The 124,258-nt window shown below is 39.9% G+C and overlaps 5 protein-coding genes and 1 long non-coding RNA gene across 11 annotated transcripts; 3 read left to right on the top strand and 3 right to left on the bottom strand.

Annotated features, from left to right (window-relative positions):
• The first annotated feature begins 2,627 nt into the window (after positions 1-2,627).
• LOC146694021 (zona pellucida-like domain-containing protein 1) lies at positions 2,628-9,628 on the top strand. 2 transcript variants are annotated; one of them, XM_085430086.1, is made up of 11 exons: positions 2,628-2,747; positions 7,133-7,237; positions 7,490-7,716; positions 7,867-8,057; positions 8,178-8,250; positions 8,337-8,434; positions 8,514-8,597; positions 8,683-8,851; positions 9,135-9,234; positions 9,330-9,350; positions 9,444-9,628. In XM_085430086.1, exons 2-11 carry the CDS (start codon positions 7,144-7,146, stop codon positions 9,536-9,538), a joined length of 1,152 nt encoding a protein of 383 aa, XP_085286212.1. In that variant the 5' UTR covers positions 2,628-2,747; positions 7,133-7,143; the 3' UTR covers positions 9,539-9,628. The 2 variants fall into 2 exon arrangements, with proteins under 2 accessions (XP_085286212.1, XP_085286214.1); XM_085430088.1 differs by lacking the exons at positions 9,330-9,350; positions 9,444-9,628 and having other exon boundaries at positions 8,683-8,861; positions 9,135-9,200.
• A 128-nt stretch (positions 9,629-9,756) lies between these two features.
• LOC146694020 (uncharacterized) lies at positions 9,757-11,522 on the bottom strand. Its single transcript, XM_085430089.1, has 3 exons — positions 11,332-11,522; positions 11,148-11,241; positions 9,757-11,009 (listed from the first exon to the last, which is right to left on the bottom strand). The coding sequence occupies exons 1-3, from the start codon at positions 11,384-11,386 to the stop codon at positions 10,175-10,177; spliced, it is 984 nt and encodes a 327-aa protein (XP_085286215.1). The 5' UTR covers positions 11,387-11,522; the 3' UTR covers positions 9,757-10,174.
• A 4,627-nt stretch (positions 11,523-16,149) lies between these two features.
• On the top strand, positions 16,150-48,122 carry LOC146694019 (uncharacterized). The gene is made up of 32 exons (XM_085430085.1): positions 16,150-16,311; positions 16,697-16,876; positions 17,095-17,215; positions 17,344-17,436; positions 17,549-17,738; positions 17,829-17,991; positions 19,269-19,457; positions 19,529-19,703; positions 20,504-20,643; positions 21,372-21,548; positions 21,741-21,871; positions 23,153-23,310; positions 23,729-23,956; positions 24,474-24,812; positions 24,892-25,040; positions 25,206-25,464; positions 32,348-32,518; positions 32,784-32,941; positions 33,027-33,167; positions 33,819-33,960; positions 34,168-34,319; positions 34,533-34,658; positions 35,056-35,245; positions 36,606-36,680; positions 37,728-37,856; positions 37,996-38,055; positions 38,142-38,258; positions 46,255-46,406; positions 47,050-47,136; positions 47,213-47,359; positions 47,569-47,766; positions 47,907-48,122. The coding sequence occupies exons 2-32, from the start codon at positions 16,847-16,849 to the stop codon at positions 48,021-48,023; spliced, it is 4,704 nt and encodes a 1,567-aa protein (XP_085286211.1). The 5' UTR covers positions 16,150-16,311; positions 16,697-16,846; the 3' UTR covers positions 48,024-48,122.
• On the bottom strand, positions 47,931-50,759 carry LOC146694018 (uncharacterized). Its single transcript, XR_014914851.1, has 2 exons — positions 49,100-50,759; positions 47,931-48,756 (listed from the first exon to the last, which is right to left on the bottom strand). It is a non-coding gene; the product is annotated as an uncharacterized LOC146694018 (long non-coding RNA).
• A 486-nt stretch (positions 50,760-51,245) lies between these two features.
• Positions 51,246-59,799, top strand: LOC146694017 (amyloid protein-binding protein 2-like). Its single transcript, XM_085430082.1, has 10 exons — positions 51,246-51,540; positions 52,822-52,990; positions 53,080-53,169; positions 53,274-53,341; positions 53,421-53,526; positions 53,612-53,736; positions 54,126-54,211; positions 54,589-54,779; positions 55,544-55,709; positions 56,019-59,799. The coding sequence occupies exons 1-10, from the start codon at positions 51,392-51,394 to the stop codon at positions 56,279-56,281; spliced, it is 1,413 nt and encodes a 470-aa protein (XP_085286208.1). The 5' UTR covers positions 51,246-51,391; the 3' UTR covers positions 56,282-59,799.
• Positions 59,800-61,084: 1,285 nt separating this feature from the next.
• LOC146694016 (uncharacterized) lies at positions 61,085-69,805 on the bottom strand. 5 transcript variants are annotated; one of them, XM_085430077.1, is made up of 6 exons: positions 69,709-69,805; positions 68,798-68,851; positions 64,608-65,636; positions 62,677-62,832; positions 62,337-62,432; positions 61,085-62,086 (listed from the first exon to the last, which is right to left on the bottom strand). In XM_085430077.1, the coding sequence occupies exons 3-6, from the start codon at positions 65,634-65,636 to the stop codon at positions 61,769-61,771; spliced, it is 1,599 nt and encodes a 532-aa protein (XP_085286203.1). In that variant the 5' UTR covers positions 68,798-68,851; positions 69,709-69,805; the 3' UTR covers positions 61,085-61,768. The 5 variants fall into 5 exon arrangements, with proteins under 5 accessions (XP_085286203.1, XP_085286206.1, XP_085286204.1 ...); XM_085430080.1 differs by lacking the exon at positions 64,608-65,636; XM_085430078.1 differs by lacking the exon at positions 69,709-69,805 and having other exon boundaries at positions 68,798-69,671.
• Positions 69,806-124,258: the final 54,453 nt, after the last annotated feature.

The following is a 124,258-nucleotide window of genomic DNA, read 5'->3' as shown; positions in this document are numbered from 1 at the left end:
AGGAAAAATATAGGAAAAATAGAAAGCCCCTCTTCTTAGGACTTCCAGACTAATTTCCAGAGTGTATCCATCAAAGGCTTGTACTTGCTTGCACTGTAATGCTGATGAGTTAAGATTATTTTGGTGGAGATATACAGAAAGAATCAAACACATTTTTAAGACATAAAGACACTCACATAGACTCACAACACAGATGTTGGCTTCAGCCTGTGGTCTTGCATGTCCTCTAATAACAGCTATCAACACATGACCTTGGAAGTGGAGTAAAAATACCATTCTGTGGAGAGCTGAGAGAGGACAGATAATCATAGGTTAGTAAGGCATGTGGTCTGCTACCTGGGATCAAGCAGTCTCACTGGCTGTCTCTTTGTTGGTGACACAGCTGTGTCGGTCATGTGGGTATCTCTAGAGAGACTGAGCCTCTGGACTGATTTCCTCTCCTTCATTTTGGTCTTTTGCTGCCTGTGCAGTAAATTTGATTATTGGCTGGTGAAGGCAAACGTTTGTCATGTGATGAAGAGCTGTGACTGTGTGTTATAAACCCTGCCACTGTTGAGCCTCTCCTCACATCATCATTGAGTTTATTATCGGGCAACAGGCTCAAATCTTATTTGCTCAGCACAGGAATGCAACGTGGATAACTTCATGTGAGGACTCAAATGCTAGACTGTAAACCAGAATTGTTATTTTGCAAGCAACCCCTTCAGGATTATTGCAGAGACACTGGCAGATTCATCTTTTAAGTTTGGAAACGTGAAAATAATATAGGAGGGACTATTTTAGTAGCAAAGCTGCATAAAATACAACTTACAACTACAACACCTCGAGCTCAGGATCCACCTTAAATCCATCATCATGTTAGGCGATACTAAGCCTATTTCAAAGTGCCAATTATATCCATACAATACAATAAATAGACCTATGGATTTCACTGCTTTGCACAGCTCGTAATAAGCAAGACAAACATAATGAATCCACTAATGTAAACTTCATTAAAAAAAATTGTACCTGAATTTTTCATGTATCGCTTTATTGGATATTTATTCGAACTTTCTGAGTGACTCTGCTGGAGTGGAAGTTGTGTCACTTGGTTTGAACTCTTCAGCTCTGGCAAATCACGAGTTGTAACCCAGACCCAACAACAACAAAGCATTTGAACTCTGTCTAATTTTGCCCAGCAGATGACACCAAACCACACAGAAGTAAGGTTAAGCAGCCACTCCCATTCATGGTTTAAACTGTTTAAGTGTCCAGAAAGTAATGACTCACATCAACTCAGGTATTCAGCTTTTTTTCTTTACTTTGGATACCAAACTTAAAATAGAAAATATTATCCTTACTTACCAACTACACTCATTTTTTTTCTTCCAACTATTTACTTTTAAGCCTGTAAACTAACACAGTCATGTTTTAATCTTTACTTATGGAAATATTTCAAAAGTAAGACCCATTTTAATATTTAACCTCCTAAGACCCAAACTCTTTCATGGCATGCATTTTTAATTTCTCTTTGATATTTGGGATGATTGGGACCTGATGAAGGTAAAAACAAAGAATTGCCAGATTTTTTTTTTTTTTTACCTGATTTTTGTTTGTAAGAAAAATGAGAGCCACATATGAGGATTCATTTAAAATTTCGATAGAACAGTGGCAGTATAATGTCCTTGTAAGGGGATATCAGGCCCTTGTAGAGCAAGATTTAGTATTTTGGTCTAAATAACCCCAAATGTGATGTCCACATATGTGGACGCAGGGTCCTAGAAGGTTAAAGACACAGACTATTTTACATGCTTTTGTCTCTTAACATCTAGATTACTACATTGACTGTTTTACTTCCTAACCTACTGAATGACTGCAGACTATACAGAACTCAGGTGCCATGATTTGAACTTGAGCAAAGTGATGGGATCACATCAGTATGCATTGGAATCGATTTTAAGATTGTACTGATTATTTTTGCAGCACCACTTCCTACCTTGACTGAAAACTAAGTCTTTAATTTGAATGGTCTTTTTTATCGCATACATTTCTTACTTGCGTTTCATTTACCTGATCTTGTAGAGCAGTTTGTGATCTGAAAAAGGTCCATATTTATTATTATTTATGAAAAAAGATTTATTTATGTAAATAATTATATTTTCTTGTACGTTACAAAAAAGTAACACATTACAGAAAAGTTAAAGAAAACTTTTACATTTATTTGGTAGAACTGGATTTAATGCGGCATTAACATGTGGTTAAACTTGAGAGTTGTGGGTTTCTAGTAACAAACCATCAGCCATTCCTGAAATCACTTATTTGTTGCAGAGGATTTTTTTTTATGTAGAACAAATGCTTTTACTTTTGTTTACTTTAAGTACAGTTCAGCAATAATATTAATTATATATATATATATTAGGGGTGCAACGATATTCGTATCGATATTGAACCGTTCGATACAGTGCTTTCGGTTCGGTACGCATATGTATCGAACAATACAACATTTGTAATTTATTTTATCAATTTTCCTTCTGACGATGCTGTCTGTGTGGAGTGCTCAGTGAATCTGTGTTCGACTACTCCGCCTAGGCTGCACTGTCGAGCGCAGATCCACTGAGCGCTCCACACAGACAGCATAGTCAGAAGGAAGAGCGCAGGGCAAGCTAGCAAGACAGAAGTTAAGCTCTCCTTGCAACAGGCAAATTGACCCTCATTCAGATCTGGCATTTGGAATTATTTTGGTTTTCATGTGACGTATGACCCTGAAGGTAACGGGTCATGGACTAAAGTAAAACAGTATGTTGAATGTGCCATGCAATGCTCAATTACATTGGTGTGAACTAGTGTGTTAGCGCAGTTAGCTCGTTAACGTGTTGGCCGTCTAGCCCCATGCACGGAGCGATCGGCGGTAGCTCGTTAACGGAGATTTGCCGTGTTGTGGCGTTAAGGTCATTTCAACGAGATTAACCTGAAAGCACTAGTGGGAACACAACGAATATGACTGCACATTTACGCCGACATCATCCTAGTGCAAAGACAAAAACAACAAGCATGCTACTAACTTTAGCCGAGTCATTTAGACAGCTGTTAGCACATGATTCTCCTTATGCTGCTGAGAATATAGCCCAGAAGAAGCGGATAGTATAGCTTTTATTTTGGAAAGAGCCATTTCTCTGTAATAAACTCTCTTTTCCAAAGATGAGTGATTCCTCAATCAGATACAGGGCTTGCAATATCGCTAGCCCGACGTCCCGGAGCTAGCGATTTTTTCAGTCGGGCTACCAAAATCTATCTCTGCCCTGCCCGTCGGGCTATTGTAGGAAAAATATATGTCAATGCTTTTGCATTCTTTCAGAAATGTAGCTGGGTAATTATGTCATTGGCATCCGTGAGCCACTGTCAATATGTGACATATTGAAATCGCGTTTGAATTTGCGCTTGTTTTTTTGCTTTCACTTTGCAATCGTGCGAACTGTGTATAGAGAGCGACAGCACTGATCTGTGAGTGATGATAATTTGTGCACCAATTCCTCTGACATCGTCTTATTAATCGTTAGCTTACTATGCAAACATGACAAGTGAAATCTCCCGCAGCTTAAACATGTGAGAGGTTGATCGCGCAGAGAATCGCTGAGCTTATGTGAGTGCGCGTGTAAAAGCATTTCAGTTCTGCTGAGCCAAATAAGACAGGTCAGGGTGAAGAAGTGACAGCCAAAGAAAAGCTTACCACAAAACGGAGAAGTTATGACAAATCAGACTATAAGGCAAAAAGAAAGTGCAGCTTTATGGTTTCATGGACAAAAGAATTTCTGTGGCTGCAATATGACGAGCTATATAACCAGGGCTGCACATAAGTGGTCCGCAGGTGCGCATTCGCTGTCAAAATAAAAAACGCGCACAAGGGTTAGGGTTAAATTTAAAAACTGTACTTTTGAGTTAAAATATATATTTATAATTTTAATAAATGACAAATTAAAAATGCATGAACATTTTTTTTGTATCGAAAAAATATCGAACCGTGACACCAAAGTATCGAACCGAACCCAACCGTGAATTTTGTGTATCGTTGCACCCCTAATATATATATATATATATATATATATATATATATATATATATATATATATATATATATATATATATATATATATTTATTTATTTCTAGTGGGATCACTGCTTTGGTAGTTTTACTCATCCTTCTTCTTCTGCCACTTGATGTGAGTAACCAACACAATATCTGTTACCATCAAAAGCAACTGAAACCCATTCAGGATTTGTTTTACAGTGTAAGATGATTACAGCATTATGTCATAGGAGCAATTATCTGTGTATTTATTACAAGTTGTCAAAATAAATAAAAAATGAACCCTCTCCAACAACGAAGCATTACAAATGTTATTAAACATACAAGTTTCTCAGTTTCTTGTCCAAGTGATATTCTATATTCCCACCCAGAGGGGTTATCTGTAACAGTGGGGATTTTCTCTGCAGTACATGTCTGCAGAGTACAGTACCAATTTCTCACAAGCTTCCCAGCGTATCTTCTTTCCTCCAAATCTAAATCCTTGCCTTCTCTTGTGCCCTGGTTTTATACTTTTCTAGTGTGATTATATGTCAGTAACCATTATAGTTCTTGTTGAAAGGAGCCAGTAAAGCTGCACACAAATCCTTGTTGGAGCTCACTGTCATGATAATCCTGTGTGGTCTGTGAAACATACCCTGCTAAAGATGGTGACACTACAGTTGATTTCAGCCCCTGTTCTGGGAGCAATGTATTGATGCATCAGGCAAGTTAATTTCACAGTAAAATTCACATATTTTTACAGTAGTAGTGCTTCTGTTAAGCTTATTAAATGAAATAGGTTTGATACCTAATCTTAGTCTTTATAAAGATAAACATTAAGTATTAAGATAAACTATTAAATATTAAGATTAAGCCACACATGTCCAGTGTTTGAGACATTGGTGGCTAAAGCTGACCCATTAACCTCTGGACATGTGACCATCATGTTCTCTGTTTTCTGTATATTATTATAGGGGCTTTACCTTGCAATATAAAATGTGCTGAGGCAACTGTTGTTGTAATTTGGTGCTATATAAATAAAACGGATTTGAACTGAATCATTCTACTTGCATAATTCACTGATTTCATTTCATTTATTTATTTATTTATTTATTTCACACTTGGTACAACAATTCAAACAAACCAACCACACTTTCTATCAAAAAGCACTACAACCATGTGTGCAGTCAAGGTCATTGCAGGAAAAAAGTATAACAATACAAGGACTAAGGAGTGGAAGAATGGCCTGTGAATTTTTTCTAAACAAGTTTCCTCTGAGGTAAAAATCAGGACAGAGTGACACTGGATAGAGTGACAAATGTTTTCTTTCACCTTGGGCTCTTTAGCAGAACACTAAGCTAATTTTCTTCTATATTACTAGTGAACAATGGGTGTTCTCAGTAGAGTTGTAACAGTTATGGCCTATAGGTATCTAGTCTATAGGCAATGCAGTTCTATCAAGATTGAAATAAGTCTGACATGCAAGGGGAACTAACAGCAAGTTTTTAATAGGCTGTTGTGGCAAGATCACCTCTCAAGCATTCATTGTGCATAATTCTCAAGAGATAAAGCCACTCTTGAAGCATGTATGTTTAGTCTTTTTGTTTTTTTGCTTTTGCTTTTGAAATCTGATTCTTGAATTATTTGCAAGTCGATGGAGGATCTCAGTTATTAAATTTATGCATTGGCCTGGGTTCTGCTTTGTAAAATGCATTTGCTCTGCATGTGTTTCAGGCATTTTTTTATTAGAAACATTAGCTGCAATATGATAATGAAAAACCTGCAGGTCTTCAGTAATGTTGCCTGATTTTTGTAAGAAGTTATAGTGAAAAATTAAGTAAGGGAGAAAAGTGTCCGTGGCTCACTTTGTCTGAAGTCAGTTGAAAAGTTCAACAACCAAATATGCACACTGCATCAAGGTTTAAACCTCACTTGCCTCATTGCAGGAAGGTGCGACAGCCGACAGCTATATTTAACTTCTGTTCTTTGATAATGATTTCTGATGGAAGAAACCCGAAACAACAGTTGCAGCTAACCTGCGGGAGCTGTGTCACACAAGTCCCAGTACACAAAGATAGGGGAAAGTGTGTGTGTGTGTGTGTGTGTGTGTGTGTGTGTAGGGGTCTAAAATTAGACAAAGGGAGGGCTACTGAGTCACGCAACTGTGGTATGTATCCTGAATACTATATAAGCCATATATCTCAAATACTGTGACAAGCACCTGCTCAGGTATCACCAAGGTAAGACCCTCTTCTGGTTGTTGCATAGGTCTCTTCCTAAAATAAAGAATTATATGCAGTACTGTGAAAAAGGATTCAGTCAATTGTCATTTTTTAAAAATACAGTAATGTGGAAATGGGAAATTGGTGCAATGATACATCTATTGTTAAGTAGTCTTAAAGAATAGTTCTTCAGGCTTCTTGAAGCTCAAAGCTTTTCTTTGGATGGTGGTTGCCTTTTGGTCAGCTCCATGTCAAGATGCCACTGATTTTCAGTCCAGTTCTTGTGTAAATTGGCAAACATCCTTTTCGCCCCATTTCCTTCCTTGAGAATGGTTTCTTGACAGCCAGAATTCGACTGAGACCATTTCTGACGAGGCTTCAGTGAACAGTAGATGAATTCGCTAAAGGGCCAGATGCATCTCTCAGGTCCCATGTCAGGTCATTGCTGTATTTATCTAATTTCTTAAGGACATTATTTTCAGATTTTGTTCATGTGCTGTAGATAGTTTTTTAGGCCTACCACTTCTTCTTTTGTCCTCCTCTGGTTTTTTAAGGACTGCATACTGTGATATACCAGGCATGATACAATTTAAAATTGGCTCTCTGATAGGTTATCTACTATTATCATAGGTCAGTGAAATTAAAAGAAAACCCCCCCAGAAAACTGTTCAAGACCACTTAAAAAGAAATTACAAAAGCGTCTGGCTTCTCTAAAGAAATGAAGTGTGGCTCCAGACCTTTCCACATGATTGTAGACCTTATTATAAACATTGGAATCATCTAGTAGAAAAACAGCAACTTATTTACACATTTTTCACATAAAATAATAAAAATAACTGTTGCTACTGTTGTTTTACTCCTTTTACAGGAACTGCCATTATGGCTCTTTACCGTTGTCTCCCCCTGCTGGTGATGCTTTTGCAGCCTGTTCGGTGCCTCTATAACTGCTCCTCTGAATATCAAAGGACCCCAGGTACTTTTTGTGTGACTTTCAACAAATAAAATATCAGTGCTATTAAGAAAACAAAAATAATGCTCTTTTTAAAACTTTTTGACCAAATTTGGTAGATATTTATTTAGCTGTACAATATTTAGGCTTTAAACATGGCAGCCACTAAATCATAATCATTTAACCTTTTAATTAAAAAAAAAAATCACATTATTAATATATAAAATTAAACAACTATTTAACTCCCAGGGTTTTTAAAATTTCTTTCTTTCGCAGAAAACTCAGACCTAATGGTTCAATGTGGCACCAGCAAGATTACCCTGGACATCAACCTATGCACAGTTCAGTGGGCTGGCTTCAATGCCACAGAGCTAGCACTGAATGGGCAGTACAGTAATACAGCGTGCCAGGGCTCTGTGGACACCAGTGTGAACCCTCCGGTCGTCCATTTCCAGCTTCCTGTCAACCAGAGTCAGGATAACTCCTGTCGCCAGTCTCTGCAGGTTATTGGATATTGGAGAATGGAGAGATTGGCAAAAAATGACACATATCTGGAAAATGGAGCTGCCAGATGTTAGATATCTGGCTGCTTTTTGGGAAACTGTTTAGCAGCATATATGAACCACAATCGTATCTCTTTCTATCTTTCTTAGATTGTAGATGAAAATCCAGACCCTTCAGGTCCCTTCAGCAGCTTCTCGAGTATCCAGGCAGTTATTGTTACAGGATACATTAACACACCTAGATCTGACCAGGGGCTGATCAGCTACTCCACAGATCTCTATTACCACTTCTCCTGCCGATATCCACTGCAATACCTTTTGAACAATACACAGATTACAGCGTGAGGAACCAGATATACTTACTCCAGAGATGTGTTTCTTATTGCGCATTTATACAGCAAATCTAAAAGTTACCATATGTTTCTCTGTCTTTTTTTGCATGTTTTCAATTATTTTTCTAGCTCCTCAGTCTCTGTGGCAACCAGCAACAATAATGGGACCTTCATCGATTCACTCAAAATGAGTGTTTTTAACGTAGGTATAAATTATCAGTCAGCTCATGAGGACACAAATCAGATGTGTTTCTAATGACTTGGTTTACTCTGACACTCTTTTTCTAGGACTCTAACTATAACTATCCGTTAGTGGTGCCTCCACCAGGACTTGAGCTGCGAACCAAGTTATATGTGGAGGTCAAGGCTGATAATCTGACACAAAAGTAAGTAAATGCCTTTCGGATGCTCATAACGAACTCATCAGACTTCATTCCTGTTGATTCAGTATTGTCTTTTTTTTAGTTTCAATTTACTCTTGGATCGTTGTTTTGCTACTCCAACTCCTTACAATATGCCACAGAGCGTGCAGTATGACTTCTTCACTGGGTAAGAAAGCGCACACTAGCACAGTGTAACTGTACATTAAGATATTTTCATGTCTCTAATAAAAAAAAAAAACACTTTCCACCAGCTGCAATATAGCTAACAGGACGACTGTGACGAGCAATGGCGTCTCCACGGTTGCCCGGTTTAACTTTGAGGCCTTCCGCTTTGTTCAGCACCATGACCAGGCAAAGTCCAGCATCTATGTGCACTGCATGCTGAGACTCTGTGAGCCTAGCAAATGTCAACAAATTCAGGTAATTTCAAGTAAGTTGAAAAGTCAAGAATGAGCGCATTCTTTGAAACAGCAGATAAAGTCATGGTAGAGAAAAGATACCACAGACAATATTTAATAATATATAATATATATTACTTAATGGTTTTATAGAACTTGGCAGGAAAGAGATTGTTATTTCCACCAGCAACACTTTGTGGTTCACAGTTGGGCCACTAAATCCCTGGGGCTGTAGGCTCATCCCTATCTTAACATGTATATTATAAATCCATAGTTTCCACATGTTTTGTGTTAAACATTTTCAGAATTGTGCTAATAACAGAAGAAAAAGGTCTTTGGTTCCTTTTGGTAAAGAAAGCAGCGAATCAACTACCATTTCAGTCGGACCTCTTTACATGGCTAAAGGTTTGAAACATATTTTTATTCTTTTCTTGCGATTTTCCAAGAATACTTAAGTTACAAAGTTTCTCACTTTCCGTTTTTCTTTTACTTTATTAAAGACTCTCCCAATGCAGAAGACAGTGAGTATACTTTAGTTAGACTCATAAATACATCTTAATATTGTTTCATAATTCAAAAAGCAAACTTAATTCATCTCTTCTTGTGTGCATCAGGTAATACCGTGACTTCAGGCAGCGATGGCCATAACATGACAGGCCTGACTGTGCGCCTGCTGTCCTGCTGGGTCTTGGTGGCTGGTTTGTTCTGAAGCTGTTTAATTGCACTGGACTGACAGATCAACCAGCCAATTCTCTTTGCATTGTCACCTTGTACAATGCTGAAGCTGCATAGTGCTGTAGATTGTGAGGTAAAATCTGATAATGTTGTAGTTTTCATCCTATTAAATATAATTTTGTATCCATACTTAGTTGTCAGTTGTGAAGGGAAAGTCAAACTTGAACTGTAAAGCAATTAAAAAACAAGTAATTCTGATATTTTATGGCAATAGAAATAAATTTTGATTATACTTGTCTACAAGATGTTTTTTCTGTAAGATGTCTTCTATAGAATCTCAACTGCTTATAAGCAAATAAAGTATATGCTTTAAATAAACACAAACAAACAAAGAAACTCAGAGACTCTGTGACTGACATGCAATAATTAATTGACAGAAAGAAAGGGTCATTTGTACAGTGTCATGAATACCTTTACTCTCAAAAGACAGCGATATATATATACATATATATACATATATATACATATTGACAATTCCTCACCGGGTCACATACAGAATGAGACAAATGCATCAAATTCACACTTTCAGACATATTTACAACATACTCACTGAGCTGCTACAATGGCAACAAACAAACAAATAAATGAAAAGGAATACAGATTTCTGTAGTCACTGCATTGACTGCATAATGTCCTGAATCAGAGCTGAGAGCTTAACTGAGAAGTCCTCCCGCAAAGAGCCACTTTGGAGTGTAAATGAAGAAGAAGTCGCGCTAGAGGCTCTTGGGACCCCAAGCTCCTTTTCCAGCCCTGTGAACAGCCTTTCCATTCGAGCTTGAAGCACTTGGACCTCCACGGATGCATTTTGGCAGAACTGCTCTATGCTACCTCTCACTTCTGCTGTATGAGGTTGTGCAGATTGTAGCACTGCAGAAAGCTGTACTTTCAGGGCCTCCACTCTGTTCTGTGCCTCCTCTTTAAGTGAACTCACTTCCTGTCCCAACTTGGAGCTCATTTCCAGCCATACATGCTCTTCTTCACGATCACTAGTCTGTTTCAGATGTTCAATCACTCCACTTGCTTTGGTATAAAAGTCACTGATGGTGTTAGCAAACTTAAAACTGCTGTGCTCCAGGGATTGGCTGATTAACTCGAAGGCTTCCTGATACAGAGACGGACTGGCCTCCTCCTGAGCCTCAGCTGTTTCTAAAGCCTGTAGATAGAGACCCAGCTGGCTGCACAGATCTTGGCTGTTGCTACTAAGAGAGCCTTGGAGCTGCTGAGTCAGGGGAGTTAAGCGTTCTCTCATGCTGGCCAGGCGGGAACTGAGATGCGCCGAAGATGGGGACAGCCTCTCTCGCAGCTCCACCAGCTCTTGACGCAGACGGATGCGCAGGCGCTCCGACTCCATGGCGAGCTTGCGCTGCATTTCCTCTGCCACAGGGTTGTCATCATGTTCTTGGTTGTAAAGTGCACTGCTGTCTATGCTGCTCTTGTAAACCTTTCTGCAGAAATCAAGAAAGAAGAACTGAATTATAACGTGTGAAGACAGGTTATATGCTACAAAATAGTAATAAGCAAGTATTTATATTTGCATATGTCTTTAGACACTGAAGATATGGTCGTTCATGAAGACAACTTACTGCAAATCTTTTGTGAGGTCTGCCTTGCCATGAGCTTGGTTGGTCTTTCCATCAGACCACGTTGGCTCTCTGCTGTCACTGTGTAGTGGGTATCCTATAGTTTAAAAAAAAAGCATAAATCTACATAAATAAAGAATCACATGGCAAAATGAAGAAAAAGGAGGAAAGGAGGAGATAAACATACCTGAAGTTGTCAGGAAGGACACAGCAAAGATTACAACTTTTAAATGCATGTTCATCTTTCTGTAGAAGGACAGATGATAGAAAAATATTAGAATTTTACCCTCAAAACATATAACTATAAGAACGTTTCAATATATTCTTCTCCCAGTACAAAAATAAGCACATTATGCATGTAAGTATGTCTTTACCTGAGTATCAGGGGTGTGTGGACTGACTGCTCATCTCATCTGACTTATAAAGTCCTTGTTATCAGAGCAGCTGCCCCAACTCTGCTTATGTCAACAGTCAACACGTGGAGGGTCACACTGATGATAGAATTTTACTACCTTTGGAATTTTGAGTGAAAAAAAAGCCTAAAGTAAGTTAGAAACACACCTTGCACGGAAGAAATGGCCTTCACGTCTGCAAATGCTTGAAAGTGTATTACACTTGTAACCCTAATATCCAGCAAAGCCTAACTCCACTAGTGAAAAGAAAAAATAAAGAGTCTGACTGTACTGAACTCATTCTCGTTCTCATTTGATTTGATACCACAATAGCTTCTGGTCTCAGACACTCATTTCAATACAGTGTGGGATGCAATTTGCATACTATAGTTGGATTTATAGCAGAAAAATGTAAGTAAGATGTGTATGCTATAGGTTGTGGCTACCTTGTGATTGAGAAGCCATTATTTCAAGTAACAAAGGTGTAGCCTGGCCTATTTATGGCAGCGTTTTGTACCTTTGCCCCTTCTACACTGTCACGGGAGATGACTGATAACATTTGGAGCACCTAAAAGCAGCTTTCAAGATTATACTTAAAGAAGTCTGATGTTCATTTTATGAATTACATGAAAACCTTTTCACCCAAGCTAGCTAGTGCTAGTTTCCAGCTGTACCTTAGCGTTTGCATGCAAAGTTTAGACAGGATCTCTTGTTTCAGTCCATCTACCCCCTTTTGTAAAAACATTTTCACTCCTGGCTACAACCCCCAGCAAGAAAAGGGTAATTATCAAAATGCAAAAACAAAGCCTACAAACCCAGTGGGTAAGTTTACACTGCACAAGAGGCAGCTAGCTCAAAGTTCACATTATAATGAACTAGTTCAGATTGCATGACTACATGTTGTTTAATGAAAGGAGAGCACAGGGGTGTGCTGGAGTTTGAGTCTGAGAAGCCACCCACCGCCTAGCACTATTTGGCACATTCTCCCTGTGCTAGCATGGGTTCTTCCAGGTACTCAGGCTTCCTCCCAGAATTCAAATACATGCATGTGATAAACAACCTCTTTTTGTGACACTTTTTTTTAGATTCACTTCACAGGAGGCTGAGCTGCAGATGCCAAAAATGAGGACATGACCAGGATGAGTCTATCACAGACTGACAGACAAAGTTAGAGAGGCAAGGTTGAGATGGTTGGCACAGATGATGTGCAAATGAAGAATAGTGGATATTTTAGATGAAGAATTTGCTCTTTGCTTAGTACCTCTTTCATTCTTTTGTTCTAAAAGGCCTTAAAATGTCTTTGTCCTTACCTCCATGCTAAAAATAAAAAAAAAGAAGAAATCTGTGCAAGAGGTAAATGTCAGTCTATAGTTCATGGAAAGGTCTCATTCCTCCCAAGTGTGGACATTTTACCTTGAATTCTTGCAGGGGTTTGGATTTATTAGGGTGACCCAAACAAGTTTAACAATGTTATTTGCAGACACATGTGAACTTTGGCCTGATTTCTGTCTTTTTACGTCAAAAGCTCATTTTACAAGAACCCAGACTACGTGAATATTTGCACTGAGTAGCTTGTTTGACTTGCAGTCAAGGTTATGGCTTTTTATGCATCATTCCCGACGAAAAGTTGTTTGTTGTGTGTTTTGTAGTCTTTAAATTGTGTAACAGTTCAACGAAATGCGTTTTGGACCAGCTCACCAAGCTTTAGTTTATCATGGATTGCTTTGGATGCTTGACAGAGAAGAGTTTACTCATCAGTGTTTGTGCTGCTTGTAAGAACAGAAAAAAACAACTCATGTAAACAGCGCGGAGGTCCTTTTAAACTTTTGAGTTGCTTTTGCTTTTTATATTTTTATGCTGCTGGTAATAAAATCTGTGATATTATTTAGCAGTTCTTTGTTGGCTATGTTTACTGTTTTTTGGTAAGTGAAATGTGCAGGCTTTTCCCACCAGTGACACGCGTATGTGGGTGAAAGTTGAACGCTGCTCGGTTAGATAAATTGCGAGTAGTCATCAGAAGATCATAGTTCATGGCTACCCTAGTGGAATATCTAGGTTATTCGTATGATCTAAAGTCCAGTATCTATTTCACTACAAAAACAGCACAGAGTGAGAAAGACTTTGGTTACTGTACACAACAATGGACCTGTTGGCTCCTCTTTGCACTGAAGAGTTTGAGCATATGTGACTCTTGTCACACGTATATGGTGAGCTGAGGGCACATGGATGTATAACCACGAGTTTATATTTCTAGAAAATGATGATATTGTTTAACATTACATAAAATTGCATGGAAATAACTCGTCAGATCATTACACTTTATATAACAACAACCTGGATTACTGATGATCAATGGGCAGTTTAATCAGTTCACAGATAAAAGTGGCATTTGTTGATGCAAATGATCTGTCGCTTTTGAGCCACACAGACCTTGACCTTAGTTTCATTCCACTTTCAGCTAATTTGCAGCAGCTATCAGAAAGTAAACACACACGGACAACGCAGCATTCGACAGGTTTGTGAGACTGGTTCATCGGCAGGTGAAGCTAAAGCTTGCACAATGACAGACTCTTGATCTGATCAGTTATCCATACCATACTTGTCATACTATGTGAATTTAAAAGTTGCCTCTGTGAATGGGAATGGTATTTGAGAACTGGTTGCAAGCTAAAAAGATTCTGGAAATAACAGGATTCTGGATTCTCTGTTCCTTTTATCAGTGCTGGTGTGTTTTTCTGACAGTCTCACGTCACAAAACAATGACGTGAAACTCCGAGCAGTGGAGCTTTTGTACAACCCAGTTTCTGGGAAGCCTTTATTCTTCTGTGTTTCCATGCTGTTTTTAACTCAGAGATAATGAAGCTGCATTGACCCTGAAAACCCATGTAGACTTACATTTTTTCAGGAATCAATAAGGAAATCAATAAAGAATTTGACCTGTAAGCAGAATCTGCAGTGGCATTTCTATACAAAAATCTTATTGATATCCTCTCTTAGATGAGACGCACCTCATTCTCAGTAGACTCCTCTAAAGCAAAGCTGCGTTGTTGTACCTCAGGAGCCAAATCATTAATCAGTATCATGGTAGCATTGAGAAGAACAAAAGCAGTAATGTGATCAGGCAGCATCAGTCTGTTTTTCTTTGCTGCTTTCCACCAGTGACCAGTCACTCCACTCTTACTGTCACCTTACCTTACTGGCCTTATAAATTTTTCAGCAAGCCATTGAAAGTTATGCAGATTAACTAGCACACTACTTACCTTGCATCTCTGTGGGTTTGCAGCATCTCTAGAAGTACTTTCCAGTCTATGATGAAAACAAGGATCATGGATTAAATTATTCATTTTTTCCTTCCACAGTCTGGAATAGAGTTGGGATTAATGTTCATCTGGTTTTTACTTCAATGGTGGACATATTAACAATGCAGCAAACTTGCAAATGCATGGGGTTAGCTTCTCTGCGGTGGCTGTTTGCTTCTGTGCTGCTAACTGTGACTCGTGGAAACAACTTCAGTGGACATAACCAGGAGAGACCACGCTGTCAGCCAGGTAGGCTGTTTTGAGTGCATAATAAAGTGGCATTATTCTGGAAAACATTGCAACAACGCAAAAATAAAGAGAATAAAGAAAAATGGATGGCAAAAGATTTGTTTTATAGTGTGTGTGTGTGTGTGTGTGACACGATGTTATTGTTTCTATTAGGTTTCTACTGCCCACTGGGGAGCCCTGCTCCAGTCCCCTGTCCTAAAGGAACATATGGTCCACATGCTGGAGCTGTGTCCATGGACAGCTGCTTGAAGTGTCCTGCCCATCACTACTGCCCTAGACCCGGCTTGTATTCCCCACTTTCCTGTGGTCCAGTGGCTCAGCAGCCTGTGCCTGGCCAGGACACTTGCATCTGTCCAGAAGAAGGACAGAGTTTTCAGGTGTTGTTCACTGGCTTGTTTTGTTGAAGTGTTTTTCACATGATTGAAGGATCCACCTGGATATTTGTGTAGATTGTGGGTTAAGTGTATCTATGTGTTCTCCCCATTGTTTTCATTTGACTTCATCTGACACATCACAGCTTTCGACAGCGCTTGTCACACACTTCCTTTATTGTCTTTTGAGTTCATCCATTATAAATGAAACCCAAGGAAGAGCTCAAATTTCTCAAGCCTGTATTTTTTTGTGTTAGGAAAGCCGTGTTCCAGTGTGAACACTTTTATAGTCGGCAGAGTATCTTCCTCACTTTCCCTCTGAAGCATTCGACAGAACAATCTGTAGCTTCAAGCTCAATAGCTTCTGATCAAGTTTCCTCACTTCAGGGTCAAATTTCCTAGCCTACTGCAGTGCGCGCAGGTGTTGAGATATTCTTTCATCAGCTCAGACTAACAGAAATGAGATTTGTCTCGCTGTCATATCGGTGTTTGTGTATACAGTTGTATAAAAAAGGAAGGACAGGAAAATCAATGTTCAGACTGAGCAATAATAATACTCTGATATGTAGTAAGGTTCAAAGTGCAGTGTGTCTGTGTGTGTCAATGAATGAAGGAATGAATGAATGAGCACTTTGGAATATTAGGTAACAAACTGACCACAGCATGAACTGCTATCCCCCTGAGTTTTCCACAGGCCAGTGATGGACGTTGCCACTGCACCATCGGCTATCAAACCACCGGAAATGGAGACAAATGTGTACAACAACAGTACGATGTCTGCAGAGACGGAAAAACTCGCACACAGTATGGAGACTGCTGGGACAGACACCAGTGGTCATTTCACTGTAGTCAGCAGGTTATGCATTGTGCAATCATGTCATAATCAGATGTATACAGTCAAAGTAGGGCAAAGGTTCCGCCACAAAATGACATTAGACAGGAAACTCGTGCTCAAGATATGTGACACAAGTTCAGTTTTAAACTGCAGCCTGTTTACAGAACACACTGACTAAACATATTAAGCAAGGCTAATGAGTACAAACCAGATGTCTTTGCCCTCTCTTACATGAACCTGACAATAGTTTACCTAGCACAGACTCATATTAAGTCCACTTAGCATTTAACCATTAACTACTGCATGAAACTCTAACTTCATTAGCAATGCTTTCACTGTTCTTTCTGTTTAGAAAGGAGACCACTAAAAACTGTGAGCTGATTCTTGCTCTGCCTTTTTCCTGCAGGTGTGCCATACTGCAGAGGACTACCGGGGTTTTGATGGGGAGCTGGGCCTGTGTATTTGTAGAGAGCCTCCTGGAAGAGCTGCATGTGGAGGCCTTTGCAGGAGCAGGGCAGCTGCTGAACTGAAGCTCCAGTGCGAGACCAATGGGGAAATGGGACTGGTGTGGAGCTATGACAATCAGGTGAAGAAAGGAAATTGCAGGTTCATGCACTGAAGCACAAAAACTGTGCGATAACTATATAATGTAACATTTGCACTGAAACTATCATATGATGGACAGTTTTTAGGTATAATATGCACGCATCTATGCGAAAACCTCTTTATTTCTCCAAAAGAGAAAGCTGCAGACAGTGCTGCAGTGACCTATTAATGGCAAACACACTTATTGTGTGTGTTCAGGTGTCGAGCGTCTCTGGCAGTGTGCTAGAGACAATTTTTAAACAGTGGGACTCCCAAGGGAACCTGCAGTGCAGCAGCCAGATCCAGTCATCACGTCCTGTCTACATTGTTCAAACAACAGGTGGAGACGCAGCCGCACACAATGCCTTTTATGTCCTGCACTTTATCGCTTTGCAGCTCTCCCTCTCTTTCTCTCTCTTTTTGAGAACCCTCCCCCTATCTATCTGTCTTCTTCCTGTCTGATTGCAGATGCAGGCTTCCTTGGCCTCCTCAGCGGCCTCCCAAAGGAACTTGAGCGACTGTTTCCTGACACCGCTCAACAGGATTCTCAGAGCTCAGCTGGTGTGCCATAATAAAACAATCTTTTCACATCATGAATACACAAATGAATGCATGAGCAATTTTACCCAAGTAATTGCTGCAATAATGAGGGCACTGCATTGTGGATTTTCAGGGAAACATTATGTCAGTATTAGAAACATCAGTCATGGAGACACAGAAATGGAGAGAGGAGATAAGGCTGATATTAATGGAAAAGGAAGAAGGCCAAGCATAAGTGGCGTTTTGAACCCGACAGCATGTCTCCATTTGGGTGATGTAATACTCTTCACTGTCAGCCCACGTCACTATCCCCAGTATGACATGTAAGCCGGATACTTGTTTTCATGCCCATTTTCTCCTGCCATTTCTCTGTTTGTACATTTTCTCCCAACTCGCTTATTTATGTCTTTCAGTGACAACTTGTACAACACAAACACTGACTTTGACTGGGGCGCATTCAGACAGTTAAAAGAAGAGCTGACATTGTCATGGACTCCTCCTAGCTGCTTTGCTGTGGTCTTTAGCCAGCCGGGAGTATATGTCTTTACACCGAGCAGCCATCAGCACAAACATTTGGTAACAAACTTTACAGAAATACACAGTTAAGCTCAGATGTTTAAGGACTCATCATAGTCATGGTTATTTTGGGGATTTTTAATGATTTCTTTGAACTGATTGTGAAGAGTGGGACTACCTCCAAGGTCTTCAACCTCAGATCAGCAACTAGATGGTTGAAACTTGGACAGAGTCGAGTGCTCCACTGATGACCCCAAACACACATCAGAACTGGGTTTGATATGGATAAGGCAAGCTAACATTAAGCTTCTGCAATGACCTTCCCAAAGCCCCAACCTCCACTCTATTGAACATTTGTAGAATATATTAAAAGCTTGTTCCTGACAGGAAACCAACCAGTCTAAATTAACTATTCTGCCAAGAAGAGAGGTCAAATATCCAGAGGGAAAAATGCCATATGATTGCTGTTGGCTACCAAAAGCTTCAGGTGCAATGAACCAAATAGTAGTGTGGGTATATGTACATATTTGAAGTCTTATGTTGCTTTTGACGCTGTGTGGATTAGAGATAATCCAAAAGAAATTCAAGCTTGTGCACTAGATTCTTTGTTTTTAAAGTCATTAAACATGTATGCTGTACAGTCATTTCACCCTGGAAAGGAACAGTTCAAAGAAATCATTAAAAGCCCAAATTGCCACGACATTTATGCACATGATGAGTGGATGTTAGCTTCTGACCGCAGCTGTATTCTTTAAGCATACCCCATGAAGCTAGTGTTATAAGCAGCTACACCTTGTTAGTAAATAGCTATTAGGTAATCCACGTTTGTTCCATCAAACAAGGAAATTTAAGTCTTCTTCTTCTTTTGGCTGCTCCACTTTCTCTATCCCTTACATCCTCTTCCGTCACATCAACCCTCTGCATGCCCATGTCCATCTCCATCTTGTCTCTAAGATGCTGAACTTAAGCTTTCTCTGTGATGTACTCATTTACAATCCTGTCCCTTCTAGTCACTCCCAACAAAAATCTGAGCAGCTTCACCACCTCCAGCTTGGCCTCCTGCTTCTTTGCCAGTGCCGCTGTCTCCAAAATGTGCATCATAGCAGCTCTCACTACTATCTTGTAAACTCTCTGCTGTCCTTCTGTCATAAATCCACCCTACTTGCACTCTCGTCTTTACCTCTCTTATACAATGTAATGTAGGTAGTTTAAAAACAAATCCCAATCAGTGAAGCCAAACACGATAACTTCCTTGATGTAGCAACAAGTAAATAGTAAGTTCTCTCTCTCTTTCTGCTATGCCACGATACTCTAACTACTTATTTCTCATTATTCAGTATGTACGAGTGATGCCTGCGGGTGGCCAGTGCTATGAGCCTGGCTTTTTCTTCCCTACCATCCCACGTCACGTGACCAGGTTGGGAATCAGTAGGAGACGCAACCTGTTACTCCGGCCAGACTGGCTGGTGACCGTAGGAATAATGTTTGGAGCTGTGGTCATCCTCTGTTTATGTGTGACAATGCTGGTTAGTCTACATACACAAGTATATGTGAAATATAAAAGTATCACTCTAATTGATGAGTCTGTACTATGTAGATCCTGTTTCGTGAATATGGATGGCCAGAGAAGGAGCCAATCAAAGCACGGTACCGCTCGCTGCAGCTGGCCTACCAAATGGATGACTACTCGTCAAAAGGTTCAAGGGTGATCTCACAGAGAAAGACTCATCGAAACCAACAATCGAGAACAACTCAAGGCTCCATTCAGCCAGGTGGAACATTGTAGACGTAAACACTTTGACACTTTACTCATTCGTCGAAACCCTAAAGCCCAATACATTACATAAATAACATGGTTTTCTCCACTTCAACTAATGCACCTGCAGAGTGTACACATATGGCACTTGAATGAACATGAAACGACACACTGACACATTGAGAACCCTTGTAACATCTCATGTAGCACCGGCAATGACCCTAAGGTGAAATTTCCAACCAAACACTGCTGGAAAAACCCCTCTTTACATGCCTGATTTCTCTTTGATAGTAAAATCAAAACAGCCCACATCCAATCCAATCTATTTATAGAGCCCTTATAAAAAACACAGTTTTGACAAAGTGCTTTAAAAAGCACCAAAATACCCCCCAAATCAAGGGGTAGCAACGTAACATGGGCAGACAGATCATTCCACAATAACTGAAAAAGCTTTAGGAACTGCCAGGAACAGCTTGTCCATGGACATCAGTGATCTTTAGGGAACTTATGGAGTTCCCTCAAGACCTTATTACTTCATTTAAAATGAATTCTTATGCCACAAAATGTTACATTTTCATATTAAAATACCTGTTAAAAGGGAGAAATAAGTACCTGCTACATGCTTGTAAAATGTGAAATGTTTAGCAAGGCTTCTGTGTGTCTGTAAATGAACAGTAGAGAGGATGTTGCAAAACATGCTTACGTGTTTCAAAAGATCATAATGCTATAACCTATCAAAGTTCACCTTGAAATAAGTTGGATGAGTTTTTTATATTGTTGTAATCCTTTTCTTTGTGACGGTGTTTTTTTTTACAGCCTCCACAGACGCCTCGGAGGAGTTCTGGGATTATGAACACCAGGTGGATCTGGAGGCATTCAACAGCAACACCTTTTACAGCCTCCTGCTCAAGCAGAGCCTGTCTGTCACTACACGACTGGGACAGCTCACCACTGAGGTCTGCTGCTGTTAGTTTAAATCAATCACAAAGCATGTCAAATGATAAACGCTTACTCTCTTGTCTCACTCACACACTCATGCTTATTCTCTCAAGAAACACACCAGACAAAAGAGTATTCTCTTTTGCACTCTTAAAATAAAAGCTGCATATTGAATATGCCTATATTATTGGTTTATGAATAGGCAATAAATAATTTAGCCCTCAGGTGTCTTTTTTTTTCTTTTTTAAAATGAAGCTTCTTTGCAGGGAAGAATACAAATGTCTGATTCAGTCTGATTGGAAAACCTAACAGCTCCCGAGTACAAACTTTCAGTAATGCCCCATTGAACAGGACATTTTGTGGAGAATTCACAGCATACATGTGCCATTCTACATCCAGCACGCTTTGGGAACCATCTCTTGCCAAAACAGAATATTTGCTGTAGTGAACATTTGGAAGAGAGAATCTTATTTTTGTGTAATTTGAGAAAGAGCAATTTGGGAATGTTTGGAAAAGTTAAGTTATTAAAAAAGCAAACAGATTTTGGTTACAGCCCTCAGGACAGCTCAGGTGTTAAAGATGTAAGTGGAGATGGAACATTTTGCACTGATGCACTTCTTGCAGCTTGCATTTCTCACTAGTGCTATTTAAATGTGTGGTTGTTGCTTTGGGCTGTCAATAGATTATCTGCTTATGACAAACACTTAATGTTTTCTTTTTGTCTCCAAAATATGTGTTCATCTAGGTAAAAGAGCTATACCAAGGAGTGCTTGGGAAACTGCAAATACTCCATCCGCATATGATCGCTGAGGAAAAGCCGGGGGAAGGTTATGCGATGTTGAGGAGGGAGATTGAACGAGAGGTGGTGCGACGAAAATCTTTGGCCTCACAGCTGAGGACACTACTTGACAGTCAGCTGAAGGTTTACATTTTATTAAGCTGCATATACATGTCAAATTATATTCAAATTTTTAACAAAAGTTTTAATAGCAAGTGTAGCATCAGTTTGAGTAAAGTATATTTAGATAGCATCGCTCAACAAGTATATACTTTCAGATGTAAAATTATTGCATTAGCAAGGTATACATGATCAAGTATGACTGGTTTTCTTCAGGTTCTGAGGCGAGAGCAGCAGGCCCAGTGGAGGATCCACAGTGTGTTCACATCTCGGCTCAGAGAGTGCACCAGACTACTGTCTAAGCTTTATAGTAACAACCAGACTTCCACTGAACTGTTCCAACAAATGTAAAGCTTTCATTTGTTCAGTTATTCAAGTACAGCCATGTGAAAAAGAAAGAGCCAGGTGTGTGTTTACTCAGTACCCCAACAGTGGAGGTCCCAACAAATTCACCCCAGGGTCTGACCAAAAAACCCAGGAGCCACATATCAGACGCTACAGACCTCAAAGTTTATGACAGCACAATTAAAATTTATAGAACTGACTGACTGTCCTTTGGACTGATGAGTCCAAAGTAGTGATGTTTGGACATAATGCTCATCACCATGTTTGGTGGAAACCAAACACAGCATATCAGCACAATCATCTGATACTAACTGTCAAGGACATGGGTGGAGGGGTGATAATTGGGCTTGTTTTGCACCAACAGGATCTAGGCAACTTGCAGTCTTTGAGTAGACTCTAGATCAGGGGTGCCCAATCCCGGTCCTCGAGAGCTACCGTCCTGCAGCTTTTAGATGCATCCCTACTCCAACACAGCTGAATCAAATGGTTTGATCTCTTCAGCATGCCATCATGTTTGGCAAAGGCCTGATAACAAGCCATTCATTTGATTCAGGTGTGTGGGAACAAGGATGCATCTAAAAGCTGCAGGACGGTAGCTCTCGAGGACTGGGATTGGGCACCCCTGCTCTAGATGGTAACATAGATGGCTGAAATTGTCATGGTTCGTTGTGTGGCAGGCAGGAGAAGGACCCAAGATGCAGACTCACAGACACGGGGATAAACTTAAAGAACACAGCTTTAATGCTGGCACGGCAGAACGTAGGAAATACAAAACTAAACTGGGAAAACTAAATACAAAGCTCGCCAAGAAACACAGGGAGGAACACACACAACATGAGGGCAACTCAGAAAACATGGCCTAAATAAGGAACGAAATACAAAAATACAAGGAACTAAGAATACTGGGCCCACATGGCCCAGGACCATGACAGAAATTGGGTAACATAACAGGACAATGATTTTCAGTGCAGCAGCAAAGGTACAAGAAATTGGATGAAAAAGAAAAGAAAGCGGTGCAGTTAGCAAATCAAAGTCCTTAGTGAAATACAAGGGTGGGACCTTAAAAGAGCTGTCCATCAATGAATACTCAATTATTAATAATCAATTTATTCAGGTTAAAAAGTGATTCTACAAACTTTTGAATTGTGGGATGTATGTCGTTTTCCACATGCATAGAGTCCTGTGAAAACGTTCTTTTTCCACATGACTGTAGTAATGGGGAACCTTAGAGTTTAAGGGTTTAAATTCCCTTGAATATTCATTTTGCTGTCTCCCATCTTCAGTTTGATCCAGAGGTTAACATCACTGGTCGATGAGATGGGAGATCTACTGTCGGCAGAGTGCCACCGTCAGGGGTCTTGGGGCTTGTTGGGCGAAGGTATAGGAGCCAAACTGTTGTGCCCTGATACTGGAACTGTCCTTACCAAAGATGACATCTTTGGTGAGTCAAAACTCTTTCATTTGTTTATCTGCGCCTATGTTTCTTAAAGAAACTACACCATCTGCTGCTTATTAGGTGAACTGCAACATGCAGACAGACTATGGCTGAGAAAAGCTGGGTTAGAATACATTATTGTGTGAATGTGTGTGTGAATGGGTGGATGACTGAATGTAGTGTAAAGTGCTTTGGGGTCCTTAGGGATTAAGTAACGCGCTATACAAATACAGGCCATTATTAATTTGCTAAATGTTAGATGATGTATCCAATAAATACACTGTATGTTTTTGTTGTAAATCAAACATAACTGTGTAGCCACATAAGGCTGTGGATTTAAATTTACAAACAGTGTGAATGGGTTTAAATGAAAATTTTATTTAGATGATTGATCACAATAATCTCCTCTTCTGCTTAACTCCAGATCCTGATGGGTCCGTCCGTGTCTCTGGGGCTGTTTATTGTGATTCAGTCACAGGCCTCATAAGGCCAAATGCTCACAGCCATGTGCTGCTGAGCAGCGGCCACACGATGGCAGTGCCGCCTAATTTCTTTGTTCATCCACACACCGGTAGAGTTCTGCCCATTGCTGGAAACGTGGCCTATGATCCTGCCAGCTCTACATTAGTTTGCACAGCTGACCATTGTACAGGTATGAATTGGCTGTGGGTTACTGAGGAGGGCAATGCTAAATAAAACAGTCAAAGAAAAAAGATTTCATGTGAACTTAGTTCAGACTTTTTTTAAAAAAAAATAAAGAGCCCAATCAATCAATCTTGTGTTTATGCTCAGAAAACACAAAACACCAATGGCAATCTTTTGTATTTTAGAGATGAATAAATCTAAACTCACCAAGAGTCATTTTTAAAACCGTGCTATTAGAATACAATTACTAAAGAAGAACAGATCATTTGTGTTAAACATGTTACAACCTGACCAAAACATGCTGTTTCTACAAATAGAAAGCCTAATACACTGGGATCCTGGTCATTTCAAGCAGCAATGAACTGAATCAAAATGAATATAACCATTTTATGCTAAAATAGCTCATGGAAAATAACTTATGACACGCATTAAAGATTTCTGAAGAAGGGCTCATATGGTTCATGAAACATGTCTGAGACCTCTGCATTAAAAAGCAATTATGTGCTGTTTTTAAATGATTCCAGATGATAACAGGAAGTGGGATAGTCCTCTCCTTCCTTTCATTCCTTACCCGACCTCCTGCCACTCAGACCAGCCTCTCCCCAGCACTCACCTCAGAGGCCTCCGACCAGGCCAGAGACTGCAGCTGGGGATTCCCATGGCAGACCCTGACAAAGGGGTCCCAGTACCTATTCTGGCAGTAACCATTCACCCCCAAACTGGGTTAGTCTACACTCTGGGAAGAATCCATGTCTGCCCTCTCACCCGCTTACCACAGCCTATACAGATTGGTTATCCTATGCTGGACTCCAGGACAGGGAACATTGTGCTCACCGTCGGGGTGAACTTGGATCCAATCACAGGTTAGAGCTGCTGGAGTTCCCGTTACACTCTAGAGTACATAACTTCAGTCAGACAAACTTGTTCTGTGTGCCTCTGTAGGAGATGTGCTGCCAGTAGGTGGAGTCCTGCTGGGTGAGCCCTTTGTTGAACCACTGAGTGGGCAGATGGTGAGAGTTGGAGGGGCAACCATACGGGCTGGACAACTAGTGCCCCATGCAGGAGGATATCAAACTTTATTAGAAAGCAAGGTGCTTAATTAGACTGATTGCTTTTGGTTGCATTCACATAATAAGTATCGATATGATAAAAAGTAACTGTTTCTATGTAACAAAACAAATGAAACAGATAATAGCAGATGTTTGATTCAAAAATAAAAACATTTTTGGAGTCAGAGTAAGATTTGTGTCTCACAGGTTCTGGCAGCATTGTTCAAAGTACTGAATGTGCTGAAGCCACTAACTGAAGAGTGGGGTTCAGATCAAAGTTTGCAACATGTGCAGTCCCAACCTGGCAGTGACAGAGGGAGTAGTCAACAAGATCATCTTCTCACTGCAGCCAAAGAGCTCCAGCAGGCCTGGGGGAGGAGTTTGCACTGTCAACTACAGCTGCAGACCAGGTTGGAGATCCTGCAGGAGTGGTCCATGGGTCTGCAGCAGGATGGAGGGACTCTGGGTGAGGAAATACTTTTGGGCAGTACAAAACAGTTTTTAAAAAAAAACATTTTTTCTTCTCTCCTTTTTTTTGTTGTTGCTTCTTTCTCTCTTGAGAAGCTCTTATCTTTCACCTTTAGGTGCTCTCTAAACTTTTAGCTTCTCTAAGTTTACTAAAAATACATTTCTCCACATGGAAAAAAAAGTTAGCATTTCAATCTCCTTTTAGCTTTTCATCTTAATCTTTGCTCACCATCTTCCACAAACAGTCTGGTTGCTGAAAGGAAAAATTACGAGGTGTTGGTCTCTTACTCAGCATATTGAAATGCACTTATTACTAACTTCAGAAAATTTAATGAAGTCATTTCTCAGAGAAGAGAGATTCAGACTTGATATTGGAGCAAATATAAATGGTAAGAACGCTGAAATACACAGTTCTGTGCAGAGGCCAAGAACAACCGAAGGTTGCATAAGCATACAGTTTTACTTTTATTTCTACAACCTACACAAGAATGCAAGAACTAATAGTTACTAATTACTGATTACTTCTCCAAGAAAGTAATCCTGTTACTTTACTGATTACTTATTTCCAAAAGTAATTAATTACTTATTACTTAGTTACTTAGATTACTTAGTTTTAATTTTTAACTTTATGCACAATGCATCAAGCAAAAATTAAATTATACGCAACAGTTTTTCACCTGAAGAAATTTGTTTAACATTTAAACCTATTTTCTGCATATTCGAGCATATAAATAATGTTTTGTGTTTATACTCACTCTTTCAAATAGATGCAAGTAAAAGACAGCAAAAAATAAATAAAACCAAAGATTCCACAGCACAAAATCCTGTCACTCTTACATCTAGTTTCACCTGTTTAGCAGGAGTGTGGTGTGGTGCTGCAGCGGTCATGTCAGTGGGGGGATCTGGGGGTTTCTCTGTGAATTTCACATTCCTGTTACAGCGTGCTCGGTGCTTGCTCAGATTTGAAGTTTCCATTTTTTTCTGTAGAAAAAAGTTTTATTCCCACACAGAGTGTACATCAGACACTAATGTTTGTGTCACTTTTTACGGAGTCAAACTCAAAGTAATGTCAGTACTTCCAAGCTTTAAGCGCTGCACGGTCGTACTCTCTACCATGCTCCATATTATCCATTGGTGATCTACACACGTTTGTTGTTGCCATGGACGTTGCACGCTTGTACGTCATTGTCATGAGACACTCTCACAAACAATCATGGTTTAGTAACGCAGTTACGCAGCCTGTTTATGAGAAAGTAACAGTAATCTAATTACTCGTTACTTGAAAAAGTAATCAGATTACAGAAACACGTTATTGTCCATTAATGATCACAAGATACTGAAAACATAAAACAATCAAAATGCTTATAATTGATGAACATGGTTAAAAAAAATCACCCAAAGTGTAAGTACTGATAAAATGTTGTCATTACTTTTGGTTTTTGTTTAGTAGTCATGGCAACCAAGTTCTGTACATTCAGGAGGCAATTAATGAGTTTTTAATTGAGGCAGGGGAAGAGGCTGTTGAAATATTTGTAGGGATGAGGAGACAAAGACATGTGAAAAGGCCTATATCTTTTAAATATAGATTTATTTCTATTTTGTATTTACTTTTGAAAGTTGATGTAAATAGTAGGGGTGAACGATACACAAAATTCACAGTTGGGTTCGGTTCGATACTTTGGTGTCACGGTTCGATATTTTTTCGATACAAAAAAAATGTTCATGCCTTTTTAATTTGTCATTTATTAAAATTATAAATATATATTTTAACTCAAAAGTACAGTTTTTAAATTTAACCCTAACCCTTGTGCGTGTTTTTTATTTTGACAGCGAATGCGCACCTGCGGACCACTTATGTGCAGCCCTGGTTATTTAGCTCATCATATCGCAGCCACAGAAATTCTTTTGTCCATGAAACCATAAAGCTGCACTTTCTTTTTGCCTTATAGTCTGATTTGTCATAACTTTTCCGTTTTGTGGTAAGCTTTTCTTTGGCTGTCACTTCTTCACCCTGACCTGTCTTATTTGGCTCAGCAGAACTAATATATATCCTGCTGCTTTTACACACGCACTCACATAAGCTCAGCGATTCTCTGCGCGATCAACCTCTCACATGTTTAAGCTGCGGGAGATTTCACTTGTCATGTTTGCATAGTAAGCTAACGATTGATAAGACGATGTCAGAGGAATTGGTGCACAAATTATTGTCACTCACCAATCAGTAATGTCGCTCTCTATACACAGTTTGCGCGATTGCAAAGTGAAAGCAAAAAACAAGCGCCAATTCAAACGCGATTTCAATATGTCACATATTGACAGTGGCTCACCGATGCCAATGACATAATTACCCAGCTACATTTCCGAAAGAATGCAAAAGCATTGACATATATTTTTCCTACAATAGCCCGACGGGCAGGGCAGAGATAGATTTTGGTAGCCCGACTGGAAAAATCGCTAGCCCCAGGACATCGGGCTAGCGATATTGCGAGCCCTGTATCTGATTGAGGAATCACTCATCTTTGGAAAAGAGAGTTTATTACAGAGAAATGGCTCTTTCCAAAATAAAAGCTATACTATACGCTTCTTCTGGGGTATATTCTCAGCAGCATATTAAACATATCAGGTCTCCATAAGGAGAATCATGTGCTAACGGCTATCTAAATGACTCGGGTAAAGTTTGTAGCATGCATGCTTGTTGTTTTTGTCTGCTTCCACTTGTCTTTGCACTAGGATGATGTCGGCGTAAATGTGCAGTCATATTCATTTTGTTCCCACTAGTGCTGTCAGCGTAAATCTCGTTGAAATGACCTTAACGCCACAACACGGCAAATCTCCGTTAACGAGCTACCGCGGATCGCCCCGTGCATGGGGCTGGACGGCCAACACGTTAACGAGCTAACTGCGCTAACACACCAGTTCCCACCCATGTAATTGAGCATTACTTTAGTCCATGACACGCTTACCTTCAGGGTCATACGTCACATGAAAACCAAAATAATTCCAAACGCCAGATCTGAATGAGGGTGGGGGAGGTTCAATTTGCCATGTTGCAAGGAGAGCTTAACTTCTGTCTCGCTAGCTTGCCCTGCGCTCTTCCTTCTGACGATGCTGTCTGTGTTGAGCGCTCAGTGGATCTGCGCTCGACAGTGCAGCCTAGGCGGAGTAGTCGAACGCAGATTCACTGAGCGCTCAACACAGACAGCATTGTCAGAAGGAAAGTTGATAAAATAAATTACAAATTTTGTATTGTTCGATACATATGCGTACCGAACCGAAAGCACTGTATTGAATGGTTCAATATCGATACGAATATCGTTGCACCCCTAGTAAATAACTTAAGTTACAATCAAAGCAATACCTATGTTTGTTTGTAGGGGGCTTAATGTGATCCATCAGGGAGTCAGCAAAACACAGGATTTATTTCCTGATATAATTAAGCTGCAGAAAATTTCTGAGACATTCTGTTTTTGATATAATCTTGTGAGTCATTTAGTGATCTCAGCATGCTAAGGTCACAGGCTTTAACACCCAGCTGCACCAGAGTATCGTTAGCGTAGCAGTGCAGAGAAATACCTCATAATTGCATGTCAGGGGAAAATGAAACTGAGAGATAAAGTGGGAGCAAATACAAAGAAGATTTACATAAACTGTAAATGTGAAAACAAGTCAAAGTATATTTAGGCTCCACAGCTTGGATTTCCCCAAGTGTGCAAAATGAAACTCATGAGCTAACCTACTTTTAAGACTGAGGTCAAAATCACCAAAGCAGAAAAGTGTTGCACATTAGTAGAAGTAGAACACAGAGACATGCAAAGCCTAATGTATTTACTGCAAAAATCAATGGTGTGGATATTAATTGGCACCATTAACAGGGAACTGTTGATTTTAAAGGTATCATCATAATAGTGTATTCATACTTAAAATGCATGAGAGTATAGTTCGGAACTTTGATAATCATAGAAGTAAAAGTGTCCAAAAAAATAATACAAAAAATAACATAGTAGTTTTTTTTTTTCAATTTGTTACCAGTAATTTGTAATGGAGTAGAATTGAATCTTGACAAAACAACAGTAAGAAAGAAGGTTTCTTTGATTTATTAATTAGGAAAAACTTGAATTCTGATAACCCTTTGTCCCACCAGGGGTTAATGTCACACAGGCAATACAATTCACATGGTCACACTTTTTCTTCTGTGACAAATTACTTCATATAACTGTGAACTGTTGTTAGTGGTGTGAATCATCCCTACCATCATGTCACAAATATGAACTAATGGTGGTGGTGTGAATCATAGGTTTGCAAGGTGTGGGGTGCCTGAGTCACACTCAATTCCAAATTATAGATGCATAAAATGAATCTTGTTCAACCCACGTTTATTTTTGCACAGCCCATTGTGATACACACCCCTCAAAGTCCATGCTTTCGAAAACAGGAAGATGTAGCCATTTTATTTATCGTATTGCACATGGGAATATGCACACCATTTGATTTGCTTTTTGGGTGTTTCTATAAAAAGTGAGTAAATATCTACTGCTGCTGAAAACAAAGGAGAAACATTTCATGGGTAATTTGTCTGTCCATGTCTGTTTTCAAAGTTTAAATTAGGCTTTGGAAGTGAAGAAGAGCTCCAGGACAATGACACTTACTAAGTTAAAGTTGTTTTTTTTTTTTTTTACACGACCTTTATATATCACAAGGAGCCTGTCTCAAAAAAAACAAACAAACAAATAAATAAATAGATAAATAAAACAAAGCAGATATTGCACACACACACACACACACACACACACACACACACACACACACACACACACATATATATATATATATATATAAATAAAACACAAATCATTTGCTAAGGACTGAGTACATCTTTCAGTTATTGGCTCCTCGTTAGTGGAACAACGTTAATGACCCATAAAATTTGAAGCGTAATATGGCTTTTGGAAATGAGTCATCATGCCTCACTTTTTTCATATGACCTTTTTCCGACACCGAAAGCAACCTGAATTAAAAAACCTTGACCTAAAAAAACTTATGAAAAAGTGTTTTGGTGATATCGTTCATGTGATGATTATTAGAGAACGGTTAGAATCAAACATAACAGATTTTTCACAATTTGAGAAATGAAAGTGACTGTTAGTTTAATGGCCAGTGTCTGTTTGTTTTTTTTTTTAACTGGAAATTAAGAGACATTTAACTTTTTACAGCAGACAGGCAAACCTCTAGTTAACCTAAGTAATGTTAAACCTCTAAGCTAAATTTGGCTGCTGCGCCGAGAAGTATGCTTGACCTTTTGTTGCTATTGGTTATGTAAAAGAAACATATTACCTTGGCTGCAGATAAAGCATATTTATAATTCAGTATGCACAAGAGCCAGAAATAATCCAGTTTTGATTTACATAGTTTGCATTGCAGTCTCCTGCAGGCATGGAAACGTGTTTCTCCAGTAGTACAAAGTAATTAGAAATAGCTGATTGGTAACCAGAGAGAGCGTTAGGCCAAAAACCAAAAGGCAGCCTTTGTGAGGGAGTTAAACAGTTTCCTGCACAATAGGAAACTACACGTATTAAGAAATCCCAGAAAGGCTTTGCATAGAGTTTTGACGTTTACATGTTAATCTTTGAATTCAGATGTTTTTCAGTCCCACACTCACAGCTCCATAAAATGAAGCACCTACAAAAATGCTAATAAAAGAATGGGATTTTATAAAGAGTTCACTGAATTTGAGTAGTTTACATTAACGGGTTGCAACAAGACATTTCTTCCCCCCTAGACATGACAAACTGTAAGTGGCATTAGTGTACCACAACCACAACAACACAGTCATGAAGAGTCAGACCATGTCAACTTACAGAACGAGGTCTTTAAGTGGTGAGCTACTTACTGCTCGCTCAATAACTGCACAGTGCCAAACCTTCTCTGACATTAACATCAGCACAGAAACTGTGCACTGGGAACTTTATGGCATGGATTTCAATATCGATAAATAGTTGTGGTCAGAAGTTTATATAAACTTTCGAATAACATGGTACCAAGGCATTTTTAATTATTTTTTTCAATTTTTCCTTTTCCACAGTGGAACTATTATACAGCATACATTTTTAATAACTTTAAAAACCAAGAATTGGCCTTTGACATCCACACATTGTCAAAAATGTATTCAGGCTCAAATATATACATATTCCCTCGTGTTTCAACCACCTAGCTGTTGATTTAAGGTGAAGTTAAAGAATTTGAAGTAACCATCCTTCAATATTTCATCCACTTTGCGCAATGTACCAGTACCACTGGCAGCAAAACAACCCCACAGCATGATGCTACCACCACTGTGACTGACTGGAAACAGTTATGCTGGTGTCCCAGAAGTTTCCAGTTCATGGCTGAGTTTGGTTGAGCTTTTGTGGTTCCTGAACAAACCAATTTCCTCTGGGTGGAGCTGTTTTATTTCCTCTTATGTACAATTGTTTGTGTCTACAGTTGTTGAAGTCTTGGAATCTACAGCTGCTGTAGATATAAACTGTAGATTTATATATAAACTTATATAAATCTACAGTTTTTTTGTAGATCTTCAGTGAGTTACTTTGACTTTCCCATTGTAGTTGCCACAACTGCAGTGTTTGACCTTTTTTCCTTGATAATCATTAAGGTGATTAGGTTCACTTCTCATGATGTTTAACATGTTTTGTAAGATGTTTCGAGAAATCATGATCATGTTTCATTTAAAAAAGGTTTTGTCTGCATTTATGTGTAATGAATGTAAAAATTCATTCTTTTTAACACTGGTTAAAAAGCCTTGATAGAAATATGTTAGTTGACAGAACTTGAATGATTGCATTTGTTTCTTCTTCTATAACACGCTTCTGTTTTGTTCATACCAGGAGAGATGCCTCTGCCAGGTTCAGATATATGTGTACCGGCTTTGCTAGGGGTGGAGTATCCTGATCCTTTAGGATCTGGCCTTAGTGTACCGATCCTGGGATTTCAGATTGATCTTGTTTCTGGGAAAACAATACCACTGGCAGGGACCATGGAGGACCCAAATGGAAAAGGTATTGTGAAAACATGCTTTTGATATATAGTATAAAACCTAATCTTGTCTAATTGGCTTTTCACTAGCTAGGACCGCATCCTAATTTAGATTTGATAGCATGTCTAGGAGATAATGGCAGGTGGCGTGAGTATGAACTGAGGCTGCAGTTTGGGGAAGGCTTCAGAGGAGACTGGCAGCAGCTCCCGGGCCTGGCGGCAATTAAATTCAGTTAAACATTACAGAATTGTGGAAGTTCTGCTTACTGATGCTGTTATACTTCACAGGACTGGTGGCGATCCGTTATGGATCTCAGACTGTTGACCCAGTGACAGGGCTGTTGGCCCCAGTTGTCGGGGCAAGGCTGGATGCATCTAGAAAAAATGTTGTGCCAGTTACATCTTCCTACTGGTTAATGATTAGAGAGCAAACTGACAGTGTGCAGGTAACAGATAGATGTTTTCACAAATGCCCCCCTCTTCTGATGTGATATCTGATATGATATATATATTTTTGTTTCTTCCTGCCAGGTGGAGGCACTTCAAAGAGAGGTGTGTGTGCGAAACGGTTACTGGCAGCAGCAGAGGCAGCGGGAGGAAGATATTCTAACTGATCTGGACTCGACTCTGTCCCAGTGTTTCTTTAGAGTCACAGACGTAAACTCTTATCAGGTCAGCAGGAGCGGTTTCCTTTCTGGTTCTAAATATCTTATAGAGCCTTAACTTGAAGTATAGGGGCGACCGTGGCTCAGGGGGTTGGGAAGCGCATCTGTAACCGGAAGGTCGCCGGTTTGATCCCGGGCTCTCTGTCCTGGTCGTTGTGTCCTTGGGCAAGACACTTTAGCCTACTGCCTACATGGTGTTGGCCAGAGGGGCTGATGGTGTGAAATGGCAGCCTCGCCTCTGTCAGTCTGCCCCAGGGCAGCTGTGGCTACAACCGTAGCTGCCTCCACCAGTGTGTGAATGTGAGAGTGACTGAATAGTGACATTGTAAAGCGCTTTGGGTGCCTTGAAAAGCGCTATATAAATCCAATCCATTATTATTATAGAGCAAGAAATTCAAAGGGGTTGAGCTGTTTTAACATTTACAAATAATGCAAATGAATCGGGAGCAAACACTGGAAAATAAAGTTTTCAATTTCTTTATTGCACTGCAAGTGAAAATGTTGTTCCTCCTCAATGTTCCTCTACATGAAGATATGAAAGTGTGTGTCTGTTCTCTGCACCTTAGAATGGGGATATGTTCATGCATTTGGCTTTTTAGTGTCATTGTGCAAATATGTGCATCTTTTTCTCATTCACAGTGTCTGTACTCTGTTTCAGGCCCAGTGGTCTGGGAAGCAGCTGAGGGAAGCAGCCATGGAGCTGCAGGATTCAGCACAGACAGAGGCCCAGAGGAGAGCAGCTCAGCACTCCCGCTTGGCTCTGATCCTGCCTCCACTTGTTCTGCACATCCTCACGTTAGGTCAGTTATTTGGCAAGCTGGTAGGAGTGAATGAAAGCACGAAGGAAATTATAGTCATGACCTGCAGTGCACTTATATTCATAGCTTTCCAAAGGAGAGTGGTTTCTTGCCAGTGTCTCACAGCACACTAATTAATTAAAATATTATTTTTCTTTTTATTTGGTTTGGCAGGCATTTAAGCTTATGTTTCTCCATCTGTGGGAACAGGTGACGAGGAGGAATGGGATCAGCAGTGTGTTTGGCATTCAGAGCTCCTCTCTGGCCTTGATAAATTGGACATGTATATGGATCAGCTGCAGGAGGAACAGGAAAAATGGATGGCACAGGCAGGAGATTGGTCAACAAACATTCATGCTACAGTAAGAACAGTTGCTTTATGGTTTATTGCTATCACTTCAGCTGTGTAAATGAGTGACACCGTTAGGCCACTTCCTCTTTTATGCCAGCAGTAAAAAATGTATGGTATAGAGAGGTTTGGAACGTCTTGTAGTTAAACTTTAACGCCAGCTCTTTGCTGTGAAAAGCACTCTCTAACACTGTAAATAACAAGGCTGTCATTATTTTTCCTGCAGGACAGAGAGCTGGGACAGAGAGAGCTGGTGGAGCAGTGTTGTTCCAGACAGACTGAATTGGAGGCCACTCTTAATCCACTTCACTTTGTCAGACACCTTTCGCTGCTCCGTGCAGACACTGCTCAGGTGAATAAAGAACACTGAATATAAATAAACCCCTTAAAAGAAATAAAAATAGCAGAAAACAGAACAGATATTTTTATCTTTTATTTTGCTCTCTGTTTTGTTTGAACCTTTAGTAAACAGCCAAAGTGAGGTGAAAGCAAGCTTAATCTCATCACCATCAAAGTTATGGCTTTGCTGGTAGAGTTTGCAACTCATAAACTTTCAAATCAATTCTGATAAATCTTTGATAAAACTTTGTAGGAGTGTATAGTGGGGTCATTTTAACAATCCTTCTAGGTCTTCAAGGTAAACTAGAAGGTAAAAGTAAGACAGTGAGGTGCCTTGGTTTAAGATTGGACTCTTGTTGTATAAATGCTTGGATTGCGTAACGGTTATCTTTTTCTGCTCGACTGTCTAGGCTGTACTGTGTGGGAAGTTTTGGTTCAAGGAATATGGCCTGGTGCAGTACAGTGGATACCAACCGAATGTGAAGATCATGGGTTTGCTTCAGCAGAAGGCTTTGCCTCTGCTCGAGAGACTGAACCAGCTCCTTGAAGAAAAACAGCCAGCTGGATTCTCCTCCAACACATGCAATCAGCACATCTCTGGTACATAATATATACTACAGATTGCCCTGAAGAAAGCACAGTTTCCAGTTAAATAAAGGCAATTTTTGGCTTTTCTCCATGCCATTGGATGTGCCAGCTTAAGATGTTTGTATATAAAGTCTTTGCATAAAACAGAAAAACCATCCATGCACTCACAAATATATGAGTTAAGTACTGGGCCCCAAAAAAATATAAGGACACAAAAAAGCATACTGCAGAACTCAACTTATCAACTTATTTCCTGTATCTTAGCAGTGCGTGACATTTTGAGCACACCTGCTTTTTCATCATCTTAAATCAGGGATCTTAAATCACCTGTGACTGGTCACATGACCACAACCCAAGACAATCAATCATGACAATCTCCAGAGCTCATGTTTATTTTAACTCCCACATTTTAAAAATGTTCTACAAAACAACAGAGGCCTTTGAGACAGCCTTATTTCTCTGTAGTACGTTGAACTTAACAAGCAATGAAATCAACATTTTATGTTAATAACAATAATAACAAATAATATTTCTGCATTTCAAACACTCAAGGACATTTCCAAGACATAAAAATTGACACCTTTAATAATAACACAGCAAAAGTTAAAAATAAAACAATCGTACCGTGGGACTAGACCAAACTAGATTATATAAAGTACAGTTAGGCCGATGGGGTTCTTTTTTCGACAGTGTAATAGTTTTTGTAATTTTGCCTTGCCAATTTTGAATTGAATAATTATTTTATTACTTTATTATTACTTTTGATTGGAAAACTAAATATTAAATATATTTATATAAAAGTTTTAAATATCAGTTTTTAATACTTGAATACTTGATGAAAGTCTTCTGCTCTGTATTTGCATCTCTTAACGGTAGAATTTGATACTGATACATCTACCTCCTGCTACATATCGCTGTTTGACCTGTTTTTTTAATAACCATGGAAATAATTCTCTCACTTTAGTTGTCTTTTGTTGGGGTTCTGGCCTTTTGGTGTTGCTGAGCTGACCAGTGTGTTCTTTTTTTCTAAATAATGTACCAGATTATTGATTTGGGCACTCTTAAAGTTTTTACTGCCTCTGTGAGAATTTCTTTTGTTTTTTTTAGTTTCTTCTCTAATGCTGGTCCCCTTGCATCATCTGTTTGGAACCGAGAGTTAGGGAATAGCAGGCCTCACATGACCTGGAGTGGGGTGGGGGCAAGCCATGTACAAAAATTGCTTTAATTCTTAAATAACTAAAACTATACTTTTGTTAATCCTGATCCTTTAGTTTAAAAATCCTCTGTGATGGCGTACAGTGGGAAAATTATGAAAGCTGTGTCATAATTCAAAAATGTACAGACTTCTAAAGTTAGATTTTTAATGTTTTAGGTTTGTCAACAAAGCAGGCATATGGTTTGGAGAGTGCATCTAGAGTCTGGACAGCCTCCGTGCCTGTCGTGAAAGGTATGTGCCATATGAGTGTATATGTAGAAATAATGCATATAAGCATACAAATATGTTCAATATGCCAAAAAGCACATTAAAGCATTTAAAGCAGTGAAACAAATGTACCTGCTGGCTAAGTCTCGGAGTAATCTTTGCCCCAAAAGAGAAAACACTAAGATAATAAAATGTGTATTGAGCAAACAACATATTGTGTAGGTCACTTGTCATGGTTTCCCCTTCGATTTTGTATTTATTTTATTTAATTTTTTATTTTAAGCCTATGTATATGGTATGGATGTCATGAGATGCTGTGCAGCAGGTAGGAGTTGGACCAAAACGCAAGACTCGAAACTAAATACATGAAAACAAAACCTAAAACTGGAAACTGAGAACAAGGAACTAGGAACAAAAACAAGAACCAGGACAAGGAGCTAGGGAGAAAGCTTGAAAACACAAGGAACAATGGAGAACACACAGCAATGTGGGAGGGTGTGACAGCAGAGAAAGACAAAAGACTAACCCTAACTGAATACACTGAACAAGGAACTATCAAAACAAAACAGGAAACATGAGACACACACAATAAGACACAGAACAGAACAGAGGGCGCGAGAGACAAACATGGGTCCAGGGTTAGGAACGATACACAACCCCCCCGATGCTTTCATAGCAATACCATACAATGCATGAGGAAAAACAACTAATTAAAACCTAAGGAGTTTTAAAGAAGAGAACAAATAGTCTTAATTCCTGTGACTGTATTTGATTGCTGTGTCCAAATATTAACTTGGGGTATTTCTATGAAGCAAGTTTAGTTTACCAGATCCTTATCAGGCGTCCCTTACCCGAACATCAGCAATGTGTTCACACAAAGGTGAAGTCAACTGAGGGTTTATCAGTAATTTTTGTGGCCTTTTCATCTTCGCTAATAATATTCTTGCTTTTTTAGTCAGGATTTCATTTTTGCTTTCTTTCACACCCTGAGATAATGTGCAAGCAACTTGCATATTAAACCTCTGTAGCGTAAATACATGGTTTAACACGTTTCTTTGTGCGTTCTCAAAGGAATCTCAACCCAGTCTTTCAGGGAGACTGGGAACATTGCTCAATCTCAGGACACCGGGCTACAAGCCAGCTCGGCAGTGACACACAACTCGCAGAGACAAACTGGATCTTCTGGCATTCACTCCCAGGGTGAGACAGAGCACACATACTGATCTCATACTACACAGATCAGAGAATGCTAACAACTTCCTTTTAAAATTTTCAGTCAGAAGGTGAATTAAAAATAGTCACAAAATAATAACAATTATGTTTTAATTTACTCATACAGAGAGCCAGCATATGAAAGAATCCACTCAGTCGACACACATCACTGTTCCCAAAGTTCCAGGTATTTATGATATGATGCCATAATAGGACAGTTTAAATGTTCAAGGGATAAGACATACCAACTGTCATCCATTCTTTGTTTCTTAGAGGAGGAGTGGACAAGGCTGCTGGAGCTCTCTCCTCTGTTCCAGCTGTTGAAGGGTGTGGAGCTGCAGCTAAAGGGTTGGGCCTCCAAGGCAGGGCTTCTTGCAGGAGAGCTAGCGAGTAAGTTGGAAAGATTTGAGTTTTTTGTTTCGATTACAGTCACCAACTGTATGCAGCAGCTCACATTAGGACACTTTTAGATAGCATAATCATTAACTGTAATTTATAGACATTCAAGCATTGAAGAGATGAAAGCTAATCTTTAACTGACCTGATTTTAATCAGAAAGGTAAACTCTATAAATGAAGTTTTTATGCATGTGTGCGTGGCTCAGGTGGTAGCTAGATATTTTTAGATGAATCAACCATCATGTTTGAAGAATAAGATGTGCAGATCATTTGGATCATTGCTGTGCATCTAGCTAGTGTGTCACATATTTTATCTAAAATGTTACAGATAATGTGACTCGGGTAGGTTGATATTAAACAGTTGATAGGATTTCATCAATGCCCACATGTGTTTTAGTTGCTGTTTAATGGAGCCCAGGTGGGAGAGATTTTCTCCATATGTTAGTGTGTTTGGCTTCTAGGACAACACCATTTAATTAAGAAACTGCCATCAGACCTCTTTTGCAGAAACATTGTGACATCAAAATTGATATTGTTATAACTATAAAGAAACTCTAAACAATTTTATTATTCTATAACCTTTTATTTAAGATCATAAAACAAAGCTTGTTGTATTTACATCAAGGTTAGCTAGCTGTTAGCTAACAACAGCTGTGTTTCTGTGGAAAAGCTTGGGTTGTTCTATCAAGTTGATAATCACCTTCATGTAACTGACAGATAACAGAAGTATATCATGGATATCAAACTCGGTTCATAGTGCAGCGCCTAGCTGAGCTTCTTTACTATGGTGCCAGTCAACAGATGGCATTGCATGATAACATCCTAAAGAGGATCTGAGACTTAGAACTGCGAAGTACAGGAGTGCATTACAGGAGGACAGGCAAAGACAAAAGAAGATCACAGACTGTAGTACAATAAGTACATTTAGTGAATAATAACATACATTAGGTAAAATGGATCACAGGACTATACTAGAAGAAGGAAGTGTATTTGCTAATACCAGAAGGGACATGCGCATGGCGATGCTTGACACACACATACCTACATAAAGTCAAGTGCAACCCAAAGTAACCATTGAGGTACAAATGGAGGTTACCACATAAGCACAGCTATGTGCGTTAGTACCAGCTTACAATACTTATTTCTGAAAAGGCAGTATCTCTATCCTAACCACTGTGACAAGCTGCTGATGTGTGTGTTATTGGTTAGGAGGAGGGGTGGTCGGTATGCGCATTTGTAAAAGACACTATAGTACTTATTTCTGAAAACAAATGATCATAAATACTACGTCAAGATCTGTTTGTGTATGTGGGCTTGGAAGAAATATAGCGTGAGAAAAGGCAATGGGTGCGAACTCAAAGAGGCAGGTGTGAAAACATCTGCATACAAGAATAGGTAGCTGCAGGCCCCTCTGTACTGACAACAGGAAATGGCACTGCCACCAAGATCAGACAAGTGGATTTTAAAGAAAGGAGGACAGGAAATGCAAAAAGAGAGATGATGACGACATTACATCACCTATCGGGTTCTGTAAGGACAACTATATGTTTCCAGCATTATGTTATAATAAATATGTGTTTAAGTTTCTAAGTTCATTACTTAAACAGTGTTTTGTGATTGATAATATTGTACTTTCTGCTCGCCTACATTTTTAAGTTTTTGTTACTGGCTGTGTTGCAATTTAGATTATTAATTTTGAATATAAATCAGATAATAAGTCTGTTAGAATCCTCTGGATTTAAACATGCATTTGATTATAATATAATATAATATAATATAATATAATATAATATAATATAATATAATATAATATAATATAATATAATTGGAAATAGGTAGTTCTACACAATGATCATTTTTATATTGTTTTGATGTTCGTTGTATATTCAAGGAATAAATAATATTTAAAACAGTAATTAGTTATATCGGTGGACAGTTATATGAAAAAAGTAAAATTCATTCTTACACTCTGTTTTTGCTGTCATGTGTTTAAAAACTAGCTGCCATGGTTTAGGTTTTAAATGTTGTATCTGAAGAAACCACAACGTTTCAGTAGAATTGTTTGGCTATGATGCACAGCACTGTGTTTGATGAAAACCAAACACAGGTGGTGGGAGTATGATTCGTGCTCATATTGTGCTCAGAAGACTTGGGTTTCTTGCAGTCGCTAAGTCGACCATGAACTCTGTATACTGTGTACTGTTGTTTTCGTTACTCATAAAAGATAAAGTATTACACATGAGCATTGCCAGACCCTACAATATGAACTTCTGCAGGCCACGAATGAATTTCTCTGACCAAATGATTAGAAACAGACTTCATGAGGATGCCCTGAGGGTCCTGTTGTCCCAGTGTTCACAGTCCTGCACCGTGGACCTTGACTGGCATTTGCAATACAATAGCTGAATTGGCAGGGCACCAAGAAAGACCCGGAGCATGAAGACAGACATGAGAGGCCGTAGAGAACGTTATGCTGCTTGTACCCCCACTTGCACCCTAGTCTAAATCCAATACAAGACCTCTGGGAGATTATGTTTCAGTTCGTGTGATGCTATCATGTTGCACCTTAGACTGCCCAGAGGCTTTGTAATGCCGTAGGCCAGATCTGGTAGGAAATAACCCAGGACACCTTATAAGGAGCATGCCCTCATGTTGTCAGCCATGCATACAAACACATGGGGGCCATCCAAACTTATGAGTAGCTTCAATGAAATTTCGACAAAATGGACTCACTTACTGCATCATTTTTCACTCTGACTTTTGTTGTATCAGAATCAGAATCTTTAGTGTTGTTACATCAAGAAAACACGGAACCATGAAACTGAGGTGCAATTCTCTCTTTGAGAAAAAAGAATAAAATTATTGACACTTTCGTCTTTCACAAAAACTGATTTTTCCATTCTGGAGCAAATTCAAGAGAGAAGGGCTGCAATTCTTATGCTGCATTGAGCTGCTACACTTCCACCCACACAATGGCAGCAGACAGCACATAACCACAGCAAGTGGAAGGGTGTTATAAGGAAGACACAGAGGACTGGAAGAGTGGGCTTTGACTTTAAGGCATAGAAAGTATTTTGAATCCTGATGGCAGCTTGATGGAGACAGCCACATGATGACAGACTCGGTTTCAAAATAACCGATGTAACATTTTTTTGAATTATCCTTCTCCATGACCTCTTGTTTGTGTTTCGAGAGAGTAGCGTGGGGGGCAGAGTAGGCTCCTCATGTAGAGAGAATTACCGGCCTTCCACGTGTGCTTCCCCACTTTAAAGAAAAATGTAAAATCTTTCACAATTCAAACTTTGACTCTGTTCACATCTGTCAGCATCAATCAGGACCAGCGAGCACCATCATGCTCCGAGGAAGGCAATCTCTTACATTAAGGCTGGATAGAAACCCCAGGTGCGCCTACATTTAACAACCAGCCTCCTCAACACCGTCTCTAATTTGCAGCTTCAGGCTGACCTGGGTAAACAGCTGAAGTTCCCACAGCACATTGAAAAAATATCCCTCCGACCAGACATGATCATTATTTCTGAGGCCTCAAAACATCTGATCATGCTGGAACTGGGAAGAGGGGATCGAGGAGGCCAACGAGAGGAAACACGCAAAATACCAGGAACTAGTGTAGGAGTACAGGGGAAGGAGCTGGAAGACTTTCTATGAGCCCATAGAAGTGGGTTGCAGGGGTTTTGCAGGGCGATCACTCTGCAAAGTCCTGTGCTGGCTGGATGTGTCTGGGGCAGCCAAGAAGAGGACCATCCAGGCTGTGTGCAAAGCAGCAGAGAAAGCCACAAGGTGGCTGTGGTTTCAGAGGGCTGATCTGTGGGTTGCTAATGGTGCAAGTCGGGGCCTGATCACCGCCGACCTGGTCGCCTGGGTGAGGGTGTATCAAGTTGCGAGACCCGAAACACCTGATGACCCCAGGATACATGAGTGAAAATGCGTGACAGTGCATCCAGGAGGTGTTTCTTGCATAGTGACTGTGTTGACATCTGTCGACTTTAATTCTCTTGATAAATATAAATAGGTGTCTACTGCTGTGAGCTGGTAAGCTTGTTAGAGTAGCCCAGAAATACGGCCAGTTTAGCAGTTAAACTAACCGAGAGAATAAATTTGGACTGGGTATCATTAGGATGTCACTGGGGAACAGATGGAGTGTTTTGCTCTGCTGGCACAGCTTTTGGCCTCTTCTTCTGGCAGTAATAGTCCAAAGAAGACAGACCCATACCCCCACCCTACCCCACACCCCCCTACTCTTAGATGCAGTTATGTACCTTTATTTGATTGGCAGAAAGTGTAACAACAGAGACAGGTTTAGTCAAGAGCACCTCAGACCATGCGCTCAGCTGTTGCACAATCACAGATTCACAATTAAATCATGCTCCATCACAGATGGAAATTTTTTTATTTAAGTCTTTTAAAACTCTATGCCTTGTTGGATCCCCTTTTGCTTCCATAACTCTTTATGAGATAGATTCAGAAAGATGCTGGAAACATTTCTCAGAGATTTTAGTCCATTCATATTCACATGACAACAGCACATATTTGCTGCAGATGTTTGAGCATATCCTTAATATCCTTGCTGCATATCCTTAATCCAACCCAGTTCCAAAGAATTTGAATCCAAATGCAGATAAAAAAACAGCCTTAATTGAACTAAAAAACATGCTTTTAATAATATGGTTGTAGAAAAGTCCATAAACAAAAGTGAAAGTAAATTGTAGGCACACGACACAAACGACTATCAACTCCTTAAAATAGGAACCAACTAAACAGGAAAACACCTAATACAGAGACTTTACCAGAATATAAAGCGAGGAACAGTAAGAAAGTAATGGAGCTCAGAGAGCAAAAAAATCATCAACCAACAAACAAAACTATTAAACTAGTCCTTTTTTTTTCTTTATTTCTATACTTTTGTTTATTTATATTCTTTTGAAAAGCATCCTTCTTGAAAGGTGCTATACAAATGTAAGTTATTATTCTTATTCTTATTCTTATTATCCATCCATTCATTCTCCTCCACTTATCCCTAATAGTGTGTTTGGAGTGCTGGAGCCTATCCCAACTACCATAGGGTTACAGGCAGGGTATCTGAACAGGTTGCCAGTCAACACAACGACGCAGACAGACATTCCACACTCACATTCACGCATATCACAATATCACAATTTAGATCCACCAATGCAATCCACCTAACTGGGGTTTAGCTGGAGTTTGCATGTTCTCCCCATTCTCTCTGGGTACTCTGGCTTCCTCCCCAGCCCAAAGACATGCAGTTAGTGGGATTAGATACTATTATTATTATTGTTACAAAACTTAAAAAATAAAAATGACGGACCAACTGAAAACTCTTCATAGTAATCGTGAGAAAACTCGAAATGAGTCCACAAAACCACTGACCATTACACTCTAACCACAATACAGGAAGCTAGTTGAGAGCTCGCTTTTACGGTGGTACATTTTTCTGGCTGATAACTTATTAGAACAAATGCTAGTTATTTTATTTAAAAAAAAAATACAAAAGATGGATGTTCTTCCAACTGCCAAGTGTATTTTCATATCCTTCCGCACTCCCTTTTCATTAGCACTGCTACTGACCAACCTAAAGAATTCCCAAGGAAAATGCTTTGGTTAATGATAGCTTCCCTTTAAGTCTTAATAGCTCTTAATTTCTGAGTATACTCAGAAATTAAGAGCTAAATCTATCTTTAAAAGTATAAAAATCTATCTTTAAAAGTATACTTTTAAAGATAGAAGTATACTTTTTCTGCTAAGACAATGTTAATTTTAATAACTGTACACTGAGCAGTAAGAGCGATCATGCATCGGCCTCAACTACACACATGCAAACTGTATTTTGCATTGCTGTTGAGAAAATACTGATACGCTCCACACACCGTTAACTGAATACATCATAGCAATACTATAAGATAAGGAAGCATTTACTGATTTTTCCGTTTAGGAACTTCCCTTCCATCCATTTCCTTTTTTTTTTGCTTGCTTGGGACTTTCCACAGCATTGTCCCACATTTTCACACTTGTACCAGTAGTTGATAAAGTAATTCTTATGTTATTAGAATAGTAAAATCCATCTGTAAACCAAGCACGAATGTTTATTCATTGAACAAACACTGATGTCATATACATTCTGGTTGATTTTTTTTCCATTGCTGAAACAACACACATTTTCGCACGACACAAAATGATACACGAAACTGCAGATGTGGTTTTTGGGGTTTAGCAGAAGATTCCAATAACTGACAAGTAACACCTATTGATGTCTTGTGCTAAAAATACAGTCTGCAGCACAATGTATGTGCAGTGTTGAGCTTGAACCAAACCAAAAAAAAAAAGGTATTCTAAATGAGATAAGACAGTTTAAACACATTCAATTATGTTTTAGGCATCAGTTCAGTCCTTGGAAGAAAATGTTTATTTTCTCTCTCAGTCTTCGTGTCTTTTCCCTCCCAGTCTGGTTTCTTGCAGAATGAGTATAGGGAAAGTACCAGCTTGTTCCTTCTTGTCTTCAAACTATAGTTACTAAAATTCTTGTGTTGTATTCAAAGAGAAGGAAAAATTCCTATTGGACCTGTCAGTTCTGACACCCACAGATTTTCAGGACTTCCAACATGGACTTTTACAAACATTACATAGACTAAACCTGGTTGCTGTCAAAGCTTCACTTATTATTTTTATACTACTAACAAAAAGACAAAACCATCACAGTCTACATTAAATTGTGGTGGGCCAAAGCTGTACCATCCATTGTCTGGCAATGGGCTTTTCTTCCCCTCTTTGATTGCCTTGTGAGCATCATACATCTCAGAAGTCTCAACCTTGCTGTTACCTCCTCTTGTCCTGTGTTTCAGCAGAGGAAAAACAAAACAAAACAAACAAACAAAGTAAAAAACCCGGAATTGGGTTCACAAGTCTGAATTCATTTAGGATTTTCTCTAATCAAGAAAGTATGGATCAAGGTTCAAATATATAGATAAACTCACTTAAAACTTTTAATAAGTGATGCTGAAGATTCTACAGTGTGTTTAACTTGACAAGCGTCACATTAGTGATCATGACTGACTTTAACTGTCAGTTATGAACAGTTATGAACAGTATTTAGACAAAAAAAATAACATGTACAAATATACAGTCTTATATTTTAGGGGTTATAATTTCATCTATTCATTTGAACTTACTTTGAGTTGTTCCTTCATCAAAGATTGACTACAAATGATGTGTTTTAAGCACCATACATATTAAACTCAATTCAAAATTATTCTGTTTTCTATTCAAGTATAATGTGATGACTTCAATAAATAAAAATTTGTTTGAATTAAAGTCTGATTGAAAGATCTCGATGGCTCAAAATTTCATTAGCATGTTTTACTGGCAAGTTGCATAAAATCCATGTACATCAGGCAAGATTATTTTGTTATTTTGACAATGTTCATTCAATGTAAAAAAATAAAAAATAAAAAATAAAAATAAAAACCCCAGAAGAAAGACCTCCTGAATCAGAGTTACATTTGAACAGTTTGATTAAATTATCTTCATACATAAAGGTATTTGAGATGTGTTCTTTGATGTGCATGCAGTCTACATTCACAATATGACATATACGGGAAATTTTGCACGTGTGGTTTTGTTGAGGTTAAGCGGAAGATTCCAAGACCTGACAAACAAACAAACGTGCAGATGATCTGCTAACCACTGAATGTGCTTATCGAAATTCACAGATAGAACTAAATTAAACCTAACCAATAAAAAAAAAAAGTTTTCTAATTGACATCAAGAAGTCACACATACAAAACAATATTTTGAGATAGCTTTCAATTTGGGGTTTGGGGTAATGAATTTCTTTTCCTTTCCCTTACCATGTGTCACTTGCAGAATGAATCTGGGGGTAAACACAACCTTGGTTGTTCTTGTTTTCTGACTATATCCACTAAAATGCAATGTACTGTTTTTTGTGTGTTGCCTAGACAGAGGCAAAGGTTTTGTCGATGTCCTCGATGCTCAGTGGCAATGTGAAGGTGAGCTGATTCCTTTGGAGCTGTCAGTCCTGAAGCCCAGAGAGTTTCTTGTCTATCAGCATGGACTGTTCCTGATGCACACTCTGCATAAGCTAAAACTGGTTAGTGTCAAAGCTTCACTCTCACTCTGTTGCGTACTGTGAAACAACTAAAAGCTGTAGTCTTTGGCCCTTTGTTATGTGAAATCATATCTATACCATTTGATATGTCAGGAAAATCACACCGGGATTTCCTTAAAAATCCCACAAATGTTTTCTTGTGGATGAAAGGATTAAAAAAATATTGGTTTAAGGTCAGGGTCACTGGGACCTTATAAAATGTGTGTTTTTGAATATAACTCAACTCAATTCACCAACTGGGTATTAAAAAGAGCATGGTTTGAAGGTGTGCTGGGAAAATGCACCATCTTATCCTCATAATTTTTATCCTATCTATAATACAGGAGAAAAAGCTCAAGGCAGCAGACAGAAGCTGTATCCTACGTGGGCTAGACATTGTGATTTTCCAAATCAGTGACTGTTGTCCAGAAATCTCAACCTTGCTGTTTTGTTTTTTGTTTTTTTTTTCATATCTTTTCCTTTCGCCTAAATATAGCTATTTATCTATTACATGTTCAGTTATTAATTATATACTGGATATATTTGAATCCATGCATACATTTGTCTGAATTTCTTTTTTAATATTAGCATGGCTTGAACTTAAGCTGGAATGTTATAGGAAAATAAAATTGTTCTTTTTTAACAGACTCCAGTCATTTCAATCGAGATAGCATCTAGTCTCCCAAACAACACCTATTTCAACAATGTCTTCAGAAATTCCTTCTTTTATCAGGTAAACTTATAATATATATATTAAATGTTCCAATTAAATCTAGTTTAGAGTGTAAATCTCTGATGTATGTTGACAGGAAGCCGCAGAAACTCTCTTTGTCCGTCGCCAGAGGTTGCTCTCAGTTGGAGGCTTCTCTCTCCTGCTACTCCATTGTCTGTCCCATATCAAAATTAAAGACATGAGCTCTGACTCCAGTTCTGCCTTCCAGAGACTTTTTTTCAAGGTGCAAACACACTAAGTGTGCATGAATTAAATTATTTTTTTTCTTTTTGATATAAAATAGGCCTTTAATGAGCTTTGATTTTGCTTTAAAGCCAAACTTTACATTTCAGGTTACCTATTGTTTGATTCTAGGTTGGATGACTTTTGCTCTATGGCAGTGTTTGTTGTAATTAATTAAACTAATTTAATTTACTTCATGCCATGTCATAGGTACTCCAGGAATGTCTGGGTGAGCTCTTTCAGGCTAGACTGGGTGCCTCTTCATCTGAACAGGATGCCAGTTTGTGTGTTTGGTATCAGAACCAAGATGCTTCAACAAGGAACATGAATGAGACTTGGTGTGGTTCTCATGCTGCCTCACTGCTTCAGAGACTTCACAAACCAAGCAGAGGATTGCTCTCTGAAGATGTAAGTATCTAATCTATTTGTCTGAGAGAGTGAGTGAATGAGTGAGTGAGTGAGTGAGTGAGTGAGTGAGTGAGTGAATGAGTGAGTGAGTGAGGGACTTTGACTGTTTTTTTGTGTCTGATTTTGATTTATACAAACAGGAAATTGAGAAACTTCAGAGGAAGCACAGAGAAACATCTTTATTCTCTCATCTTGAAGAACTTCTGAGAGAGAAGAGTTCTGAAGCCACAGAAAAAGCTGAAGACCAGCCTGGTTGAACATAGTGCATGCGTTTCACATTTTCATGATAATGTTAAATATATAGGAAAATCTCAAATCTATTTAAGAAATAAATACAATAAAGGCTAAATTTACTATGTGTCTGACAAACTGTGCATTTATTATAATGCAGTCTGAAGGAGTTGTACAAACAGAAAAACAAATCTCTGAAATAAGATTATAAACGGTAAATGCAATGAGACCAACAATAACAGTATCGACAATAAAACTTTAAAAAGTTCATATTGTGTTTTATTATGCCAAATTTATGGGGGGCTAAATATTTATTTTTTTCCTTCTCAGTTTTCTTTAAGAGATTACTTGAAAAAAAAAATCTAAGCAAATTAAGCAATAAAAAAAAAAATCAAGTTTATGCACATGAAAATCAAAACTTAATTGAGGCTTCTCATTTGACAACAACTTTTGGCTTGCACCATGAAAGCAAAGAATTGTTTTGCTTTTTACTGGTAACGTAAACGCCACACATAAAGACGTCAGTCCATATCTAGTGGTGAACGTTGAAGAGCGAAAGCAGAGGGCATAAAATGGCTGGAATTGCAGTGCGCCTTCTGGGAAATACCAGAAGCTTCACTTTTGTTCAGTAAATTTGATGGAGACATAAATGATGATAATAATTATTCCACAGATGAGTCCGGCGATGTTCAGCGTCTTGGCTGTTTTTGATGCATCTTCAGCTCTGTCGATGTCTCCGCGTCCATTTGCCGACTCTACCTTTGAAAGACAGCAATCAAAACGATTCAATTTAATTTCAGTTTTCTAGAAGAGAGTTTACTTGAAGTAAAAAAATTAAAGTAAAATTTCTGCTGCTGAGCAATTCAGTTTTACTTTTGGGACACAACTAAAGTAACAGTTGTTTAATCCCAGCAAACCAGACTTTTCTTTTTTAATCGATGCCCCAGTAATATTTTTTTAAAATAAAATGTAAATTATTTTCCCGTCCACTTTCAATATATTTTTATCAGAAAATATATTATGCTGCAGAATACTAAAAATTGGTTTGAATGTGTGCAGGAGTACATATAAAAAAGTTTAGTGTTCAGTATATTTTACCTACCTTGCTAGAATAGATAATAGCTGCAATCCCGAGAGGCAGACAACAGCAAAAAGTATTAAAGATGGACCATCCAAGATAGGATGAAGGAGGAGTTTGGCGTACTTCCATTGTATCCCTCTGTCAACTTCAAGTTGATGAGAACTATGATTCACTGGCAAATGTAAGTGGCAGGTGGGGTTGTGACTCGCATCATTTTATCGGGGAAGGTGCAGGGTGTGGTTTGAGTGAATATTCAGTGTTGACGAATGAACTGTATTATCTTCATCATTGTGATATGAACATATCACAGTGAAGACAGCCCGAAGGATATTTTCCCCCCACATTTAATATGCACACATATGACCCATTACACTGAGCCCTTGATACATCAGATTTATTACAGGGTGTTCCTCAAACCTCGTATAAGCTCTATTTCATAGCACCTGGCTTTGAGTTTACCAAACACGCGTTATGAGTATATTGTTACTTTCTGTCTCTTTCGACTGTTTCTTCATGCGTGTTCTATCGTTATTTAAAGTTTAAAGGCGTGAAATTGGACGGTCTAGTTCTGATTAGCGTCACCGCTGTCTCGGTGGAGTTTAATAAACTCGGCCGTCTGCTTCTTGCTATCTAAAATATAACCAGACACTGGTGTAAATTCTCGACTGTCTCATACTTCTGTTTAATAAGTTTTCTGTTTGACGTTTAGTCAGCTGTGTGAAAACCAAGGAGGAACCCACCCGGGGGATTAATAAAGTTTTATTTTATCTAATCTAATAACTTTAATCTCAGCCAAACCGATTTACTCACGAACAAACAAATCACTGAAAAAAAGCCCAACAATAACATTTTTAGGTTGTCTAAGTGACTTATATATTACGTTTAACCCGAGCAGCGAAACTCCGCGGTGATCTGAAAATGATGTGCCGGGAGTTGTGCCGTTCTCGGCCGCATCAGTAACCCTCGAGCTCCCGGCTAGCTGTCGAGCTGGTGGGTAGCAGACGCCTCTGAAAACGTCGAAGCACTTTTGCAAATATGGGATATCTTGATAAACCGAGCAGATATTTGATGTTTACACAACTACTTTCTCGCCTGAAAATATGTTAAAAGTTTATTTTGTGACCCAGAAAGATTAGTATGAGTAATTTTAAAACTTAGTAGCGGCCGCCATTGCTGGAAACTGGAGTTTGGCTGGGCCGCGCTATGAATTCTGGGATATGGTAGTAATTTGGACAGCCTTCGGCGCGTCGCTGTGACGTAATCGGTCTACAAATGCGGCCTCAGGAGGATGCAGCCCATGAATTTGGACATGTCCAGAGTATAATCGCAGCCTTTGCGGTTAGAAAATTGCACTTGATCATGTCGCGATATTATCGCAAATGCGATATATCGTTCAGCCCTATTGTCATGTCATTGAGAGAATTTAATATTTGAGCAGAGTTCTAGCTCCCATAGATCTCTGAAACATTAGTCAGTGAATTCCAGATACTCCCCATCTTAACTCATTATGTGTATAAAGCACACCTGTCTGCAGAATCAGTTTCTTTCCAGTTTCTCCACCAAAGAACAAAAGTCTTCCCACATGACATTAACCCAAAACATACCAACAAGGTAACAAAGGAGAGGATAAGAAGAAGCTTGGCATTCCTATATGAAATTTGTGGAGTGAGCCGAAGCCTCAAGTTGCTAAGCAACAGCCAGGTTTTGGAGTTTCTGTAAAGAGCAATGGGCCAAAATCCCTACAAGAAACATCTTACTGCTGTGCTTCCCAACAAGGGTTTCTCCACCAAAATACTAAATATTTATTTCACTTAGAAACTGATTTGCATGTCATTAACTTTTACATAATGTGTGTTTCTGGATTTTGGGTTGATATTCTCTGTGCCTTAAAACTTTAGAGCAGGGGTGTCAAACTCAAATACAGAGTGGGCCAAAATTCAAAATGGAACAAAGTTGCAGGCTAACATTAATATTTATTGAAAAAAAAATCTTCCTCCAGATGTAAGAATGAATCTTTTCTTATGGACTCAAATAGGTTTTGCTGGAAAACTGAATATGGAACAAGCAAAGTATTAGTATTATACAGCTAATATATATATTAGCTGTATAATACCAGTAGGCCAGCTCTAATAATAATTTGGTATGGCTTTGCAGGCCAAATGTAATTAGGCTGCGGGCCAAATTTGGCCCACGGGCCAGAGTTTGACACCTATGCTCTAGAGATTTCTTTCTAAGTGACCAAACTTCCAGTCAAAGTTTGGTTTTCTTAAGACCCTTGTGCTATGACCAGCAGACACCATAGTTGTTAGGCAGATGACTGTCATGTTTCTGTTTGTAGGTGGCTTCTTGTCTGATGCGGGCTGGTATGGAGATGCAGAGAAAGTGTTTCTGTCGTGCCTGCAGCTGTGCACGCTCCACAGTGAGGTCCTCCACTGCTACCGGGCTGTGGAATGCTGTGTCAGGTCAGTGTCAAAGAGCTGCTTTTATTCACCAGGGAACTCTGTGTCCTATAGTTACAATACCATAATTGTTAGATGTGCCAGATATGATGTTACACAACATGTGTTTTCTCCCAGAACACTTAGGCGTCTGACAGCACAGCTTGAAATGTTAGTTGTGAATAAAAGCCACTGAGTGATTCATATGAAGAGCTGTTAAACAGTCTGTCTTTACATTTTTTTGATTCTTATCAGATGAAAACGGATAAAACACAGAAACTGTATCTCATCACAGACGGTTAAGCTTTCCTTCTGAGTGGAAGTAGCAGCTATCTGTCATGGAGTAACAACACTGTAACTGTTATAAACTAAAACAGCAACATTGTTAGAAGTACCATGGGCCCATATTTAAGGCCTTGTATATAAATGAATCCTAGCAAATGGTATTAATGAATAAACTGAACACTGTAGAGCTAAGAAAAAGCTGCAAAAATGTTTGATCCAGATGTTTCTGTAGCATATTTGGTCCTGACGGGTGTGTTGACCGGGCACAAACATGTAAGCTGTGGTACAGTTTTATATGAGCTCTGCTGTCTCTGTAGTGTGTAACCGAGTGGGTGTGATGGGTTGTCCGTGATGGAGAGCAGTTTGTTCAGTGACCGCCTGTCCCTTGCTGCCCAATGACGATTCCAGATTAGTTTGTTGATCCTGCTACATGTCTACCAGCATCCCGAGAAACTAGAGACTGTTCATCCGCCTGTTGTACACAGCATCACTGTTGGGTTCTCCAGTTTAGTGTCCAGTCATTTAAGTGAACTATGGAAGTCAGCAACCATCTCTTTGTCCTGGGGACGTTCAGGAAGGGGAGATTTTTGTTGGACCATCCCACAAAACGTCTCACCAGTACCTGTACTCTGACTCCTGCCCACCCAACCACTGCAGTGTCGTTAGAGAGCATCTGCATGTGGCTCGATTCCCTGTTACACTGGAAATCTATAGTGTAGAAAATCAACAGGACTGTCCTGTGTGGTGCCCCAGTAGCACTAACACCACATTAAAGATGGGCTTCACCATCCATACAAACTGAGGAATCCAGGAGACGGTAGCAGTGGTGACAGCCAGCCTGAGCTTCTCTCATACATGCACACACACATGTTGCAAATTGCGGAAAACTGAATCCAGTTATTTTCAGGGAAACCAGTGCAGCAGTTTCCTTCCACAGCTTTTGTTGTTTTTAAATTGACAGTTATGCAGTAATACAGCAGATAAGACTGAGACTGAAGCGTCCCTGTCTTCTCTCTTCAGGCTGCTTCATGTCCGTAATGGAAACTGCAAGTACCACCTTGGGGAGGAGACCTTCAAGCTTGCTCAGTCTTACATGGACAAACTAGCCAAACATGGCCACCAGGCCAACAAGGCAGCGCTGTACGGCGAGCTCTGTGCCTTGCTCTTTGCCAAAAGCCACTATGACGAGGTGTGTAGGTTTGACCACTGAGGTGCTTTACAGTTTTGATACTGAGACAACTGAAAGTCCTTTCTGTCTGCAATGACCTTGTCTCTCAGGCGTACAGGTGGTGTATAGAGGCTATGAAGGAAATTACTCCAGGGCTGCCTGTCAAAGTAGTGGTTGATGTCCTTCGCCAGGCCTCCAAGGTAACACTCACACATGTATTTATCGCTCAGATCAGTCTTTGTCTGAATTTTTACACTAGTCTTCCAGACACATGTGTAAACTGTGGATTGTCTCTTCCCTGCAGGCCTGCGTGGTGAAAAGAGAGTTCAGAAAAGCAGAGCAGCTGATCAAACATGCAGTGTTTCTAGCAAGGTAACCCGCTGGGTGTAATGAAGACTCGACAGGGTACTTTCTAACATCGCAGTTTCTGACTGAAAATATTGTCTTACAGAGAACATTTTGGACACAAGCATCCCAAGTACTCCGACACGCTGCTAGATTATGGATTTTACTTATTAAATGTGGACAACATATGCCAATCGGTTGCTATTTACCAGGTACGTAGAGCGATGTGCTACAGGAGTATGCTCTTGTTTTCAGTGATGTTATTTAATTCAATCTTGTCTGATGTACAAATCCCAGACAGCGCTGGATATCCGACAATCGGTCTTTGGGGGGAAGAACATCCATGTTGCCACAGCCCATGAAGACCTAGCCTACTCCTCATATGTGCACCAGTACAGCTCTGGGAAATTTGACAATGCTCTGTGAGTGCATCTTCTAAACTCGGCTAATTACATTCCTCATGAGCTGCCTTGTAAATGTAGTCCAACACCCAAAGTCAGACTCTGGTATTTGGGTAATGTGTATGCAGCTGCACATATCAAATGTTTAACTGTACACACGGGCAGACGTAAAGATGACTGGAGATGCCTGTTGTTTGTGTAATTAATCATGTGATGCTCCTCGTGTATACAAAGGCTGTGATTCAGCATTGCCTAATGGTGAGACCTTTGATCCACTTTTGGACCGTATGAGCTGCAAAACAACTTTGTTCAATGGAAACACTTGATATTCTTGGAAGTGTTTGTCCCCAATATGTAGAGTTTCCAGCCAAGTCTGAGTTACACGACTGAGTGCTGTGTTTGTCCCTCAGATTCCATGCAGAACGTGTCATAGACATCATAACTCACATTCTGCCTGAGGACCATCTTCTGCTGGCCTCCTCTAAGAGAGTCAAAGGTAAGGCAGGCAAAGTGGAGAGTAGTATTATGCTCGTGTGTGTGACTGGCTGCTTGTAATAAAGTACCTTGAAAGAACAATTTAAAACTGGTTCTTTGCTAAGTTGTCTATTCGTAGGTCAAACTTTTGTGGTTTGACAGATTAAAAAAACATTCAGCAAGTGAGTGAAAAAGCAGCCGATGTCCAAACAAACAGTTTGAAAGAGCTTCAGGACGCCTGGAGAATTATTGATTAAGACCAGTTTACATGGAGTCTGAATCCTTTAAAACATAAGAAGTTAGGGATAGCTCAAGACTTTTGCACAGTGCTGTATCTGTTTGAAGCTGTGCATTATGTCTTATAGACTCTATCCGCGTTTGCTTGTTTTTCCCCAACAGCCCTGATTCTGGAAGAAATTGCCATCGACTGTCACAATAAAGAGACAGAAGAGCGCCTCCTGCAGGAGGCTCACGACCTGCACCTCTCCTCGCTGCAGCTGGCCAAGAAGGCTTTCGGAGAGTTCAACGTACAGACAGCCAAACACTATGGCAACCTCGGACGACTCTACCAGTCCATGAGGAAGTTTAAGGTGAGGAGGACATGTGTGGTTTGTAATATTTGACACAATAATTAAAATTAAGGGGCATAAACCATCCCAGCGTGTGCCAGTTGTGCTGCCTTGTGATAAAAATAATCTCAGTGTAAGAAAAGGTCAACGGCAGAGAACAGCTATTCCACATTCACCTCATCTTGATTAAGAGATGAGTGTTTGTGTGAGAGTGAGTCACATTGTGCTTTTACAAGCACAAACCACTGTTTGTGGGAGACTGAATGGTTTTTGCTATTTAAAGCCAGAAATGATGAGATGTGAAATATTGTCATTGCAGTTGGCTGGGATTACACAAATATCAGAGTGGTGCACATTTATAAAGAGTGTGCACCAGTCTTAGATGCTGTCTTTGGCCTATAAAAAGCCAGAGTGGAGGTTAAAAGTAATCCTGCAGAAGTTCTAGTCTGCAGCTGAAATGACTTTGGGCAAGTATCTAATATCCTGCTGTTAATGAGAGACTGACTTGGGACTACACGTTATTCCTTTTAGTCCATTGGAAATGGACTGGAAAACAATTTAAGTGTGAAAGGCCATAACTTGCTTTCAGAGTGTAATGTGACAACTTTACTTTGACCCAGTTACAACACTTACAGGCACTGAACCACTTTTTGTTTTCAGTGGAAACGTAGCTGGATGTTTGATTTATGGGAAAGGCCATGGAAACCAAATAAATATTGCCTTTGAGTTTTGTCTTTGTTTGTGATTCATATCTCTTTGTCTTGCACACGTATTTGTGTAACCAGGAGGCAGAGGAGATGCACATCAAAGCCATCCAGATTAAGGAGCAGCTACTGGGCCACGAAGACTATGAGGTGGCTCTGTCTGTGGGTCACCTGGCCTCCCTCTACAACTATGACATGAACCAGTACGAGGATGCAGAGAGGCTCTATCTGCGCTCCATCGCTATCGGTCAGTAAGAGCAGAACAAGTTCACGTCCATGTTTTTTAGTGTCACAGTAAATGAGGCCCAAGGCCTGGGTCCTGATGTTGCTTCGTCACAGAACATGTTGTACTGAGATGCATCATACTCAACCTACTTCTCAGTTAATTGCCAAGTTTTGCTGTTATTGTTATGTAATCATTTATGTAGAGCTGACATTAATCAGTCCAACACCTGACGTTACTTCGCTACAATGGAAGAGGGTAACATTATCAAAAACGGGGCTCGAGTCAGAGAGACTGAATGAAACATGGTCTGTGATGTTTCTGTCTTCACAGGTAAAAAGCTGTTTGGCGAGGGTTACAGTGGGCTGGAGTACGACTACCGAGGCCTGATCAAACTCTACAACTCAGTGGGAAACTACGAGAAGGTGTTTGAATACCACAACGTACTGTCCAACTGGAACCGGCTGAGGGACCGGCAGTTTGCAGTGGCGGATGCCCTGGAGGACGTCAACACTACACCCCAGCAGACCCAGGAGGTGGTACAAGCTTTCCTATTGGCCCAGAGCCTAGGCCCCACCCGCCCCTGTCTCGGCTGATTGGTTGACCGAATGAGAAGGAGAAGAGAGGAGGGAAAAGAGACAAGTGGGTGGGTTTTAGCCTGGTGTGGACATGATTTGAGCCCAAAATGTGATGCTTCAGCTTCACACGGATTAGTAACACAGCAAATTCAAACATCACTGGCAGCTTGGTTGACTTTGTATGCTGCCAGTACACACACACAGACATACACACGTTTTCATGGAATAAAAAAAATAAATAGAGAAGACACTTATCAAACCTCATCAACACACTCTCACCATCAAGATGCAGTCACTGCGTTTCTCCAACAGAAAGAGGACACATGCCCGAGACTGGGGACTCGAAAAGAAACGTCAGACGTCCTATAAGGATGACGCACGACCTCCTCGCCTCTCATCTCACTCGCCTTTTTCTTCCTGGACAGCAGTTTTGCTTTTGTACCGTACCAGTGTAGCTCAGATCTCCGGGAGCGAACCCGTGTTCTCAAGAGCTGCACGACAGCATCTGTGGAATACCTGCACATCCATCAGCATCACTTGGCAGATCACAGCTGGAAATAGTTGGATATTTTTGACACTTGTACAGTTAAAGAAAATACAGATTGTACTCTTGAGTTTTATTTGAAGGCTTTTTGTTGTTGTTTTTTTCTTTGCAATTAACTGAACGCGAACCCTCAAAGTTGCGTGGAGGAGAATGTGATAACACCAGGTGTGGTTTTTACACACAACAGGTTTTCACAGGTCTTTTTTTCCAGCTTAGTACTGACATAGCATCATTAAAATGCCAATAATTTATATGCAAACATATGTTTATGTAGCCCTTTGTTTAAGTTTTCTTACTGAATGAGAAATGGCTCAACACTATGATAACAAGGGACACGGATGGGAGGGCAAAGAGGAAGCTGCTACATGTGCAAAGGCTCCGCAGCCTCGCTTTGTTCATCTTGAGGCTGTATGTGTGAGTGAGTGAGTGGAACACAACTCTCGGTGCCCAAGTGCTCCACCGATGACTACCAGCCTTACACCAGCTTGCAGTTATCTGTCTGTAGACGGACCCATATTTTGAAGTGCTAAATAAACTATTATATCCTTAACGGCGCTACAGTGGGGACCAATATTGTGTGCTTGTGTGCGTGTTTGCATAGCAGCCTGATTATTGTGCATGTGGCCTCTCTGCTTCACACCCTCCTGTCAGAAAATCCCATTAAAGTTCCTGATATGTTTTTCTGTTACTGGCCCATCGTTCAGAGTCTCGCTGTCCAGAATCTCATCTGTTGCTTTATTTAAAAGCTCAGCTTCGGCTGGTTTTCAGTTTTACTCGACATCTTAGCTCTATAACAGGGGTGGGGGAACTCCAGGCCTCAAGGACTGGCGTCCTGCAGGTTTTACATGTGCTTGATCCAACACAGCTGGTTTAAATGGCTAAATTAAAAAGGTTTCCAGAGGCCTGACAATGAACTAATCATTGGATTCAGGTGTGTTGACCCAGGGTCATATCTAAAGCCTGCAGGACACCAGCTCTACAGCTGCCATGTTGGTATTTTAAAGCTAACTTAGGCTCGCTAGTGGACAAAGTATGCAACGGCCATTACATACTTTGTGCCGAAAGGGCTTTAAAGGAACATGTTCTTATTTTTAGACTGTAATATTGTATCTTTTCATTATTCTCAGTTCTAAATAATCCTTATTGACCTTATCCTGAGCCTTGGGGCAGCCACTCAAGTCAGTGTCTATCTGAAAACAGCTCTTTTAGTGCCTCTGTCTCTCTTAAAGCCAGCTCTCTTCTGCCTGTCACACACAAATAGTTTGAACAGCAGGTGTGTAGCCAGAGCTGTGTGCGTGACTTAACCATGTTAATGGGTTTGGCTCACTGACATGAGAAAACAGAACATTTGAACACCTAGTTGGTCCATTTGAAACCTGTTTGGATTTTGTTCTGTATATTTGGAGTAAGCTACAGTGCTGCGACAAAGTATTTGCCTCCTGATTTCTTCATTTCATGCATGTTTGTCACACTGCAGTGATTAAGATCATCAGACAACATTTAAAATGAGATAACATACGTTTTTAATTGATTTGTGATTTTTGGTGAGGGACAAAAGAACCTACCTGGCCCTGTTTGAAAAAGGAAAAAAACAAAAACAGCTTTTCATAAAAAGAACATCACAGTAAGAGCATGTGGAGGGAGTGGGAGTGGAAGTGGGCTGCTTGGATGATTAAGGATCTGGATGGAAAAAGGAATTCTGCTCTCGACGTACAGCTCGAGCGTGCTCGGGTTACGCAGCAGAACAACACAATCCCAAATATACCAGCAAGTCCATGACCTTAACAGGTTGTTCATGGCCAACACCCCACCAGTGCTCCTCCATACTCGACCAGTTTTTAGACTTTAGGCCAGGTAGGTTTGGATAACTTTTTACCCTTAATCCTAATTTTGAGCTTATTCTGGTTATGTCTGTGTAACATTAACAGTTGTATGATGACCTGAAAGTGAGACAAAAATGCAAAAAACAATGTATATATCAAGAACGGGGCAAGCTCTTGTTCACAGCACTGTTTATGTACCTGTGATCCTGTAAAGCCTTCCACTGCAGATGCTTTCAGTCTAATATTTAGTCCACAGTTTGGGAATCACCAGCTTCTCTGGATGGGATTTTTTCGTTAGTGCAATTCTAACATTACACATGGACCCTTGTTTCACTAAAGCAGTCTGTCAATATAAGAGGTGAAGGAGAAATGAGCGCTTAAAGAGACGCTGCGTAACAGTGGCGTGAAGAAAGGCATGGACGCATGCTGTAGCAGATGAAGGATGAGATTTTGCACAGTCGAGGCTGAACACAGGCTGTGGAGATTCTGTGCAACGTTACTGAGAATGTGATGCCATGGATGAATAGTCCGCTGTTAATTTAGTATTTGGTTTGTTTTGAAAAGAACGAATGAAGAAAACGAGCTTTGCCTTGCTGTTGCTTCAGTGCTGTCAATGTCTCCCTCTGTAACAGTGATGTGAGGGGCTGTAGCTGAGGAGGAGGTCCAGCTCTCAGCTAAACACTCAGTGCTTTGGCTTAAATAGACCCCCCACCCCTCCACCTCTGAGTAGATTTCTTATCTACAGACTTTACTTGTAAACAGGTGCATACAAAGAGAAGGATCATGAATATTTCTTTGTCTTAAAAAGTGAATCATGGAGAAACTTTGCATGATTTGACGTGTGTGCTGTGAGGGCTACGTCTGCATCTTCTCTAGAGGATTACAAAACAGGTCTCGGCAGCAGTTTCTAATCCAGCTTCGGCTGAGGTGCAAGTTCCTTTTTCCTGCTTGGCCAAGATGATCTGCTGATGTCTGAAAGGGAATAGTGTAGTTCAAGTGGTGGTGTCGGGGGTGGGGGGCGCAGGACAAAGTTCAAATTGAAGCTGCGATGTCTCCAACAGCCCGCTTCTCTCTTCAGAGTTCAAAGGAGACGTGTGGGATGTGTTCACTGTTGTCCTGTTACTGCTTCACTGTTAGCTTCAAAAACATTAAAACATCGTTGACCATCACAGTTTCCCTCTTTGCTGTCCGTCAGCTGTACACATCTGGACTTCACCATCCCAGCAAACAACAGGACACTTTTACACTGATGAGATGAAATATTCAGTTTATTTGATTTCAGTCCTTCAAGTTTTCTTCCTTTAAATCTGGCTTTAAGTATAGGTGAGTTATAGTGCATAATACAGCGAGTGGAAAGGAACTTCAGACTTTACTTGGAAATTGCCATTTTTGGCAATTGCCACTACATTTCACTGTGAAACTTTTACTCCTTTTATAGACTAGCCTTACAGCTTCCATCACTGACATTTTACACACAAGACAGATTTTAAAGGGTTAGGATTGCTGCTATACAAATCATAATATTTTTTTTTTACATATATTTGATCGTGCTGGAATTAAAAGTACACCCTGCAGAGCACATAAAAGAGGCAAACGAGGTAAAGTGTGCATAGTAGCAGGCACAGGCGGACGATCTTCCTGCGAGCATGCAGAGGTGGGATGCCCAGGATTTGTAAAGTGTTCACTCTGCAAAGTGCTTCTATTGCCGGGCATAAATGAGGGTCGTTAGATCAGGTAGCGAGGCAGCAGAGAAAGCCACAAGGTGTCTTTGGATCAAGAAGGCAGATCTGTTGACGACTGCGGCTGTGAGTCTGATTAATCCAGGTGAGAGAGGGTGTCTGATGTTGAGAGGTTTAAAACCTGTGATGACCTCATGTTACATCACTGATGATGCATCCCAGCACACTAGTCTGTCATGCAGACCTCAACCAGGCACCGCTCATCACCCGAACACCACCATCACTACAGCGAAGCACACTCTAAGAAATAAAACTGATAATTACTTAAATATTTTGGTGCAACACTTTTACACTCAAAAATAATGAGTAAATGCAAAAACAATCACATCTCTTAAATACACCTTATTAATTGAGTAAATCCAACTAAAATGGAATAAGTTGTTATGAACAATTAAAGATGTTACAGTAACATACAAAATTGAGTAAATACAATTGAAAATGTAAGTCAAAACAACAGTAACCAAAAGTTCAAAATACATAAAATATTAATTAGGAAATGCTTGGCACATTTAACCAACACCATTACAATTATTTGTTTTTAAATAATGGTTCAATTTACTTAATATTTTTAAGTTAACTTAAGCAAAAACATTAATTACAATTAAGTGTTATATATATATATATATATATATATATATATATATATATACACACACACATACATACATACACACACACACCCCCCACAGGAAAAAAGAACCACGTCAGTTCAACATTGTTCACAATGATTTATTTTAAACAGCTTTTTTGTGAATCAGATTTTAGCAGATTCCTTCTCTGAACACAGTGAGCTGAAATCTGTTCTACATTCAGTGGATAGAACTTGGATAAAATTTCAGTCACAACAGCCTTATATAATAAAATTGCATCCAAATTGGCATGCTTAACAAAACTCTGTAAAACTGGCATATTGATGCTAACAACAAGAAAAATGTACCTGCCATACAAAGAATAAAAGTGGCTCAAGTGAACGCAGTGCTTTACCTTTTCAGAAAAGGTCAAATGACAAAAATAAAATTAAGATCCCAAAAAAATATAAATCCTGAAAAAAAAAAAAGAAATTTTGCACTGTGACATAGTTTTTGAACATCTTATTTTGATTCCAAAAAATTGGGAAGATTATAACTAAAGAGTGACCAAAAAACATCCATAATTTAAATAAAAAGGTTTCAAAAAGGATTGCGCTAAAAAAAACAAAAAACAAACAAACAGAAGATACTCTCCCATTTACACCTTAATGTGAATCTGGAAAGTTAATACAAAAACACAGTTTATGGTACAAACATTATTTATGAACAGGAATGTCAACACAATGTAATGCCGCAACTGAACCTTTTGATGAGCATTACATGTCACTTAACAAGTCTAACACTTTAAGAACAGCCCTGTGAAATTTTGTCTACAATGAACAGAGGTCATTTTTCAGTCTTTGAACCTTGACAGAAAGGTTTCCTGGATCCAGCTCCATGAACACTTTTTGAAATGCTTCAAATGTGCATTTGAAATTCTTGGGGTATTTCAGATCCAGAGCATAGCACAGTCCCAAAAGATAGCAACAGGCTTTGCTCAGATTCCCAAGTTTGCCCAGAACAGTAACGCCTTCAATAACAATACCCACATCAGTAGGTTCGCCTGACCTGTCTTGATTCTGCAGCAGGTAAATCTTCATCACCTCCTCAGCCAAAGCCTCTTCAACGAAGACAGCATCAGCACCGTCCTTTAAAAAGAGAAAGAACTGTTTTCAGCTCACATATTTCCAAACATTGAAACAAAAAGTTTCATTTGTATGACATCACCGGTACTCATAATATGTGGACACTGCTCCAAAATCTTTGAGCAAATGCTATTCTTTTGTATGCTTTGAAGTGTTTGCTTTTTTTCTTTAGAACAGTATCTTAAAACTTTTCTATGATCTCACAAGCTAAAATAAACTACTAATATTCCTAAAACAGATTTATTGCGCCAACCTCAAAGGTTTTGATTAAGGCACTTGGATCCTCTCCCAGATGGTCAATGAGACATTTGATGATGACTTCTCGTTTTTTCTCGATGGAATTTCCACTCTGTAAAACAGGAAGTCTCAACTGAGGCAAAATTTGCACATTTAAAACATGACTTACCATTTCTAGCTTAAACATAACTATTTTTTTTCTGTTGTTGACCTGTTTTCACACCCACCATCAAGGTAAGAACACCTGTGGAGCTAAAATATTGAACAGAAACCTAAGAAAAGCCGTTTTTAGTGGAAGGGCCTCTTCAATGCTGTGTTGGAACGTTTTTGTGGTTAGAAAATGCAATCTTCCTTACCTGAAGCAGAAGGTTTAACTGTGCTCTGTGGCGTTGTCCAGCAGCACCTTTCTTGGCTTGAAACAAGGACAGGAGTTTGGATGAATACAAGTCCAACGATGACATGAACTTTGGTTCAAGGTTCAGGGTCGTGATCCTATGAAACTCTGCACTGACCTGGATGGGAGAGGACAAAAAACCAAGGACAAAAAATCTGAAGGCCAAAATTCTGATTCAATCAAAAAAAAAAAAAAAATCTTTAAGTGGAACTACCATTTTTTGCAACCTGGACCTTATTTTCTAACATGCAAAAGATTAATTTACTCATCCAGACATAAATCCATATAAGTGGAGTTGTTCAGTATGCAGACTAAAGCCTTAACATAAAGTATTATCTTCCACTAAGCTTCTAAATTTTATGTTATGAATTGCTTGCACTATTTCCCTGTGAGATTGTATAATCTTTGAGGGAAGAGGCGGAGCCAGGTTGCCCTCTGAACCATCGTCTGCCAGGCAGCGATGCGAGAGGAACACACCTCCACTGAAGTGGCGCAAATATTCAGAATCGCGTCAGCGGCTTTACAGAGAAAGCCTTTCAGCTCCTCTGGCAGCTCTGCTTCCTCCACCTTCCTGGAGATGACAAACGCTAGCAAGGCAGTGTTGTTAGTCACTGCAGCTGACTGAACAGTGCATTGATGTGCGCGATCAGTGAACCTTGCTATCAGCTGGTCAAGTTTGGCGGGATGGGCCGGTTGCTGTCCAACGACCTTGGTCATTTTGGTGCCGAAAACTGAAGCGAGGCTCGGCTCTAGAGGGGGAACAGGCGGAAAACTCCGGTCTGTGAAGCCCTCTGTGAAGCCCTAGGTAGAGACCGCGCTCTAATCTTCGCTGGCTCTGCTGCTGCCTCAGAGAGGTAGGTCATCACCGCCGGGAACTGGGGCCAGATGGGATCTGGGCAACGAGAGTGAGCAGAGCCATACCTTCCCGCCAGATCATCCAATGGGGGGGTGGAGCAGGCTGAGGGACGGAAAGTCCCTTCTCACCAGCTGCCTCCTGGATGATGCCAGGCAGATCCAGGAGCAGCGCACCAACAACTGGGAGCGGCGTCCTCGCCGACATGTGAAGGCCAGGGGTGGATGAGCATCCCTTGAAAAAGGCTGACCTCCACTGCTTTTCCTCTGGCGGGAGGAGCTAACAGGAGCGGCAATAGGATTAAGGTGTGAGGGCGAGGTCTGCATGGTGAGGACCGAGGCAGCCCACGCAGACGGCATGTCGGTCATACGACATGATGTAGCCGGTCTGGCAGGATGGACACAGACGGATGGTCTCGCTGGACATCTTCTGGCTGGCTGAAGAAAAACGGCAGAGTCGATTTCCTGGTCTCACCATAACTTATACTAGACCAGGGTGAGGCCCACACAGCAGGTGGGCGTGGAATAAAATACTTCAGTGCTGCGCGCACAAGGGGAATACCCACTTAAAGGGCTGCGCCTATACTCATAGAATCTGGGGTTACAATACGTAACCAACGTTTCATAAAAATATTAAATTACTCTTCACTCTTTACTCTTCAGTAAAATCTAGTCTGTCGTTATGTGCTCCAGAGTTAGATAAGTGAGACAAAGGCACTTTGCAATCAGCCCAGTCATTCTTCAGTCAGGTTACATTAGCTTAGCCTAAAACAAGTTAAGTGAACGGAAATTATTTATCGTTCCATAGGCTTGGGAATGGTTTCAATAAGAACCATTCTGGTTTTGATTCAGATTCCTCATTCTGATTCAAATTCCTAGCGATTCTAGAGTCTTATGACAAATTAAAGCAACCTGGCTGCTGCAAGATCATCAAAATCACTAGGATGGTAGCAACATGTTTTTTCTCACTTCTCTTATGATGGGGGATCTAACAGACCAAATTTTATTTACAAGTGGATATCCCTTTAAATGTACACTTACTTGGGAGACGTCAAACAACGCCGGCCATCTGTCCTTGATGTCGCTGACACTCAGCTGTTGGCTGATAATATCATGTCTTCTATGTGCAAAGGTTTTGCACATTAAATCCTTGATGGCTGTGCTGTTTTTCTTCTTACACTCATCAATCAGTTGTTGTCGCTCCAGCTCTTGCTGTTCTTTACCATCTTGTCCTGGATAGTGTGGCAGAAACAGCACTTCTCCTTTCCGCGCCTTCTTTATGTTCTTCGCTGGAGCCTTGTCATCAGGGTGCTTGTTCTTCAGTGAGTTGCAAGTAACCTCTGGAACTCCAAGACTTCGTAACTTTGACCTGTAATTTCCCATCTTGTATTTAAGACTATACATCCATCCCATCCAGCCATTACGACTGCCTGGCTCTGTCAGACACGGGTGCTTTTTGACCAGAGCCTCTGCCACTTCTCCAATCTGAAGGCCAGTAGGGTAGGCTGTGTAGCTGTACATATAATCAGCTAATTTTTCCATTATATCTGACTTGACTGAAGTATTGTTCAGCACAGTGCCATTTTGAACAAAGACTTCATTGGCATTTTTCAGTACAGTCTCTGTTGCCACAGAGAAAAGTGGAATGACAATTTCATCTGGCCATGTAGTCTTTAGAGGACTTTGAAGAGGGGAGAGTATGACAGTGTTGTCTGAAGACAGAGATGATCCATCTGTTTGGTCCTCTGTGGTTTTATAGGTTGAAGAGCTTGAACTTTCATTCAGTGAACTTACATCTGAGGGATTTTCACACTGAGGAATCAATGTAAGCACTACTGATGGAATGACCACAGCTTTGACTGTACCCCTATCTTTGATTTGGTTGGGAGAATGAAGTGTAAAGAAATCTCCAAATGAGTCATCATAATAGTGCAATATGAAATCCTCAACTAGCCCAAATGTCTCTCTCACTGTCTCATGCAACTCCTCAACAGTCCTGGGTATTCCTGAAGAGAGCACAAGCTTCTCACTCTGTTGTCCAAAAATTACTTTCAAGGCAACGGAGTCCATCTGCAGAATAAAAACCACAAGAAAAAAGAAAAAGAAAGGGGGTATCTCAGTCTTTCCCCTTACACTAACAAACAATGTGACGTTTTATTGACACCATTTGCTTGCCTTCAACACGATATGGTGTTAAGGGGTAAGTGTCACCAAGTACTCTGGGATGTATTAAGGTCATTTTCCCAGAAGGATCCAGAATAAATGCCCTAAAATGTTCATCATACCAGCTGTTGAGCAACTTCACAATGAAAAGAAATTCATTGCTTAAGACAACAATCTGTAAAATCTCCACAAAGTCAGGTAAGCCACAAGTAGATCCATGAGGCAATACCATTCCTGAGGCATATTTAGTTCCATGATGAGTCAGAGAGTTGGTCAAATTCACATAGGCTTGTGTTGGATAAAGTTCCTTGAGACACTGCTGTATTTCTACATCAAGCAGTTCCAATGGAAGAGATGATACTTTAGTGACACACACTGATGGCTTCAATGCATTACCATCTGAATAGTATGCCATCATCATCTGGTGCTTTGAGGCAAGTGACAATAGTACATTTCTGAAGCTGTTTGTGTGTTTAACAACCTTCTTAAAGAAACTATGTTTACCCTCAAAGCGCATAGTCCAGAGGCATACTAATGGACCAAATCCTCTGATCAAGTCAGGATAATGCTCCAAAAAATGGTGTTTTGGAGTTAGTTTTTGCTCTGGGAAAACCTCCAATAGCCTGTTGCGATGTTCAGATATAAGTGTGTCCAAGTAGCAAATACTTTCCTCTCTGTGACTAGGGGACACAACAAGTTCAGTTATATCTTTTAGAGTCATAAGAACTTGCCATGCTTCATCATTTTTGGGAATCTTTTCCCCAATAATAAAAGGTAATAGTCTCAATAACGTCCAATTTTCATGTGCGTTGCCACCAATGCTTTTGCGAGTGGAAAAATTTAGGGGGATGATTTGGGGGCGATCTGTTTTATCGGTCCATTTGTAAGGAAATTCTGTTATGAAGTTATTGAGTTCAGTTAAGGAAAAGTAACGTTTACGGATAAACACATGAAGGCATAATGCTAATTCTAGTGGAATTATGCCTTCAAAAAGGTCGTGCAAAAGATCTGGAGGATACCCTGTGACAAAATGGAAATATTTTAATTTCCCCGTTAATGGACAACCTTTCTTCACACCACAAAAATGAACCGAGGAGGAATTTTCCTTTATGGTTTGGACATGTAGATCATAGTTCTCTTTTGTTCTTGGTGGAAAAGCTCCTGAACGAACTTCTTTTTGCTGAAAGTCTGAATGGTCTCCAAGGCAAAATCTACAGATGTAATGTCCAGAAAAGCTTTCCACGAGTCCACTAAGAGAATGAGCGCCAAGATTGTCAGCACAAACACAAAAAACAGTGCCCCTGATATATCTACCAAGCTGTGAACAAAAAATCCCGTCTCTCTCTAATGTTATGAGATCCTTTAAAAGTGGCTCGAGAACAGTTTCATAGCCAAAAGTTTTAACATCACTTGCCTTACACAGGAGAGCCAATTGAATTGATGTTAGCTGTGATCTCAGTTCAGTTGGTATATCAGCAAGTACCCAGTACACAGCTGTGACTTTGTGTTTTTTTCTTGAAGTCCCAAGTGGATTACAAATTTCAAAGTCATCCACATAGAGAACAAGGGAAATACTTAAGTCCTCAATAGCACAAAGTTGGTTTTGCTTGAAATATTGTCCATCGTGGAAAGAGGATAACTGTGAAGTGTTCAAATGTCTAGTTAATATACTGTTAACATCTTCTTTACTCAGTAACAGCTGCAAGGACTGAAGAATAGGCACATACTGAAAAGTGGAATTCTTTTCTGGATCCAAACAGTATTCTACTGGTTCAATAACACAGAAGTTTTCCTTGAAATATTTCTGTCTCTTATATCTTGAAGCAAAGGGACCATCAGGACTAAGGGCTGCACATAAAGGACTACAGTGACATATTTTTTCAGCCAATTCACTGACAAAAGACTGATCAATATTACAGTTATTCTTAATAAGAATATCACTTATTGACTTTGGAATATACTGAAGTGATAATGTGCAGATATAACTGAGCTGTTCTACCAAGTCATCCACACATTTACCAGAAACATTATAGATGCTTTCCAGTTTTAACAAGAGCACACCAATATTTTTCAAAATTTCATTTGTTGTTTCCCTTTCACAACCAAGTTCAGTGGTGACATCCAAGTCCTCGTGATCTTCTAATTCCAGTGCTGGTAAGACGATTTCATTAGATGTACTGACAGTTTGCTTTGAAATCAAGTTAGTTTTAAAGTGCTTCCATGAACAAAATCTGTGCTTTCGACTTCTGTGAGTCGCATAAGTCCCACAAATGTTTGTCTTAAACTCACAACCATCAAAAACACACTCTATGGTTTCATGGCTTTTCAAATGGGAATTTATATGTTGAAAATAGTCTTTTGTGTTTGGGTAAAAAGAGTCACAGATTTTACATCTAATAGTTGGAAGGACCTCACACTCTTCCGTTTCATGCGAACTGTGAGACCTAGACAAGTGTGAGCGTAAGGCACCCCATGTCTTAAAAGAGCAAGGACAATTCAAATGAAGACAGGGTATGGAATAGCCATGACCAAATGTACCATGTTTCACTCGATAATGTTTGAGTAGTGACACTTTTGATGACTCCTCATGTTTGCAGAGTTTACACTGCCATCTCATCACCTGTGACCTAAAAAATTGTGAGAAAATATGTCTCACAGTATGAAGATGACAGAATGGTGTATAACCATATTTACGCAGTTTTTGTATGATTAACTGATTGAATAACCAATACTCACTACCAATTCAGGTGGAGGATACAACTTACAAATAAGTCAACATGGAACAAAGTACAATACTTAACCACATTGAAATAATCTGAATCACATCACCATGCTGTATAAATAAAAAGATAGTATGGTGACACTAGATGACAGACCATGAACTCATCAATATATTTACCGAACTGAAAAATTCTCAAAATTTAGATTTGGCATTTGTATGACTAAAATAACCCACCACAAAACCAGTATAAATATTTAGGTGGTATCACCATCCACTACTCAGCTTGTATAAAACAATATCATATCATTCCAAAATTTAACACATCAAGTCCTCTGAGTAAAATTACCTGCTTTACTTTGTAGTTGATGCAGATTTTTTTCTCCTGGTGGTGAAGATGGTGCTGAAAAAATACAAATCAAAACTTTATCATTACAAAACATGTCACTGAGTAATCTGCCATAACATCAATCTCTTATAAGAAATTTTAGCTTGGATTGAAATAAACATTTATTTATGTAAATTGGGAGTAACTATACTGGAAATGATGGTACTTTTGGCTTGACCCAAAAGACCAAAGCTTTTTTTTTTTCCATTATTTTCTGGGATCTGAAAGGAAGTAGGGCCCCGAGTCTAAATTTACTTAAGGCCCCATAGTACTTTGGACCGGCCCTGGATGAGGTAATCTGCTGACCCGGGCGGTCCTCTCAGCGTTCTCTCAAAAACTGGCCCTGTTCGGGACAAAGCTGAAAGCAGCGTCTTATATGCTCTGAAAGACCCCACATAGAACAAGAAAGCTAAGCAGCATGGTTGCTGCTATGAACTGTTCCGCGGGCAGGTCTTCTTAGTTACCAAAGCCATTGATGACGTCTGTTCATCTCCTCCTGAACAACCTGACAGAGTGAGTCAGGCCGCGTGACTACCGCAGCTCCCGCACCGTGACTCAACAGGGCCATTTTCTAGAAATGTCTGAGCACACCTGCTTTCACGTGGTTCCTAAAATGCCCCCGATTAAACGGTCAGGTCGCTGGTACCGGGACATTCTGGTCAAATTACCCGGAACGCAGATAGCGACTCAGAACGTAAAAGGATAAAAGGGCGCGGTTTCCCGCCGCCTTTACTGGAAGACGGGTTGAAAACTTAAATTAACGTGCACAAACACGCTGCGAAAAGTGAGCCACCATGACAAACGCTTTCTTCAGAACATGTTATAAAAGAACGGTGTGGATAAAGACAGCTAATGTAAGAATGGTCACTTACCTGAAAACGTTACCAAGTCTGCAGTGGATGTGTGGCTGTCTCGTTCAACGTGCAGAAAATCTCCCATGAGGCCATGCTCCTCGCGCGCGGTACATGCCAAAGGACATTAGTCTTACTCAAAGTTTTAAGTTAGTATTGGGGGACAAAATTATATTGATTTTGAACCATTAATAATTAAAGTTAAAGACAATGATAAATATGAATACCAGTCTCTCAGTTATTTTGAGTACTTTCTATGAGATATATTGAGTAGATTTAAATAATGCACCCTGTGTTTCAAATACAGAATTTTTTCTTTTAAATAAACTTGAACAAAAGAGCTCAGTTCAACTCAAAAACTGGTGTTGAAAATTTAAGCATTCTTTTCAGTATTTTCAACTCAAGATAACACGTTTGTGATTTTCAAAGATTTAATCAAGGTCATCTAACTTAGAATTATAATGATATTTACTAAGCCCCTGAATAATTTTTTAGGGTGCACGGTGGGGGCAGGATTACACTGTAGGGATGTTCCCTCTAATTTTTCATGTGTCTGAGCGAACACACAAACTCCCTGAGTGGTCTCTTGGACCACTGTGAGCAACAGCAGACGTGTGCACTGTGGTCACGCCAGCATCGAATCCACCCAGGTTACATGGTTTATTAAAATAATCAAATTACAGCATTTATGTTAGACTACTTTTAATTAACTGCTTTAGCCCACTTACAATGATTTTTTTTTTTTTTTTAAAGAAATCTTGTTCATGACCTGTGCAGCATGTTAAAACTATTGGAAGTAAAAATAACTTAAACTCCAATTTTGAAAACACAACTTTCTAAAAAAGAAATTTATGAAGCTCTGACTCATATCATGAGTATGAGTCTGTGGTCTGGGAGAGAGTCTGTAACTCTGTCTGCAAAATACAGTAAATAATGACCAATGCTGGGCAGTTAATTATATAGTTACTTCTTCAAAAAGGTAACTGAGTTATGCAAACAACAACATTTTTTGCAGCTGTTTACCTAAAAATGCAGCCAAGGCGTTTTTTTTTAAATAAACATTTCAAGCTATTTACAGAACACAAATTATTTGTGCCGCTCCAAAAAATAATTCCTGTCCACTATGAGATGAAGGAGAACAACAGCCTGATACCTGCAGGCCTGACAGCAGCAGACGTATCACTGCTGTAACACCTGTAACATTCAGCAGTCGCCTCATTGTTCTGACACACAACAAAACTATTGACTACACTACACACTAACTACACACTAACTACACACTAACTACACAAGATTTGCGCTAAACGTCGCAAATCTCTCACATCTCAAAAACACGCCGTCACTCCTGTTTTTACTGTTTCTTCCCACAGTAAATATAAACAACGACAGTATTCAGTAAAAAACAAAGAAACATTGCAGATATTTTTATCATAACTCTGGTTTTACGTGGCCGATCAACACAATTTAAAAACTGGTATAAAGTCCACACTTTTCCCTCAGTTGTTCCGTGGATGAGCCGAGGTCTCCCCTCTCGCCGCCGCCTCTGAACACACAAATACAAATTGCATGTGAAGCAGGAGGTGGAGATTTTTTTGCTATTGTTTTCTAAATCCAGGCTTGATCACGTGGAGGTATTTGGAAAACTTTTTTTGGCCAGCGGACGACTGTTGTCTTGCAGAAAGTCAAATCAAATGTATGCAATACACAATCAATTCACAAGAACACATTTAAACAGAAGGTGCCTGATTTCAACTAAACTAAATCATATCGTCACGTTTGGTTTTTTTCTTCTTTCTTGTTTTTTTTTTTATTTTTAAATTAAGCATCTTCTAATGAGAGTGCAAAAACAGTAAAGAAAGAAAAAAAGAGACCTCTTTCCTCTCGATGGAAAAATGCACCATGTCGACCAATTTTTTAAAAAAAGTCAGCATCTGGGATTTGGTTGTTTAGGAAGAGGGGAAAGCAAGACAGCGAGAGAGAGACAGAGATCGATAGCCGGTTTTGAGATGTGGGAGATTTGTGATGTTTAGCGTGGAGTGTATAGTTAGTGTGTTGTGTAGTCATAGTTTTGCTTTGTGTGTCAGTGAGGCCACTAATGACTGTCACAAAGGCACATTGCAATGTAAACACTGTCACCAGGTGAAAACAGGAGCAGTGCTACACCTGTTGTCCTCTTGTGGTGGACATTTTTTTTACTGGCACAAGTAGTTTGTGGGGCATCTTATTGTGACACCTGATTGTTCTTTCATTTTAGTTATAGTAGTATTTTTAAATGGTTGTACCAAATTTTAAAAATGCCAGATGTATTGGTTGCATTTTCAGATAAATAGTTGTATATGTTTATAAAATGTGTGCACAACTTTTAAAAATGTACAATTTATATTTGCATTTCAAGTTATAAAAATAATTTACTCAACATGTCTGTGGTTTTGACAGTAAAAAAAACCCTAACTACTAGGATTTTATGGTTTTTTTTTGTGTGATTTCAGATCAGTTGTGTTAATACAGTAAGTCAGTGAAAAAACCAACTAAATTCAGACACATGAGGTTGAGCTGAAAAGAATGATACCAAACAAGGCAGGAAGAAAATAAAAATGAAACAATCTGAGGGTGAAATACAAATGTAAAATCAACAGGAGTCAAAAATGTCCAGTTATATTTTGGACCTCAGAGGGTCAGCCTAACAAATCATGAAAAGTTAGGTTTGGATTTTTGTTCACGACGGTGCAGATTTCTGACATTTTGTGTAATTTAAGCACGTAACAATTTGTGTGAAACTGAAGTTAGCACTTGGACTTAACGCTACAAGCGCCACTTCAACGACCACATGGGATCTGTACAAGACACAAACTGAAAGCATTGGGGGATATATTACACCACAGGTGCCGTATTTGTGGGGGTAGTTACAGAGGTTGTAATTTTTGCAACGAGACTTTGGCTTTAACCGAAGATGGGGCTCCAAGTTCTGCTTTACTTAACGAAAAGGCGCTCTGTCACCCAAGAAACACGCAGGCGCAGAGAGAGAGAGAGCGCGTCGCCCTGTAACCATGGCAACCGTAACGCTGCCGCCTGGAACAACAGCACGTAGCTGTCAAACAAAACCAAACAGTCCTGACCCGCGACAACATGAAACAGGAAAGTACCGCAGTGTAATCCATTTATTTCAACAAAGTAACTGTATCCTGAATACCACCTTTTTAAACGGTAACTGTAACGGAATACAGTTACTCATATTTTGTATTTTAAATACGTAACGGCGGTACATGTATTCCGTTACTCCCCAACACTGTGTGTGTCCCATATAATACAGTGGTTCTCGAAATGTTTAGGCTTCCTTCACCCCCAGCACATCACATAACCATAGGGCAAGAATCCAAATTGAATATAGCCTGAATATAGCGCCACTATATACTTTTTTGCTGCATAAACCATCTTCTTTCAGCTTTGGTAAGGTGCTCACTGATGTCCAACTGAACCCCTCTCCCTCCAACTGGTATAATTTTATATCCATAGCTGATAATTTTTAATTAAAGAATGTATCACACCAGAATTGGACACGAGAAGTGTGGACAATGCTGCCTTGTCTGGCAAGTCTTGATTTCAGCAGGACATTTGAACGGCAGGATCAGAATTTAATGTGAACAACATAAATGCATGGATTAATCCTGCCTGTTGGTAGAGGAAAGTTTGGTGAAGCACGACAGAAGATTTTGTTCCTGATGAAGGAAAACAAGACAAAGAGTGCTGAATTAAAAGAACCGTCTGCCCAGCTTCAACGCGCGAATGCTACTATTAGGGAGATGCAAAGGGATCTCCAAAACATGGAGCAAAAGAATCAGGCTGTCACGGTTGTTAAAGAGTGGACTCAGGCGCGGAGCTCAGAAATAATGACAGTGCATTTATTTACAGTGCAGCAAGGTGACAACAGTTCAAATGTGCAACAATGGTGATAGTGCGTCCCTCCTTCCGTGTAAGCCCGTGCGTGGTAGTGAGTGCCCGTCTCTCCTCCAAGTGCTTCCTTAGTGTCCGTGAATCCTCCGTCAATCCCAGGCTTAGTGCAATACTCCAGCGCTGTCTGTCGCTCAGCCACACCATTAAGTAGCCCTGCTGAAGATGGTAGTTGATTGGCAGCAGCTGGTGGATTGACCGCGGGTGCGGCAGCTCCGGGCGAAAGCACTTCCGGGTCGGTACATTGTAAATAGCTGTACTTTGTGTGAAGTTGTTTTAATAAAACAAAAAAGAATAGTATATTTGTTTGTTTTTCTTTATTATAGATCTATTCACATGTACACAGCAATCACATAAAAATGAAATGCAAACTATTTACATCGCACCACACAGCTGTCATCAATCTTTAACCACAACATGAAACATTACAGGCTATTTAGAGCAGCACGTTGTTTCCAGAAGTATTTCCCAACAAGTTCAGGAAGGCACACTTTACGAAAGAAGTCTTGTGCTTGCTTTAAGCGCGGTTTCCAGAAATCCACAGCAGGGAAGACGCGAGTCACAGCAAGGTCTCTCTGTGTCCACACAACGAGGTCACAGTGGCTGGCGCCCGTAACAAAGACTCAGCGTCTCTGTTGTGTAAACACGCCAGTGATTGGGGTAATGTGGGTGAGTGTGTAGTGTAGTTGGTGTAATAGTTTTCGACTCCACACAGTCACTGCTTTGCTGTGCTTCTGCAGCGTATCCAGTAATGGTGACAAATCCTCCAGCGTTGCAATAGGAAGCTGCTCTTAAGCGCAGAAAGAATTGTTTCCAGGGATTTCTATTTGTATCCAGCTTGGCGTGCAGGATCCTTTGTGTAATCTATGCTTACATATGTATTTTACACACAGACAATGTGAAAAATACAACACATTGCTATGGATTGATGCTGAAAGTGCTAATTGCACTAAAAAATTTAGCTGAAAAAAAAAACACCAACTAAATAGATAAGCATGTCTGTTAACAAAAAAACCCAAACGCTTTACCCAACTGGGGTTTTTCAACTACCTCAGGGACAAAGCTTTACCAAAATCTTCCAACTCAGACCCTGTGACAAGGTCTGTGAAAACCACGTTTTTATGCCTGAAATACTACAGTACTACACTCCCACCAGATGAGCTCATGCAGCCTGTCACGAACCGGGACATACAACCATGACAAAACAGGAGATGCACACACAATTTATTGTGTTATTAATTTAGATGAACTGTGCTAATATAGTATACCAAAATGAAAACAATAACTCAAATTTCAGATATTTGAGGTAGTGCTGAAAATAATGGTGCCAAATAAGGCAAGAAAAACATATTTTAAAGGTGAAATATAGAGGTAAAATCAAAAATAGTCAAGAACGGCCAATTATACCCTGGACCACAGAGGGTTAAATTTGAAAACGGTTTAAAAACAAACAAACATCCCCATTCTAAAATGTCATGTGACAATCTGATTCATAAAGAGTGATGATGTCACAAGGACATGTGATGATGTCACAAGGACATGCCTTTGATCCTTTGAAGTTTTTCTATAAATAGGGGTCAGGAGCAGCAAGTTTTAGTCAGTTTGTTCGCAGCCTTCAAACGTTCGACCAGAGATACATTTGAAAGTATTTGTAAACCTCTTCAGAGTCACTGTGCACAGGATTAAAAATGTATCCACGAAAACACCAACAAAGAATAAGCAATCTTGCTGCCTCTCCTTCGAGGTCTGGCCGGCCACTCACTGCAAGAGGTAAGCCTGATATGACACGATCCATTGGTGCCTCATCAGTCCAAAGGACATTACAGGAAAACTCCGACCTACATGCAAAAATTAAACAAATTGAAGAAGAGAAGCTTCAACTGGAGGAGAAGTGCAGACAATTGGAAGCACGAAATCAAGAGCTGGAAAAACAACAGCAACGCCAGCCTTACACAAAAATTATTAGTGAGGCCTGGGAAGGAAAGTTTGGTGAAGCACGAGAGAGGATTTTGGTCCTGATGAAGGAAAACAAGACAAAGAGTGCTGAATTAAAAGAAACGTCTGCCCAGCTTCAATGCGCGAATGCTACTATTGGGGAGATGCAAAGGGATCTCCAAAACATGGAGCAAAAGAATCAGGCGCTCCAAGGAACGCTTGATGAAGCTATGGAACAAACTGCACAAATCCTCGGACAGAAAAAGGAAGGGGTCACACAAATGCAGGACCAACTCAAAGGCATAAAGAAAAAATACGAAGTGCTGAAAGTCAGGCTGGATGAAACAGAGTGCAAAAATAAAGAGCTTCTTCAAGAGAAAGAGCAACAGGAAGAAGAAAAAAAACGTATTCTCCAGGACTTGGAGAGAAGAAATGAGCAGTTAGAAAAGATGCACAAGGAAAAACAACAGCAAAATACAGATAAGTGCAATCTATTAAAAGAAATGGAGCAAAGATGCCAGAAACTTGAGAAGGAAGTTGAAGAAACAACCGATCAGCTGAGAACCCTCATCCTAGAGAAAAAAGTGGTCGTGGAAAAGCTCATGGAAAAGAAGAAAAAACGTTTCCGCTTCTTCTGGAGGAGGGACACTCCTGCTTTTTCTACTTTTTCTATTTTTTCTACTGCAGATGTCACCTCGTCTCCCTCCACCTCTGTTCCATCTTAATTTTCACCTCTCCTCTCCCCTTCTCTCCTAACACTTCTTCCCTCTCTCCTTCATCTTTTTTCACCCCAACCAGTCCCGGCAGTTGACTGCCCCTCGTGAGCCTGGTTCTGCCGGAAGTTTCTGCCCGTTTAAAGGCAGTTTTTCTTCCCCACTGTCGCCTAGTGCTTGCTCAGAGGGGATTGTTGGGGTTTTCTCTTTTCTTTTTTTTCCCTTCTTATTACCATTTTCCTTTATTTACCGATTTGTTTTGTTTACTTTTCTTTTACGTTGTTTCTTTATTTACTTGTTTAACTTTTTTTCAACTTATGTAATAACTAATAAACCAATTGAATTTATCCTCTGCGTATTTTACATCTAATCTTTAAAGAATATTTCCAAAACATTTTCAAACATCACGATCTGTCTTTTGTTTGCTTGTTAAAACCCCGTAAATGGTGAAGTAAAAACCCTGTGATATGGTTTAAAACATCAAAATAGACTAAACAACTAGTCTAAAACTAAGAGACACAGGATAAAGTTGGTGTGAAGGTTTCAGTCTGTGAATGAATCTAAGCACCATCACCTTAACTTTAAATTCATCTCTGTTACCCTCTTTGTGACTGAACTCTGACCGTGAGCACCACAGCCACTGCGCACCAGTCACACGCACTTTAAATCCATCACAGTAAACACTTGGACTTAACGCTACAAGCGCCACTTCAACGACCACATGGGATCTGTACAAGACACAAACTGAAAGCATTGGGGGATATATTACACCACAGGTGCCGTATTTGTGGGGGTAGTTACAGAGGTTGTAATTTTTGCAACGAGACTTTGGCTTTAACCGAAGATGGGGCTCCAAGTTCTGCTTTACTGGCCGAATATTGTTGGTGAGAAACACTCAGTTGTGTTACATTGCTGTGTGTTTGTATAACGAGTCACTTAACTGGTGCTGTGAACATAAAGCAGCTTGTTGCCTGCTGGAGCATTTTGGTGTGTTGGGAAGCTGCTGAAGCAGAATGACCACACTTGAAAAATGTGTAGAAATTGTGAGCTGGCCTTAAGTGTATCAAGTACTGTGTGAGTCTCAGTTTGTCATGTCTCTGTGTTTTTCAGGATACATCAGGATTGGCTGGTGTTTGCTGCATGGGCTGCTTACCAGTAGTGTTTCTCCCTCTTTACTCACTGCGTGTATCTCTTGATGGTAATGCACCCTCTGCTTAGCTCGCTGGATCTGTGAGCACAACTTTTGAATGACTTTGCTGAAAATAACTTGAATAATTTCTGCATTTCTCCTAAGCAGGTATATGCAGTTGATCATACATAAACGTCGCAAATCTCTCACATCTCAAAAACACGCCGTCACTCCTGTTTTTACCGTTTCTTCCCACAGTAAATATAAACAACGACAGTATTCAGTAAAAAACAAAGAAACATTGCAGATATTTTTATCATAACTCTGGTTTTACGTGGCCGATCAACACAATTTAAAAACTGGTATAAAGTCCACACTTTTCCCTCAGTTGTTCCGTGGATGAGCCGAGGTCTCCCCTCTCGCCGCCGCCTCTGAACACACAAATACAAATTGCATGTGAAGCAGGAGGTGCAGATTTTTTTGCTATTGTTTTCTAAATCCAGGCTTGATCACGTGGAGGTATTTGGAAAACTTTTTTTGGCCAGCGGACGACTGTTGTCTTGCAGAAAGTCAAATCAAATGTATGCAATACACAATCAATTCACAAGAACACATTTAAACAGAAGGTGCCTGATTTCAACTAAACTAAATCATATCGTCACGTTTGGTTTTTTTCTTCTTTCTTGTTTTTTTTTTTTATTTTTAAATTAAGCATCTTCTAATGAGAGTGCAAAAACAGTAAAGAAAGAAAAAAAGAGACCTCTTTCCTCTCGATGGAAAAATGCACCATGTCGACCAATTTTTTAAAAAAAGTCAGCATCTGGGATTTGGTTGTTTAGGAAGAGGGGAAAGCAAGACAGCGAGAGAGAGACAGAGATCGATAGCCGGTTTTGAGATGTGGGAGATTTGTGATGTTTAGCGTGGAGTGTATAGTTAGTGTGTTGTGTAGTCATAGTTTTGCTTTGTGTGTCAGTGAGGCCACTAATGACTGTCACAAAGGCACATTGCAATGTAAACACTGTCACCAGGTGAAAACAGGAGCAGTGCTACACCTGTTGTCCTCTTGTGGTGGACATTTTTTTTACTGGCACAAGTAGTTTGTGGGGCATCTTATTGTGACACCTGATTGTTCTTTCATTTTAGTTATAGTAGTATTTTTAAATGGTTGTACCAAATTTTAAAAATGCCAGATGTATTGGTTGCATTTTCAGATAAATAGTTGTATATGTTTATAAAATGTGTGCACAACTTTTAAAAATGTACAATTTATATTTGCATTTCAAGTTATAAAAATAATTTACTCAACATGTCTGTGGTTTTGACAGTAAAAAAAACCTAACTACTAGGATTTTATGGGTTTTTTTTGTGTGATTTCAGATCAGTTGTGTTAATACAGTAAGTCAGTGAAAAAACCAACTAAATTCAGACACGAGGTTGAGCTGAAAAGAATGATACCAAACAAGGCAGGAAGAAAATAAAAATGAAACAATCTGAGGGTGAAATACAAATGTAAAATCAACAGGAGTCAAAAATGTCCAGTTATATTTTGGACCTCAGAGGGTCAGCCTAACAAATCATGAAAAGTTAGGTTTGGATTTTTGTTCACGACGGTGCAGATTTCTGACATTTTGTGTAATTTAAGCACGTAACAATTTGTGTGAAACTGAAGTTAGCACTTGGACTTAACGCTACAAGCGCCACTTCAACGACCACATGGGATCTGTACAAGACACAAACTGAAAGCATTGGGGGATATATTACACCACAGGTGCCGTATTTGTGGGGGTAGTTACAGAGGTTGTAATTTTTGCAACGAGACTTTGGCTTTAACCGAAGATGGGGCTCCAAGTTCTGCTTTACTTAACGAAAAGGCGCTCTGTCACCCAAGAAACACGCAGGCGCAGAGAGAGAGAGAGCGCGTCGCCCTGTAACCATGGCAACCGTAACGCTGCCGCCTGGAACAACAGCACGTAGCTGTCAAACAAAACCAAACAGTCCTGACCCGCGACAACATGAAACAGGAAAGTACTGCAGTGTAATCCATTTATTTCAACAAAGTAACTGTATCCTGAATACCACCTTTTTAAACGGTAACTGTAACGGAATACAGTTACTCATATTTTGTATTTTAAATACGTAACGGCGGTACATGTATTCCGTTACTCCCCAACACTGTGTGTGTCCCATATAATACAGTGGTTCTCGAAATGTTTAGGCTTCCTTCACCCCCAGCACATCACATAACCATAGGGCAAGAATCCAAATTGAATATAGCCTGCACTGAAAAAAATAATCAGTGGTATAAACGTAAAAAAATTATTGTAATCGGTTGCACGAAATTAAGTTATGTTTGGTTAACCTTAGTTTTTTATGTTATACCTGCACACATTTTTCTGGTAACACAAACATGACTTTTTTATGTTGTTATGTTTTTCATTCCGGTCAAATATTTATAGAAACCACTTGTTTATCAGACATGAACTTTTTGTGTTAATTGTATTGGACTACTATGTGTTATATTGACAAGATTATTTTATGGTAAGCTTATTTTATTTTATAACAAATTTCTAATATATAATATATAATATAATATAGTATATAATTGAGTGTTCAATAAATAAAACTAAATTAAGGCTGATCTTACTGTATGTACTGTACACTTTCTCTTCAATCAAAGAAATAAGCAAAACATTTTTGAACAATGACCTGTATTTTTGAAAATACTACACAGTTGTAACAATGGACTTTCAATTCAGGCTTCCAAAATATACATGAGTCATATTTGTACAATGCATCTCTTGAAAAACATTCCATAACATTCCTCAAAGTTATCTGCTGTAACCTGAATTCAACATTGTGGGGCCTTATGACATCGCGCTTATGTAAAAAATAGTTTTTTAAATGTAAGAGCCATAAGGTAATATGGCAACAGGGGTGTAATTATTAAAATGACACAAAGAAGAGACTTAAAATAACATTATAACCCACAGGCACACAACCAAGAGACCTAAACTGATTAGTATTGGCTTGCTTCTATCACTAAACATCACAATCACTAATACTAGACGATGCAATCTGTTTGTAGTGGTGCACCTTGGGAAAAAAATTGCAAACTGGTGAAATTGGTGCAAGGCACCATTACCATTGAGAAAAATGGACATTCAAAGTTTGAATTTTTTTTTAAAAGAGTCATGGCTTGAAAAGTGAAAACTGCAGTAATAAAGGCCCCAAGTTGAAAAGTGCCAGAAAAATAAGTTTCACTATGTCCTGCAACTTTACCAGTGCTGGCTTAAAAGAAAGGATGGTACATATTTGAAGAGGTAAACATGTTGTTCCCACATCATAACTGGAAAACTGTTCAATCGTACAGTCTGGTCCTGAAAACCTGGGCCTTCTTTGAAAGGCTGTTCCTTTTGAGCTCCATAACCAGTTTCTATAATACCTCGAAGGTATACTTTTCCAGTGGGTAGGTGAGGTTCAAAGTGTACATTAGTCCAAACAGCATTGCAGCTGCTAGGGTATAGTTATCCAAATCCTGCCAGACTCTCTGGCCTTCAAGGACTATCCCGATGTCCTCAGGGCTGCCATTGGCATCTCTTGACTTTATGATGTAAATTCCCATGGTTGTTTCCTTATTAGATCGTTGGATAATGGCTTCATCTGTGGCCTAGAAAATGCAGAATTCCAAAATTTAATTAAACAGAACACTGGTCAAAGAACATTATACCAAATCTTATTTTAATCTGTGTCACTATTCCAAAAAATGTTAACATTAACACATTAGGTGAACAAAAATGGATTCATTACAGCATGTGATTTGAGTCCTCAGAATGCTTAAAAAGGTAATGAAGTGAAATCTCCATGCAAAGAAGCAGAATACGGTCAGAGCATAGAGAGGTGTTCAACTATCAACTCCACACATAGAAAAATGCAGGTAAAAGAAAAAGAAAAAAAACGCACCCATGGTAAATTGTGAAAATCCCAGGTGATTTTCGACATACTCCTGGCATAGAGTGACAAGCAGCATTTTGTTAAAATTATTATTTTCCCTAAAGTGTATACACAAATTAATTTTTTTCTTACCTGGGCCGTGGGCTCCAGAATGTTCTGAAGTCTTCTTCCTATTTGTCCTCCTCGCCTTTTGAAGACCTTTATTAGTTTGTCAGATAGCACATCTATCTGCGAGAGTAATCTGGACTGCAGTGGCATGGTGGTAATGCGCTTAAACTCTGCATTTATCTAAAAAGAGAAGTTGTCACATAAAAATGCTGTCAAAATCTCAAATCTCACAAGGTTACATCCACACAAAGTTATATTACTATTTATTAGCTATGGGTCCCATGTTGCTGAGCAGTTCCATAGTTGCCCTTACTTCCAAACCACCCAAAGCCTGTTTGCAACCACAGCAGTTGCCTCCTTCTGGCCATTTTGCAGTTCTGCCAAATGACCCAGAAACGACATCTATTATTGTCATATACACATCAAGGTCTTTCATTAATACTTAGTTAAATTAGTTAATTTGACCTTTCCAGAAAATTTACCTTACAGAATGTGAGATAAGATATGCAAATCTTCACTAGTAAATAAAATAATGTTATTAAAACCTTAACAGTAACACCTCTACATAACAGCGCTAGACAATTGTTCTGAAGCAACACCAATCTGCCCTTCAGCAGGGATAAGCACCATATATCGATACAGAAAAAATAAATTTAACATATTTATATTGTCATTATTTTTTATCTTTTAAGCCCTCCTCTCAGTCTCTCTATAAATCAGTTAAAATAATTTGTTGGGTTTTTGTGTGTCTTTAACATGTTATCAGTAGATTACATTCACTGCCCCAGAACATGAAATAAAGCCCCACGTCATGCACTTCCTCTCCTAATGAGTACTGCATAGGTGTCATGCCCTAAATAAACCGACTTTAGTGAAGACACCCCCCCCCCCCCCCCAACACACACAGAGCCCACCCCATGGCAAACTAGCTTATTTAACTGTATAACTAAAACATTTTAGGTACAACCAGTTAACTAAATGGACACGAGTTTGTTAGTCTGTATTCACTGAGAAAAAACAAGCGGATGTGACTGGGCACACACTGAAAAAAAGCTAATGCACATAATATTGTCTCGCAGCTTAAGCTAGCATTATCGTTAGTTAACTTAAGGAATGACTTGTTTTTTACATTATGTTGCTCAACAGCAATTCATGAGAAAAACTTCCCCATCTAATGGATGTTCTCTTCGTTTCCTCTCAAACATGTAGTTTTCAGTTTACCTTGACAAAGTAAAGCTCAGCACCAAACGTAAACGAAGCGAAGACAAAAAATGGCGGACCGCCACAGTGAATTTTCCCTCGCAAAACACACCCTGGGGGTGGAGTTTCAACAGAAAACATAACTATTTTCTGTTATTTTGATATGACTGGTTTTAAAAGACTGAACATCCTTCTAAAACAAGTGAAAGGCGTGAGACTTAATTATGTTTAGACCAAAAATATAAATGATTCATGTTGGATATATTTACTGTATTTTTACTAATTTAACAACCTCATCATTGCATTAGTCGCTTTATGCTATAGCATTACGCTTACATTAGCTTGAAGCTCAAGGTCGTCATTTTATTTAATTTCTTTTTCTGGGCTTACAAACAGGACACACAACATTTAGATAACCGTTACACTGAATCTTGGGTCTGTGTTGAGTCTTCCAGCTGCTGACTACAGAAGCTAGATTGACCTTTCAGCATGTTTATAGCGGCTGTGGCTGTGCTGGTAATGTTACCGTGTGTGAGCAGTCACATTGGCAGCAGACATGTTTCAACAAACTAGTCATATCCCGGCCCTACATTAGCTTGTTTAATGGTTAAGACACTGCAGGTACCACCACTTACTACAGACACTGATGCAAGTTTGTAATAGTCTGTTAATTTAGACTGAAAGAATATAGAAACAATATTAACTCACATTATATATGTTAATTACTAATTTGCTTATCGCATAATTTCGGTTACCATTAGCTAACTGGAGCCTAACATTGGCCTTTCATGGTTTTCGATAAACAGCCCACATACCTGTAAAATAACAACACCCAGTAAAAGTCCACATATATAAAGGGTCTACACTCGTTCTCACTGGTGTGTTAGCTTTAAAATCTTATTTACCTTCAAGTGTAAAACTCCAGATGGTAGTAGATTTTCCAAAGCGAGAGACAAAAATGGCGGACAGCGCAGCCGATTTTTCCTTTCCAGGGGGCGGAGCTTGAGGATAAAACACGACTAACTTGTTTCTTTTCAACATGATTTGTTCTAAAAGAATCAATATTCTTAAAGAATATGTGAAAATTAAAAGACAAAAATATGTTTAGATGTGAAATTTAAATTAGTCATGCTGGATATATGAAGTAATTCTATGCAAATTCAACAACCACCCTATTGCATTTTTTTCAGTGTGAATATAGCGCCACTATATACTTTTTTGCTGCATAAACCATCTTCTTTCAGCTTTGGTAAGGTGCTCACTGATGTCCAACTGAACCCCTCTCCCTCCAACTGGTATAATTTTATATCCATAGCTGATAATTTTTAATTAAAGAATGTATCACACCAGAATTGGACACGAGAAGTGTGGACAATGCTGCCTTGTCTGGCAAGTCTTGATTTCAGCAGGACATTTGAACGGCAGGATCAGAATTTAATGTGAACAACATAAATGCATGGATTAATCCTGCCTGTTGGTAGAGGAAAGTTTGGTGAAGCACGACAGAAGATTTTGTTCCTGATGAAGGAAAACAAGACAAAGAGTGCTGAATTAAAAGAACCGTCTGCCCAGCTTCAACGCGCGAATGCTACTATTAGGGAGATGCAAAGGGATCTCCAAAACATGGAGCAAAAGAATCAGGCTGTCACGGTTGTTAAAGAGTGGACTCAGGCGCGGAGCTCAGAAATAATGACAGTGCATTTATTTACAGTGCAGCAAGGTGACAACAGTTCAAATGTGCAACAATGGTGATAGTGCGTCCCTCCTTCCGTGTAAGCCCGTGCGTGGTAGTGAGTGCCCGTCTCTCCTCCAAGTGCTTCCTTAGTGTCCGTGAATCCTCCGTCAATCCCAGGCTTAGTGCAATACTCCAGCGCTGTCTGTCGCTCAGCCACACCATTAAGTAGCCCTGCTGAAGATGGTAGTTGATTGGCAGCAGCTGGTGGATTGACCGCGGGTGCGGCAGCTCCGGGCGAAAGCACTTCCGGGTCGGTACATTGTAAATAGCTGTACTTTGTGTGAAGTTGTTTTAATAAAACAAAAAAGAATAGTATATTTGTTTGTTTTTCTTTATTATAGATCTATTCACATGTACACAGCAATCACATAAAAATGAAATGCAAACTATTTACATCGCACCACACAGCTGTCATCAATCTTTAACCACAACATGAAACATTACAGGCTATTTAGAGCAGCACGTTGTTTCCAGAAGTATTTCCCAACAAGTTCAGGAAGGCACACTTTACGAAAGAAGTCTTGTGCTTGCTTTAAGCGCGGTTTCCAGAAATCCACAGCAGGGAAGACGCGAGTCACAGCAAGGTCTCTCTGTGTCCACACAACGAGGTCACAGTGGCTGGCGCCCGTAACAAAGACTCAGCGTCTCTGTTGTGTAAACACGCCAGTGATTGGGGTAATGTGGGTGAGTGTGTAGTGTAGTTGGTGTAATAGTTTTCGACTCCACACAGTCACTGCTTTGCTGTGCTTCTGCAGCGTATCCAGTAATGGTGACAAATCCTCCAGCGTTGCAATAGGAAGCTGCTCTTAAGCGCAGAAAGAATTGTTTCCAGGGATTTCTATTTGTATCCAGCTTGGCGTGCAGGATCCTTTGTGTAATCTATGCTTACATATGTATTTTACACACAGACAATGTGAAAAATACAACACATTGCTATGGATTGATGCTGAAAGTGCTAATTGCACTAAAAAATTTAGCTGAAAAAAAAAACACCAACTAAATAGATAAGCATGTCTGTTAACAAAAAAACCCAAACGCTTTACCCAACTGGGGTTTTTCAACTACCTCAGGGACAAAGCTTTACCAAAATCTTCCAACTCAGACCCTGTGACAAGGTCTGTGAAAACCACGTTTTTATGCCTGAAATACTACAGTACTACACTCCCACCAGATGAGCTCATGCAGCCTGTCACGAACCGGGACATACAACCATGACAAAACAGGAGATGCACACACAATTTATTGTGTTATTAATTTAGATGAACTGTGCTAATATAGTATACCAAAATGAAAACAATAACTCAAATTTCAGATATTTGAGGTAGTGCTGAAAATAATGGTGCCAAATAAGGCAAGAAAAACATATTTTAAAGGTGAAATATAGAGGTAAAATCAAAAATAGTCAAGAACGGCCAATTATACCCTGGACCACAGAGGGTTAAATTTGAAAACGGTTTAAAAACAAACAAACATCCCCATTCTAAAATGTCATGTGACAATCTGATTCATAAAGAGTGATGATGTCACAAGGACATGTGATGATGTCACAAGGACATGCCTTTGATCCTTTGAAGTTTTTCTATAAATAGGGGTCAGGAGCAGCAAGTTTTAGTCAGTTTGTTCGCAGCCTTCAAACGTTCGACCAGAGATACATTTGAAAGTATTTGTAAACCTCTTCAGAGTCACTGTGCACAGGATTAAAAATGTATCCACGAAAACACCAACAAAGAATAAGCAATCTTGCTGCCTCTCCTTCGAGGTCTGGCCGGCCACTCACTGCAAGAGGTAAGCCTGATATGACACGATCCATTGGTGCCTCATCAGTCCAAAGGACATTACAGGAAAACTCCGACCTACATGCAAAAATTAAACAAATTGAAGAAGAGAAGCTTCAACTGGAGGAGAAGTGCAGACAATTGGAAGCACGAAATCAAGAGCTGGAAAAACAACAGCAACGCCAGCCTTACACAAAAATTATTAGTGAGGCCTGGGAAGGAAAGTTTGGTGAAGCACGAGAGAGGATTTTGGTCCTGATGAAGGAAAACAAGACAAAGAGTGCTGAATTAAAAGAAACGTCTGCCCAGCTTCAATGCGCGAATGCTACTATTGGGGAGATGCAAAGGGATCTCCAAAACATGGAGCAAAAGAATCAGGCGCTCCAAGGAACGCTTGATGAAGCTATGGAACAAACTGCACAAATCCTCGGACAGAAAAAGGAAGGGGTCACACAAATGCAGGACCAACTCAAAGGCATAAAGAAAAAATACGAAGTGCTGAAAGTCAGGCTGGATGAAACAGAGTGCAAAAATAAAGAGCTTCTTCAAGAGAAAGAGCAACAGGAAGAAGAAAAAAAACGTATTCTCCAGGACTTGGAGAGAAGAAATGAGCAGTTAGAAAAGATGCACAAGGAAAAACAACAGCAAAATACAGATAAGTGCAATCTATTAAAAGAAATGGAGCAAAGATGCCAGAAACTTGAGAAGGAAGTTGAAGAAACAACCGATCAGCTGAGAACCCTCATCCTAGAGAAAAAAGTGGTCGTGGAAAAGCTCATGGAAAAGAAGAAAAAACGTTTCCGCTTCTTCTGGAGGAGGGACACTCCTGCTTTTTCTACTTTTTCTATTTTTTCTACTGCAGATGTCACCTCGTCTCCCTCCACCTCTGTTCCATCTTAATTTTCACCTCTCCTCTCCCCTTCTCTCCTAACACTTCTTCCCTCTCTCCTTCATCTTTTTTCACCCCAACCAGTCCCGGCAGTTGACTGCCCCTCGTGAGCCTGGTTCTGCCGGAAGTTTCTGCCCGTTTAAAGGCAGTTTTTCTTCCCCACTGTCGCCTAGTGCTTGCTCAGAGGGGATTGTTGGGGTTTTCTCTTTTCTTTTTTTTCCCTTCTTATTACCATTTTCCTTTATTTACCGATTTGTTTTGTTTACTTTTCTTTTACGTTGTTTCTTTATTTACTTGTTTAACTTTTTTTCAACTTATGTAATAACTAATAAACCAATTGAATTTATCCTCTGCGTATTTTACATCTAATCTTTAAAGAATATTTCCAAAACATTTTCAAACATCACGATCTGTCTTTTGTTTGCTTGTTAAAACCCCGTAAATGGTGAAGTAAAAACCCTGTGATATGGTTTAAAACATCAAAATAGACTAAACAACTAGTCTAAAACTAAGAGACACAGGATAAAGTTGGTGTGAAGGTTTCAGTCTGTGAATGAATCTAAGCACCATCACCTTAACTTTAAATTCATCTCTGTTACCCTCTTTGTGACTGAACTCTGACCGTGAGCACCACAGCCACTGCGCACCAGTCACACGCACTTTAAATCCATCACAGTAAACACTTGGACTTAACGCTACAAGCGCCACTTCAACGACCACATGGGATCTGTACAAGACACAAACTGAAAGCATTGGGGGATATATTACACCACAGGTGCCGTATTTGTGGGGGTAGTTACAGAGGTTGTAATTTTTGCAACGAGACTTTGGCTTTAACCGAAGATGGGGCTCCAAGTTCTGCTTTACTGGCCGAATATTGTTGGTGAGAAACACTCAGTTGTGTTACATTGCTGTGTGTTTGTATAACGAGTCACTTAACTGGTGCTGTGAACATAAAGCAGCTTGTTGCCTGCTGGAGCATTTTGGTGTGTTGGGAAGCTGCTGAAGCAGAATGACCACACTTGAAAAATGTGTAGAAATTGTGAGCTGGCCTTAAGTGTATCAAGTACTGTGTGAGTCTCAGTTTGTCATGTCTCTGTGTTTTTCAGGATACATCAGGATTGGCTGGTGTTTGCTGCATGGGCTGCTTACCAGTAGTGTTTCTCCCTCTTTACTCACTGCGTGTATCTCTTGATGGTAATGCACCCTCTGCTTAGCTCGCTGGATCTGTGAGCACAACTTTTGAATGACTTTGCTGAAAATAACTTGAATAATTTCTGCATTTCTCCTAAGCAGGTATATGCAGTTGATCATACATAAACGTCGCAAATCTCTCACATCTCAAAAACACGCCGTCACTCCTGTTTTTACCGTTTCTTCCCACAGTAAATATAAACAACGACAGTATTCAGTAAAAAACAAAGAAACATTGCAGATATTTTTATCATAACTCTGGTTTTACGTGGCCGATCAACACAATTTAAAAACTGGTATAAAGTCCACACTTTTCCCTCAGTTGTTCCGTGGATGAGCCGAGGTCTCCCCTCTCGCCGCCGCCTCTGAACACACAAATACAAATTGCATGTGAAGCAGGAGGTGCAGATTTTTTTGCTATTGTTTTCTAAATCCAGGCTTGATCACGTGGAGGTATTTGGAAAACTTTTTTTGGCCAGCGGACGACTGTTGTCTTGCAGAAAGTCAAATCAAATGTATGCAATACACAATCAATTCACAAGAACACATTTAAACAGAAGGTGCCTGATTTCAACTAAACTAAATCATATCGTCACGTTTGGTTTTTTTCTTCTTTCTTGTTTTTTTTTTTTATTTTTAAATTAAGCATCTTCTAATGAGAGTGCAAAAACAGTAAAGAAAGAAAAAAAGAGACCTCTTTCCTCTCGATGGAAAAATGCACCATGTCGACCAATTTTTTAAAAAAAGTCAGCATCTGGGATTTGGTTGTTTAGGAAGAGGGGAAAGCAAGACAGCGAGAGAGAGACAGAGATCGATAGCCGGTTTTGAGATGTGGGAGATTTGTGATGTTTAGCGTGGAGTGTATAGTTAGTGTGTTGTGTAGTCATAGTTTTGCTTTGTGTGTCAGTGAGGCCACTAATGACTGTCACAAAGGCACATTGCAATGTAAACACTGTCACCAGGTGAAAACAGGAGCAGTGCTACACCTGTTGTCCTCTTGTGGTGGACATTTTTTTTACTGGCACAAGTAGTTTGTGGGGCATCTTATTGTGACACCTGATTGTTCTTTCATTTTAGTTATAGTAGTATTTTTAAATGGTTGTACCAAATTTTAAAAATGCCAGATGTATTGGTTGCATTTTCAGATAAATAGTTGTATATGTTTATAAAATGTGTGCACAACTTTTAAAAATGTACAATTTATATTTGCATTTCAAGTTATAAAAATAATTTACTCAACATGTCTGTGGTTTTGACAGTAAAAAAAACCTAACTACTAGGATTTTATGGGTTTTTTTTGTGTGATTTCAGATCAGTTGTGTTAATACAGTAAGTCAGTGAAAAAACCAACTAAATTCAGACACGAGGTTGAGCTGAAAAGAATGATACCAAACAAGGCAGGAAGAAAATAAAAATGAAACAATCTGAGGGTGAAATACAAATGTAAAATCAACAGGAGTCAAAAATGTCCAGTTATATTTTGGACCTCAGAGGGTCAGCCTAACAAATCATGAAAAGTTAGGTTTGGATTTTTGTTCACGACGGTGCAGATTTCTGACATTTTGTGTAATTTAAGCACGTAACAATTTGTGTGAAACTGAAGTTAGCACTTGGACTTAACGCTACAAGCGCCACTTCAACGACCACATGGGATCTGTACAAGACACAAACTGAAAGCATTGGGGGATATATTACACCACAGGTGCCGTATTTGTGGGGGTAGTTACAGAGGTTGTAATTTTTGCAACGAGACTTTGGCTTTAACCGAAGATGGGGCTCCAAGTTCTGCTTTACTTAACGAAAAGGCGCTCTGTCACCCAAGAAACACGCAGGCGCAGAGAGAGAGAGAGCGCGTCGCCCTGTAACCATGGCAACCGTAACGCTGCCGCCTGGAACAACAGCACGTAGCTGTCAAACAAAACCAAACAGTCCTGACCCGCGACAACATGAAACAGGAAAGTACCGCAGTGTAATCCATTTATTTCAACAAAGTAACTGTATCCTGAATACCACCTTTTTAAACGGTAACTGTAACGGAATACAGTTACTCATATTTTGTATTTTAAATACGTAACGGCGGTACATGTATTCCGTTACTCCCCAACACTGTGTGTGTCCCATATAATACAGTGGTTCTCGAAATGTTTAGGCTTCCTTCACCCCCAGCACATCACATAACCATAGGGCAAGAATCCAAATTGAATATAGCCTGCACTGAAAAAAATAATCAGTGGTATAAACGTAAAAAAATTATTGTAATCGGTTGCACGAAATTAAGTTATGTTTGGTTAACCTTAGTTTTTTATGTTATACCTGCACACATTTTTCTGGTAACACAAACATGACTTTTTTATGTTGTTATGTTTTTCATTCCGGTCAAATATTTATAGAAACCACTTGTTTATCAGACATGAACTTTTTGTGTTAATTGTATTGGACTACTATGTGTTATATTGACAAGATTATTTTATGGTAAGCTTATTTTATTTTATAACAAATTTCTAATATATAATATATAATATAATATAGTATATAATTGAGTGTTCAATAAATAAAACTAAATTAAGGCTGATCTTACTGTATGTACTGTACACTTTCTCTTCAATCAAAGAAATAAGCAAAACATTTTTGAACAATGACCTGTATTTTTGAAAATACTACACAGTTGTAACAATGGACTTTCAATTCAGGCTTCCAAAATATACATGAGTCATATTTGTACAATGCATCTCTTGAAAAACATTCCATAACATTCCTCAAAGTTATCTGCTGTAACCTGAATTCAACATTGTGGGGCCTTATGACATCGCGCTTATGTAAAAAATAGTTTTTTAAATGTAAGAGCCATAAGGTAATATGGCAACAGGGGTGTAATTATTAAAATGACACAAAGAAGAGACTTAAAATAACATTATAACCCACAGGCACACAACCAAGAGACCTAAACTGATTAGTATTGGCTTGCTTCTATCACTAAACATCACAATCACTAATACTAGACGATGCAATCTGTTTGTAGTGGTGCACCTTGGGAAAAAAATTGCAAACTGGTGAAATTGGTGCAAGGCACCATTACCATTGAGAAAAATGGACATTCAAAGTTTGAATTTTTTTTTAAAAGAGTCATGGCTTGAAAAGTGAAAACTGCAGTAATAAAGGCCCCAAGTTGAAAAGTGCCAGAAAAATAAGTTTCACTATGTCCTGCAACTTTACCAGTGCTGGCTTAAAAGAAAGGATGGTACATATTTGAAGAGGTAAACATGTTGTTCCCACATCATAACTGGAAAACTGTTCAATCGTACAGTCTGGTCCTGAAAACCTGGGCCTTCTTTGAAAGGCTGTTCCTTTTGAGCTCCATAACCAGTTTCTATAATACCTCGAAGGTATACTTTTCCAGTGGGTAGGTGAGGTTCAAAGTGTACATTAGTCCAAACAGCATTGCAGCTGCTAGGGTATAGTTATCCAAATCCTGCCAGACTCTCTGGCCTTCAAGGACTATCCCGATGTCCTCAGGGCTGCCATTGGCATCTCTTGACTTTATGATGTAAATTCCCATGGTTGTTTCCTTATTAGATCGTTGGATAATGGCTTCATCTGTGGCCTAGAAAATGCAGAATTCCAAAATTTAATTAAACAGAACACTGGTCAAAGAACATTATACCAAATCTTATTTTAATCTGTGTCACTATTCCAAAAAATGTTAACATTAACACATTAGGTGAACAAAAATGGATTCATTACAGCATGTGATTTGAGTCCTCAGAATGCTTAAAAAGGTAATGAAGTGAAATCTCCATGCAAAGAAGCAGAATACGGTCAGAGCATAGAGAGGTGTTCAACTATCAACTCCACACATAGAAAAATGCAGGTAAAAGAAAAAGAAAAAAAACGCACCCATGGTAAATTGTGAAAATCCCAGGTGATTTTCGACATACTCCTGGCATAGAGTGACAAGCAGCATTTTGTTAAAATTATTATTTTCCCTAAAGTGTATACACAAATTAATTTTTTTCTTACCTGGGCCGTGGGCTCCAGAATGTTCTGAAGTCTTCTTCCTATTTGTCCTCCTCGCCTTTTGAAGACCTTTATTAGTTTGTCAGATAGCACATCTATCTGCGAGAGTAATCTGGACTGCAGTGGCATGGTGGTAATGCGCTTAAACTCTGCATTTATCTAAAAAGAGAAGTTGTCACATAAAAATGCTGTCAAAATCTCAAATCTCACAAGGTTACATCCACACAAAGTTATATTACTATTTATTAGCTATGGGTCCCATGTTGCTGAGCAGTTCCATAGTTGCCCTTACTTCCAAACCACCCAAAGCCTGTTTGCAACCACAGCAGTTGCCTCCTTCTGGCCATTTTGCAGTTCTGCCAAATGACCCAGAAACGACATCTATTATTGTCATATACACATCAAGGTCTTTCATTAATACTTAGTTAAATTAGTTAATTTGACCTTTCCAGAAAATTTACCTTACAGAATGTGAGATAAGATATGCAAATCTTCACTAGTAAATAAAATAATGTTATTAAAACCTTAACAGTAACACCTCTACATAACAGCGCTAGACAATTGTTCTGAAGCAACACCAATCTGCCCTTCAGCAGGGATAAGCACCATATATCGATACAGAAAAAATAAATTTAACATATTTATATTGTCATTATTTTTTATCTTTTAAGCCCTCCTCTCAGTCTCTCTATAAATCAGTTAAAATAATTTGTTGGGTTTTTGTGTGTCTTTAACATGTTATCAGTAGATTACATTCACTGCCCCAGAACATGAAATAAAGCCCCACGTCATGCACTTCCTCTCCTAATGAGTACTGCATAGGTGTCATGCCCTAAATAAACCGACTTTAGTGAAGACACCCCCCCCCCCCCCCAACACACACAGAGCCCACCCCATGGCAAACTAGCTTATTTAACTGTATAACTAAAACATTTTAGGTACAACCAGTTAACTAAATGGACACGAGTTTGTTAGTCTGTATTCACTGAGAAAAAACAAGCGGATGTGACTGGGCACACACTGAAAAAAAGCTAATGCACATAATATTGTCTCGCAGCTTAAGCTAGCATTATCGTTAGTTAACTTAAGGAATGACTTGTTTTTTACATTATGTTGCTCAACAGCAATTCATGAGAAAAACTTCCCCATCTAATGGATGTTCTCTTCGTTTCCTCTCAAACATGTAGTTTTCAGTTTACCTTGACAAAGTAAAGCTCAGCACCAAACGTAAACGAAGCGAAGACAAAAAATGGCGGACCGCCACAGTGAATTTTCCCTCGCAAAACACACCCTGGGGGTGGAGTTTCAACAGAAAACATAACTATTTTCTGTTATTTTGATATGACTGGTTTTAAAAGACTGAACATCCTTCTAAAACAAGTGAAAGGCGTGAGACTTAATTATGTTTAGACCAAAAATATAAATGATTCATGTTGGATATATTTACTGTATTTTTACTAATTTAACAACCTCATCATTGCATTAGTCGCTTTATGCTATAGCATTACGCTTACATTAGCTTGAAGCTCAAGGTCGTCATTTTATTTAATTTCTTTTTCTGGGCTTACAAACAGGACACACAACATTTAGATAACCGTTACACTGAATCTTGGGTCTGTGTTGAGTCTTCCAGCTGCTGACTACAGAAGCTAGATTGACCTTTCAGCATGTTTATAGCGGCTGTGGCTGTGCTGGTAATGTTACCGTGTGTGAGCAGTCACATTGGCAGCAGACATGTTTCAACAAACTAGTCATATCCCGGCCCTACATTAGCTTGTTTAATGGTTAAGACACTGCAGGTACCACCACTTACTACAGACACTGATGCAAGTTTGTAATAGTCTGTTAATTTAGACTGAAAGAATATAGAAACAATATTAACTCACATTATATATGTTAATTACTAATTTGCTTATCGCATAATTTCGGTTACCATTAGCTAACTGGAGCCTAACATTGGCCTTTCATGGTTTTCGATAAACAGCCCACATACCTGTAAAATAACAACACCCAGTAAAAGTCCACATATATAAAGGGTCTACACTCGTTCTCACTGGTGTGTTAGCTTTAAAATCTTATTTACCTTCAAGTGTAAAACTCCAGATGGTAGTAGATTTTCCAAAGCGAGAGACAAAAATGGCGGACAGCGCAGCCGATTTTTCCTTTCCAGGGGGCGGAGCTTGAGGATAAAACACGACTAACTTGTTTCTTTTCAACATGATTTGTTCTAAAAGAATCAATATTCTTAAAGAATATGTGAAAATTAAAAGACAAAAATATGTTTAGATGTGAAATTTAAATTAGTCATGCTGGATATATGAAGTAATTCTATGCAAATTCAACAACCACCCTATTGCATTTTTTTCAGTGTGAATATAGCGCCACTATATACTTTTTTGCTGCATAAACCATCTTCTTTCAGCTTTGGTAAGGTGCTCACTGATGTCCAACTGAACCCCTCTCCCTCCAACTGGTATAATTTTATATCCATAGCTGATAATTTTTAATTAAAGAATGTATCACACCAGAATTGGACACGAGAAGTGTGGACAATGCTGCCTTGTCTGGCAAGTCTTGATTTCAGCAGGACATTTGAACGGCAGGATCAGAATTTAATGTGAACAACATAAATGCATGGATTAATCCTGCCTGTTGGTAGAGGAAAGTTTGGTGAAGCACGACAGAAGATTTTGTTCCTGATGAAGGAAAACAAGACAAAGAGTGCTGAATTAAAAGAACCGTCTGCCCAGCTTCAACGCGCGAATGCTACTATTAGGGAGATGCAAAGGGATCTCCAAAACATGGAGCAAAAGAATCAGGCTGTCACGGTTGTTAAAGAGTGGACTCAGGCGCGGAGCTCAGAAATAATGACAGTGCATTTATTTACAGTGCAGCAAGGTGACAACAGTTCAAATGTGCAACAATGGTGATAGTGCGTCCCTCCTTCCGTGTAAGCCCGTGCGTGGTAGTGAGTGCCCGTCTCTCCTCCAAGTGCTTCCTTAGTGTCCGTGAATCCTCCGTCAATCCCAGGCTTAGTGCAATACTCCAGCGCTGTCTGTCGCTCAGCCACACCATTAAGTAGCCCTGCTGAAGATGGTAGTTGATTGGCAGCAGCTGGTGGATTGACCGCGGGTGCGGCAGCTCCGGGCGAAAGCACTTCCGGGTCGGTACATTGTAAATAGCTGTACTTTGTGTGAAGTTGTTTTAATAAAACAAAAAAGAATAGTATATTTGTTTGTTTTTCTTTATTATAGATCTATTCACATGTACACAGCAATCACATAAAAATGAAATGCAAACTATTTACATCGCACCACACAGCTGTCATCAATCTTTAACCACAACATGAAACATTACAGGCTATTTAGAGCAGCACGTTGTTTCCAGAAGTATTTCCCAACAAGTTCAGGAAGGCACACTTTACGAAAGAAGTCTTGTGCTTGCTTTAAGCGCGGTTTCCAGAAATCCACAGCAGGGAAGACGCGAGTCACAGCAAGGTCTCTCTGTGTCCACACAACGAGGTCACAGTGGCTGGCGCCCGTAACAAAGACTCAGCGTCTCTGTTGTGTAAACACGCCAGTGATTGGGGTAATGTGGGTGAGTGTGTAGTGTAGTTGGTGTAATAGTTTTCGACTCCACACAGTCACTGCTTTGCTGTGCTTCTGCAGCGTATCCAGTAATGGTGACAAATCCTCCAGCGTTGCAATAGGAAGCTGCTCTTAAGCGCAGAAAGAATTGTTTCCAGGGATTTCTATTTGTATCCAGCTTGGCGTGCAGGATCCTTTGTGTAATCTATGCTTACATATGTATTTTACACACAGACAATGTGAAAAATACAACACATTGCTATGGATTGATGCTGAAAGTGCTAATTGCACTAAAAAATTTAGCTGAAAAAAAAAAACACCAACTAAATAGATAAGCATGTCTGTTAACAAAAAAAACCCAAACGCTTTACCCAACTGGGGTTTTTCAACTACCTCAGGGACAAAGCTTTACCAAAATCTTCCAACTCAGACCCTGTGACAAGGTCTGTGAAAACCACGTTTTTATGCCTGAAATACTACAGTACTACACTCCCACCAGATGAGCTCATGCAGCCTGTCACGAACCGGGACATACAACCATGACAAAACAGGAGATGCACACACAATTTATTGTGTTATTAATTTAGATGAACTGTGCTAATATAGTATACCAAAATGAAAACAATAACTCAAATTTCAGATATTTGAGGTAGTGCTGAAAATAATGGTGCCAAATAAGGCAAGAAAAACATATTTTAAAGGTGAAATATAGAGGTAAAATCAAAAATAGTCAAGAACGGCCAATTATACCCTGGACCACAGAGGGTTAAATTTGAAAACGGTTTAAAAACAAACAAACATCCCCATTCTAAAATGTCATGTGACAATCTGATTCATAAAGAGTGATGATGTCACAAGGACATGTGATGATGTCACAAGGACATGCCTTTGATCCTTTGAAGTTTTTCTATAAATAGGGGTCAGGAGCAGCAAGTTTTAGTCAGTTTGTTCGCAGCCTTCAAACGTTCGACCAGAGATACATTTGAAAGTATTTGTAAACCTCTTCAGAGTCACTGTGCACAGGATTAAAAATGTATCCACGAAAACACCAACAAAGAATAAACAATCTTGCTGCCTCTCCTTCGAGGTCTGGCCGGCCACTCACTGCAAGAGGTAAGCCTGATATGACACGATCCATTGGTGCCTCATCAGTCCAAAGGACATTACAGGAAAACTCCGACCTACATGCAAAAATTAAACAAATTGAAGAAGAGAAGCTTCAACTGGAGGAGAAGTGCAGACAATTGGAAGCACGAAATCAAGAGCTGGAAAAACAACAGCAACGCCAGCCTTACACAAAAATTATTAGTGAGGCCTGGGAAGGAAAGTTTGGTGAAGCACGAGAGAGGATTTTGGTCCTGATGAAGGAAAACAAGACAAAGAGTGCTGAATTAAAAGAAACGTCTGCCCAGCTTCAATGCGCGAATGCTACTATTGGGCAGATGCAAAGGGATCTCCAAAACATGGAGCAAAAGAATCAGGCGCTCCAAGGAACGCTTGATGAAGCTATGGAACAAACTGCACAAATCCTCGGACAGAAAAAGGAAGGGGTCACACAAATGCAGGACCAACTCAAAGGCATAAAGAAAAAATACGAAGTGCTGAAAGTCAGGCTGGATGAAACAGAGTGCAAAAATAAAGAGCTTCTTCAAGAGAAAGAGCAACAGGAAGAAGAAAAAAAACGTATTCTCCAGGACTTGGAGAGAAGAAATGAGCAGTTAGAAAAGATGCACAAGGAAAAACAACAGCAAAATACAGATAAGTGCAATCTATTAAAAGAAATGGAGCAAAGATGCCAGAAACTTGAGAAGGAAGTTGAAGAAACAACCGATCAGCTGAGAACCCTCATCCTAGAGAAAAAAGTGGTCGTGGAAAAGCTCATGGAAAAGAAGAAAAAACGTTTCCGCTTCTTCTGGAGGAGGGACACTCCTGCTTTTTCTACTTTTTCTATTTTTTCTACTGCAGATGTCACCTCGTCTCCCTCCACCTCTGTTCCATCTTAATTTTCACCTCTCCTCTCCCCTTCTCTCCTAACACTTCTTCCCTCTCTCCTTCATCTTTTTTCACCCCAACCAGTCCCGGCAGTTGACTGCCCCTCGTGAGCCTGGTTCTGCCGGAAGTTTCTGCCCGTTTAAAGGCAGTTTTTCTTCCCCACTGTCGCCTAGTGCTTGCTCAGAGGGGATTGTTGGGGTTTTCTCTTTTCTTTTTTTTCCCTTCTTATTACCATTTTCCTTTATTTACCGATTTGTTTTGTTTACTTTTCTTTTACGTTGTTTCTTTATTTACTTGTTTAACTTTTTTTCAACTTATGTAATAAACTAATAAACCAATTGAATTTATCCTCTGCGTATTTTACATCTAATCTTTAAAGAATATTTCCAAAACATTTTCAAACATCACGATCTGTCTTTTGTTTGCTTGTTAAAACCCCGTAAATGGTGAAGTAAAAACCCTGTGATATGGTTTAAAACATCAAAATAGACTAAACAACTAGTCTAAAACTAAGAGACACAGGATAAAGTTGGTGTGAAGGTTTCAGTCTGTGAATGAATCTAAGCACCATCACCTTAACTTTAAATTCATCTCTGTTACCCTCTTTGTGACTGAACTCTGACCGTGAGCACCACAGCCACTGCGCACCAGTCACACGCACTTTAAATCCATCACAGTAAACCAGTTAGTTTACCTCAGTTTGTTTTGCGGCACATTTCACAACATGCAAAAGCATAATGTGCCATGTACAGACTCAAAATCTGATTTAAAAACATGAGGACTGACCTGTAAGCTTTACATTTACAGTTTATCACATACCACTGAGCAGTTCTTACCTGTAATTCTAAGCCCTCTTCTTCCTTTTCTGGTTTAAAACATCAAATTAGACTAAACAACTAGTCTAAAACCAAGAGACACTTAAATATTAAGTTAAACCTCTGGGGTCGCCGGACGCGTCGGCGCGTCAAAATCACATGACCAATTTAAGACGACACAGCTACAAGATGCACCGATTCAGAGGCTGTATCCCAATTCAGGGTCTGCAGCCTTAAAGGCCGCATTTTAAGGCCGATTACGTCACAGCGACGCGACGAAGGCCTAAAAATAAATGTTGGTTTCAGTTCTATGAAGCTTTGAGTATTTTGGATTAGTAGCACTGCTGTGTTTGTTGCATCATATTGCTGTAATTGTTTATATGCTTTATATATTCTGAGGTAAGTTGATCGATAGTGTTACATCATATTCTATAAGGATGTTATGTGTTTGTGTACTTTCTGCCCAGTTTGACCCATTTAGCAGAAGCCAGCTTGGTTCCACTTGCCTCTTACCCGTGATTTCAGTGGAAATTTCAAATTCAGGATCTGACACACACTGTTTCATGTCCTACACAGTTCTTGCAAGTTCATAGAAATTTCTGTTCAATTAGAACCAAATATTTGAGTTGATGGTTGAAATTGTTGTTGTAATTTGTGTTTTAAATGTTTTTAGATTGATGTTTTGTTTCCTTTACAATATTGTAAAGGAAACAAAACATCAATCAAAAAACTGTCCTCTTTTTCTTTTCTTTTTTTATTTGGGCTACTTAAATTTATTTTGGGCTACCAAAAACTGAAGAGTGCCTGCCCGAAGGGTAAGTTTCATGTTGGACTCATGGTTCTTTGTTAGTCCAGTTTAGGACAATGTCTCTGACGTATGTATCATATCAAATATATGTCATATCAAAACAACCCCACACCTGCAGTTGTTTCAGTTTTTCACAGGTGTTTCCTGTCAGCCGGTCAACCTCACTCAGGTGGACATCCATATCAGCCAACCAAACGACAAGCTCCTCCCTCTGTGCTTCAAATCCCTCCCACTCTGAGACCAGGAGCTGAGAGAGAGAAAACAAGGGTCAATTATAAAGAAGAGCGAAAAGTGAAACCTCCTGAGAAGGTCTGACTCGCATACCTGCAGTCGACCTATGATTGGCGTTCACGTCATCCCAGTGGCGGCCGCACTCCCTCGCCACTGCCAGCAGCCAAGTCTGCAGGGTGCCCTGGAAGAGCAGAGTTAATGTTCGACTCCTCACATCTCCAATGGTTGTACACGTTGTCATTAACGTGGCTTCACTCCACATCAGCCGCTTTGCTAAAACACCGGTGTCAGCACATAAGGACGCTGTCAGCCTGTCAGCTACGTTGATTAGCTGCGTATATACGAATGTGAATCGCATCATTGGCTGGACTGTGGCCTCGTTCTGATCCCATACGGGAGCAGCCAGCCACTCACTGACTAACACTGCAAAATAGAATTGTTAAAGTATTAATTTTAATTTCAATTCAGGTCAGAATTTTTTTCCGTGCGCAACGCAAATTTTCTGTGCGCAGTGACCGTGCCAGCAGTGCGCAATTGCGCACGTGTGCAGCTTAGAGGGAACATTGCACTGTAGGGATGTTTTCGGCAGCAGGAACTGGGAAATGACTCAAGGATGAGGGAAAGAGCAATGCAGCACCATACGTAAACATCCTTGATGATAACTTGCTCAAGGGCACTATAACAGGACAGTGATGCTAAGCACACAGTTAAGATAACAAAGGAATAAATGGTATATGCCACATTTCTCTAGAAGGCTCTGCTGTTTTTCCTGCAGCAGCACGCAGCTGTCCGAGCGGACGTTTGAACAGTGGAGAAGTTCCCACGTGAAGAACGACGAACAAAGTGCCAGCCACTGCAGCACCATGCTGCCTTTCCAATACAGTTACATTAGCAGATAATTTCCTTTTCTCGGGATGTAACGGCCACTAAACACTTTGCACACACAACACATTTACAGTAAACACTGCACACATTTGCTTTATTAGATTTTTACAGTAACGTTGCATTTTAAGCCTTTTAAATGGTCAAATAAAGTATATAAATATATTTCAAATGCATTTTATCTAACCATCAAAGTCTTAAGTCTCACAGATTTCCCTTTGGTAAACTGTCTTTCTGGGGGAATAACAGCAATGACAATGCAGGTGTTCAAGTACTGCTGACATTCCAAAGACTTCCTGTCCCCTCTAAATGACAAAAGCATTATTCCACAGTGTCAAGGTAACAGGATGAGCCTCATCTGCCAAATGCAAAATCAAATGTGATTTAAAAAGAGAAATCGAGCTCTTAGTTTCTTCCAGGTGCTCAATGTGTGTCCATATGCACCACACCTGCAGAGAAAACATCTGTGAGAGAGTTCTCCAGTGGACCGTTTGGGTTCATGTTTCAGACACATGAGCGTTTGCCACATAACCTCAGCTGACAGAGCCAGCACTCGGCCTGCAACCAGCAGCAACATCCCCACATGCTGGATCCACAAAGGCAGCTCCAACCAGTGGGACAGCCCTCCCACTGGCATGGATACAGCCACACAGGGAGGCAAGCCGCCCACCACCCAAACTCCCAGAGGTGTCCGAAACCCCGGCAGCAAGACATTTATGTGGAGCTGTGTACCAGCACTAGCTCAAACACGTTGGCAGGAGGATTACCGTTTGCCATGACAGCCTGTACGAGTGGGGGGCTGCTGCCGAAGCTGTTCTTCCACTGCGCCCCCGGGTGTTGTGGTTATCCATGAACACACACCACTCCAGTGCAGACACCATCCAACCCCACAGCAATTCAATGCACCACCGCTGTTAGTGTGGCACAAATGTTAAGGCGGCAAAGAACTGCAGAGTTTTTCTGATTCCTCTCGTGTTTTTGTGATTCATCTGCCCCCCCCCCTCTCATTTCCCCCCATTCATAAGCTCCTCCTCCAAGTACTCCTCCCATCTTCAAAATACTCTCTCCCTCTCTGTCCTTCTGCACGTCCTTTTCAGCTTAATGTCTCTGTTGGTTGTTTTCTCCTTCCTCAGTCTCCACCTTCACAACTCATAATACGCCTTTACTTCACCTCGCTGCTTATCCCACTTTACTTTTGAATACTTCCTCATCCCACCACCAAGCCTCCTTGTTCCATTTCCTCTGTGCAGAGGCTGCCCCGAACACCTCCTCAGCAGGTTGATTACGGCTTTAGTCACCAATACCTCATCTCAAGTCTTTCCTGACTTCTGCACAACATTTTTTGCTGGTATTTAAGTACAGCCTCGTTTTCATCGCCTTGTGCATGTGTGATGATGTGCTTCAAACGTAAGACCTTAAGCAGCAGACTCCACAGCATGCCTCTGCCCAGGTTATCGACAGCTACATCCAGCCATGCTGCAAACCTGGAGGTCAGGCCCAGCCTCCTTGCCAGCCAGCCGTCCACTGCTGCACAGAGAACAGTGGGGCTTAGATGGGATTAAACAGTTCTTATCTGCACTAAGAACAGTGTGAAGCTCATATTCAAGCAGCCCATGCAGACAGTTCTTACTTGTCATATGGAAAACACAAGTGATAAAAACTTCATCAAAGCTTAATGGACTCCGCCATAATATATTATTGCTTATAGATAAAAAGCTGGTGTCAAAACATCATCACCAGGACCCTGAATTCACCTGCAATGTACATCAGGACAAAACATGGACTCACAAAGACCAGCACCTTACTAATACCTTAATAATGCTTAATAGTGCAGCATTGTTATAAAGTGCTACACTTATTTCCTGAACGTTTACATTAGTCACACATCACTGTCAACATTATATTCAAACAGACCATTTATACTATCATATATAACTCACTGTAGCTAATTCATTTCTATCGTTACTCCCTTCCTTCTTTGGTTATTTCAGCACTACCTGCACAGTTACGTTGTTACATTATCTGTGCAAAATCGACAAAAATCTGTTTCTTCAGTTATTTATAAAGATCTGTTCAGGGTTTACGGATGGGTGACAAATTAAAGGAAAACTTAGCAAAGTCTCTTAGTACAGTTTTAGGATTAAAATAGGAGCTTCCATGCTCTGTGAGAAAAGAAGGAGGACAAATCAGGCCTGATTGTTTAAGACCTTGTATGTGAGGAGCAGGATTTTGAATTCTGGATTTAACAGGAAGCCAATACAGGAGAAATCTGCTCTCTCTTTCTAGTCCCTGTCAGGACTCTTGCTGCAGCATTTTGGATCAGCTGAAGGCTTTTCAGTGAGTTTTTAGGACATCCTGATAATAATGAATTACAGTCGTCCAGCCTGGAAGTAATAAATGCATGAACTAGTTTTTCAGCGTCACTCTGAGACAGGATATTTCTAACTTTAGAGATGTTGCGCAAATGGAAGAAAGTAGTCTTACATATTTGTTTAATATGTGCATTGAAGGACATGTCCTGGTCAAAAATGACTCCAAGGTTCCTCACAGCGTTACTGGAGGCCAAGGTAATGCCATCCAGAGTAAGAATCTGCTTAGATACCATATTTCTAGGCTTTTCAGGGCCGAGTACAATAACCTCAGTTTGATCTGAATTAAGAAGCAGAAAGTTAGCGGCCATCCAGGTCTTTATGTCTTTAAGACATTCCTGCAGTTTAACTCATTGGTGTGTGTTATCTGGCTTCATGGACAGATAGAGCTGGGTGTCATCTGCATAGCAGTGTAAATGTATGCTATGTCTTCTAATGATGCTGCCTAAGGGAAGCATGTATAATGTAAACAGAATTGGTCCTAGCACTGAACCCTGTGGAACTCCATAATTAACCTCAGTGTGTGAAGAGGACTCTCCATTTACATGCACAAACTGGAGTCTATTAGATAGATATGATACAAACCACTGCAGTGCAGTACCTGTAATACCTACAGCATGTTCTAATCGCTCTAATAGGATATTATGGTCGACAGTATCGAACGCTGCACTAAGGTCTAGCAGGACAAGCACAGACATGAGTCCACTGTCAGAGGCCATAGAAGGATCCTTTTAAATAGTCCAGAGTATGTGAAGCATTGTGGGTTAATTTATTATTAAACTGAGGCAGATAAAGTGCTTGAAGTTTACAGAATAAAGCGCTGTATGGTTAAAGGTAACTTTGAGTCTAAAGTGCCTTATGTGGTCAGTAAGACCTAAAAAAAGTATTTTAAATAGTCTTGAAATGCCCCTCTTCACATATGGTACATGTATGATCAACTGCATATACCTGCTTAGGAGAAATGCAGAAATTATTCAAGTTATTTTCAGCAAAGTCATTCAAAAGTTGTGCTCACAGATCCAGCGAGCTAAGCAGAGGGTGCATTACCATCAAGAGATACACGCAGTGAGTAAAGAGGGAGAAACACTACTGGTAAGCAGCCCATGCAGCAAACACCAGCCAATCCTGATGTATCCTGAAAAACACAGAGACATGACAAACTGAGACTCACACAGTACTTGATACACTTAAGGCCAGCTCACAATTTCTACACATTTTTCAAGTGTGGTCATTCTGCTTCAGCAGCTTCCCAACACACCAAAATGCTCCAGCAGGCAACAAGCTGCTTTATGTTCACAGCACCAGTTAAGTGACTCGTTATACAAACACACAGCAATGTAACACAACTGAGTGTTTCTCACCAACAATATTCGGCCAGTAAAGCAGAACTTGGAGCCCCATCTTCGGTTAAAGCCAAAGTCTCGTTGCAAAAATTACAACCTCTGTAACTACCCCCACAAATACGGCACCTGTGGTGTAATATATCCCCCAATGCTTTCAGTTTGTGTCTTGTACAGATCCCATGTGGTCGTTGAAGTGGCGCTTGTAGCGTTAAGTCCAAGTGTTTACTGTGATGGATTTAAAGTGCGTGTGACTGGTGCGCAGTGGCTGTGGTGCTCACGGTCAGAGTTCAGTCACAAAGAGGGTAACAGAGATGAATTTAAAGTTAAGGTGATGGTGCTTAGATTCATTCACAGACTGAAACCTTCACACCAACTTTATCCTGTGTCTCTTAGTTTTAGACTAGTTGTTTAGTCTATTTTGATGTTTTAAACCATATCACAGGGTTTTTACTTCACCATTTACGGGGTTTTAACAAGCAAACAAAAGACAGATCGTGATGTTTGAAAATGTTTTGGAAATATTCTTTAAAGATTAGATGTAAAATACGCAGAGGATAAATTCAATTGGTTTATTAGTTTATTACATAAGTTGAAAAAAAGTTAAACAAGTAAATAAAGAAACAACGTAAAAGAAAAGTAAACAAAACAAATCGGTAAATAAAGGAAAATGGTAATAAGAAGGGAAAAAAAAGAAAAGAGAAAACCCCAACAATCCCCTCTGAGCAAGCACTAGGCGACAGTGGGGAAGAAAAACTGCCTTTAAACGGGCAGAAACTTCCGGCAGAACCAGGCTCACGAGGGGCAGTCAACTGCCGGGACTGGTTGGGGTGAAAAAAGATGAAGGAGAGAGGGAAGAAGTGTTAGGAGAGAAGGGGAGAGGAGAGGTGAAAATTAAGATGGAACAGAGGTGGAGGGAGACGAGGTGACATCTGCAGTAGAAAAAATAGAAAAAGTAGAAAAAGCAGGAGTGTCCCTCCTCCAGAAGAAGCGGAAACGTTTTTTCTTCTTTTCCATGAGCTTTTCCACGACCACTTTTTTCTCTAGGATGAGGGTTCTCAGCTGATCGGTTGTTTCTTCAACTTCCTTCTCAAGTTTCTGGCATCTTTGCTCCATTTCTTTTAATAGATTGCACTTATCTGTATTTTGCTGTTGTTTTTCCTTGTGCATCTTTTCTAACTGCTCATTTCTTCTCTCCAAGTCCTGGAGAATACGTTTTTTTTCTTCTTCCTGTTGCTCTTTCTCTTGAAGAAGCTCTTTATTTTTGCACTCTGTTTCATCCAGCCTGACTTTCAGCACTTCGTATTTTTTCTTTATGCCTTTGAGTTGGTCCTGCATTTGTGTGACCCCTTCCTTTTTCTGTCCGAGGATTTGTGCAGTTTGTTCCATAGCTTCATCAAGCGTTCCTTGGAGCGCCTGATTCTTTTGCTCCATGTTTTGGAGATCCCTTTGCATCTGCCCAATAGTAGCATTCGCGCATTGAAGCTGGGCAGACGTTTCTTTTAATTCAGCACTCTTTGTCTTGTTTTCCTTCATCAGGACCAAAATCCTCTCTCGTGCTTCACCAAACTTTCCTTCCCAGGCCTCACTAATAATTTTTGTGTAAGGCTGGCGTTGCTGTTGTTTTTCCAGCTCTTGATTTCGTGCTTCCAATTGTCTGCACTTCTCCTCCAGTTGAAGCTTCTCTTCTTCAATTTGTTTAATTTTTGCATGTAGGTCGGAGTTTTCCTGTAATGTCCTTTGGACTGATGAGGCACCAATGGATCGTGTCATATCAGGCTTACCTCTTGCAGTGAGTGGCCGGCCAGACCTCGAAGGAGAGGCAGCAAGATTGTTTATTCTTTGTTGGTGTTTTCGTGGATACATTTTTAATCCTGTGCACAGTGACTCTGAAGAGGTTTACAAATACTTTCAAATGTATCTCTGGTCGAACGTTTGAAGGCTGCGAACAAACTGACTAAAACTTGCTGCTCCTGACCCCTATTTATAGAAAAACTTCAAAGGATCAAAGGCATGTCCTTGTGACATCATCACATGTCCTTGTGACATCATCACTCTTTATGAATCAGATTGTCACATGACATTTTAGAATGGGGATGTTTGTTTGTTTTTAAACCGTTTTCAAATTTAACCCTCTGTGGTCCAGGGTATAATTGGCCGTTCTTGACTATTTTTGATTTTACCTCTATATTTCACCTTTAAAATATGTTTTTCTTGCCTTATTTGGCACCATTATTTTCAGCACTACCTCAAATATCTGAAATTTGAGTTATTGTTTTCATTTTGGTATACTATATTAGCACAGTTCATCTAAATTAATAACACAATAAATTGTGTGTGCATCTCCTGTTTTGTCATGGTTGTATGTCCCGGTTCGTGACAGGCTGCATGAGCTCATCTGGTGGGAGTGTAGTACTGTAGTATTTCAGGCATAAAAACGTGGTTTTCACAGACCTTGTCACAGGGTCTGAGTTGGAAGATTTTGGTAAAGCTTTGTCCCTGAGGTAGTTGAAAAACCCCAGTTGGGTAAAGCGTTTGGGTTTTTTTGTTAACAGACATGCTTATCTATTTAGTTGGTGTTTTTTTTTTTCAGCTAAATTTTTTAGTGCAATTAGCACTTTCAGCATCAATCCATAGCAATGTGTTGTATTTTTCACATTGTCTGTGTGTAAAATACATATGTAAGCATAGATTACACAAAGGATCCTGCACGCCAAGCTGGATACAAATAGAAATCCCTGGAAACAATTCTTTCTGCGCTTAAGAGCAGCTTCCTATTGCAACGCTGGAGGATTTGTCACCATTACTGGATACGCTGCAGAAGCACAGCAAAGCAGTGACTGTGTGGAGTCGAAAACTATTACACCAACTACACTACACACTCACCCACATTACCCCAATCACTGGCGTGTTTACACAACAGAGACGCTGAGTCTTTGTTACGGGCGCCAGCCACTGTGACCTCGTTGTGTGGACACAGAGAGACCTTGCTGTGACTCGCGTCTTCCCTGCTGTGGATTTCTGGAAACCGCGCTTAAAGCAAGCACAAGACTTCTTTCGTAAAGTGTGCCTTCCTGAACTTGTTGGGAAATACTTCTGGAAACAACGTGCTGCTCTAAATAGCCTGTAATGTTTCACGTTGTGGTTAAAGATTGATGACAGCTGTGTGGTGCGATGTAAATAGTTTGCATTTCATTTTTATGTGATTGCTGTGTACATGTGAATAGATCTATAATAAAGAAAAACAAACAAATATACTATTCTTTTTTGTTTTATTAAGACAACTTCACACAAAGTACAGCTATTTACAATGTACCGACCCGGAAGTGCTTTCGCCCGGAGCTGCCGCACCCGCGGTCAATCCACCAGCTGCTGCCAATCAACTACCATCTTCAGCAGGGCTACTTAATGGTGTGGCTGAGCGACAGACAGTGCTGGAGTATTGCACTAAGCCTGGGATTGACGGAGGATTCACGGACACTAAGGAAGCACTTGGAGGAGAGACATGCACTCACTACCACGCACGGGCTTACACGGAAGGAGGGACGCACTATCACCATTGTTGCACATTTGAACTGTTGTCACCTTGCTGCACTGTAAATAAATGCACTGTCATTATTTCTGAGCTCCGCGCCTGAGTCCACTCTTTAAGTTGATCAAACCACGAATAAAGATAATTCAAATGGTCCTGTCCCACATTCAGTGATTTCAGTTCAGTTCAGTTTTATTTATAAAATTTCAAATCACAACAGCAGTCGCCTCAAAGCGCTTTGTGCTCTAAGGTAACGATCTTATGTCAATAAGATGGCACAGTTGCAACGAAAAGCTCCCTTTTAACTGGAAGAAAACTCCCGCAGAACGGGGGTCCTTCATGGGCCTCTGTCCCGCTGTACATCTCTGTCTATCTTGTGTGTGTGTGTGAGATTTGGTTTTCGGTCAGAAGCAGGACTCGGCCTGAGTTTCTTCTTAGATTGTTCAAAGAGCGCTGTCATGACAGAGCTGCCGAGGACCTGGTTGAAGTCACACCCAGATCTGTTTTGAGGAGTTTTAAATAAAATTCGGAAGTGACAGGAGCTCTAAACCTGGCGGTGCAGCTCATAGGCTATTTATTCTCAGGTACGGGAAGCAAAACGTGGCAGATTTTTCTATTAATTGTTTTGATTCTGGGGGGTTAGGGCAGAGGTGGAGCCAGACATTTGAAACACCCGGGGCTTAGCCCAAAAGGGTGGTATGGTATGGGGGGGGGGGGGGGGGGGGGGGGGGGGGGTAGAAATGACTGAAAGATTAATAGGCTCTGTTTTGAGTTTTGTTCAAAAAAGAATGACTTCAAATAGGGAAAGATATATATCACATGTGCAGGACACCTTAAACTAGTTTTTTAATTAAGCAGCAAGGCAGAACAAGGTCAGGGCTGTATCAAGACACGAGGACTAAACCCCAATTCAACCAGACCCAGAACTGATCCAGAATTAAAACAGGACTACAACAGTTCAAAATCAGGACTACTTGGGATTTAACCAAGACAGAACCACAATCAGAACTAGATGATAGTAGCACTAAAAATCATCATATACCTGCACTACACTTATTTTTTTAATTCTACCAAAGTACAATATTTAGATTGAGAAAAGTTTATAGAATTATTTAGCCTTGTTGTGCAAACAAGCCTGCACAACTTAATAAATATAGAATTTGAAAAATAACAAACCTAAAAAGAAACACTAGGTACTAGATACATAAGTACCTATGATACGGTGATACTTTTGGTAAACGACCATTTGACTAACATGTTTGTCTCACCTGCTCTTGTTCATCTCTGTTCTGTCCTCATTCTCCATCTCCCTCTCTGTTCCTCTCTCTCCCTCTTTGTGCTGACAACCATCAAATATACAGTTGAAACCAGACATTTATGTACTCTTCAGATCAAAACACTTTTTTAATTGTAACATCAAATCAGACTAAATGTTTATTTTTTTAGATTGATAAATATAAAAAACATATTTGTTAACTTTAAGAGTAAAGAGAGAAACAATCTGTATTTCTTAATTGCAAATGGCACCAAATTGTATTCAAAACTGAGCCACACTTATGGAGCTCCATAGTTCTTTTCCTGGTGTTTTTGTTGACATCTCTTAATTTTCCCATTTCAAAGAAACAGGCTCTGTGTTTTGCCTTATATGCATCCACAGCTGTGACACCACTTTACTCACATGGACTCTACTAACCTATCAGAAGCTTCTTCAGCTCAGAATGGAATCGTCTGCAGTTTTCTTATTAATTAACAATAAACTTAGTGTATATGTACTCCTAAATTGGATGAAAGTGATAAAAATAGACAGCTCTGTCTCTCTTTATTCTGACATTTAACTAATTCAAAAGATATTTCAATATTTATCTAAAACAAAAGTTTACTCTAAATTGATGTTGTACAGTAAAAACGTTTTATGTTTTCTCCCTAAAGTGTATGTAAATATCTGGTTACAAATGTGAATATCCTGCTGTTTACTGAAATCCCTCTTGTTTTGCATAGAAATATACTGAACAGCATACAAAGCATAATATATAAAATAACATTTACCTGAGTTTTTTCTTTGAAAGAACCCTCTAATGTCCATTCTTATATTTCAGTACATAACTGAAACCGAATTAGTCGGGGAGGGTAAGAACTGAAAATATGAAATAAACACATGTAAGCTAAGACTCTCTAAAAAAATAGCATTTGTTCGGCTTTTCATTTCGCCATTTGTTGATTCACTTGAAGAGCAAGTAACGTAATATTGGTCAAGTGATCAGTTTGATATCAATCTTTCGTGATACACCGTCATATTTACATTATTTGTACGGTACGAATGATTTGCTTTGGTAACTGGTCAAACTTAAGCTCTCCTTAGTATGGCTAGCTCCCTTTCTCCAACAGCGCACTCACGGGCAGCAGCTGCCCTGCCCTCTCGCTCAGTCGCTTAGTGCCTGAGCTCGGATCATACCAATATCAGGGGGGATTCACGCACAGTCGTAAATTCCCACAGTGTGCACTATGTGCTTCAAATATTGTGTGTACTTTTTGTTTTATACAGTTGTCAGCCAGGCATCTAACTATGAAAAAATTACACTCCAAAAGACCCCGGGCTTCTGACAAAACAACCCGGGCTTAAGCCCAGTAAGCCACCCTCACGCTCCGCCCCTGGGTTAGGGTGGGGGTTAGGAATATATATACATACAAATATACAAAAACTGATACAAACACCTGAGGACCCAGCCTTCATGGTCTAAGTGGGCCTCCAAAAGCCAGGTAGGCCGGAAGTGAGTGACCGAGCCCCAGGCCTCTCGGCCTGGGGCTCGGTCACTCAGGCACGGCTGGCTGCCGGCGGAGCTCACGGGCGCGTCACTGCAACTCCCCCTGGCTTCTGCTCCGCGGCTGCTGAGTGAGCCCTCATCTGGGATTAGGGATGGGTATCGAAAACCGGTTCTTGTTGAGAACCGGTTCCCACTGTTTCAATTCCTTGGAATTGTTTGCCATTTTTGCAAACGATTCCCTTATCGATTCCAGTCGCCCCGAATGACATCATCACGTTGCGGAGCGTCATTTACCTTGCAGGAAACGCGGCGCGTAAGCGGCTCAAACGCTCAAAAGTTTGGTTATACTTTACGAGAACGGATGACAACAGGGCAACTTGCAATACTTGCAAAGTAGATATTTCATTTAAGGGAGGAAACACTACGAATATGCAAAAGCATTTGCTCACAAAACACACGATGACCTTAAATGTATGTCGTGTTTTTAATTCCGCTCCGGACTCGTGAATCTCAACCCAGCAGCAGCGGTAACGTTTGCACGTCCTCTCCCGTTAATGCGGCAGGTAAATAATCAACTAACAGTGCATATTATGTTAGCGCGATCTGCCTCATTACAAAACCTGCCATTACTGTGCATTTAGGTGACCATGATGAGAGACAGACAGAGTCTGGCTGGCTCAGATGCTGGCAGCTCTCGCTGCAGTCTACCGTTAGCGTCTCCTTTCAGGCCAGGATAGACGAATGTCACCGAGCAGTGACTAAGTTTGTGGTAAAAGCCTTACACCCATTTGCCACAGCAGATGCCCCCGATTTTCGGTAAGTGAATGTGTTTAATTGTAGGCAGGGACATTACTGGATATTCTTGTGTAATTGCTACAGAATAATTTATGTTATACTTTGTTATTGCTACAGAAGAATATTTATTTTATTATTTTACATTTACAATTTTTTTTCCTGGGGCCCCTTTGACACCCCATTGAAGAGCCGTAGGCTGTGGATCTCTTAAGATCTCACTGTTGGGCTTGTAAGGCCATGTTACTCCTAAATTTCTATCTTGTTCAAAGAGAAGATATAAAACAAAGTTCTAAGCTAATCGACCTTAGTGTTCTCCTTTTTTAAAGAGAATCGATAAGAGAATCGAATCGTTAAACAGAATCGAAAATGGAATCGGAATCGTGAAAATCTTATCAATACCCATCCCTATCTGGGACTCTCCTCAGCTCTTTCTGGGACAGTGGCGCGGCTGCCCCTCTGTTGGTCTTCCTTGGTCTCTTGTGTTCTGGGGGCCTCTGGATGTCTGGAGTTTTGATCTCCTCCATACCTGCTTCATGCCCTGGAGGACGGGGCTGTGGCCCCCCCACACCCTCTAGCAGATCATTACATGAAGGAACCTTTAAAAAAAACAAACAAGCGCGTCCATGCTCACAGGTGTACACACGGGTGATCACACCCACAAACTACACCCTTTTTGGCTCCTACCTCAAAGCACACTGTGTTCTGTTGATCTTATGTGCTGCACAATAATGTTTAATATTTAGTATTTACTGTCATATTCCCATATATCATTGTGATGTTGTTTATTCTATTACTCTTGTTCTCTTCTGCTTGTTTTCTTTTTTCTTTCTCAGCAGGTGATCCAGGTGATTGTTTTATGCATTTTTTTTCTTTTTTTGTTTTTTTTCTGCCCGTTCTGTTGGTTTTTGTCTTTTGCCCTTCTCCCCCGTCCCTCTTCTCAGCTGTTTCTCTTTCCCTCTTTCTTTCCCCCAGTCAAGTCTGTCCCGTATTCAGTAAGTGAAAATAAAATAAACAATAAAAGGTGAATCAAATGGACCATTACGGCAAGGCTGGGATGGTCAATTTGGTAAAGTAAATCCGTTGGGCATCTTTCTTTGCCTTTAGACAACAATTCTGATGGCAAAAGAGCCAAACGGGACAGGCAAAAAAAAAAAAAAAAAAAAATTACGTCACGAGCTCTCTCGGTGGAGTGAAACTCTCCCGTCTGCTCCTTGCTATCTAAATATAACAGGACACTGGCGTAAATTCTCGACCTTCTTCTGTTTAATCGGCTTTCTGTTTGATGTTTATTCAGCTGTGTGAAAACCCCGGAGGAACCCTCCCGAGGGATTAATAAAGTTTTATTTAATCTAATAACTTTAATCTCAGCCAAACCAATTTACTCAGGAACAAATAAAACACTGAAAAAAGTCAAACATTAACAATTTTAGGTTATCTAAGTGACTTATATATCATGTTTAACATGAGGACAAACAGACTGAGGAGATGGACTGGGGGGGCTGGGGAGAACACACATGGATGCACATGACAAACGGGGGGACCTGAAATGAAACACAAGGAGGGGAACATAGGGACTGACAAGGGAGACGAGACATGGGTGGAGATAAAGACATGACTGAAGACACAGACACAGACTCTCATAGGGGTTAAGTGGCAGGAAGGCTGATGGGGTAGCTTATTTGTGTAATCAGGTCTCTCCCGTTTTAGTGACACTGGGAGCTGGTGATGGGACAGGGGAGTCAGCTGGAAAGTTGGACAGAATGTTGGTGCCAAACCGAAAACACTGTACACTGTAAAATCTAATTAGTTCACAGAACTCAAAAAAACTATGCAAACTCATTGCCTCAAAAAATTGAGTAAAGTTTACTTAAGACTAAGTTAGGGCAACTTATTCATTTTCATTTTGAGTACACTGTACAACCTCTTTAGTTCCCAGAACTCAAAAAAATCTATGCAAACTCGTTGCCTCAAAAAAACGAAGTAAAGCTTACTTAAGATGATTGTTAGGACAACTTATTCATTGCAAGTCTGCAGTATTAAGAATAACTTGATGTTTCTGACTGTACAATACTAATTGTTTACCCACTGATAAACATTTCAAGTTCAACTAAATTAAAAAGAACAATTGGTGGTAACCTGAATATGAATCATGATTAATAAATAATTAACAACACTTTTTGAAATGATGTTAAAATCAGCACAACTTTTATTTTCAAATGCAAAAAAAGTATAACAGCCAACATACTGGACACTGTTCTGCTGAACAACAAACAATTATACTGCCATCATTGTTATAATCTTACAATGAAACAAAGTCTCAGATTTAATGATTCTGAAACTAATTTTAGGCTTACCACAACTTTTTTTGTACTTACATTACTTATATAATCAAAATAAAATGTATTTATTGTTCAGTCACAACTGCAGTCTCTAGATTAAATAACACATTTGTTTTGCATTCAAATAGGAGCTTGGTATGTTGTAATATTTTAAGGATGGCTTGCTTCCAGTCCTGGTAGTAGTACTGCCTATGACTGTCATGGACTTAGGTGATCCAAATGTAAGTGCAGAAGAAAATCTTTGAACCTGAACCTGCTGGTGACCATCTTCACTGACCACACCATCTGTGACGGAGGACTCATCTCTCCTGGTGTCCTGCAAGCAAACAATCATATTTTTAGAAAACCAACATATTTGCTTTCTTAAAACATTTTTTTCTGCATTTACTATAGAACAGACCCAAATTTAGACAATCTCAGGCTCCCTCCCTGCTGGAGAGGTGACATTCAATGTCCCACTTGTCAGTCTGGATAGCCCTGACTTCCACCCAACATACAATAATGTCATTAATGCATCATTTTAAAAAGGCCAATAACTTTCATTCTGATGATGCGCAAAATGATTTGGGCACAAAACAAATTTAACTGTTCAAAAACTTGCAGACTTCACTATATACAGTGCAGACAGTGTGGACCCTCTAAACTAAGTTTGTGTCATGATGTGCAGTGTGGCAGGCAGGAATTGGACCCAAAATGCAGGACTCAGAGGAAAAAACGTGAACTCAAAAACTCTGCTTTAATGCAGGCTTGGAAGGAATAAAAAACAATAACAAACTAAACTGGGAAATCCAAGAATATAACTCACGAGAGAAAACACAGCACGAGAGGGGAACCAACGTTAACGACGCGACAACAAGAACTAACTGACAGGGACTAAAATACACTGGCAGGCACATTAGGAAACGAGGAACAGGTGGGCACACAGTTGGGACTCATGGACATAACGAGACACAGACCTACAAAGTAAAACAGGAAACACAAACTATTTTACAACACAAACGGGGACCCGAACGGAGCACAGAGGGAAGACACAGGTAGGGATAATAAACACGATGACCAAACCCAAAGAACTAATACAAAATCAGAATAAACTAGAAAATGATAATAATAAACTTAAAGCGCTGGATCACTGACCCAGGACCATGACAGTTTGTGGGATATGATGTTTCAAGAAATGCAGACCAAGCTGTCGTTGTTTGTTTACTTATACAGCGTGTCTTGTAGAATTAGTCATATCTCAAGTCTAATAACAGAAGACAGGAAAAGATCAGTAAAGAAACAACTTCCCCAAACCAAAGTACAAATGAAACGATAAGTAAAACAGGTTGATTTAAAGTATGATTAAAGTTCAGCCTGATTAATATAAATGTCACTGACAGTTGCTAATATATTGGAAAACCAAAATCCTTACCACTCACTTGATGTCTTTCTGTCCAACAACTCCTTTTCTAGACTTGTAAGAATTTGATGTAATGTGTGGAGTGCTGGTCCCGAGCCTCAAAAACACTAAGAAGCAAGCAGAGGGAGAAAAACCATAAAAGTATTCAGAAGCTGTATTGGCTGTGCAACCATTATAACCTATGACACAAAAGGTCAATGTACACTTCATACAACCAAATTAGAATAGCACATACAGTATTAAAACACCATCTACTACTGTGTCTGAATATGTGGTACACTGAAAAAAAGGCCATGTTGGATTTACTTAATTCAATAGTGGACATTGTTTGCACAAAACTGTTTTGCTTTGGCAGAAACTTAAACAACTGAGTTAAATCAACACAACTTATTCATATTCAATAAACCTGTGCATTTTGTGTTGATAAAACATGATTGAAACATGTTTAGATGAAGTAAGGGGAGCTCTTGGAATATTTTAATCCTTCGCAATGTTGTCATTTTACTTCAACGCTATTCAATAACGTTTAGTCCAGTACTGTTTGGTCACTTAAATACTACATGTTGTCTTCATATTACATAATGTTCAACAAAGTTTAGAGTCTGATTACCACAAAAATTGAATGGATCTATTGAACAACTCCTATCTTTATCGGGGTTGCAGGGGGGCTGGGGCATAATCCAGAAATGATGGGGTAAGAGGCAGGGTACACCCCGGACAGCTCACCAGTCTGTCACATAGAGACAAACAAACAAACAACCTCACACTCACAGTGATTTTCTTGCAGTTTGAAATCTCATGCGATCTTGTGAATTTCACGAGTCCACAAACTAACCACTCTTACTAGATTGTATCAGGTCATCTCAACAAGAACAAATTAAGTTGTTGAATTACATACAGATCCTACATGATTTAATTACGTTCAAGATAGAAACATGACATTTTTGTGTTCAAATTACAAGGTAGACTTTTTTAATGTAACAACCACCCAATTTACTTTGTTCGGTATACTGAAAAAAGTACAGGTGGCTGCTCGACTCGACTGAGATGGATGCCTTCCTCAAACCACGACCCAAAGCGCACAAGACTGAAATACCGTGCGGTGTCGTGAGAGTTAACATTGCTATATTATTGACTTACTTCACTTGAACATGATATGAACAATTTAATCTTCCCGTTCTGCATATCATGTAGTTTCTACACTATATAGTTGCACTCAGTGTTGGTCAAGTTACTTGAAAAAAGTAATCAGTAACTAATTACTGATTACTTCCCCCCAAAAGTAATCCCGTTACTTTACTGATTACTTATTTTCAAAAGTAATTAATTACTTAGTTACTTAGTTACTTTTTAAAAACACGATTTACAACCTGAATAGGTGATAAAGCGATAGATCTTTCAGCTCAATTCTACTTTTTCTACATAATCCATCATACAAAATGTAATCAAGTGGAAAAGTCTCTTTTTTTAACTTGTTTTATCAGTTTTAATCTTTTAACTTTATGCATCAAGCAAAAATTTAATTATATGCAACATTCTCTGACTTGAATAAATTAGTTTAACATTGAAACCTATTTTCTGCACATTCCAGCACATAAAATAAAATATTTTTTGTGTTTACACTCACTCTTTCAAATAGATGCAAGTAAAACACAGCAGAAAATAAATAAAGTCAAAGACTCAGCGGTCCTGTTGCTCTATTTTCACCTGTAAAGCAGGACTAGGGTAGGCGGAGGTTTACCCTGGTGCAGGTGTGCCGCGGTCAGTTGAAGAATCCGCGAGTTTCTCTGTGAGTTTCCCATTACGTCATTGCGCACTCGGTGCTTGCTTGGAAGTTTAGGGGTTTTTTTCGCTGTAAAAAGAAGTTTTCTTCCCACGCACGATGGACACTAATGGTTTTGTCACTTTTTATGGAATCAAACTCAAAGTAAGGTCAGTACTTCCACGCTTTAAACGCTGCACGCTCATACTCTCTCCCACAATCGATATATGATCCACTGTTGATCTGCACACAGCTGTTGTCACCAACGGCGCACTCGCTTACGTCACTGTCATGAGACATTCTCGCAAAAAAATCACGGTTTTAGTAACGCAGTAACGCAGCGTTCCTACGGGAAAGTAACGATAATCTAATTACCGTTTTTGCAATAGTAATCCCTTACTTTACTCGTTACTTGAAAAAAGTAATCAGATTACGCGTTACTGCCCATCTCTGGTTGCACTTAACTTTAAAGCATGAGGCAGTTGTGTTAAGCTGGGCACACACTGTGCAATTTTTTTTCTGTTGCGCGATTCAGCTCCTGCTCAAACTGTACGATTGACTCGCAGGGGTTAGAAGTTCGTAGGTCACGATGCAGGGTCTCACACTATACGGCCGATGCTCTGATGCGACCTGAGTGCTCACACTGTGCGTCCATAAAATGAAGGTTATAACAGAAAATCTGTCGCTCACTCTCCCTCTCTGTCTTTCACTCACACAGACACACCACCACCATCAACTTTGCTAAATTGCTAATGAAAAACATTGATCAAGCAGCTGTGATGAGCAGCAGTGTAAATCCAACTATTTTCACGGTTGTTGTGGTCGTGATAATTTTGTGAGGCCACATCGAAAAGGCTCGGATGAGCTTTCCAAAGTTCTACAAGTTGTGCCTCCATCGCTTGTGTCCAGATCACACGCTGCACTGCTGTGCTACTCCGTCTTTTTCACCGACGTTTATGTGTTTGCGCGTGCGCAGTGTGAGCGGCTGCGGTGACACCCTCACGACGGTCGTGAGGATTTCAAACAGGTTTTAAATCCTCCAGACCAAGCGATTGATGATCGGGAGCTGGTCGTGAGGTGTTAATCGCTTCTCGTTACCCCACGTATACTACACGATGCACGACGCACGATGAACGCCAAATTCGGGCCGATCACCAAAACTGTCGTACGACTCAAAAATCTGCTCAAAATGGGCCAAAAATCGCACAGTGTAAGCCCAGCATTAAATACACGCAAGATGCTTACATAAATCCAAGAGATGGCCAATCCCTTTTTTCCAGTGTATTGACACTGTCAGTTTAGGCCTAAAGCGATATGTGTGTGTGTGTGTGTGTGTGGTTTTTTTACTATACATGTTGCTAGATAGGCTGAGACACTGGGTGGGTGTATCTGGGTCTGCTTTGGATTAGTTCACATCTCTAAATACATAGGTCCTTTTCGACTTCTCTTACCTATGGTAAATGGACTGGTTCTTACAGTGGGGCAAAAAAGTATTTAGTCAGCCACCGATTGTGCAAGTTCCCCCACTTAAAATGATGACAGAGGTCAGTAATTTGCACCAGAGGTACACTTCAACTGTGAGAGACAGAATGTGAAAAAAAAAATCCATGAATCCACATGGTAGGATTTGTAAAGAATTTATTCGTAAATCAGGGTGGAAAATAAGTATTTGGTCACCTCAAACAAGGAAAATCTCTGGCTCTCACAGACCTGTAACGTCCTCTGTAAGAAGATTTTCTGTCCCCCACTCGTTACCTGTATGAATGGCACCTGTTTGAACTCATCATCTGTATAAAAGACACCTGTCCACAGCCTCAAACAGTCAGACTCCAAACTCCGCCATGGCCAAGACCAAAGAGCTTTCGAAGGACACCAGGAAAAGTATTGTAGACCTGCACCAGACTGGGAAGAGTGAATCTACAATAGGCAAGCAGCTTGGTGTGAAAAAATCAACTGTGGGAGCAATCATCAGAAAATGGAAGACATACAAGACCACTGATAATCTCCCACGATCTGGGGCTCCACGCAAGATCTCATCCCGTGGGGTCAAAATGATCATGAGAACGGTGAGCAAAGATCCCAGAACCACACGGGGGGACCTGGTGAATGACCTGCAGAGAGCTGGGACCAAAGTAACAAAGGTCACCATCAGTAACACACTACAACAGCAGGGAATCAAATCCCGCAGTGCCAGACGTGTTCCGCTGCTGAAGCCAGTGCATGTCCAGGCCCGTCTGAAGTTTGCCAGAGAGCACATGGATGATACAGCAGAGGATTGGGAGAATGTCATGTGGTCAGATGAAACCAAAGTAGAACTTTTTGGTATAAACTCAACTCGTCGTGTTTGGAGGAAGAAGAATACTGAGTTGCATCCCAAGAACACCATACCTACTGTGAAGCATGGGGGTGGAAACATCATGCTATGGGGCTGTTTTTCTGCCAAGGGGACAGGACGACTGATCCGTGTTAAGGACAGAATGAATGGGGCCATGTATCGTGAGATTTTGAGCCAAAACCTCCTTCCATCAGTGAAGGAGGTTCACTGATGGAAGATGAAACGAGGCTGGGTCTTCCAACATGACAATGATCCAAAACACACCGCCCGGGCAACAAAGGAGTGGCTCCGTAAGAAGCATTTGAAAGTCCTGGAGTGGCCTAGCCAGTCTCCAGACCTCAACCCCATAGAAAATCTGTGGCGGGAGTTGAAAGTCCGTGTTGCTCGGCGACAGCCCCAAAACATCACTGCTCTCGAGAAGATCTGCATGGAGGAATGGGCCAAAATACCAGCTACTGTGTGTGCAAACCTGGTAAAGACCTATAGTAAACGTTTGACCTCTGTTATTGCCAACAAAGGTTATGTTACAAAGTATTGAGTTGTATTTTTGTTATTGACCAAATACTTATTTTCCACCCTGATTTACGAATAAATTCTTTACAAATCCTACCATGTGGATTCATGGATTTTTTTTTTCACATTCTGTCTCTCACAGTTGAAGTGTACCTCTGGTGCAAGTTACTGACCTCTGTCATCATTTTAGGTGGGGGAACTTGCACAATCGGTGGCTGACTAAATACTTTTTTGCCCCACTGTATGTAGCGCTTTTCTACTCTATGTGAGCACTCAAAGTGCTTTATACAACTAATTCATTCACTCAATCACACAAGCACTCTTTCCTAAGCTGTTTCGGTGCGTTCACACCGAACGCGATAGACACGACCAGAGCGTCAGGTTCACGTGTAAAGTCAATGGAGGAGGGCGATGAAGTGCGTCTTGGGGTCCCACGAAAATTCAGAAGCAGATTTGTGTCGCGAAAACGCGATGGGTTAGTTTCTTGCCCAAGGATATTTGGCACGTAGACTAGTGGGAAACCAGGAATCGAACCACCAACCTTCCGATCCGTATGACCTGTATGACCTGCTCTACCTGCCTGGGCTACAGCCAGGTGTGCCACAGGGTTCTGTTTGGGATCTTTATTGTTTTTTTTGTAATTACTTCCTCTTCAGCACCTTCTGAGCACTCTTAAGGACATTTCTTATCACTACTATACAGATGATATTCAGATGATATTCAGTTGTATATCTCCTTTAAGCCCCAAGGTGTTTCGAAACTACAGAATTTTGCATAGGCGCATAGACTCCATTAGAGGTTGAATGTTCTTCAACTTAATGAGGAGAAAACCAAAGTAATTTATGTCATAAGAATGAGCAGACTCAAGTGCAGGACTCTGTTGATGTTGATGTTGCAACAATGATAGTTTATTTACACAATCACAAAGTGCGACCGGAAAAGGGGCTTCAGGAAATCCAGAGGGAAAACCACACTCTTCTTCGGTCACACACACCACGCTCCAGTTCGGTCACACACATGACACTGAGCAAAAACACTCATGCTCACAGGTCACTCCAAGGGTGGAAATTGGGACAGGCCAGGATGATCCATGTACATGAAAGCAAAATTAGAAGCCAGGAAAAACGCTAGGAATGAGAATACACAGGAAAGAGCCAAGGCTACGCTGACTGTCGCACAACGATCCAGTGATGAGAAACACTGAGCTGTCGCCTTAAGTAGTAAATGGTGTCAGGACAATGAGCAGCAGGTGCGTGATTGTTTGCAGGTGAGAACCCGCAATGAGTTCCGCACTGGCGAGAGAGAGAGAGAAAGAAAAACAACAACACTGCGATCTTAGATGAGATCACTCGCTGGGGAGACAGGGGGAACCATGACAATTTCCTCTTCAGCTTATAGGTTATTTGCTTTAAGGCATGCATTTGAGAGTTTTACCAGGGAGCCAAGAACTTTTGGTTTGAGGCTTGGCTTGAACCACAGCATCCAGGGCAGTGTGCAGTGAAGATGTAACATTGTTAACAAGATAATCAACTTCAATAGAAGTAGATTTGTAGAAATGAGAGCTGTTCCATCCAAACTGAGAAGCCATCACTCCTAACAAGACCAGGTTTTTCCCCAAAAGTTTCCCAATTATCTAAAAACCCCACACTGTTTTAATGGACATCAGCAATTTAAGGAAAACATGCGACTAAACATGCCACTCCCAGCCTGATTGGGGAGGGGACCAGAGTAAAGTACAGAGTCTGACATTGTTGGACAAATTTACCCACCAATATGAATTTCATATTCATCATGGATTGGTGCTGACACAAATGATTATTTTACTAAGTCAACATTATCGTTGGCAAGCATTTTCAGGGTTCATTCAGTGTCCTACCAAGGCCCCTGGACAACAGTCCACATTGGTTTCAGGTGTCTCTAACTCTAACTCTCTAGCTAACTGTGGCTACGCGGCCTTCACACCAACTACAGAGGGCTTGTTTTTCAGAATTTTCAAGGTTGCAGAGCCAGATCTTCAACTGATTGAGTAAAGACTGAGGAGTAGCTAAACATTTGACACACTGAGCAGGAAAGTGTGGGAGGATCAGATGATAAAGTCATGCTGCTCGGCCAAAAAGAGAAAAGGCCTCACACTTTTTCTCTTTTTGTGCTGGTAATTTCTCACTCCTTCCTGTGGTTATAATAACATTGATTACTTTTCTATAAATGAGTCAAAAGCAGTGGTTCTGACAAGTTTGCAGCATTGTGTTTTTAACACTGGCAGGCACAGTAGATTGTCTAACCACGTGCTCACTTAGGTGTTAAAATTACATACAGTCTTTAGAGCCTGCCATCAGCAAACCCACAACACTTTCCAGATAAACACATGCACACAGTCTTTCTCACCGTTGTTGTTTCTTTCTGTGTCTGCCACTTCCCACTATCTTTGTCTCTGTGTAACAAAAACTACTATCACCTTATTGTGTTGTCTACCTTGCACCCTGTTGCTCTCCTCTGAAGGAGAGAGTGGTTTACATTAAGCAGCGACTTGGTGAGGATTTCTTTGTTTTTACTCTTTCAGTCACTTTTCATACACAAAATAAAAGTTCGGGTGAGCAGGTGAGTTTTGGTAGTTGTGTTTTGCTATGCTGTGTGCACTAGGAAAAACTGGTATTTTAGAGAAAATCTATCTATTGTTATTTTCAAAGATGATTTAAAAGAGGAATTTATTATTAAGATAAAGAAAAATGGTTTCTGCAGCAACATTTGTCGATCGTCTGTGGATTAATCAAATTTTGGTAAATCAATTTTGTTGATTCAGTATCTGCTCTTCCTGCGGGGTGTGGCTATAATCATCTCTTATTTGGTTTAGTAGAGATTAGTGAAGTAAATCATCATGAAGAAAAGTTTCCTCCTTTTCTTGGCAAAGAAAGAAGGTGATAGTGAATTTTTCTCTCTTAAGGTTAGGTTAGTAAATGTCTGCATTAAAGCAATGTAGTGAATTATGAATATAATGTTGTGCAAATGTGAGGTTATCAATCCTTACCCTCATAGGAGACCTTATTTGTGTTGTACAGAACTGTTTTGTTGGTGTGTATATGAAGTTTGTCATGTCAGAATGTTATATTGTATATTAGTCTGTCTTACAATGCATTGTCAAAATGTAAATATGTGCTACCCCAGGAATAGTAGCTGCTGCACTGCTGCAGTCAATAAACTAAACTAAACTAAACTAAACTAAACTAAACTAATTAGAGTCTTTATGTCATTTTAATAATGTGAAAGTGAGTCGCTGATCATAAAACATATCATAACTGTCATATTAGGTTCCGATCACTCATTACCAGTGTTGGTCAAGTTACTTGAAAAAAGTAATCAGTAACTAATTACTGATTACTCCCCCAAAAAAGTAATCCCGTTACTTTACTGATTACTTATTTTCAAAAGTAATTAATTACTTAGTTACTTAGTTACTTAGTTACTTTTTAAAAACACGATTTACAACCTGAAGAGGTGATAAAGTGATAGATCTTTCAGCCCAATTCTACTTTTTCTACATAATCCATCATACAAAATGTAATCAAATGGAAAAGTCTCTTTTTTTAACTTGTTTTATCAGTTTTAATCTTTTAACTTCATGCATCAAGCAAAACATTTAATTATATGCAACATTCTCTGACTTGAATAAATTAGTTTAACATTTAAACCTATTTTCTACACATTCCAGCACATAAAATAAAATATTTTTTGTGTTTTCACTCACTCTTTCAAACAGATGCAAGTAAAACACAGCAGAAAATAAATAAAGTCAAAGACTCAGCGGTCCTTTTGCTCTATTTTCACCTGTAAAGCAGGAGCAGGGTAGGCGGAGGGTTACCCTGGTGCAGGTGTGCTGCGGTCAGTTGAAGAATCCGCGCGAGTGTCTCTGTGAGTTTCCCATCACGTCGTAGCTACTCGGTGCTTGCTCGGAAGTTTAGGGGTTTTTTTCGCTGTAAAAAGAAGTTTTCTTCCCACGCACGATGGACGCTAATGTTTTTGTCACTTTTTATGGAATCAAACTCAAAGTAAGGTCAGTACTTCCACACTTTAAACGCTGCACGCTCATACTCTCTCCCACAATCGATATATTATCCATTGTTGATCTGCACACAGCTGCTGTCACCAACGTCGCACTTGCTTACGTCACTGTCATGAGACATTCTCGCAAAAAAATCACGGTTTTAGTAACGCAGTAACGCAGCGTTCCTACGGGAAAGTAACGGTAATCTAATTACCGATTTTGCAATAGTAATCCCTTACTTTACTCGTTACTTGAAAAAAGTAATCAGATTACAGTAACGCGTTACAAGTAACGCGTTACTGCCCATCTCTGCTCATTACAAAATAAAACAAAGCAAAAATCATTCAATTAGTTTTATATAACCTACAACACAGAATACATAAATCCAGAGACATATTTCATTTAACAACTCATACATATTTTTGGCATGTACCATGTTGAGGTCAAGGCATTCTTTTGTTATTTGTATTGACAACCAAT

This window comes from Copadichromis virginalis, linkage group LG14 (assembly GCF_057382275.1).
Source record: "Copadichromis virginalis isolate Kocher_CV1m ecotype Utaka linkage group LG14, C_Virginalis_male_GT1.1, whole genome shotgun sequence".
Lineage (NCBI taxonomy): Eukaryota > Metazoa > Chordata > Actinopteri > Cichliformes > Cichlidae > Copadichromis > Copadichromis virginalis.
Note: the sequence above shows the minus strand (reverse complement) of the source record. Positions and strands in the feature narration are given on the sequence as shown.

Bases quoted from the DNA above. Each gene is read 5' to 3' on its own strand.
- LOC146694021 (XM_085430086.1), top strand. From the start codon at position 7,144: ATGGCTCTTTACCGTTGTCTCCCCCTGCTGGTGATGCTTTTGCAGCCT. The intron at 7,717-7,866 runs GTTATTGGATAT...TATCTTTCTTAG, and splicing joins CCTGTCGCCAGTCTCTGCAG to ATTGTAGATGAAAATCCAGA. The intron at 9,351-9,443 runs GTGAGTATACTT...TGTGTGCATCAG, and splicing joins CTCTCCCAATGCAGAAGACA to GTAATACCGTGACTTCAGGC.
- LOC146694020 (XM_085430089.1), bottom strand. From the start codon at position 11,386: ATGAACATGCATTTAAAAGTTGTAATCTTTGCTGTGTCCTTCCTGACA. The intron at 11,242-11,331 runs GTATGTTTATCT...TTTAAACTATAG, and splicing joins GTCCTTCCTGACAACTTCAG to GATACCCACTACACAGTGAC. The intron at 11,010-11,147 runs GTAAGTTGTCTT...TGATTTCTGCAG, and splicing joins GACCTCACAAAAGATTTGCA to AAAGGTTTACAAGAGCAGCA.
- LOC146694019 (XM_085430085.1), top strand. From the start codon at position 16,847: ATGGGACTGGTGTGGAGCTATGACAATCAG. The intron at 20,644-21,371 runs GTCTGCTGCTGT...GTGTTCATCTAG, and splicing joins TGGGACAGCTCACCACTGAG to GTAAAAGAGCTATACCAAGG. The intron at 37,857-37,995 runs GTGAGACAGAGC...TTACTCATACAG, and splicing joins TTCTGGCATTCACTCCCAGG to AGAGCCAGCATATGAAAGAA.
- LOC146694017 (XM_085430082.1), top strand. From the start codon at position 51,392: ATGACTGTCATGTTTCTGTTTGTAGGTGGCTTCTTGTCTGATGCGGGC. The intron at 51,541-52,821 runs GTCAGTGTCAAA...TTCTCTCTTCAG, and splicing joins GCTGTGGAATGCTGTGTCAG to GCTGCTTCATGTCCGTAATG. The intron at 55,710-56,018 runs GTCAGTAAGAGC...CTGTCTTCACAG, and splicing joins TCTGCGCTCCATCGCTATCG to GTAAAAAGCTGTTTGGCGAG.
- LOC146694016 (XM_085430077.1), bottom strand. From the start codon at position 65,636: ATGGACTCCGTTGCCTTGAAAGTAATTTTTGGACAACAGAGTGAGAAG. The intron at 62,433-62,676 runs GTAAGGAAGATT...CCTGTTTTACAG, and splicing joins AGTTAAACCTTCTGCTTCAG to AGTGGAAATTCCATCGAGAA. The intron at 62,087-62,336 runs GTTGGCGCAATA...CTCTTTTTAAAG, and splicing joins CCTTAATCAAAACCTTTGAG to GACGGTGCTGATGCTGTCTT.